The sequence below is a fragment of the Ambystoma mexicanum genome, chromosome 1p (genome assembly GCF_040938575.1).
Source record: "Ambystoma mexicanum isolate Mex_15411 chromosome 1p, UKY_AmexF1_1, whole genome shotgun sequence".
In the NCBI taxonomy this organism is placed as follows: Eukaryota; Metazoa; Chordata; class Amphibia; order Caudata; family Ambystomatidae; genus Ambystoma; species Ambystoma mexicanum.
Window position 1 is genome coordinate 1,037,726,735 of NC_090921.1, and position 144,179 is coordinate 1,037,870,913.

Below are 144,179 nucleotides of genomic sequence, written 5' to 3' on the forward strand. Positions count from 1 at the left end.
CCCCCTTAGTATGGTGGTCAGTAACATGCGGGAGACTGCAGAGGGGGTCATTTTTTAAATTGGGAACTGATGTGCTTTTACTCAATTCGGGAACCTCACAAGCCAAATGTGTAGTATTTTGCACGAATTGCAAGAGATGTTTGCATGTCGACGGTTGAAGTGGAAGCTCGTATTGAGCTTGCTAGAAAATTATTTGCCAAACCTTCGATAGCTCAGTTGGTAGAACAGAGGACTGTAGTGTTAAAACAGGCATCCTTAGGTCGCTGTTTCAAATCCCTCTCGAAGGACTTTTGCCAAATACAAATTTTATTGAATACTTGGAAAGTAAAATACTTGAAAAGTAAAATAACAGACAATTTATAATTATATTATATTTCATCACTGAAAATAGATGCCTTTTGCTTTGAGGTTGGGGCCATGTTATTTTTCTGTCCGACACCAATCTTCGTTGGCTTCCTGTGAGGTGTTTTGGATCCCCATATCTTGCTATGAACTGACAAAACAGCAGAATCCCCTTGACAATCTTGATTTCTCAAGGGAAATGAGAGAACACTATGCACCATCCAAGATATTAAAATATTGTCAAGGCCGAACACGGCTGAATACTCTGAGGAGATGGCCTGTGAGGCGCCGCCTTTCAACTTTTCCCCCTTAGTATGGTGGTCAGTAACATGCGGGAGAGTGCGGAGGGGGTCATTTTTTTAATTGGGAACTGATGTGCTTTTACTCAATTCGGGAACCTCACAAGCCAAATTTGTAGTATTTTGCACGAATTGCAAGAAATGTTTGCATGTCGACGGTTGAAGTGGAAGATCGTATTGTGCTTGCTAGAGAATGAGTTGCCAAGCCTTCGATAGCTTAGTTGGTAGAGCAGAGGACTGTAGTGGTAAAACAGGCATCCTTAGGTCGCTCGTTCAAATCCGGCTCAAAGGACTTTTGCCAAATGCAAATTTTATTGAATACTTGGAAAGTAAAATACTTGGAAAATAAAATAACAGACAATTTATAATTATATTATATTTCATCACTGAAAATAGATGCCTTTTGCTTTGAGGCTCTGGCCACGTTATGTTTCTGTCCAACACCAATCTTCATTGGTTTCCTGTGAGGTGTTTTGGATCCCCATCTCTTGCTATGAACTGGCAAAACAGCAGAATCTCCTTGACAATCTTGATTTCTCAAGGGAAATGAGAGAACACTATACACCATCCAAGATATTAAAATATTGTCAAGGCCCAACGCTGCTGAATACTCTGAGGAGATGGCCTGTGAGGTGCCGCCTTTCAACTTTTCCTCCTTAGTATGGTGGTCAGTAACATGCGGGAGACTGCGGAGGGGGTCATTTTTTTATTTGGGAACTGATGTGCTTTTACTCAATTCGGGAACCTCACAAGCCAAATTTGTAGTATTTTGCACAAATTGCAAGAGATGTTTGCATTTCGACGGTTGAAGTGGAAGCTCATATTGAGCTTGCTAGAGACCGATCTGCCAAGCCTTCGATAGCTCAGTTGGTAGAGTGGAGGACTGTAGTGGTGAAACAGGCATCCTTACAGGACTTTCGCCAAATGCAAATTTTATTGAATACTTGGAAAGTTAAATACTTGGAAAGTAAAATAACAGACAATTTATAATTATATTCTATTTCATCACTGAAAATAGATGCCTTTTGCTTTGAGGCTGTGGCCACGTTATTTTTCTGTCCGACACCAATCTTCATTGGTTTCCTGTGTGGTATTTTGGATCCCCATCTCTTGCTATGAACTGGCAAAACAGCAGAATCCCCTTGACAATCTTGATTTCTCAACGGAAATGAGAGAACACTATACACCATCCAAGATATTAAAATATTGTCAAGGCCGAACACGGCTGAATACTCTGAGGAGATGGCCTGTGAGGCGCCGCCTTTCAACTTTTCCTCCTTAGTATGGTGGTCAGTAACATGCGGGAGACTGCGGAGGGGGTCATTTTTTTAATTGGGAACTGATGTGCTTTTACTCAATTCGGGAACCAAACAAGCCAAATTTGTAGTATTTTGCACGAATTGCAAGAGATGTTTGCATGTCGACGGTTGAAGTGGAAGATCGTATTGAGCTTGCTAGAGAATGATTTGCCGAGCCTTCGATAGCTCAGCTGGTAGAGCGGAGGACTGTAGTGGTGAAACAGGCATCCTTAGGTCGCTGGTTCAAATCCAGTTCGAAGGACTTTTGCCAAATGCAAATTTTATTGAATACTTGGAAAGTGAAATACTTGGAAAATAAAATAACAGACAATTTATAATTATATTATATTTCATCACTGAAAATAGATGCCTTTTGCTTTGAGGCTGTGGCCATGTTCTTTTTCTGTCCGACACCCATCTTCGTTGGTTTCCTGTGAGGTGTTTTGGATCCCCATCTCTTGCTATGAACTGGCAAAACAGCAGAATCTCCTTGACAATCTTGATTTTTCAATGGAAATGAGAGAACACTATACACCATCCAAGATATTAAAATATTGTCAAGGCCCAACACTGCTGAATACTCTGAGGAGATGGCCTGTGAGGCGCCGCCTTTCAACTTTTCCTCCTTAGTATGGTGGTCGGTAACATGTGGGAGACTGCGGAGGGGGTCATTTTTTTAATTGGGAACTGATGTGCTTTTACTCAATTCGGGAACCTCACAAGCTAAATTTGTAGTATTTTGCACGAATTGCAAGAGATGTTTGCATGTCGACGGTTGAAGTGGAAGCTCGTATTGAGCTTGCTGGAAAATGGTTTGCCATACCTTCGATAGCTCAGTTGGTAGAGCAGAGGACTGTAGTGTTAAAACAGGCATCCTTAGGTCGCTGTTTCAAAACTGGCTCGAAGGACTTTTTTGCCAAATGCAAATTTTATTGAATACTTGGAAAGTAAAATACTTGGAAAATAAAATAACAGACAATTTATAATTATATTATATTTCATCACTGAAAATAGATGCCTTTTGCTTTGAGGCTGTGGTCATGTTATTTTTCTGTCCGACACCCATCTTCGTTGGTTTCCTGTGAGGTGTTTTGGATCCCATCTCTTGCTATGAACTGTCAAAACAGCAGAATCCCCTTGACAATCTTGATTTCTCAAGGGAAATGAGAGCACACAATACACCATCCAAGATATTAAAATATTGTCAAGGCCCAACACGGCTGAATACTCTGAGGAGATGGCCTGTGAGTCACCGCCTTTCAACTTTTCCCCCTTAGTATGGTGGTCAGTAACATGCAGGAGACTGCGGAGGGGGTCATATTTTTAATTGGGAACTGATGTGCTTTTACTCAATTCGGGAACCAAACAAGCCAAATTTGTATTATTTTGCACAAATTGCAAGAGATGTTTGCATGTCGACGGTTGAAGTGGAAGATCGTATTGAGCTTGCTAGAGAATCATTTGCCAAGCCTTCGATAGCTCAGTTGGTAGAGCGGAGGACTGTAGTGGTGAAACAGGCATCCTTAGGTCGCTGGTTCAAATCCAGTTCGAAGGACTTTTGCCAAATGCAAATTTTATTGAATACTTGGAAAGTAAAATACTTGGAAAATAAAATAACAGACAATTTATAATTATATTATATTTCATCACTGAAAATAGATGCCTTTTGCTTTGAGGCTGTGGCCATGTTATTTTTCTGTCCGACACCCATCTTCGTTGGTTTCCTGTGAGGTGTTTTGGATCCCCATCTCTTGCTATGAACTGGCAAAACAGCAGAATCTCCTTGACAATCTTGATTTTTCAATGGAAATGAGAGAACACTATATACCATCCAAGATATTAAAATATTGTCAAGGCCCAACACTGCTGAATACACTGAGGAGATGGCCTGTGAGGTGCCGCCTTTCAACTTTTCCTCCTTAGTATGGTGGTCAGTAACATGTGGGAGACTGCGGAGGGGGTCATTTTTTTAATTGGGAACTGATGTGCTTTTACTCAATTCGGGAACCTCACAAGCCAAATTTGTAGTATTTTGCACGAATTGCAAGAGATGTTTGCATGTCGACGGTTGAAGTGGAAGCTCGTATTGAGCTTGCTAGAAAATGATTTGCCAAACCTTCGATAGCTCAGTTGGTAGAGCAGAGGACTGTAGTGTTAAAACAGGCATCAAATCCCGCTCGAACGACTTTTGCAAAATGCAAATTTTATTGAATACTTGGAAAGTAAAATACTTGGAAAATAAAATAACAGACAATTTATAATTATATTATATTTCATCACTGAAAATAGATGCCTTTTGCTTTGAGGCTGTGGTCATGTTATTTTTCTGTCCGACACCCATCTTCGTTGGTTTCCTGTGAGGTGTTTTGGATCCCATCTCTTGCTATGAACTGACAAAACAGCAGAATCCCCTTGACAATCTTGATTTCTCAAGGGAAATGAGAGCACACTATACACCATCCAAGATATTAAAATATTGTCAAGGCCCAACACGGCTGAATACTCTGAGGAGATGGCCTGTGAGGCGCCGCGTTTCAACTTTTCCCCCTTAGTATGGTGGTCAGTAACATGCTGGAGACTGCGGAGGGGGTCATTTTTTTAATTGGGAACTGATGTGCTTTTACTCAATTCGGGAACCTCACAAGCCAAATTTGTAGTATTTTGCACGAATTGCAAGAGATGTTTGCATGTCGACGGTTGAAGTGGAAGCTCGTATTGAGCTAGCTAGAGACCGATCTGCCAAGCCTTCGATAGCTCAGTTGGTAGAGTGGAGGACTGTAGTGGTGAAACAGGCATCTTTACATCGCTGGTTCAAATCCAGCTCGAAGGACTTTTGCCAAATGTAAATTTTATTGAATACTTGGAAAGTAAAATACTTGGAAAGTAAAATAACAGACAATTTATAATTATATTCTATTTCATCACTGAAAATAGATGCCTTTTGCTTTGAGGCTGTGGCCACGTTATTTTTCTGTCCGACACCAATCTTCATTGGTTTCCTGTGTGGTATTTTGGATCCCCATCTCTTGCTATGAACTGGCAAAACAGCAGAATCCCCTTGACAATCTTGATTTCTCAACGGAAATGAGAGAACACTATACACCATCCAAGATATTAAAATATTGTCAAGGCCGAACACGGCTGAATACTCTGAGGAGATGGCCTGTGAGGCGCCGCCTTTCAACTTTTCCTCCTTAGTATGGTGGTCAGTAACATGCGGGAGACTGCGGAGGGGGTCATTTTTTTAATTGGGAACTGATGTGCTTTTACTCAATTCGGGAACCAAACAAGCCAAATTTGTAGTATTTTGCACGAATTGCAAGAGATGTTTGCATGTCGACGGTTGAAGTGGAAGATCGTATTGAGCTTGCTAGAGAATGATTTGCCGAGCCTTCGATAGCTCAGCTGGTAGAGCGGAGGACTGTAGTGGTGAAACAGGCATCCTTAGGTCGCTGGTTCAAATCCAGTTCGAAGGACTTTTGCCAAATTCAAATTTTATTGAATACTTGGAAAGTAAAATACTTGGAAAATAAAATAACAGACAATTTATAATTATATTATATTTCATCACTGAAAATAGATGCCTTTTGCTTTGAGGCTGTGGCCATGTTCTTTTTCTGTCCGACACCCATCTTCGTTGGTTTCCTGTGAGGTGTTTTGGATCCCCATCTCTTGCTATGAACTGGCAAAACAGCAGAATCTCCTTGACAATCTTGATTTTTCAATGGAAATGAGAGAACACTATACACCATCCAAGATATTAAAATATTGTCAAGGCCCAACACTGCTGAATACTCTGAGGAGATGGCCTGTGAGGCGCCGCCTTTCAACTTTTCCTCCTTAGTATGGTGGTCGGTAACATGTGGGAGACTGCGGAGGGGGTCATTTTTTTAATTGGGAACTGATGTGCTTTTACTCAATTCGGGAACCTCACAAGCTAAATTTGTAGTATTTTGCACGAATTGCAAGAGATGTTTGCATGTCGACGGTTGAAGTGGAAGCTCGTATTGAGCTTGCTGGAAAATGGTTTGCCATACCTTCGATAGCTCAGTTGGTAGAGCAGAGGACTGTAGTGTTAAAACAGGCATCCTTAGGTCGCTGTTTCAAAACTGGCTCGAAGGACTTTTTTGCCAAATGCAAATTTTATTGAATACTTGGAAAGTAAAATACTTGGAAAATAAAATAACAGACAATTTATAATTATATTATATTTCATCACTGAAAATAGATGCCTTTTGCTTTGAGGCTGTGGTCATGTTATTTTTCTGTCCGACACCCATCTTCGTTGGTTTCCTGTGAGGTGTTTTGGATCCCATCTCTTGCTATGAACTGTCAAAACAGCAGAATCCCCTTGACAATCTTGATTTCTCAAGGGAAATGAGAGCACACAATACACCATCCAAGATATTAAAATATTGTCAAGGCCCAACACGGCTGAATACTCTGAGGAGATGGCCTGTGAGTTACCGCCTTTCAACTTTTCCCCCTTAGTATGGTGGTCAGTAACATGCAGGAGACTGCGGAGGGGGTCATATTTTTAATTGGGAACTGATGTGCTTTTACTCAATTCGGGAACCAAACAAGCCAAATTTGTATTATTTTGCACAAATTGCAAGAGATGTTTGCATGTCGACGGTTGAAGTGGAAGATCGTATTGAGCTTGCTAGAGAATCATTTGCCAAGCCTTCGATAGCTCAGTTGGTAGAGCGGAGGACTGTAGTGGTGAAACAGGCATCCTTAGGTCGCTGGTTCAAATCCAGTTCGAAGGACTTTTGCCAAATGCAAATTTTATTGAATACTTGGAAAGTAAAATACTTGGAAAATAAAATAACAGACAATTTATAATTATATTATATTTCATCACTGAAAATAGATGCCTTTTGCTTTGAGGCTGTGGCCATGTTATTTTTCTGTCCGACACCCATCTTCGTTGGTTTCCTGTGAGGTGTTTTGGATCCCCATCTCTTGCTATGAACTGGCAAAACAGCAGAATCTCCTTGACAATCTTGATTTTTCAATGGAAATGAGAGAACACTATATACCATCCAAGATATTAAAATATTGTCAAGGCCCAACACTGCTGAATACACTGAGGAGATGGCCTGTGAGGTGCCGCCTTTCAACTTTTCCTCCTTAGTATGGTGGTCAGTAACATGTGGGAGACTGCGGAGGGGGTCATTTTTTTAATTGGGAACTGATGTGCTTTTACTCAATTCGGGAACCTCACAAGCCAAATTTGTAGTATTTTGCACGAATTGCAAGAGATGTTTGCATGTCGACGGTTGAAGTGGAAGCTCGTATTGAGCTTGCTAGAAAATGATTTGCCAAACCTTCGATAGCTCAGTTGGTAGAGCAGAGGACTGTAGTGTTAAAACAGGCATCAAATCCCGCTCGAAAGACTTTTGCAAAATGCAAATTTTATTGAATACTTGGAAAGTAAAATACTTGGAAAATAAAATAACAGACAATTTATAATTATATTATATTTCATCACTGAAAATAGATGCCTTTTGCTTTGAGGCTGTGGTCATGTTATTTTTCTGTCCGACACCCATCTTCGTTGGTTTCCTGTGAGGTGTTTTGGATCCCATCTCTTGCTATGAACTGACAAAACAGCAGAATCCCCTTGACAATCTTGATTTCTCAAGGGAAATGAGAGCACACTATACACCATCCAAGATATTAAAATATTGTCAAGGCCCAACGCTGCTGAATACTCTGAGGAGATGGCCTGTGAGGTGCCGCCTTTCAACTTTTCCTCCTTAGTATGGTGGTCAGTAACATGCGGGAGACTGCGGAGGGGGTCATTTTTTTATTTGGGAACTGATGTGCTTTTACTCAATTCGGGAACCTCACAAGCCAAATTTGTAGTATTTTGCACAAATTGCAAGAGATGTTTGCATTTCGACGGTTGAAGTGGAAGCTCATATTGAGCTTGCTAGAGACCGATCTGCCAAGCCTTCGATAGCTCAGTTGGTAGAGTGGAGGACTGTAGTGGTGAAACAGGCATCCTTACAGGACTTTCGCCAAATGCAAATTTTATTGAATACTTGGAAAGTTAAATACTTGGAAAGTAAAATAACAGACAATTTATAATTATATTCTATTTCATCACTGAAAATAGATGCCTTTTGCTTTGAGGCTGTGGCCACGTTATTTTTCTGTCCGACACCAATCTTCATTGGTTTCCTGTGTGGTATTTTGGATCCCCATCTCTTGCTATGAACTGGCAAAACAGCAGAATCCCCTTGACAATCTTGATTTCTCAACGGAAATGAGAGAACACTATACACCATCCAAGATATTAAAATATTGTCAAGGCCGAACACGGCTGAATACTCTGAGGAGATGGCCTGTGAGGCGCCGCCTTTCAACTTTTCCTCCTTAGTATGGTGGTCAGTAACATGCGGGAGACTGCGGAGGGGGTCATTTTTTTAATTGGGAACTGATGTGCTTTTACTCAATTCGGGAACCAAACAAGCCAAATTTGTAGTATTTTGCACGAATTGCAAGAGATGTTTGCATGTCGACGGTTGAAGTGGAAGATCGTATTGAGCTTGCTAGAGAATGATTTGCCGAGCCTTCGATAGCTCAGCTGGTAGAGCGGAGGACTGTAGTGGTGAAACAGGCATCCTTAGGTCGCTGGTTCAAATCCAGTTCGAAGGACTTTTGCCAAATGCAAATTTTATTGAATACTTGGAAAGTGAAATACTTGGAAAATAAAATAACAGACAATTTATAATTATATTATATTTCATCACTGAAAATAGATGCCTTTTGCTTTGAGGCTGTGGCCATGTTCTTTTTCTGTCCGACACCCATCTTCGTTGGTTTCCTGTGAGGTGTTTTGGATCCCCATCTCTTGCTATGAACTGGCAAAACAGCAGAATCTCCTTGACAATCTTGATTTTTCAATGGAAATGAGAGAACACTATACACCATCCAAGATATTAAAATATTGTCAAGGCCCAACACTGCTGAATACTCTGAGGAGATGGCCTGTGAGGCGCCGCCTTTCAACTTTTCCTCCTTAGTATGGTGGTCGGTAACATGTGGGAGACTGCGGAGGGGGTCATTTTTTTAATTGGGAACTGATGTGCTTTTACTCAATTCGGGAACCTCACAAGCTAAATTTGTAGTATTTTGCACGAATTGCAAGAGATGTTTGCATGTCGACGGTTGAAGTGGAAGCTCGTATTGAGCTTGCTGGAAAATGGTTTGCCATACCTTCGATAGCTCAGTTGGTAGAGCAGAGGACTGTAGTGTTAAAACAGGCATCCTTAGGTCGCTGTTTCAAAACTGGCTCGAAGGACTTTTTTGCCAAATGCAAATTTTATTGAATACTTGGAAAGTAAAATACTTGGAAAATAAAATAACAGACAATTTATAATTATATTATATTTCATCACTGAAAATAGATGCCTTTTGCTTTGAGGCTGTGGTCATGTTATTTTTCTGTCCGACACCCATCTTCGTTGGTTTCCTGTGAGGTGTTTTGGATCCCATCTCTTGCTATGAACTGTCAAAACAGCAGAATCCCCTTGACAATCTTGATTTCTCAAGGGAAATGAGAGCACACAATACACCATCCAAGATATTAAAATATTGTCAAGGCCCAACACGGCTGAATACTCTGAGGAGATGGCCTGTGAGTCACCGCCTTTCAACTTTTCCCCCTTAGTATGGTGGTCAGTAACATGCAGGAGACTGCGGAGGGGGTCATATTTTTAATTGGGAACTGATGTGCTTTTACTCAATTCGGGAACCAAACAAGCCAAATTTGTATTATTTTGCACAAATTGCAAGAGATGTTTGCATGTCGACGGTTGAAGTGGAAGATCGTATTGAGCTTGCTAGAGAATCATTTGCCAAGCCTTCGATAGCTCAGTTGGTAGAGCGGAGGACTGTAGTGGTGAAACAGGCATCCTTAGGTCGCTGGTTCAAATCCAGTTCGAAGGACTTTTGCCAAATGCAAATTTTATTGAATACTTGGAAAGTAAAATACTTGGAAAATAAAATAACAGACAATTTATAATTATATTATATTTCATCACTGAAAATAGATGCCTTTTGCTTTGAGGCTGTGGCCATGTTATTTTTCTGTCCGACACCCATCTTCGTTGGTTTCCTGTGAGGTGTTTTGGATCCCCATCTCTTGCTATGAACTGGCAAAACAGCAGAATCTCCTTGACAATCTTGATTTTTCAATGGAAATGAGAGAACACTATATACCATCCAAGATATTAAAATATTGTCAAGGCCCAACACTGCTGAATACACTGAGGAGATGGCCTGTGAGGTGCCGCCTTTCAACTTTTCCTCCTTAGTATGGTGGTCAGTAACATGTGGGAGACTGCGGAGGGGGTCATTTTTTTAATTGGGAACTGATGTGCTTTTACTCAATTCGGGAACCTCACAAGCCAAATTTGTAGTATTTTGCACGAATTGCAAGAGATGTTTGCATGTCGACGGTTGAAGTGGAAGCTCGTATTGAGCTTGCTAGAAAATGATTTGCCAAACCTTCGATAGCTCAGTTGGTAGAGCAGAGGACTGTAGTGTTAAAAGAGGCATCAAATCCCGCTCGAACGACTTTTGCAAAATGCAAATTTTATTGAATACTTGGAAAGTAAAATACTTGGAAAATAAAATAACAGACAATTTATAATTATATTATATTTCATCACTGAAAATAGATGCCTTTTGCTTTGAGGCTGTGGTCATGTTATTTTTCTGTCCGACACCCATCTTCGTTGGTTTCCTGTGAGGTGTTTTGGATCCCATCTCTTGCTATGAACTGACAAAACAGCAGAATCCCCTTGACAATCTTGATTTCTCAAGGGAAATGAGAGCACACTATACACCATCCAAGATATTAAAATATTGTCAAGGCCCAACACGGCTGAATACTCTGAGGAGATGGCCTGTGAGGCGCCGCGTTTCAACTTTTCCCCCTTAGTATGGTGGTCAGTAACATGCTGGAGACTGCGGAGGGGGTCATTTTTTTAATTGGGAACTGATGTGCTTTTACTCAATTCGGGAACCTCACAAGCCAAATTTGTAGTATTTTGCACGAATTGCAAGAGATGTTTGCATGTCGACGGTTGAAGTGGAAGCTCGTATTGAGCTAGCTAGAGACCGATCTGCCAAGCCTTCGATAGCTCAGTTGGTAGAGTGGAGGACTGTAGTGGTGAAACAGGCATCTTTACATCGCTGGTTCAAATCCAGCTCGAAGGACTTTTGCCAAATGTAAATTTTATTGAATACTTGGAAAGTAAAATACTTGGAAAGTAAAATAACAGACAATTTATAATTATATTCTATTTCATCACTGAAAATAGATGCCTTTTGCTTTGAGGCTGTGGCCACGTTATTTTTCTGTCCGACACCAATCTTCATTGGTTTCCTGTGTGGTATTTTGGATCCCCATCTCTTGCTATGAACTGGCAAAACAGCAGAATCCCCTTGACAATCTTGATTTCTCAACGGAAATGAGAGAACACTATACACCATCCAAGATATTAAAATATTGTCAAGGCCGAACACGGCTGAATACTCTGAGGAGATGGCCTGTGAGGCGCCGCCTTTCAACTTTTCCTCCTTAGTATGGTGGTCAGTAACATGCGGGAGACTGCGGAGGGGGTCATTTTTTTAATTGGGAACTGATGTGCTTTTACTCAATTCGGGAACCAAACAAGCCAAATTTGTAGTATTTTGCACGAATTGCAAGAGATGTTTGCATGTCGACGGTTGAAGTGGAAGATCGTATTGAGCTTGCTAGAGAATGATTTGCCGAGCCTTCGATAGCTCAGCTGGTAGAGCGGAGGACTGTAGTGGTGAAACAGGCATCCTTAGGTCGCTGGTTCAAATCCAGTTCGAAGGACTTTTGCCAAATTCAAATTTTATTGAATACTTGGAAAGTAAAATACTTGGAAAATAAAATAACAGACAATTTATAATTATATTATATTTCATCACTGAAAATAGATGCCTTTTGCTTTGAGGCTGTGGCCATGTTCTTTTTCTGTCCGACACCCATCTTCGTTGGTTTCCTGTGAGGTGTTTTGGATCCCCATCTCTTGCTATGAACTGGCAAAACAGCAGAATCTCCTTGACAATCTTGATTTTTCAATGGAAATGAGAGAACACTATACACCATCCAAGATATTAAAATATTGTCAAGGCCCAACACTGCTGAATACTCTGAGGAGATGGCCTGTGAGGCGCCGCCTTTCAACTTTTCCTCCTTAGTATGGTGGTCGGTAACATGTGGGAGACTGCGGAGGGGGTCATTTTTTTAATTGGGAACTGATGTGCTTTTACTCAATTCGGGAACCTCACAAGCTAAATTTGTAGTGTTTTGCACGAATTGCAAGAGATGTTTGCATGTCGACGGTTGAAGTGGAAGCTCGTATTGAGCTTGCTGGAAAATGGTTTGCCATACCTTCGATAGCTCAGTTGGTAGAGCAGAGGACTGTAGTGTTAAAACAGGCATCCTTAGGTCGCTGTTTCAAAACTGGCTCGAAGGACTTTTTTGCCAAATGCAAATTTTATTGAATACTTGGAAAGTAAAATACTTGGAAAATAAAATAACAGACAATTTATAATTATATTATATTTCATCACTGAAAATAGATGCCTTTTGCTTTGAGGCTGTGGTCATGTTATTTTTCTGTCCGACACCCATCTTCGTTGGTTTCCTGTGAGGTGTTTTGGATCCCATCTCTTGCTATGAACTGTCAAAACAGCAGAATCCCCTTGACAATCTTGATTTCTCAAGGGAAATGAGAGCACACAATACACCATCCAAGATATTAAAATATTGTCAAGGCCCAACACGGCTGAATACTCTGAGGAGATGGCCTGTGAGTTACCGCCTTTCAACTTTTCCCCCTTAGTATGGTGGTCAGTAACATGCAGGAGACTGCGGAGGGGGTCATATTTTTAATTGGGAACTGATGTGCTTTTACTCAATTCGGGAACCAAACAAGCCAAATTTGTATTATTTTGCACAAATTGCAAGAGATGTTTGCATGTCGACGGTTGAAGTGGAAGATCGTATTGAGCTTGCTAGAGAATCATTTGCCAAGCCTTCGATAGCTCAGTTGGTAGAGCGGAGGACTGTAGTGGTGAAACAGGCATCCTTAGGTCGCTGGTTCAAATCCAGTTCGAAGGACTTTTGCCAAATGCAAATTTTATTGAATACTTGGAAAGTAAAATACTTGGAAAATAAAATAACAGACAATTTATAATTATATTATATTTCATCACTGAAAATAGATGCCTTTTGCTTTGAGGCTGTGGCCATGTTATTTTTCTGTCCGACACCCATCTTCGTTGGTTTCCTGTGAGGTGTTTTGGATCCCCATCTCTTGCTATGAACTGGCAAAACAGCAGAATCTCCTTGACAATCTTGATTTTTCAATGGAAATGAGAGAACACTATATACCATCCAAGATATTAAAATATTGTCAAGGCCCAACACTGCTGAATACACTGAGGAGATGGCCTGTGAGGTGCCGCCTTTCAACTTTTCCTCCTTAGTATGGTGGTCAGTAACATGTGGGAGACTGCGGAGGGGGTCATTTTTTTAATTGGGAACTGATGTGCTTTTACTCAATTCGGGAACCTCACAAGCCAAATTTGTAGTATTTTGCACGAATTGCAAGAGATGTTTGCATGTCGACGGTTGAAGTGGAAGCTCGTATTGAGCTTGCTAGAAAATGATTTGCCAAACCTTCGATAGCTCAGTTGGTAGAGCAGAGGACTGTAGTGTTAAAACAGGCATCAAATCCCGCTCGAAAGACTTTTGCAAAATGCAAATTTTATTGAATACTTGGAAAGTAAAATACTTGGAAAATAAAATAACAGACAATTTATAATTATATTATATTTCATCACTGAAAATAGATGCCTTTTGCTTTGAGGCTGTGGTCATGTTATTTTTCTGTCCGACACCCATCTTCGTTGGTTTCCTGTGAGGTGTTTTGGATCCCATCTCTTGCTATGAACTGACAAAACAGCAGAATCCCCTTGACAATCTTGATTTCTCAAGGGAAATGAGAGCACACTATACACCATCCAAGATATTAAAATATTGTCAAGGCCCAACACGGCTGAATACTCTGAGGAGATGGCCTGTGAGGCGCCGCGTTTCAACTTTTCCCCCTTAGTATGGTGGTCAGTAACATGCTGGAGACTGCAGAGGGGGTCATTTTTTTAATTGGGAACTGATGTGCTTTTACTCAATTCGGGAACCTCACAAGCCAAATTTGTAGTATTTTGCACAAATTGCAAGAGATGTTTGCATGTCGACGGTTGAAGTGGAAGCTCGTATTGAGCTAGCTAGAGACCGATCTGCCAAGCCTTCGATAGCTCAGTTGGTAGAGTGGAGGACTGTAGTGGTGAAACAGGCATCTTTACATCGCTGGTTCAAATCCAGCTCGAAGGACTTTTGCCAAATGTAAATTTTATTGAATACTTGGAAAGTAAAATACTTGGAAAGTAAAATAACAGACAATTTATAATTATATTCTATTTCATCACTGAAAATAGATGCCTTTTGCTTTGAGGCTGTGGCCACGTTATTTTTCTATCCGACACCAATCTTCTTTGGTTTCCAGTCTGGTATTTTGGATCCCCATCTCTTGCTATGAACTAGCAAAACAGCAGAATCCCCTTGACAATCTTGATTTCTCAAGGGAAATGAGAGAACACTATACACCATCCAAGATATTAAAATATTGTCAAGGCCCAACATGGCTGAATACTCTGAGGAGATGGCCTGTGAGGCGCCGCCTTTCAACTTTTCCCCCTTAGTATGGTGGTCAGTAACATGTGGGAGACTGCGGAGGGGGTCATTTTTTTAATTGGGAACTGATGTGCTTTTACTCAATTCGGGAACCTCACAAGCCAAATTTGTAGTATTTTGCACGAATTGCAAGAGATGTTTGCATGTCGACGGTTGAAGTGGAAGCTCGTATTGAGCTTGCTAGAAAATGATTTGCCAAACCTTCGATAGCTCAGTTGGTAGAGCAGAGGACTGTAGTGTTAAAACAGGCATCCTTAGGTCGCTGTTTCAAATCCCGCTCGAAGGACTTTTGCCAAATGCAAATTTTATTGAATACTTGGAAAGTAAAATACTTGGAAAATAAAATAACAGACAATTTATAATTATATTATATTTCATCACTGAAAATAGATGCCTTTTGCTTTGAGGCTGTGGTCATGTTATTTTTCTGTCCGACACCCATCTTCGTTGGTTTCCTGTGAGGTGTTTTGGATCCCATCTCTTGCTATGAACTGACAAAACAGCAGAATCCCCTTGACAATCTTGATTTCTCAGGGGAAATGAGAGCACACTATACACCATCCAAGATATTAAAATATTGTCAAGGCCCAACACGGCTGAATACTCTGAGGAGATGGCCTGTGAGGCGCCGCCTTTCAACTTTTCCCCCTTAGTATGGTGGTCAGTAACATGCTGGAGACTGCCGAGGGGGTCATTTTTTTAATTGGGAACTGATGTGCTTTTACTCAATTCGGGAACCTCACAAGCCAAATTTGTACTATTTTACACGAATTGCAAGAGATGTTTGCATGTCGACGGTTGAAGTGGAAGATCGTATTGAGCTTGCTAGAGAATGATTTGCCAAGCCTTTGATAGCTCAGTTGCTAGAGCGGAGGACTGTAGTGGTAAAACAGGCATCCTTAGGTCGCTGGTTCAAATCCGGCTCGAAGGACTTTTGCCAAATGCAAATTTTATTGAATACTTGGAAAGTAAAATACTTGGAAAATAAAATAACAGACAATTTATAATTATATTGTATTTCATCACTGAAAATAGATGCCTTTTGCTTTGAGGCTGTGCCCATGTTATTTTTCTGTCCGACACCCATCTTCGTTGGTTTCCTGTGAGGTGTTTTGGATCCCCATCTCTTGCTATGAACTGGCAAAACAGCAGAATCTCCTTGACAATCTTGATTTTTCAATGGAAATGAGAGAACACTATATACCATCCAAGATATTAAAATATTGTCAAGGCCCAACACTGCTGAATACACTGAGGAGATGGCCTGTGAGGCGCCGCCTTTCAACTTTTCCTCCTTAGTATGGTGGTCAGTAACATGTGGGAGACTGCGGAGGGGGTCATTTTTTTAATTGGGAACTGATGTGCTTTTACTCAATTCGGGAACCTCACAAGCCAAATTTGTAGTATTTTGCACGAATTGCAAGAGATGTTTGCATGTCGACGGTTGAAGTGGAAGCTCGTATTGAGCTTGCTAGAAAATGATTTGCCAAACCTTCGATAGCTCAGTTGGTAGAGCAGAGGACTGTAGTGTTAAAACAGGCATCCTTAGGTCGCTGTTTCAAATCCCGCTCGAAGGACTTTTGCAAAATGCAAATTTTATTGAATACTTGGAAAGTAAAATACTTGGAAAATAAAATAACAGACAATTTATAATTATATTATATTTCATCACTGAAAATAGATGCCTTTTGCTTTGAGGCTGTGGTCATGTTATTTTTCTGTCCGACACCCATCTTCGTTGGTTTCCTGTGAGGTGTTTTGGATCCCATCTCTTGCTATGAACTGACAAAACAGCAGAATCCCCTTGACAATCTTGATTTCTCAAGGGAAATGAGAGCACACTATACACCATCCAAGATATTAAAATATTGTCAAGGCCCAACACGGCTGAATACTCTGAGGAGATGGCCTGTGAGGCGCCGCGTTTCAACTTTTCCCCCTTAGTATGGTGGTCAGTAACATGCTGGAGACTGCGGAGGGGGTCATTTTTTTAATTGGGAACTGATGTGCTTTTACTCAATTCGGGAACCTCACAAGCCAAATTTGTAGTATTTTGCACGAATTGCAAGAGATGTTTGCATGTCGACGGTTGAAGTGGAAGCTCGTATTGAGCTTGCTAGAGACCGATCTGCCAAGCCTTCGATAGCTCAGTTGGTAGAGTGGAGGACTGTAGTGGTGAAACAGGCATCTTTACATCGCAATTTTATTGAATACTTGGAAAGTAAAATACTTGGAAAGTAAAATAACAGACAATTTATAATTATATTCTATTTCATCACTGAAAATAGATGCCTTTTGCTTTGAGGCTGTGGCCACGTTATTTTTCTATCCGACACCAATCTTCTTTGGTTTCCAGTCTGGTATTTTGGATCCCCATCTCTTGCTATGAACTGGCAAAACAGCAGAATCCCCTTGACAATCTTGATTTCTCAAGGGAAATGAGAGAACACTATACACCATCCAAGATATTAAAATATTGTCAAGGCCCAACATGGCTGAATACTCTGAGGAGATGGCCTGTGAGGCGCCGCCTTTCAACTTTTCCCCCTTAGTATGGTGGTCAGTAACATGCGGGAGACTGCAGAGGGGGTCATTTTTTAAATTGGGAACTGATGTGCTTTTACTCAATTCGGGAACCTCACAAGCCAAATTTGTAGTATTTTACACGAATTGCAAGAGATGTTTGCATGTCGACGGTTGAAGTGGAAGATCGTATTGAGCTTGCTAGAGAATGATTTGCCAAGCCTTTGATAGCTCAGTTGCTAGAGCGGAGGACTGTAGTGGTAAAACAGGCATCCTTAGGTCGCTGGTTCAAATCCGGCTTCAAGGACTTTTGCCAAATGCAAATTTTATTGAATACTTGGAAAGTAAAATACTTGGAAAATAAAATAACAGACAATTTATAATTATATTGTATTTCATCACTGAAAATAGATGCCTTTTGCTTTGAGGCTGTGCCCATGTTATTTTTCTGTCCGACACCCATCTTCGTTGGTTTCCTGTGAGGTGTTTTGGATCCCCATCTCTTGCTATGAAATGGCAAAACAGCAGAATCTCCTTGACAATCTTGATTTTTCAATGGAAATGAGAGAACACTATACACCATCCAAGATATTAAAATATTGTCAAGGCCCAACACTGCTGAATACTCTGAGGAGATGGCCCGTGAGGCGCCGCCTTTCAACTTTTCCTCCTTAGTATGGTGGTCAGTAACATGTGGGAGACTACGGAGGGGGTCATTTTTTTAATTGGGAACTGATGTGCTTTTACTCAATTCGGGAACCTCACAAGCCAAATTTGTAGTATTTTGCACGAATTGCAAGAGATGTTTGCATGTCGACGGTTGAAGTGGAAGATCGTATTGAGCTTGCTAGAAAATGATTTTGCCAAGCCTTTGATAGCTCAGTTGGTAGAGCGGAGGACTGTAGTGGTAAAACAGGCATCCTTAGGTCGCTGGTTCAAATCCGGCTCAAAGGACTTTTGCCAAATGCAAATTTTATTGAATACTTGGAAAGTAAAATACTTGGAAAATAAAATAACAGACAATTTATAATTATATTATATTTCATCACTGAAAATAGATGCCTTTTGCTTTGAGGCTCTGGCCACGTTATGTTTCTGTCCAACACCAATCTTCATTGGTTTCCTGTGAGGTGTTTTGGATCCCCATCTCTTGCTATGAACTGGCAAAACAGCAGAATCTCCTTGACAATCTTGATTTCTCAAGGGAAATGAGAGAACACTATACACCATCCAAGATATTAAAATATTGTCAAGGCCCAACGCTGCTGAATACTCTGAGGAGAATGCCTGTGAGGTGCCGCCTTTCAACTTTTCCTCCTTAGTATGGTGGTCAGTAACATGCGGGAGACTGCGGAGGGGGTCATTTTTTTATTTGGGAACTGATGTGCTTTTACTCAATTCGGGAACCTCACAAGCCAAATTTGTAGTATTTTGCACGAATTGCAAGAGATGTTTGCATTTCGACGGTTGAAGTGGAAGCTCGTATTGAGCTTGCTAGAGATCGATCTGCCAAGCCTTCGATAGCTCAGTTGGTAGAGTGGAGGACTGTAGTGGTGAAACAGGCATCCTTACATCGCTGGTTCAAATCCAGCTCGAAGGACTTTCGCCAAATGCAAATTTTATTGAATACTTGGAAAGTAAAATACTTGGAAAGTAAAATAACAGACAATTTATAATTATATTCTATTTCATCACTGAAAATAGATGCCTTTTGCTTTGAGGCTGTGGCCACGTTATTTTTCTGTCCGACACCAATCTTCATTGGTTTCCTGTGTGGTATTTTGGATCCCCATCTCTTGCTATGAACTGGCAAAACAGCAGAATCCCCTTGACAATCTTGATTTCTCAACGGAAATGAGAGAACACTATACACCATCCAAGATATTAAAATATTGTCAAGGCCGAACACGGCTGAATACTCTGAGGAGATGGCCTGTGAGGCGCCGCCTTTCAACTTTTCCTCCTTAGTATGGTGGTCAGTAACATGCGGGAGACTGCGGAGGGGGTCATTTTTTTAATTGGGAACTGATGTGCTTTTACTCAATTCGGGAACCAAACAAGCCAAATTTGTAGTATTTTGCACGAATTGCAAGAGATGTTTGCATGTCGACGGTTGAAGTGGAAGATCGTATTGAGCTTGCTAGAGAATGATTTGCCAAGCCTTCGATAGCTCAGCTGAGGACTGTAGTGGTGAAACAGGCATCCTTAGGTCGCTGGTTCAAATCCAGTTCGAAGGACTTTTGCCAAATGCAAATTTTATTGAATACTTGGAAAGTAAAATACTTGGAAAATAAAATAACAGACAATTTATAATTATATTATATTTCATCACTGAAAATAGATGCCTTTTGCTTTGAGGCTGTGGCCATGTTCTTTTTCTGTCCGACACCCATCTTCGTTGGTTTCCTGTGAGGTGTTTTGGATCCCCATCTCTTGCTATGAACTGGCAAAACAGCAGAATCTCCTTGACAATCTTGATTTTTCAATGGAAATGAGAGAACACTATACACCATCCAAGATATTAAAATATTGTCAAGGCCCAACACTGCTGAATACTCTGAGGAGATGGCCTGTGAGGCGCCGCCTTTCAACTTTTCCTCCTTAGTATGGTGGTCGGTAACATGTGGGAGACTGCGGAGGGGGTCATTTTTTTAATTGGGAACTGATGTGCTTTTACTCAATTCGGGAACCTCACAAGCTAAATTTGTAGTATTTTGCACGAATTGCAAGAGATGTTTGCATGTCGACGGTTGAAGTGGAAGCTCGTATTGAGCTTGCTGGAAAATGGTTTGCCATACCTTCGATAGCTCAGTTGGTAGAGCAGAGGACTGTAGTGTTAAAACAGGCATCCTTAGGTCGCTGTTTCAAAACTGGCTCGAAGGACTTTTTTGCCAAATGCAAATTTTATTGAATACTTGGAAAGTAAAATACTTGGAAAATAAAATAACAGACAATTTATAATTATATTATATTTCATCACTGAAAATAGATGCCTTTTGCTTTGAGGCTGTGGTCATGTTATTTTTCTGTCCGACACCCATCTTCGTTGGTTTCCTGTGAGGTGTTTTGGATCCCATCTCTTGCTATGAACTGTCAAAACAGCAGAATCCCCTTGACAATCTTGATTTCTCAAGGGAAATGAGAGCACACAATACACCATCCAAGATATTAAAATATTGTCAAGGCCCAACACGGCTGAATACTCTGAGGAGATGGCCTGTGAGTCACCGCCTTTCAACTTTTCCCCCTTAGTATGGTGGTCAGTAACATGCAGGAGACTGCGGAGGGGGTCATATTTTTAATTGGGAACTGATGTGCTTTTACTCAATTCGGGAACCAAACAAGCCAAATTTGTATTATTTTGCACAAATTGCAAGAGATGTTTGCATGTCGACGGTTGAAGTGGAAGATCGTATTGAGATTGCTAGAGAATCATTTGCCAAGCCTTCGATAGCTCAGTTGGTAGAGCGGAGGACTGTAGTGGTGAAACAGGCATCCTTAGGTCGCTGGTTCAAATCCAGTTCGAAGGACTTTTGCCAAATGCAAATTTTATTGAATACTTGGAAAGTAAAATACTTGGAAAATAAAATAACAGACAATTTATAATTATATTATATTTCATCACTGAAAATAGATGCCTTTTGCTTTGAGGCTGTGGCCATGTTATTTTTCTGTCCGACACCCATCTTCGTTGGTTTCCTGTGAGGTGTTTTGGATCCCCATCTCTTGCTATGAACTGGCAAAACAGCAGAATCTCCTTGACAATCTTGATTTTTCAATGGAAATGAGAGAACACTATATACCATCCAAGATATTAAAATATTGTCAAGGCCCAACACTGCTGAATACACTGAGGAGATGGCCTGTGAGGCGCCGCCTTTCAACTTTTCCTCCTTAGTATGGTGGTCAGTAACATGTGGGAGACTGCGGAGGGGGTCATTTTTTTAATTGGGAACTGATGTGCTTTTACTCAATTCGGGAACCTCACAAGCCAAATTTGTAGTATTTTGCACGAATTGCAAGAGATGTTTGCATGTCGACGGTTGAAGTGGAAGCTCGTATTGAGCTTGCTAGAAAATGATTTGCCAAACCTTCGATAGCTCAGTTGGTAGAGCAGAGGACTGTAGTGTTAAAACAGGCATCCTTAGGTCGCTGTTTCAAATCCCGCTCGAAGGACTTTTGCAAAATGCAAATTTTATTGAATACTTGGAAAGTAAAATACTTGGAAAATAAAATAACAGACAATTTATAATTATATTATATTTCATCACTGAAAATAGATGCCTTTTGCTTTGAGGCTGTGGTCATGTTATTTTTCTGTCCGACACCCATCTTCGTTGGTTTCCTGTGAGGTGTTTTGGATCCCATCTCTTGCTATGAACTGACAAAACAGCAGAATCCCCTTGACAATCTTGATTTCTCAAGGGAAATGAGAGCACACTATACACCATCCAAGATATTAAAATATTGTCAAGGCCCAACACGGCTGAATACTCTGAGGAGATGGCCTGTGAGGCGCCGCGTTTCAACTTTTCCCCCTTAGTATGGTGGTCAGTAACATGCTGGAGACTGCGGAGGGGGTCATTTTTTTAATTGGGAACTGATGTGCTTTTACTCAATTCGGGAACCTCGCAAGCCAAATTTGTAGTATTTTGCACGAATTGCAAGAGATGTTTGCATGTCGACGGTTGAAGTGGAAGCTCGTATTGAGCTTGCTAGAGACCGATCTGCCAAGCCTTCGATAGCTCAGTTGGTAGAGTGGAGGACTGTAGTGGTGAAACAGGCATCCTTACATCGCTGGTTCAAATCCAGCTCGAAGGACTTTTGCCAAATGCAAATTTTATTGAATACTTGGAAAGTAAAATACTTGGAAAGTAAAATAACAGACAATTTATAATTATATTCTATTTCATCACTGAAAATAGATGCCTTTTGCTTTGAGGTCGTGGCCACGTTATTTTTCTATCCGACACCAATCTTCTTTGGTTTCCAGTCTGGTATTTTGGATCCCCATCTCTTGCTATGAACTGGCAAAACAGCAGAATCCCCTTGACAATCTTGATTTCTCAAGGGAAATGAGAGAACACTATACACCATCCAAAATATTAAAATATTGTCAAGGCCCAACATGGCTGAATACTCTGAGGAGATGGCCTGTGAGGCGCCGCCTTTCAACTTTTCCCCCTTAGTATGGTGGTCAGTAACATGTGGGAGACTGCGGAGGGGGTCATTTTTTTAATTGGGAACTGATGTGCTTTTACTCAATTCGGGAACCTCACAAGCCAAATTTGTAGTATTTTGCACGAATTGCAAGAGATGTTTGCATGTCGACGGTTGAAGTAGAAGCTCGTATTGAGCTTGCTAGAAAATGATTTGCCAAACCTTTGATAGCTCAGTTGGTAGAGCAGAGGACTGTAGTGTTAAAACAGGCATCCTTAGGTCGCTGTTTCAAAACTGGGTCGAAGGACTTTTGCCAAATGCAAATTTTATTGAATACTTGGAAAGTAAAATACTTGGAAAATAAAATAACAGACAATTTATAATTATATTATATTTCATCACTGAAAATAGATGCCTTTTGCTTTGAGGCTGTGGTCATGTTATTTTTCTGTCCGACACCCATCTTCGTTGGTTTCCTGTGAGGTGTTTTGGATCCCATCTCTTGCTATGAACTGACAAAACAGCAGAATCCCCTTGACAATCTTGATTTCTCAAGGGAAATGAGAGCACACTATACACCATCCAAGATATTAAAATATTGTCAAGGCCCAACACGGCTGAATACTCTGAGGAGATGGCCTGTGAGGCGCCGCGTTTCAACTTTTCCCCCTTAGTATGGTGGTCAGTAACATGCTGGAGACTGCCGAGGGGGTCATTTTTTTAATTGGGAACTGATGTGCTTTTACTCAATTCGGGAACCTCACAAGCCAAATTTGTAGTATTTTGCACGAATTGCAAGAGATGTTTGCATGTCGACGGTTGAAGTGGAAGCTCGTATTGAGCTTGCTAGAGACCGATCTGCCAAGCCTTCGATAGCTCAGTTGGTAGAGTGGAGGACAGTAGTGGTGAAACAGGCATCTTTACATCGCAATTTTATTGAATACTTGGAAAGTAAAATACTTGGAAAGTAAAATAACAGACAATTTATAATTATATTCTATTTCATCACTGAAAATAGATGCCTTTTGCTTTGAGGCTGTGGCCACGTTATTTTTCTATCCGACACCAATCTTCTTTGGTTTCCAGTCTGGTATTTTGGATCCCCATCTCTTGCTATGAACTGGCAAAACAGCAGAATCCCCTTGACAATCTTGATTTCTCAAGGGAAATGAGAGAACACTATACACCATCCAAGATATTAAAATATTGTCAAGGCCCAACATGGCTGAATACTCTGAGGAGATGGCCTGTGAGGCGCCGCCTTTCAACTTTTCCCCCTTAGTATGGTGGTCAGTAACATGCGGGAGACTGCAGAGGGGGTCATTTTTTAAATTGGGAACTGATGTGCTTTTACTCAATTCGGGAACCTCACAAGCCAAATTTGTAGTATTTTACACGAATTGCAAGAGATGTTTGCATGTCGACGGTTGAAGTGGAAGATCGTATTGAGCTTGCTAGAAAATGATTTGCCAAGCCTTTGATAGCTCAGTTGCTAGAGCGGAGGACTGTAGTGGTAAAACAGGCATCCTTAGGTCGCTGGTTCAAATCCGGATTCAAGGACTTTTGCCAAATGCAAATTTTATTGAATACTTGGAAAGTAAAATACTTGGAAAATAAAATAACAGACAATTTATAATTATATTGTATTTCATCACTGAAAATAGATGCCTTTTGCTTTGAGGCTGTGCCCATGTTATTTTTCTGTCCGACACCCATCTTCGTTGGTTTCCTGTGAGGTGTTTTGGATCCCCATCTCTTGCTATGAAATGGCAAAACAGCAGAATCTCCTTGACAATCTTGATTTTTCAATGGAAATGAGAGAACACTATACACCATCCAAGATATTAAAATATTGTCAAGGCCCAACACTGCTGAATACTCTGAGGAGATGGCCCGTGAGGCGCCGCCTTTCAACTTTTCCTCCTTAGTATGGTGGTCAGTAACATGTGGGAGACTACGGAGGGGGTCATTTTTTTAATTGGGAACTGATGTGCTTTTACTCAATTCGGGAACCTCACAAGCCAAATTTGTAGTATTTTGCACGAATTGCAAGAGATGTTTGCATGTCGACGGTTGAAGTGGAAGATCGTATTGAGCTTGCTAGAAAATGATTTTGCCAAGCCTTTGATAGCTCAGTTGGTAGAGCGGAGGACTGTAGTGGTAAAACAGGCATCCTTAGGTCGCTGGTTCAAATCCGGCTCAAAGGACTTTTGCCAAATGCAAATTTTATTGAATACTTGGAAAGTAAAATACTTGGAAAATAAAATAATAGACAATTTATAATTATATTATATTTCAACACTGAAAATATATGCCTTTTGCTTTGAGGCTCTGGCCACGTTATGTTTCTGTCCAACACCAATCTTCATTGGTTTCCTGTGAGGTGTTTTGGATCCCCATCTCTTGCTATGAACTGGCGAAACAGCAGAATCCCCTTGACAATCTTGATTTCTCAAGGGAAATGAGAGCACACTATACACCATCCAAGATATTAAAATATTGTCAAGGCCCAACACGGCTGAATACTCTGAGGAGATGGCCTGTGAGGCGCCGCGTTTCAACTTTTCCCCCTTAGTATGGTGGTCAGTAACATGCTGGAGACTGCGGAGGGGGTCATTTTTTTAATTGGGAACTGATGTGCTTTTACTCAATTCGGGAACCTCGCAAGCCAAATTTGTAGTATTTTGCACGAATTGCAAGAGATGTTTGCATGTCGACGGTTGAAGTGGAAGCTCGTATTGAGCTTGCTAGAGACCGATCAGCCAAGCCTTCGATAGCTCAGTTGGTAGAGTGGAGGACTGTAGTGGTGAGACAGGCATCCTTACATCGCTGGTTCAAATCCAGCTCGAAGGACTTTTGCCAAATGCAAATTTTATTGAATACTTGGAAAGTAAAATACTTGGAAAGTAAAATAACAGACAATTTATAATTATATTCTATTTCATCACTGAAAATAGATGCCTTTTGCTTTGAGGTCGTGGCCACGTTATTTTTCTATCCGACACCAATCTTCTTTGGTTTCCAGTCTGGTATTTTGGATCCCCATCTCTTGCTATGAACTGGCAAAACAGCAGAATCCCCTTGACAATCTTGATTTCTCAAGGGAAATGAGAGAACACTATACACCATCCAAAATATTAAAATATTGTCAAGGCCCAACATGGCTGAATACTCTGAGGAGATGGCCTGTGAGGCGCCGCCTTTCAACTTTTCCCCCTTAGTATGGTGGTCAGTAACATGTGGGAGACTGCGGAGGGGGTCATTTTTTTAATTGGGAACTGATGTGCTTTTACTCAATTCGGGAACCTCACAAGCCAAATTTGTAGTATTTTGCACGAATTGCAAGAGATGTTTGCATGTCGACGGTTGAAGTAGAAGCTCGTATTGAGCTTGCTAGAAAATGATTTGCCAAACCTTTGATAGCTCAGTTGGTAGAGCAGAGGACTGTAGTGTTAAAACAGGCATCCTTAGGTCGCTGTTTCAAAACTGGGTCGAAGGACTTTTGCCAAATGCAAATTTTATTGAATACTTGGAAAGTAAAATACTTGGAAAATAAAATAACAGACAATTTATAATTATATTATATTTCATCACTGAAAATAGATGCCTTTTGCTTTGAGGCTGTGGTCATGTTATTTTTCTGTCCGACACCCATCTTCGTTGGTTTCCTGTGAGGTGTTTTGGATCCCATCTCTTGCTATGAACTGACAAAACAGCAGAATCCCCTTGACAATCTTGATTTCTCAAGGGAAATGAGAGCACACTATACACCATCCAAGATATTAAAATATTGTCAAGGCCCAACACGGCTGAATACTCTGAGGAGATGGCCTGTGAGGCGCCGCGTTTCAACTTTTCCCCCTTAGTATGGTGGTCAGTAACATGCTGGAGACTGCCGAGGGGGTCATTTTTTTAATTGGGAACTGATGTGCTTTTACTCAATTCGGGAACCTCACAAGCCAAATTTGTAGTATTTTGCACGAATTGCAAGAGATGTTTGCATGTCGACGGTTGAAGTGGAAGCTCGTATTGAGCTTGCTAGAGACCGATCTGCCAAGCCTTCGATAGCTCAGTTGGTAGAGTGGAGGACAGTAGTGGTGAAACAGGCATCTTTACATCGCAATTTTATTGAATACTTGGAAAGTAAAATACTTGGAAAGTAAAATAACAGACAATTTATAATTATATTCTATTTCATCACTGAAAATAGATGCCTTTTGCTTTGAGGCTGTGGCCACGTTATTTTTCGATCCGACACCAATCTTCTTTGGTTTCCAGTCTGGTATTTTGGATCCCCATCTCTTGCTATGAACTGGCAAAACAGCAGAATCCCCTTGACAATCTTGATTTCTCAAGGGAAATGAGAGAACACTATACACCATCCAAGATATTAAAATATTGTCAAGGCCCAACATGGCTGAATACTCTGAGGAGATGGCCTGTGAGGCGCCGCCTTTCAACTTTTCCCCCTTAGTATGGTGGTCAGTAACATGCGGGAGACTGCAGAGGGGGTCATTTTTTAAATTGGGAACTGATGTGCTTTTACTCAATTCGGGAACCTCACAAGCCAAATTTGTAGTATTTTACACAAATTGCAAGAGATGTTTGCATGTCGACGGTTGAAGTGGAAGATCGTATTGAGCTTGCTAGAAAATGATTTGCCAAGCCTTTGATAGCTCAGTTGCTAGAGCGGAGGACTGTAGTGGTAAAACAGGCATCCTTAGGTCGCTGGTTCAAATCCGGCTTCAAGGACTTTTGCCAAATGCAAATTTTATTGAATACTTGGAAAGTAAAATACTTGGAAAATAAAATAACAGACAATTTATAATTATATTGTATTTCATCACTGAAAATAGATGCCTTTTGCTTTGAGGCTGTGCCCATGTTATTTTTCTGTCCGACACCCATCTTCGTTGGTTTCCTGTGAGGTGTTTTGGATCCCCATCTCTTGCTATGAAATGGCAAAACAGCAGAATCTCCTTGACAATCTTGATTTTTCAATGGAAATGAGAGAACACTATACACCATCCAAGATATTAAAATATTGTCAAGGCCCAACACTGCTGAATACTCTGAGGAGATGGCCCGTGAGGCGCCGCCTTTCAACTTTTCCTCCTTAGTATGGTGGTCAGTAACATGTGGGAGACTACGGAGGGGGTCATTTTTTTAATTGGGAACTGATGTGCTTTTACTCAATTCGGGAACCTCACAAGCCAAATTTGTAGTATTTTGCACGAATTGCAAGAGATGTTTGCATGTCGACGGTTGAAGTGGAAGATCGTATTGAGCTTGCTAGAAAATGATTTTGCCAAGCCTTTGATAGCTCAGTTGGTAGAGCGGAGGACTGTAGTGGTAAAACAGGCATCCTTAGGTCGCTGGTTCAAATCCGGCTCAAAGGACTTTTGCCAAATGCAAATTTTATTGAATACTTGGAAAGTAAAATACTTGGAAAATAAAATAATAGACAATTTATAATTATATTATATTTCATCACTGAAAATATATGCCTTTTGCTTTGAGGCTCTGGCCACGTTATGTTTCTGTCCAACACCAATCTTCATTGGTTTCCTGTGAGGTGTTTTGGATCCCCATCTCTTGCTATGAACTGGCAAAACAGCAGAATCTCCTTGACAATCTTGATTTCTCAAGGGAAATGAGAGAACACTATACACCATCCAAGGTATTAAAATATTGTCAAGGCCCAACACTGCTGAATACTCTGAGGAGATGGCCTGTGAGGCGCCGCCTTTCAACTTTTCCCCCTTAGTATGGTGGTCAGTAACATGCGGGAGACTGCGGGGGGTCATTTTTTTAATTGTCAACTGATGTGCTTTTACTCAATTCGGGAACCTCACAAGCCAAATTTGTAGTATTTTGCACGAATTGCAAGAGATGTTTGCATGTCGACGGTTGAAGTGGAAGCTCGTATTGAGCTTGCTAGAAACCAATCTGCCAAGCCTTGGATAGCTCAGTTGGTAGAGTGGAGGACTGTAGTGGTGAAACAGGCATCCTTACATCGCTGGTTCAAATCCAGCTTTCGCCAAATGCAAATTTTATTGAATACTTGGAAAGTAAAATACTTGGAAAGTAAAATAACAGACAATTTATAATTATATTCTATTTCATCACTGAAAATAGATGCCTTTTGCTTTGAGGCTGTGGCCACGTTATTTTTCTGTCCGACACCAAGCTTCATTGGTTTCCTGTGTGGTATTTTGGATCCCCATCTCTTGCTATGAACTGGCAAAACAGCAGAATCCCCTTGACAATCTTGATTTCTCAACGGAAATGAGAGAACACTATACACCATCCAAGATATTAAAATATTGTCAAGGCCCAACACTGCTGAATACTCTGAGGAGATGGCCCGTGAGGCGCCGTCTTTCAACTTTTCCTCCTTAGTATGGTGGTCAGTAACATGTGGGAGACTACGGAGGGGGTCATTTTTTTAATTGGGAACTGATGTGCTTTTACTCAATTCGGGAACCTCACAAGCCAAATTTGTAGTATTTTGCACGAATTGCAAGAGATGTTTGCATGTCGACGGTTGAAGTGGAAGATCGTATTGAGCTTGCTAGAAAATGATTTTGCCAAGCCTTTGATAGCTCAGTTGGTAGAGCGGAGGACTGTAGTGGTAAAACAGGCATCCTTAGGTCGCTGGTTCAAAGGACTCAAAGGACTTTTGCCAAATGCAAATTTTATTGAATACTTGGAAAGTAAAATACTTGGAAAATAAAATAATAGACAATTTATAATTATATTATATTTCATCACTGAAAATATATGCCTTTTGCTTTGAGGCTCTGGCCACGTTATGTTTCTGTCCAACACCAATCTTCATTGGTTTCCTGTGAGGTGTTTTGGATCCCCATCTCTTGCTATGAACTGGCAAAACAGCAGAATCTCCTTGACAATCTTGATTTCTCAAGGGAAATGAGAGAACACTATACACCATCCAAGGTATTAAAATATTGTTAAGGCCCAACACTGCTGAATACTCTGAGGAGATGGCCTGTGAGGCGCCACCTTTCAACTTTTCCCCCTTAGTATGGTGGTCAGTAACATGCGGGAGACTGCGGGGGGGTCATTTTTTTAATTGTCAACTGATGTGCTTTTACTCAATTCGGGAACCTCACAAGCCAAATTTGTAGTATTTTGCACGAATTGCAAGAAATGTTTGCATGTCGACGGTTGAAGTGGAAGATCGTATTGAGCTTGCTAGAAAATGATTTTGCCAAGCCTTTGATAGCTCAGTTGGTAGAGCGGAGGACTGTAGTGGTAAAACAGGCATCCTTAGGTCGCTGGTTCAAATCCGGCTCAAAGGACTTTTGCCAAATGCAAATTTTATTGAATACTTGGAAAGTAAAATACTTGGAAAATAAAATAACAGACAATTTATAATTATATTATATTTCATCACTGAAAATAGATGCCTTTTGCTTTGAGGCTCTGGCCACGTTATGTTTCTGTCCAACACCAATCTTCATTGGTTTCCTGTGAGGTGTTTTGGATCCCCATCTCTTGCTATGAACTGGCAAAACAGCAGAATCTCCTTGACAATCTTGATTTCTCAAGGGAAATGAGAGAACACTATACACCATCCAAGATATTAAAATATTGTCAAGGCCCAACGCTGCTGAATACTCTGAGGAGAATGCCTGTGAGGTGCCGCCTTTCAACTTTTCCTCCTTAGTATGGTGGTCAGTAACATGCGGGAGACTGCGGAGGGGGTCATTTTTTTATTTGGGAACTGATGTGCTTTTACTCAATTCGGGAACCTCACAAGCCAAATTTGTAGTATTTTGCACGAATTGCAAGAGATGTTTGCATTTCGACGGTTGAAGTGGAAGCTCGTATTGAGCTTGCTAGAGATCGATCTGCCAAGCCTTTGATAGCTCAGTTGGTAGAGTGGAGGACTGTAGTGGTGAAACAGGCATCCTTACATCGCTGGTTCAAATCCAGCTCGAAGGACTTTCGCCAAATGCAAATTTTATTGAATACTTGGAAAGTAAAATACTTGGAAAGTAAAATAACAGACAATTTATAATTATATTCTATTTCATCACTGAAAATAGATGCCTTTTGCTTTGAGGCTGTGGCCACGTTATTTTTCTGTCCGACACCAATCTTCATTGGTTTCCTGTGTGGTATTTTGGATCCCCATCTCTTGCTATGAACTGGCAAAACAGCAGAATCCCCTTGACAATCTTGATTTCTCAACGGAAATGAGAGAACACTATACACCATCCAAGATATTAAAATATTGTCAAGGCCGAACACGGCTGAATACTCTGAGGAGATGGCCTGTGAGGCGCCGCCTTTCAACTTTTCCTCCTTAGTATGGTGGTCAGTAACATGCGGGAGACTGCGGAGGGGGTCATTTTTTTAATTGGGAACTGATGTGCTTTTACTCAATTCGGGAACCAAACAAGCCAAATTTGTAGTATTTTGCACGAATTGCAAGAGATGTTTGCATGTCGACGGTTGAAGTGGAAGATCGTATTGAGCTTGCTAGAGAATGATTTGCCAAGCCTTCGATAGCTCAGCTGGTAGAGCGGAGGACTGTAGTGGTGAAACAGGCATCCTTAGGTCGCTGGTTCAAATCCAGTTCGAAGAACTTTTGCCAAATGCAAATTTTATTGAATACTTGGAAAGTAAAATACTTGGAAAATAAAATAACAGACAATTTATAATTATATTATATTTCATCACTGAAAATAGATGCCTTTTGCTTTGAGGCTGTGGCCATGTTATTTTTCTGTCCGACACCCATCTTCGTTGGTTTCCTGTGAGGTGTTTTGGATCCCCATCTCTTGCTATGAACTGGCAAAACAGCAGAATCTCCTTGACAATCTTGATTTTTCAATGGAAATGAGAGAACACTATATACCATCCAAGATATTAAAATATTGTCAAGGCCCAACACTGCTGAATACACTGAGGAGATGGCCTGTGAGGCGCCGCCTTTCAACTTTTCCTCCTTAGTATGGTGGTCAGTAACATGTGGGAGACTGCGGAGGGGGTCATTTTTTTAATTGGGAACTGATGTGCTTTTACTCAATTCGGGAACCTCACAAGCCAAATTTGTAGTATTTTGCACGAATTGCAAGAGATGTTTGCATGTCGACGGTTGAAGTGGAAGCTCGTATTGAGCTTGCTAGAAAATGATTTGCCAAACCTTCGATAGCTCAGTTGGTAGAGCAGAGGACTGTAGTGTTAAAACAGGCATCCTTAGGTCGCTGTTTCAAATCCCGCTCGAAGGACTTTTGCAAAATGCAAATTTTATTGAATACTTGGAAAGTAAAATACTTGGAAAATAAAATAACAGACAATTTATAATTATATTATATTTCATCACTGAAAATAGATGCCTTTTGCTTTGAGGCTGTGGTCATGTTATTTTTCTGTCCGACACCCATCTTCGTTGGTTTCCTGTGAGGTGTTTTGGATCCCATCTCTTGCTATGAACTGACAAAACAGCAGAATCCCCTTGACAATCTTGATTTCTCAAGGGAAATGAGAGCACACTATACACCATCCAAGATATTAAAATATTGTCAAGGCCCAACACGGCTGAATACTCTGAGGAGATGGCCTGTGAGGCGCCGCGTTTCAACTTTTCCCCCTTAGTATGGTGGTCAGTAACATGCTGGAGACTGCCGAGGGGGTCATTTTTTTAATTGGGAACTGATGTGCTTTTACTCAATTCGGGAACCTCACAAGCCAAATTTGTAGTATTTTGCACGAATTGCAAGAGATGTTTGCATGTCGACGGTTGAAGTGGAAGCTCGTATTGAGCTTGCTAGAGACCGATCTGCCAAGCCTTCGATAGCTCAGTTGGTAGAGTGGAAGACTGTAGTGGTGAAACAGGCATCCTTACATCGCTGGTTCAAATCCAGCTCGAAGGACTTTTGCCAAATGCAAATTTTATTGAATACTTGGAAAGTAAAATACTTGGAAAGTAAAATAACAGACAATTTATAATTATATTCTATTTCATCACTGAAAATAGATGCCTTTTGCTTTGAGGCTGTGGCCACGTTATTTTTCTATCCGACACCAATCTTCTTTGGTTTCCAGTCTGGTATTTTGGATCCCCATCTCTTGCTATGAACTGGCAAAACAGCAGAATCCCCTTGACAATCTTGATTTCTCAAGGGAAATGAGAGAACACTATACACCATCCAAGATATTAAAATATTGTCAAGGCCCAACATGGCTGAATACTCTGAGGAGATGGCCTGTGAGGCGCCGCCTTTCAACTTTTCCCCCTTAGTATGGTGGTCAGTAACATGTGGGAGACTGCGGAGGGGGTCATTTTTTTATTTGGGAACTGATGTGCTTTTACTCAATTCGGGAACCTCACAAGCCAAATTTGTAGTATTTTGCACGAATTGCAAGAGATGTTTGCATTTCGACGGTTGAAGTGGAAGCTCGTATTGTGCTTGCTAGAGACAGATCTGCCAAGCCTTCGATAGCTCAGTTGGTAGAGTGGAGGACTGTAGTGGTGAAACAGGCATCCTTACATCGCTGGTTCAAATCCAGCTCGAAGGACTTTCGCCAAATGCAAATTTTATTGAATACTTGGAAAGTAAAATACTTGGAAAGTAAAATAACAGACAATTTATAATTATATTCTATTTCATCACTGAAAATAGATGCCTTTTGCTTTGAGGCTGTGGCCACGTTATTTTTCTGTCCGACACCAATCTTCATTGGTTTCCTGTGTGGTATTTTGGATCCCCATCTCTTGCTATGAACTGGCAAAACAGCAGAATCCCCTTGACAATCTTGATTTCTCAACGGAAATGAGAGAACACTATACACCATCCAAGATATTAAAATATTGTCAAGGCCCAACACTGCTGAATACTCTGAGGAGATGGCCCGTGAGGCGCCGCCTTTCAACTTTTCCTCCTTAGTATGGTGGTCAGTAACATGTGGGAGACTACGGAGGGGGTCATTTTTTTAATTGGGAACTGATGTGCTTTTACTCAATTCGGGAACCTCACAAGCCAAATTTGTAGTATTTTGCACGAATTGCAAGAGATGTTTGCATGTCGACGGTTGAAGTGAAAGATCGTATTGAGCTTGCTAGAAAATGATTTTGCCAAGCCTTTGATAGCTCAGTTGGTAGAGCGGAGGACTGTAGTGGTAAAACAGGCATCCTTAGGTCGCTGGTTCAAATCCGGCTCAAAGGACTTTTGCCAAATGCAAATTTTATTGAATACTTGGAAAGTAAAATACTTGGAAAATAAAATAATAGACAATTTATAATTATATTATATTTCATCACTGAAAATATATGCCTTTTGCTTTGAGGCTCTGGCCACGTTATGTTTCTGTCCAACACCAATCTTCGTTGGTTTCCTGTGAGGTGTTTTGGATCCCCATCTCTTGCTATGAACTGGCAAAACAGCAGAATCTCCTTGACAATCTTGATTTCTCAAGGGAAATGAGAGAACACTATACACCATCCAAGGTATTAAAATATTGTTAAGGCCCAACACTGCTGAATACTCTGAGGAGATGGCCTGTGAGGCGCCGCCTTTCAACTTTTCCCCCTTAGTATGGTGGTCAGTAACATGCGGGAGACTGCGGGGGGGTCATTTTTTTAATTGTCAACTGATGTGCTTTTACTCAATTCGGGAACCTCACAAGCCAAATTTGTAGTATTTTGCACGAATTGCAAGAGATGTTTGCATGTCGACGGTTGAAGTGGAAGCTCGTATTGAGCTTGCTAGAGACCAATCTGCCAATCCTTCGATAGCTCAGTTGGTAGAGTGGAAGACTGTAGTGGTGAAACAGGCATCCTTACATCGCTGGTTCAAATCCAGCTCAAAGGACTTTTGCCAAATGCAAATTTTATTGAATACTTGGAAAGTAAAATACTTGGAAAGTAAAATAACAGACAATTTATAATTATATTCTATTTCATCACTGAAAATAGATGCCTTTTGCTTTGAGGCTGTGGCCACGTTATTTTTCTATCCGACACCAATCTTCTTTGGTTTCCAGTCTGGTATTTTGGATCCCCATCTCTTGCTATGAACTGGCAAAACAGCAGAATCCCCTTGACAATCTTGATTTCTCAAGGGAAATGAGAGAACACTATACACCATCCAAGATATTAAAATATTGTCAAGGCCCAACATGGCTGAATACTCTGAGGAGATGGCCTGTGAGGCGCCGCCTTTCAACTTTTCCCCCTTAGTATGGTGGTCAGTAACATGTGGGAGACTGCGGAGGGGGTCATTTTTTTATTTGGGAACTGATGTGCTTTTACTCAATTCGGGAACCTCACAAGCCAAATTTGTAGTATTTTGCACGAATTGCAAGAGATGTTTGCATTTCGACGGTTGAAGTGGAAGCTCGTATTGTGCTTGCTAGAGACAGATCTGCCAAGCCTTTGATAGCTCAGTTGGTAGAGCGGAGGACTGTAGTGGTAAAACAGGCATCCTTAGGTCGCTGGTTCAAATCCGGTTCAAAGGACTTTTGCCAAATGCAAATTTTATTGAATACTTGGAAAGTAAAATACTTGGAAAATAAAATAATAGACAATTTATAATTATATTATATTTCATCACTGAAAATATATGCCTTTTGGTTTGAGGCTCTGGCCACGTTATGTTTCTGTCCAACACGAATCTTCATTGGTTTCCTGTGAGGTGTTTTGGATCCCCATCTCTTGCTATGAACTGGCAAAACAGCAGAATCTCCTTGACAATCTTGATTTCTCAAGGGAAATGAGAGAACACTATACACCATCCAAGGTATTAAAATATTGTTAAGGCCCAACACTGCTGAATACTCTGAGGAGATGGCCTGTGAGGCGCCGCCTTTCAACTTTTCCCCCTTAGTATGGTGGTCAGTAACATGCGGGAGACTGCGGGGGGGTCATTTTTTTAATTGTCAACTGATGTGCTTTTACTCAATTCGGGAACCTCACAAGCCAAATTTGTAGTATTTTGCACGAATTGCAAGAGATGTTTGCATGTCGACGGTTGAAGTGGAAGCTCGTATTGAGCTTGCTAGAGACCAATCTGCCAATCCTTCGATAGCTCAGTTGGTAGAGTGGAAGACTGTAGTGGTGAAACAGGCATCCTTACATCGCTGGTTCAAATCCAGCTCGAAGGACTTTTGCCAAATGCAAATTTTATTGAATACTTGGAAAGTAAAATACTTGGAAAGTAAAATAACAGACAATTTATAATTATATTATATTTCATCACTGAAAATAGATGCCTTTTGCTTTGAGGCTGTGGTCATGTTATTTTTCTGTCCGACACCCATCTTCGTTGGTTTCCTGTGAGGTGTTTTGGATCCCATCTCTTGCTATGAACTGACAAAACAGCAGAATCCCCTTGACAATCTTGATTTCTCAAGGGAAATGAGAGCACACAATACACCATCCAAGATATTAAAATATTGTCAAGGCCCAACACGGCTGAATACTCTGAGGAGATGGCCTGTGAGTCACCGCCTTTCAACTTTTCCCCCTTAGTATGGTGGTCAGTAACATGCAGGAGACTGCGGAGGGGGTCATATTTTTAATTGGGAACTGATGTGCTTTTACTCAATTCGGGAACCAAACAAGCCAAATTTGTATTATTTTGCACAAATTGCAAGAGATGTTTGCATGTCGACGGTTGAAGTGGAAGATCGTATTGAGCTTGCTAGAGAATCATTTGCCAAGCCTTCGATAGCTCAGTTGGTAGAGCGGAGGACTGTAGTGGTGAAACAGGCATCCTTAGGTCGCTGGTTCAAATCCAGTTCGAAGGACTTTTGCCAAATGCAAATTTTATTGAATACTTGGAAAGTAAAATACTTGGAAAATAAAATAACAGACAATTTATAATTACATTATATTTCATCACTGAAAATAGATGCCTTTTGCTTTGAGGCTGTGGCCAAGTTATTTTTCTGTCCGACACCCATCTTCGTTGGTTTCCTGTGAGGTGTTTTGGATCCCCATCTCTTGCTATGAACTGGCAAAACAGCAGAATCTCCTTGACAATCTTGATTTTTCAATGGAAATGAGAGAACACTATATACCATCCAAGATATTAAAATATTGTCAAGGCCCAACACTGCTGAATACACTGAGGAGATGGCCTGTGAGGCGCCGCCTTTCAACTTTTCCTCCTTAGTATGGTGGTCAGTAACATGTGGGAGACTGCGGAGGGGGTCATTTTTTTAATTGGGAACTGATGTGCTTTTACTCAATTCGGGAACCTCACAAGCCAAATTTGTAGTATTTTGCACGAATTGCAAGAGATGTTTGCATGTCGACGGTTGAAGTGGAAGCTCGTATTGAGCTTGCTAGAAAATGATTTGCCAAACCTTCGATAGCTCAGTTGGTAGAGCAGAGGACTGTAGTGTTAAAACAGGCATCCTTAGGTCGCTGTTTCAAATCCCGCTCGAAGGACTTTTGCAAAATGCAAATTTTATTGAATCCTTGGAAAGTAAAATACTTGGAAAATAAAATAACAGACAATTTATAATTATATTATATTTCATCACTGAAAATAGATGCCTTTTGCTTTGAGGCTGTGGTCATGTTATTTTTCTGTCCGACACCCATCTTCGTTGGTTTCCTGTGAGGTGTTTTGGATCCCATCTCTTGCTATGAACTGACAAAACAGCAGAATCCCCTTGACAATCTTGATTTCTCAAGGGAAATGAGAGCACACTATACACCATCCAAGATATTAAAATATTGTCAAGGCCCAACACGCTGAATACTCTGAGGAGATGGCCTGTGAGGCGCCGCGTTTCAACTTTTCCCCCTTAGTATGGTGGTCAGTAATATGCTGGAGACTGCGGAGGGGGTCATTTTTTTAATTGGGAACTGATGTGCTTTTACTCAATTCGGGAACCTCACAAGCCAAATTTGTAGTATTTTGCACGAATTGCAAGAGATGTTTGCATGTCGACGGTTGAAGTGGAAGCTGGTATTGAGCTTGCTAGAGACCGATCTGCAAAGCCTTCGATAGCTCAGTTGGTCGAGTGGAGGACTGTAGTGGTGAAACAGGCATCCTTACATCGCTGGTTCAAATCCAGCTCGAAGGACTTTTGCCAAAGGCAAATTTTATTGAATACTTGGAAAGTAAAATACTTGGAAAGTAAAATAACAGACAATTTATAATTATATTCTATTTCATCACTGAAAATAGATGCCTTTTGCTTTGAGGCTGTGGCCACGTTATTTTTCTATCCGACACCAATCTTCTTTGGTTTCCAGTCTGGTATTTTGGATCCCCATCTCTTGCTATGAACTGGCAAAACAGCAGAATCCCCTTGACAATCTTGATTTCTCAAGGGAAATGAGAGAACACTATACACCATCCAAGATATTAAAATATTGTCAAGGCCCAACATGGCTGAATACTCTGAGGAGATGGCCTGTGAGGCGCCGCCTTTCAACTTTTCCCCCTTAGTATGGTGGTCAGTAACATGTGGGAGACTGCGGAGGGGGTCATTTTTTTAATTGGGAACTGATGTGCTTTTACTCAATTCGGGAACCTCACAAGCCAAATTTGTAGTATTTTGCACGAATTGCAAGAGATGTTTGCATGTCGACGGTTGAAGTGGAAGCTCGTATTGAGCTTGCTAGAAAATGATTTGCCAAACCTTCGATAGCTCAGTTGGTAGAGCAGAGGACTGTAGTGTTAAAACAGGCATCCTTAGGTCGCTGTTTCAAAACTGGCTCGAAGGACTTTTGCCAAATGCAAATTTTATTGAATACTTGGAAAGTAAAATACTTGGAAAATAAAATAACAGACAATTTATAATTATATTATATTTCATCACTGAAAATAGATGCCTTTTGCTTTAAGGCTGTGGTCATGTTATTTTTCTGTCCGACACCCATCTTCGTTGGTTTCCTGTGAGGTGTTTTGGATCCCATCTCTTGCTATGAACTGGCAAAACAGCAGAATCCCCTTGACAATCTTGATTTCTCAAGGGAAATGAGAGAACACTATACACCATCCAAGATATTAAAATATTGTCAAGGCCCAACATGGCTGAATACTCTGAGGAGATGGCCTGTGAGGCGCCGCCTTTCAACTTTTCCCCCTTAGTATGGTGGTCAGTAACATGTGGGAGACTGCCGAGGGGGTCATTTTTTTAATTGGGAACTGATGTGCTTTTACTCAATTCGGGAACCTCACAAGCCAAATTTGTAGTATTTTGCAGGAATTGCAAGAGATGTTTGCATGTCGACGGTTGAAGTGGAAGCTCGTATTGAGCTTGCTAGAGACTGATCTGCCAAGCCTTCGATAGCTCAGTTGGTAGAGTGGAGGACTGTAGTGGTGAAACAGGCATCTTTACATCGCAATTTTATTGAATACTTGGAAAGTAAAATACTTGGAAAGTAAAATAACAGACAATTTATAATTATATTCTATTTCATCACTGAAAATAGATGCCTTTTGCTTTGAGGCTGTGGCCACGTTATTTTTCTATCCGACACCAATCTTCTTTGGTTTCCAGTCTGGTATTTTGGATCCCCATCTCTTGCTATGAACTGGCAAAACAGCAGAATCCCCTTGACAATCTTGATTTCTCAAGGGAAATGAGAGAACACTATACACCATCCAAGATATTAAAATATTGTCAAGGCCCAACATGGCTGAATACTCTGAGGAGATGGCCTGTGAGGCGCCGCCTTTCAACTTTTCCCCCTTAGTATGGTGGTCAGTAACATGCGGGAGACTGCAGAGGGGGTCATTTTTTAAATTGGGAACTGATGTGCTTTTACTCAATTCGGGAACCTCACAAGCCAAATTTGTAATATTTTGCACGAATTGCAAGAGATGTTTGCATGTCGACGGTTGAAGTGGAAGATCGTATTGAGCTTGCTAGAGAATGATTTGCCAAGCCTTTGATAGCTCAGTTGCTAGAGCTGAGGACTGTAGTGGTAAAACAGGCATCCTTAGGTCGCTGGTTCAAATCCGGCTTCAAGGACTTTTGCCAAATGCAAATTTTATTGAATACTTGGAAAGTAAAATACTTGGAAAATAAAATAACAGACAATTTATAATTATATTGTATTTCATCACTGAAAATAGATGCCTTTTGCTTTGAGGCTGTGCCCATGTTATTTTTCTGTCCGACACCCATCTTCGTTGGTTTCCTGTGAGGTGTTTTGGATCCCCATCTCTTGCTATGAAATGGCAAAACAGCAGAATCTCCTTGACAATCTTGATTTTTCAATGGAAATGAGAGAACACTATACACCATCCAAGATATTAAAATATTGTCAAGGCCCAACACTGCTGAATACTCTGAGGAGATGGCCCGTGAGGCGCCGCCTTTCAACTTTTCCTCCTTAGTATGGTGGTCAGTAACATGTGGGAGACTGCGGAGGGGGTCATTTTTTTAATTGGGAACTGATGTGCTTTTACTCAATTCGGGAACCTCACAAGCCAAATTTGTAGTATTTTGCACGAATTGCAAGAGATGTTTGCATGTCGACGGTTGAAGTTGAAGATCGTATTGAGCTTGCTAGAAAATGATTTGCCAAGCCTTTGATAGCTCAGTTGGTAGAGCGGAGGACTGTAGTGGTAAAACAGGCATCCTTAGGTTGCTGGTTCAAATCCGGCTCAAAGGACTTTTGCCAAATGCAAATTTTATTGAATACTTGGAAAGTAAAATACTTGGAAAATAAAATAATAGACAATTTATAATTATATTATATTTCATCACTGAAAATATATGCCTTTTGCTTTGAGGCTCTGGCCACGTTATGTTTCTGTCCAACACCAATCTTCATTGGTTTCCTGTGAGGTGTTTTGGATCCCCATCTCTTGCTATGAACTGGCAAAACAGCAGAATCTCCTTGACAATCTTGATTTCTCAAGGAAAATGAGAGAACACTATACACCATCCAAGGTATTAAAATATTGTTAAGGCCCAACACTGCTGAATACTCTGAGGAGATGGCCTGTGAGGCGCCGCCTTTCAACTTTTCCCCCTTAGTATGGTGGTCAGTAACATGCGGGAGACTGCGGGGGGGTCATTTTTTTAATTGTCAACTGATGTGCTTTTACTCAATTCGGGAACCTCACAAGCCAAATTTGTAATATTTTGCACGAATTGCAAGAGATGTTTACAAGTCGACGGTTGAAGTGGAAGCTCGTATTGAGTTTGCTAGAGAATGATTTGCCAAGCCTTGGATGTAGTGGTGAAACAGACATCCTTAGGTCGCTGGTTCAAATCCGGCTCGAAGGACTTTTGCCAAATGCAAATTTTATTGAATACTTGGAAAGTAAAATACTTGGAAAATAAAATAATAGACAATTTATAATTATATTATATTTCATCACTGAAAATATATGCCTTTTGCTTTGAGGCTCTGGCCACGTTATGTTTCTGTCCAACACCAATCTTCATTGGTTTCCTGTGAGGTGTTTTGGATCCCCATCTCTTGCTATGAACTGGCAAAACAGCAGAATCTCCTTGACAATCTTGATTTCTCAAGGGAAATGAGAGAACACTATACACCATCCAAGGTATTAAAATATTGTTAAGGCCCAACACTGCTGAATACTCTGAGGAGATGGCCTGTGAGGCGCCACCTTTCAACTTTTCCCCCTTAGTATGGTGGTCAGTAACATGCGGGAGACTGCGGAGGGGGTCATTTTTTTAATTGTCAACTGATGTGCTTTTACTCAAGTCGGGTACCTCACAAGCCAAATTTGTAATATTTTGCAGGAATTGCAAGAGATGTTTACAAGTCGACGGTTGAAGTGGAAGCTCGTATTCAGTTTGCTAGAGAATGATTTGCCAAGCCTTTGATGTAGTGGTGAAACAGACATCCTTAGGTCGCTGGTTCAAATCCGGTTCGAAGGACTTTTGCCAAATGCACATTTTATTGAATACTTGGAAAGTAAAATACTTGGAAAGTAAAATAACTGACAATTATAATTATATTATATTTCATCACTGAAAATAGATGCCTTTTGCTTTGAGGCTGTGGCCACGTTATTTTTCTGTCTGACACCAATCTTCATTGGTTTCCTTTGAGGTGTTTTGGATCCCCATCTCTTGCTATGAACTGGCAAAACAGCAGAATCTCCTTGACAATCTTGATTTCTCAAGGGAAATGAGAGAACACTCTACACCATCCAAGGTATTAAAATATTGTCAAGGCCCAACACTGCTGAATACTCTGAGGAGATGGCCTGTGAGGCGCCGCCTTTCAACTTTTCCCCCTTAGTATGGGGGTCAGTAACATGCGGGAGACTACGGAGGGGGTCATTTTTTTAATTGTCAACTAATGTGCTTTTACTCAATTCGGGAACCTCACAAGCCAAATTTGTAGTATTTTGCACGAATTGCAAGAAATGTTTACAAGTCGACGTTTGAAGTGGAAGCTCGTATTGAGTTTACTAGAGAGTGATTTGCCAAGCTTTGGATATAGTGGTGAAACAGACATCCTTAGGTCGCTGGTTCAAATCTGGCTCGAAGGACTTTTGCCAAATACAAATTTTATTGAATACTTGGAAAGTAAAATACTTGAAAAGTAAAATAACAGACAATTCATAATTATATTATATTTCATCACTGAAAATAGATGCCTTTTGCTTCGAGGCTGTGGCCATGTTATTTTTCTGTCCGACACCAATCTTCGTTGGTTTCCTGTGAGGTGTTTTGGATCCCCATCTCTTGCTATGAACTGACAAAACAGCAGAATCCCCTTGACAATCTTGATTTCTCAAGGGAAATGAGAGAACACTATGCACCTTCCAAGATATTAAAATATTGTCAAGGGCCAACACTGCTGAATACTCTGAGGAGATGGCCTGTGAGGCGCCGCCTTTCAACTTTTCCTCCTTAGTATGGTGGTCAGTAACATGCGGGAGACTGCGGAGGGGGTCATTTTTTTAATTGGGAACTGATGTGCTTTTACTCAATTCGGGAACCTCACAAGCCAAATTTGTAGTATTTTGCACGAATTGAAAGAGATGTTTGCATGTCGACGGTTGAAGTGGAAGATCGTATTGAGCTTGCTAGAGAATGTTTTACGAAGCCTTTGATAGCTCAGTTGGTAGAGCGGAGGACTGTAGTGGCAAAACAGGCATCCTTAGGTCGCTGGTTCAAATCCGCCTCGAAGGACTTTTGCCAAATGCAAATTTTATTGAATACTTGGAAAGTAAAATACTAGCAAAATAAAAAAACAGACAATTTATAATTATATTATATTTCATCACTGAAAATAGATGCCTTTTGCTTTGAGGCTGTGGCCATGTTATTTTTCTGTCCGAAACCCATCTTCGTTGGTTTCCTGTGAGGTGTTTTGGATTCCCATCTCTTGCTATGAACTGGCAAAACAGCAGAATCTCCTTGAAAATCTTGATTTTTCAATGGAAATGAGAGAACACTATACACCATCCAAGATATTAAAATATTGTCAAGGCCCAGCACTGCTGAATACTCTGAGGAGATGGCCTGTGAGGGGCCGCCTTTCAACTTTTCCTCCTTAGTATGGTGGTCAGTAACATGTGGGAGACTGCGGAGGGGGTCATTTTTTTAATTGGGAACTGATGTGCTTTTACTCAATTCGGGAACCTCACAAGCCAAATTTGTAGTATTTTGCACGAATTGCAAGAGATGTTTGCACGTCGATGGTTGAAGTGGAAGCTCGTATTGAGCTTGCTAGAAAACGATTTGCCAAACCTTTGATAGCTCAGTTGGTAGAGCAGAGGACTGTAGTGTTAAAACAGGCATCCTTAGGTGGTTGGTTCAAATACGGCTCGCAGGACTTTTGCCAAATGCAAATTTTATTGAATACTTGGAAAGTAAAATACTTGGAAAATAAAATAACAGATAATTTATAATTATATTATATTTCATCACTGAAAATAGATGCCTTTTGCTTTGAGGCTCTGGCCACGTTATGTTTCTGTCCAACACCAATCTTCATTGGTTTCCTGTGAGGTGTTTTGGATCCCCATCTCTTGCTATGAACTGGCAAAACAGCAGAATCTCCTTGACAATCTTGATTTTTCAATGGAAATGAGAGAACACTATACACCATCCAAGATATTAAAATATTGTCAAGGCCCAACACTGCTGAATACTCTGAGGAGATGGCCTGTGAGGCGCCGCCTTTCAACTTTTCCTCCTTAGTATGGTGGTCAGTAACATGCGGGAGAATGCGGAGGGGGTTATTTTTTTAATTGTCAACTGATGTGCTTTTACTCAATTCGGGAACCTCACAAGCCAAATTTGTAATATTTTGCACAAATTGCAAGAGATGTTTACAAGTCGACGGTTGAAGTGGAAGCTCGTATTGAGTTTGCTAGAGAATGATTTGCCAAGCCTTGGATGTAGTGGTGAAACAGACATCCTTAGGTCGCTGGTTCAAATCCGGCTCGAAGGACTTTTGCCAAATGCAAATTTTATTGAATACTTGGAAAGTAAAATACTTGGAAAGTAAAATAACAGACAATTTATAATTATATTATATTTCATCACTGAAAATAGATGCCTTTTGCTTTGAGGCTGTGGCCACGTTATTTTTCTGTCCGACACCAATCTTCATTGGTTTCCTGTGAGGTGTTTTGGATCCCCATCTCTTGCTATGAACTGGCAAAACAGCAGAATCTCCTTGACAATCTTGATTTCTCAAGGGAAATGAGAGAACACTATACACCATCCAAGGTATTAAAATATTGTCAAGGCCCAACACTGCTGAATACTCTGAGGAGATGGCCTGTGAGGCGCCGCCTTTCAACTTTTCCCCCTTAGTATGGTGGTCAGTAACATGCGGGAGACTGCAGAGGGGGTCATTTTTTTAATTGTCAACTGATGTGCTTTTACTCAATTCGGGAACCTCACAAGCCAAATTTGGAGTATTTTGCACGAATTGCAAGAGATGTTTACAAGTCGACGTTTGAAGTGGAAGCTCGTATTGAGTTTGCTAGAGAATGATTTGCCAAGCTTTGGATGTAGTGGCGAAACAGACATCCTTAGGTCGCTGGTTCAAATCTGGCTCGAAGGACTTATGCCAAATACAAATTTTATTGAATACTTGGAAAGTAAAATACTTGAACAGTAAAAAAACAGACAATTTATAATTATATTATATTTCATCACTGAAAATAGATGCCTTTTGCTTCGAGGCTGTGCCCATGTTATTTTTCTGTCCGACACCCATCTTCGTTGGTTTCCTGTGAGGTGTTTTGGATCCCCATCTCTTGCTATGAAATGGCAAAACAGCAGAATCTCCTTGACAATCTTGATTTTTCAATGGAAATGAGAGAACACTATACACCATCCAAGATATTAAAATATTGTCAAGGCCCAACACTGCTGAATACTCTGAGGAGATGGCCCGTGAGGCGCCGCCTTTCAACTTTTCCTCCTTAGTATGGTGGTCAGTAACATGTGGGAGACTACGGAGGGGGTCATTTTTTTAATTGGGAACTGATGTGCTTTTACTCAATTCGGGAACCTCACAAGCCAAATTTGTAGTATTTTGCACGAATTGCAAGAGATGTTTGCATGTCGACGGTTGAAGTGGAAGATCGTATTGAGCTTGCTAGAAAATGATTTGCCAAGCCTTTGATAGCTCAGTTGGTAGAGAGGAGGACTGTAGTGGTAAAACAGGCATCCTTAGGTCGCTGGTTCAAATCCGGCTCAAAGGACTTTTGCCAAATGCAAATTTTATTGAATACTTGGAAAGTAAAATACTTGGAAAATAAAATAATAGACAATTTATAATTATATTATATTTCATCACTGAAAATATATGCCTCTTGCTTTGAGGCTCTGGCCACGTTATGTTTCTGTCCAACACCAATCTTCATTGGTTTCCTGTGAGGTGTTTTGGATCCCCATCCCTTGCTATGAACTGGCAAAACAGCAGAATCTCCTTGACAATCTTGATTTCTCAAGGGAAATGAGAGAACACTATACACCATCCAAGGTATTAAAATATTGTTAAGGCCCAACACTGCTGAATACTCTGAGGAGATGGCCTGTGAGGCGCCGCCTTTCAACTTTTCCCCCTTAGTATGGTGGTCAGTAACATGCGGGAGACTGGGGGGGGTCATTTTTTTAATTGTCAACTGATGTGCTTTTACTCAATTCGGGAACCTCACAAACCCAATTTGTAATATTTTGCACGATGTACAAGAGATGTTTACAAGTCCACGGTTGAAGTGGAAGCTCGTATTGATTTTGCTAGAGAATGATTTGCCAAGCCTTGGATGTAGTGGTGAAACAGACATCCTTAGGTCGCTGGTTCAAATCCGGCTCGAAGGACTTTTGCCAAATGCAAATTTTATTGAATACTTGGAAAGTAAAATACTTGGAAAATAAAATAATAGACAATTTATAATTATATTATATTTCATCACTGAAAATATATGCCTTTTGCTTTGAGGCTCTGGCCACGTTATGTTTCTGTCCAACACCAATCTTCATTGGTTTCCTGTGAGGTGTTTTGGATCCCCATCTCTTGCTATGAACTGGCAAAACAGCAGAATCTCCTTGACAATCTTGATTTCTCAAGGGAAATGAGAGAACACTATACACCATCCAAGGTATTAAAATATTGTTAAGGCCCAACACGGCTGAATACTCTGAGGAGATGGCCTGTGAGGCGCCGCCTTTCAACTTTTACCCCTTAGTATGGTGGTCAGTAACATGCGGGAGACTGCGGAGGGGTCATTTTTTTAATTGTCAACTGATGTGCTTTTACTCAATTCGGGAACCTCACAAGCCAAATTTGTAATATTTTGCAGGAATTGCAAGAGATGTTTACAAGTCGACGGTTGAAGTGGAAGCTCGTATTCAGTTTGCTAGAGAATGATTTGCCAAGCCTTGGATGTAGTGGTGAAACAGACATCCTTAGGTCGCTGGTTCAAATCCGGTTCGAAGGACTTTTGCCAAATGCACATTTTATTGAATACTTGGAAAATAAAATACTTGGAAAGTAAAATAACTGACAATTATAATTATATTATATTTCATCACTGAAAATAGATGCCTTTTGCTTTGAGGCTGTGGCCACGTTATTTTTCTGTCCGACACCAATCTTCATTGGTTTCCTGTGAGGTGTTTTGGATCCCCATCTCTTGCTATGAACTGGCAAAACAGCAGAATCTCCTTGACAATCTTGATTTCTCAAGGGAAATGAGAGAACACTCTACACCATCCAAGGTATTAAAATATTGTCAAGGCCCAACACTGCTGAATACTCTGAGGAGATGGCCTGTGAGGCGCCGCCTTTCAACTTTTCCCCCTTAGTATGGGGGTCAGTAACATGCGGGAGACTACGGAGGGGGTCATTTTTTTAATTGTCAACTAATTTGCTTTTACTCAATTCGGGAACCTCACAAGCCAAATTTGTAGTATTTTGCACGAATTGCAAGAAATGTTTACAAGTCGACGTTTGAAGTGGAAGGTCGTATTGAGTTTACTAGAGAGTGATTTGCCAAGCTTTGGATGTAGTGGTGAAACAGACATCCTTAGGTCGCTGGTTCAAATCTGGCTCGAAGGACTTTTGCCAAATACAAATTTTATTGAATACTTGGAAAGTAAAATACTTGAAAAGTAAAATAACAGACAATTCATAATTATATTATATTTCATCACTGAAAATAGATGCCTTTTGCTTTGAGGCTGTGGCCATGTTATTTTTCTGTCCGACACCAATCTTCGTTGGTTTCCTGTGAGGTGTTTTGGATCCCCATCTCTTGCTATGAACTGACAAAACAGCTGAATCCCCTTGACAATCTTGATTTCTCAAGGGAAATGAGAGAACACTATGCACCTTCCAAGATATTAAAATATTGTCAAGGGCCAACACTGCTGAATACTCTGAGGAGATGGCCTGTGAGGCGCCGCCTTTCAACTTTTCCCCCTTAGTATGGTGGTCAGTAACATGCGGGAGACTGCGGAGGGGGTCATTTTTTTAATTGGGAACTGATGTGCTTTTACTCAATTCGGGAACCTCACAAGCCAAATTTGTAGTATTTTGCACGAATTGCAAGAGATGTTTACAAGTCGACGGTTGAAGTGGAAGCTCATATTGAGTTTGCTAGAAAATGATTTGCCAAGCCTTGGATGTAGTGGTGAAACAGACATCCTTAGGTCGCTGGTTCAAATCCGGCTCGAAGGACTTTTGCCAAATGCACATTTTATTGAATACTTGGAAAGTAAAATACTTGGAAAATAAAATAATAGACAATTTATAATTATATTATTTTTCATCATTGAAAATATATGCCTTTTGCTTTGAGGCTCTGGCCACGTTATGTTTCTGTCCAACACCAATCTTCATTGGTTTCCTGTGCGGTGTTTTGGATCCCCATCTCTTGCTATGAACTGGCAAAACAGCAGAATCTCCTTGACAATCTTGATTTCTCAAGGGAAATGAGAGAACACTATACACCATCCAAGGTATTAAAATATTGTTAAGGCCCAACACTGCTGAATACTCTGAGGAGATGGCCTGTGAGGCGCCGCCTTTCAACTTTTCCCCCTTAGTATGGTGGTCAGTAACATGCGGGAGACTGCGGGGGGGTCATTTTTTTAATTGTCAACTGATGTGCTTTTACTCAATTCGGGAACCTCACAAGCCAAATTTGTAGTATTTTGCACGAATTGCAAGAGATGTTTGCATTTCGACGGTTGAAGTGGAAGCTCGTATTGTGCTTGCTAGAGACAGATCTGCCAAGCCTTTGATAGCTCAGTTGGTAGAGCGGAGGACTGTAGTGGTAAAACAGGCATCCTTAGGTCGCTGGTTCAAATCCGGTTCGAAGGACTTTTGCCAAATGCACATTTTATTGAATACTTGGAAAGTAAAATACTTGGAAAGTAAAATAACTGACAATTATAATTATATTACATTTCATCACTGAAAATATATGCCTTTTGGTTTGAGGCTCTGGCCACGTTATGTTTCTGTCCGACACCAATCTTCATTGGTTTCCTGTGAGGTGTTTTGGATCCCCATCTCTTGCTATGAACTGGCAAAACAGCAGAATCTCCTTGACAATCTTGATTTCTCAAGGGAAATGAGAGAACACTCTACACCATCCAAGGTATTAAAATATTGTCAAGGCCCAACACTGCTGAATACTCTGAGGAGATGGCCTGTGAGGCGCCGCCTTTCAACTTTTCCCCCTTAGTATGGGGGTCAGTAACATGCGGGAGACTACGGAGGGGGTCATTTTTTTAATTGTCAACTAATGTGCTTTTACTCAATTCGGGAACCTCACAAGCCAAATTTGTAGTATTTTGCACGAATTGCAAGAAATGTTTACAAGTCGACGTTTGAAGTGGAAGGTCGTATTGAGTTTACTAGAGAGTGATTTGCCAAGCTTTGGATGTAGTGGTGAAACAGACATCCTTAGGTCGCTGGTTCAAATCTGGCTCGAAGGACTTTTGCCAAATACAAATTTTATTGAATACTTGGAAAGTAAAATACTTGAAAAGTAAAATAACAGACAATTCATAATTATATTATATTTCATCACTGAAAATAGATGCCTTTTGCTTTGAGGCTGTGGCCATGTTATTTTTCTGTCCGACACCAATCTTCGTTGGTTTCCTGTGAGGTGTTTTGGATCCCCATCTCTTGCTATGAACTGACAAAACAGCTGAATCCCCTTGACAATCTTGATTTCTCAAGGGAAATGAGAGAACACTATGCACCTTCCAAGATATTAAAATATTGTCAAGGGCCAACACTGCTGAATACTCTGAGGAGATGGCCTGTGAGGCGCCGCCTTTCAACTTTTCCCCCTTAGTATGGTGGTCAGTAACATGCGGGAGACTGCGGAGGGGGTCATTTTTTTAATTGGGAACTGATGTGCTTTTACTCAATTCGGGAACCTCACAAGCCAAATTTGTAGTATTTTGCACGAATTGCAAGAGATGTTTACAAGTCGACGGTTGAAGTGGAAGCTCGTATTGATTTTGCTAGAGAATGATTTGCCAAGCCTTGGATGTAGTGGTGAAACAGACATCCTTAGGTTGCTGGTTCAAATCCGGCTCGAAGGACTTTTGCCAAATGCAAATTTTATTGAATACTTGGAAAGTAAAATACTTGGAAAATAAAATAATAGACAATTTATAATTATATTATATTTCATCACTGAAAATATATGCCTTTTGCTTTGAGGCTCTGGCCACGTTATGTTTCTGTCCAACACCAATCTTCATTGGTTTCCTGTGAGGTGTTTTGGATCCCCATCTCTTGCTATGAACTGGCAAAACAGCAGAATCTCCTTGACAATCTTGATTTCTCAAGGGAAATGAGAGAACACTATACACCATCCAAGGTATTAAAATATTGTTAAGGCCCAACACTGCTGAATACTCTGAGGAGATGGCCTGTGAGGCGCCGCCTTTCAACTTTTACCCCTTAGGATGGTGGTCAGTAACATGCGGGAGACTGCGGAGGGGGTCATTTTTTTAATTGTCAACTGATGTGCTTTTACTCAATTCGGGAACCTCACAAGCCAAATTTGTAATATTTTGCACGAATTGCAAGAGATATTTACAAGTCGACGGTTGAAGTGGAAGCTCGTATTGAGTTTGCTAGAGAATGATTTGCCAAGCCTTGGATGTAGTGGTGAAACAGACATCCTTAGGTCGCTGGTTCAAATCCGGCTCGAAGGACTTTTGCCAAATGCACATTTTATTGAATACTTGGAAAGTAAAATACTTGGAAAATAAAATAATAGACAATTTATAATTATATTATTTTTCATCATTGAAAATATATGCCTTTTGCTTTGAGGCTCTGGCCACGTTATGTTTCTGTCCAACACCAATCTTCATTGGTTTCCTGTGCGGTGTTTTGGATCCCCATCTCTTGCTATGAACTGGCAAAACAGCAGAATCTCCTTGACAATCTTGATTTCTCAAGGGAAATGAGAGAACACTATACACCATCCAAGGTATTAAAATATTGTTAAGGCCCAACACTGCTGAATACTCTGAGGAGATGGCCTGTGAGGCGCCGCCTTTCAACTTTTCCCCCTTAGTATGGTGGTCAGTAACATGCGGGAGACTGGGGAGGGGGTCATTTTTTTAATTGTCAACTGATGTGCTTTTACTCAAGTCGGGAACCTCACAAGCAAAATTTGTAATATTTTGCAGGAATTGCAAGAGATGTTTACAAGTCGATGATTGAAGTGGAAGCTCGTATTCAGTTTGCTAGAGAATGATTTGCCAAGCCTTGGATGTAGTGGTGAAACAGACATCCTTAGGTCGCTGGTTCAAATCCGGTTCGAAGGACTTTTGCCAAATGCACATTTTATTGAATACTTGGCAAGTAAAATACTTGGAAAGTAAAATAACTGACAATTATAATTATATTATATTTCATCACTGAAAATAGATGCCTTTTGCTTTGAGGCTGTGGCCACGTTATTTTTCTGTCCGACACCAATCTTCATTGGTTTCCTGTGAGGTGTTTTGGATCCCCATCTCTTGCTATGAACTGGCAAAAGAGCAGAATCTCCTTGACAATCTTGATTTCTCAAGGGAAATGAGAGAACACTCTACACCATCCAAGGTATTAAAATATTGTCAAGGCCCAACACTGCTGAATACTCTGAGGAGATGGCCTGTGAGGCGCCGCCTTTCAACTTTTCCCCCTTAGTATGGGGGTCAGTAACATGCGGGAGACTACGGAGGGGGTCATTTTTTTAATTGTCAACTAATGTGCTTTTACTCAATTCGGGAACCTCACAAGCCAAATTTGTAGTATTTTGCACGAATTGCAAGAAATGTTTACAAGTCGACGTTTGAAGTGGAAGCTCGTATTGAGTTTACTAGAGAGTGATTTGCCAAGCTTTGGATGTAGTGGTGAAACAGACATCCTTAGGTCGCTGGTTCAAATCTGGCTCGAAGGACTTTTGCCAAATACAAATTTTATTGAATACTTGGAAAGTAAAATACTTGAAAAGTAAAATAACAGACAATTCATAATTATATTATATTTCATCACTGAAAATAGATGCCTTTTGCTTTGAGGCTGTGGCCATGTTATTTTTCTGTCCGACACCAATCTTCGTTGGTTTCCTGTGAGGTGTTTTGGATCCCCATCTCTTGCTATGAACTGACAAAACAGCTGAATCCCCTTGACAATCTTGATTTCTCAAGGGAAATGAGAGAACACTATGCACCTTCCAAGATATTAAAATATTGTCAAGGGCCAACACTGCTGAATACTCTGAGGAGATGGCCTGTGAGGCGCCGCCTTTCAACTTTTCCTCCTTAGTATGGTGGTCAGTAACATGCTGGAGACTGCGGAGGGGGTCATTTTTTTAATTGGGAACTGATGTGCTTTTACTCAATTCGGGAACCTCACAAGCCAAATTTGTAGTATTTTGTACGAATTGCAAGAGATGTTTGCATGTCGACGGTTGAAGTGGAAGCTCGTATCGAGCTTGCCAGAGAATGATTTGCCAAGCCTTCGATAGCTCAGTTGGTAGAGCGGAGAACTGTAGTGGTAAAAAACAGGCATCCTTAGGTCGCTGGTTCAAATCCGGCTAGCAGGACTTTTGCCAAATGCAAATTTTATTGAATACTTGGAAAGTAAAATACTTGGAAAATAAAATAACAGACAATTTATAATTATATTATATTTCATCACTGAAAATAGATGCCTTTTGCTTTGAGGCTCTGGCCACGTTATGTTTCTGTCCAACACCAATCTTCTTTGGTTTCCTGTGAGGTGTTTTGGATCCCCATCTCTTGCTATGAACTGGCAAAACAGCAGAATCTCCTTGACAATCTTGATTTTACAATGGAAATGAGAGAACACTATACACCATCCAAGATATTGAAATATTGTCAAGGCCCAACACTGCTGAATACTCTGAGGAGATGGCCTGTGAGGCGCCACCTTTCAACTTTTCCTCCTTAGTATGGTGGTCAGTAACATGCGGGAGAATGAGGAGGGGGTTATTTTTTTAATTGTCAACTGATGTGCTTTTAGTCAATTCGGGAACCTCACAAGCCAAATTTGTAATATTTTGCACGAATTGCAAGAGATGTTTACAAGTCGACGGTTGAAGTGGAAGCTCGTATTCAGTTTGCTAGAGAATGATTTGCCAAGCCTTGGATGTGGTGGTGAAACAGACATCCTTAGGTCGCTGGTTCAAATCCGGCTCGAAGGACTTTTGCCAAATGCAAATTTTATTGAATACTTGGAAAGTAAAATACTTGGAAAGTAAAATAACAGACAATTTATAATTATATTATATTTCATCACTGAAAATAGATGCCTTTTGCTTTGAGGCTGCGGCCACGTTATTTTTCTGTCCGACACCAATCTTCATTGGTTTCCTGTGAGTTGTTTTGGATCCCCATCTCTTGCTATGAACTGGCAAAACAGCAGAATCTCCTTGACAATCTTGATTTCTCAAGGGAAATGAGAGAACACTATACACCATCCAAGGTATTAAAATATTGTCAAGGCCCAACACTGCTGAATACTCTGAGGAGATGGCCTGTGAGGCGCCGCCTTTCAACTTTTCCCCCTTAGTATGGTGGTCAGTAACATGCGGGAGACTGTAGAGGGGGTTATTTTTTTAATTGTCAACTGATGTGCTTTTACTCAATTCGGGAACCTCCCAAGCCAAATTTGTAGTATTTTGCACGAATTGCAAGAGATGTTTACAAGTCGACGTTTTAAGTGGAAGCTCGTATTGAGTTTGCTAGAGAATGATTTGCCAAGCCTTCGATAGCTTAGTGGGTAGAGCAGAGGACTGTAGTGGTAAACCAGGCATCCTTAGGTCGCTGGTTCAAATCCGGCTCGAAGGACTTTTGCCAAATGCAAATTTTATTGAATACTTGGAAAGTAAAATACTTGGAAAATAAAATAACAGACAATTTATAATTATATTATATTTCATCACTGAAAATAGATGCCTTTTGCTTTGAGGCTCTGGCCACGTTATGTTTCTGTCCAACACCAATCTTCATTGGTTTCCTGTGAGGTGTTTTGGATCCCCATCTCTTGCTATGAACTGGCAAAACAGCAGAATCTCCTTGACAATCTTGATTTCTCAAGGGAAATGAGAGAACACTATACACCATCCAAGATATTAAAATATTGTCAAGGCCCAACACTGCTGAATACTCTGAGGAGATGGCCTGTGAGGGGCCGCCTTTCAACTTTTCCTCATTAGTATGGTGGTCAGTAACATGCGGGAGACTGCGGAGGGGGTCATTTTTTTAATTGGGAACTGATGTGCTTTTACTCAATTCGGGAACCTCACAAGCCAAATTTGTAGCATTTTGCACGAATTGCAAGAGATGTTTGCATGTCGACGGTTGAAGTGGAAGCTCGTATTGAGCTTGCTAGAGACCGATCTGCCAAGCCTTCGATAGCTCGGTTGGTAGAGTGGAGGACTGTAGTAGTGAAACAGGCATCCTTACATCGCTGGTTCAAATCCAGCTCGAAGGACTTTTGCCAAATGCAAATTTTATTGAATACTTGGAAAGTAAAATACTTGGAAAGTAAAATAACAGACAATTTATAATTATATTATATTTCATGACTGAAAATAGATGCCTTTTGCTTTGAGGCTCTGGCCACGTTATGTTTCTGTCCGACACCAATCTTCTTTGGTTTCCAGTGTGGTATTTTGGATCCCCATCTCTTGCTATGAACTGGCAAAACAGCAGAATCCCCTACACAATCTTGATTTTTCAATGGAAATGAGAGAACACTATACACCATCCAAGATATTAAAATATTGTCAAGGCCCAACACTGCTGAATACTCTGAGGAGATGGCCTGTGAGGGGCCGCCTTTCAACTTTTCCCCCTTAGTATGGTGGTCAGTAACATGCGGGAAACTGCAGAGGGGGTAATTTTTTTAAATGGGAACTGATGTGCTTTTACTCAATTCGTGAACCTCACAAGTCAAATTTGTAGTATTTTGCATGAATTGCAAGAGATGTTTGCATGTCGACGGTTGAAGTGGAAGATCGTATTGAGCTTGCTAGAGAATGATTTGCCAAGCCTTTGATAGCTCAGTTGGTAGAGCTGAGGACTGTAGTGGCAAAACAGGCATCCTTAGGTCGCTGGTTCAAATCCGCCTCGAAGGACTTTTGCCAAATGCAAATTTTATTGAATACTTGGAAAGTAAAATACTTGGAAAATAAAAAAACAGACAATTTATAATGATATTATATTTCATCACTGAAAATAGATGCCTTTTGCTTTGAGGCTGTGGCCATGTTATTTTTCTGTCCGACACCCATCTTCGTTGGTTTCCTGTGAGGTGTTTTGGATTCCCATCTCTTGCTATGAACTGGCAAAACAGCAGAATCTCCTTGAAAATCTTGATTTTTCAATGGAAATGAGAGAACACTATACACCATCCAAGATATTAAAATATTGTCAAGGCCCAACACTGCTGAATACTCTGAGGAGATGGCCTGTGAGGGGCCGCCTTTCAACTTTTCCTCCTTAGTATGGTGGTCAGTAACATGTGGGAGACTGCGGAGGGGGTCATTTTTTTAATTGGGAACTGATGTGCTTTTACTCAATTCGGGAACCTCACAAGCCAAATTTGTAGTATTTTGCACGAATTGCAAGAGATGTTTGCACGTCGATGGTTGAAGTGGAAGCTCGTATTGAGCTTGCTAGAAAATGATCTGCCAAACCTTCGATAGCTCAGTTGGTAGAGCAGAGGACTGTAGTGTTAAAACAGGCATCCTTAGGTCGCTGTTTCAAATCCGGCTCGAAGGACTTTTGACAAATTCAAATTTTATTGAATACTTGGAAAGTAAAATACTTGGAAAATAGAATAATAGACAATTTATAATTATATTATATTTCATCACTGAAAATAGATGCCTTTTGCTTTGAGGCTGTGGCCATGTTATTTTTCTGTCCGACACCCATATTCGTTGGTTTCCTGTGAGGTGTTTTGGATCCCCATCTCTTGCTATGAACTGGCAATACAGCAGAATCTCCTTGAAAATCTTGATTTTCAATGGAAATGAGAGAACACTATACACCATCCAAGATATTAAAATATTGTCAAGGCCCAACACTGCTGAATACTCTGAGGAGATGGCCTGTGAGGGGCCGCCTTTCAACTTTTCCTCCTTAGTATGGTGGTCAGTAACATGTGGGAGACTGCAGAGGGGGTCATTTTTTTAATTGGGAACTGATGTGCTTTTACTCAATTCGGGAACCTCACAAGCCAAATTTGTAGTATTTTGCACGAATTGCAAGAGATGTTTGCATGTCGACGGTTGAAGTGGAAGCTCGTATTGAGCTTGCTAGAAAAAGATTTGCCAAACCTTTGATAGCTCAGTTGGTAGAGCAGAGGACTGTAGTGTTAAAACAGGCATCCTTAGGTCGCTGTTTCAAATCCGGCTTGAAGGACTTTTGCCAAATGCAAATTTTATTGAATACTTGGAAAGTAAAATACTTGGAAAATAAAATAACAGACAATTTATAATTATATTATATTTCACCACTGAAAATAGATGCCTTTTGTTTTGAGGCTGTGGCCACGTTATTTTTCTGTCCGACACCAATCTTGGTTGGTTTCCTGTGAGGTGTTTTGGATCCCCATCTCTTGCTATGAACTGACAAAACAGCAGAATCCCCTTGACAATCTTGATTTCTCAAGGGAAATGAGAGAACACTATGCACCTTCCAAGATATTAAAATATTGTCAAGGGCCAACACTGCTGAATACTCTGAGGAGATGGAATGTGAGGCGCCGCCTTTCAACTTTTCCCCCTTAGTATGGTGGTCAGTAACATGCGGGAGACTGCAGAGGGGGTCATTTTTTTAATTGTCAACTGATGTGCTTTTACTCAATTCGGGAACCTCACAAGCCAAATTTGTAGTATTTTGCACGAATTGCAAGAGATGTTTGCATGTCGACGGTTGAAGTGGAAGATCGTATTGAGCTTGCTAGAGAATGATTTGCCAAGCCTTCGATAGCTCAGTTGGTAGAGCGGAGGACTGTAGTGGTAGACTGTAGTGGTAAAAGAGGCATCCTTAGGTCGCTGGTTCAAATCCGGCTCGAAGGACTTTTGCCAAATGCAAATTTTATTGAATACTTGGAAAGTAAAATACTTGGAAAATAAAATAATATACAATTTATAATTATATTATATTTCATCACTGAAAATATATGCCTTTTGCTTTGAGGTTCTGGCCACGTTATGTTTCTGTCCAACACCAATCTTCATTGGTTTCCTGTGAGGTGTTTTGGATCCCCATCTCTTGCTATGAACTGGCAAAACAGCAGAATCTCCTTGACAATCTTGATTTCTCAAGGGAAATGAGAGAACACTATACACCATCCAAGGTATTAAAATATTGTTAAGGCCCAACACTGCTGAATACTCTGAGGAGATGGCCTGTGAGGCACCGCCTTTCAACTTTTCCCCCTTAGTATGGTGGTCAGTAACATGCGGGAGACTGCGGAGGGGGTCATTTTTTTAATTGTCAACTGATGTGCTTTTACTCAATTCGTGAACCTCACAAGCCAAATTTGTAGTCTTTTGCACGAATTGCAAGAGATGTTTGCATGTCGACGGTTGAAGTGGAAGCTCGTATAGAGCTTGCCAGAGGTTGATTTGCCAAGCCTTTGATAGCTCAGTTGGTAGAGCGGAGGACTGTAGTGGTAAAACAGGCATCCTTAGGTCGCTGGTTCAAATCCGGCTCCCAGGACTTTTGCCAAATGCAAATTTTATTGAATACTTGGAAAGTAAAATACTTGGAAAATAAAATAACAGACAATTTATAATTATATTATATTTCATCACTGAAAATAGATGCCTTTTGCTTTGAGGCTCTGGCCACGTTATGTTTCTGTCCAACACCAATCTTCATTGGTTTCCTGTGAGGTGTTTTGGATCCCCATCTCTTGCTATGAACTGGCAAAACAGCAGAATCTCCTTGACAATCTTGATTTTTCAATGGAAATGAGAGAACACTATACACCATCCAAGATATTAAAATATTGTCAAGGCCCAACACTGCTGAATACTCTGAGGAGATGGCCTGTGAGGCGCCGCCTTTCAACTTTTCCTCCTTAGTATGGTGGTCAGTAACATGCGGGAGAATGCGGAAGGGGTTATTTTTTTAATTGTCAACTGATGTGCTTTTACTCAATTCGGGAACCTCACAAGCCAAATTTGTAATATTTTGCACGAATTGCAAGAGATGTTTACAAGTCGACGGTTGAAGTGGAAGCTCATATTGAGTTTGCTAGAGAATGATTTGCCAAGCCTTGGATGTAGTGGTGAAACAGACATCCTTAGGTCGCTGGTTCAAATCCGGCTCGAAGGACTTTTGCCAAATGCAAATTTTATTGAATACTTGGAAAGTAAAATACTTGGAAAATAAAATAACAGACAATTTATAATTATATTATATTTCATCACTGAAAATAGATGCCTTTTGCTTTGAGGCTGTGGCCACGTTATTTTTCTGTCCGACACCAATCTTCATTGGCTTCCTGTGAGGTGTTTTGGATCCCCATCTCTTGCTATGAACTGGCAAAACAGCAGAATCTCCTTGACAATCTTGATTTCTCAAGGGAAATGAGAGAACACTATACACCATCCAAGGTATTAAAATATTGTCAAGGCCCAACACTGCTGAATACTCTGAGGAGATGGCCTGTGAGGCGCCGCCTTTCAACTTTTCCCCCTTAGTATGGTGGTCAGTAACATGCGGGAGACTGCAGAGGGGGTCATTTTTTTAATTGTCAACTGATGTGCTTTTACTCAATTCGGGAACCTCCCAAGCCAAATTTGTAGTATTTTGCACGAATTGCAAGAGATGTTTACAAGTCGACGTTTTAAGTGGAAGCTCGTATTGAGTTTGCTAGAGAATGATTTGCCAAGCTTCTGATGTAGTGGTGAAACAGACATCCTTAGGTCGCTGGTTCAAATCTGGCTCGAAGGACTTATGCCAAATACAAATTTTATTGAATACTTGGAAAGTAAAATACTTGAACAGTAAAATAACAGACAATTTATAATTATATTATATTTCATCACTGAAAATAGATGCCTTTTGCTTTGAGGCTGTGGCCATGTTATTTTTCTGTCCGACACCAATCTTCCTTGGTTTCCTATGAGGTGTTTTGGATCCCCATCTCTTGCTATGAACTGACAAAATAGCAGAATCCCCTTGACAATCTTGATTTCTCAAGGGAAATGAGAGAACACTATGCACCATCCAAGATATTAAAATATTGTCAAGGCCGAACACGGCTGAATACTCTGAGGAGATGGCCTGTGAGGCGCCGCCTTTCAACTTTTCCCCCTTAGTATGGTGGTCAGTAACATGCGGGAGAGTGCGGAGGGGGTAATTTTTTTAATTGGGAACTGATGTGCTTTTACTCAATTCGGGAACCTCACAAGCCAAATTTGTAGTATTTTGCACAAATTGTAAGAAATGTTTGCATGTCGACGGTTGAAGTGGAAGATCGTATTGAGCTTGCTAGAGAATGATTTGCCAAGCCTTCGATAGCTTAGTTGGTAGAGCAGAGGACTGTAATGGTAAACCAGACATCCTTAGGTCGCTGGTTCAAATCCGGCTCGAAGGACTTTTGCCAAATGCAAATTTTATTGAATACTTGGAAAGTAAAATACTTGGAAAATAAAATAACAGACAATTTATAATTATATTATATTTCATCACTGAAAATAGATGCCTTTTGCTTTGAGGCTCTGGCCACGTTATGTTTCTGTCCAACACCAATCTTCATTGGTTTCCTGTGAGGTGTTTTGGATCCCCATCTCTTGCTATGAACTGGCAAAACAGCAGAATCTCCTTGACAATCTTGATTTCTCAATGGAAATGAGAGAACACTATACACCATCCAAGATATTAAAATATTGTCAAGGCCCAACACTGCTGAATACTCTGAGGAGATGGCCTGTGAGGCGCCGCCTTTCAACTTTTCCCCCTTAGTATGGTGGTCAGTAACATGCGGGAGACTGCAGAGGGGGTCATTTTTTTAATTGTCAACTGATGTGCTTTTACTCAATTCGGGAACCTCACAAGCCAAATTTGTAGTATTTTGCACGAATTGCAAGAGATGTTTGCATGTCGACGGTTGAAGTGGAAGCTCGTATTGAGCTTGCTAGAGACCGATCTGCCAAGCCTTCGATAGCTCGGTTGGTAGAGTGGAGGACTGTAGTAGTGAAACAGGCATCCTTACATCGCTGGTTCAAATCCAGCTCGAAGGACTTTTGCCAAATGCAAATTTTATTGAATACTTGGAAAGTAAAATACTTGGAAAGTAAAATAACAGACAATTTATAATTATATTCTATTTCATCACTGAAAATAGATGCCTTTTGCTTTGAGGCTGTGGCCATGTTATTTTTCTGTCCTACACCCATCTTCGTTGGTTTCCTGTGAGGTGTTTTGGATTCCCATCTCTTGCTATGAACTGGCAAAACAGCAGAATCTCCTTGAAAATCTTGATTTTTCAATGGAAATGAGAGAACACTATACACCATCCAAGATATTAAAATATTGTCAAGGCCCAACACTGCTGAATACTCTGAGGAGATGGCCTGTGAGGGGCCGCCTTTCAACTTTTCCTCCTTAGTATGGTGGTCAGTAACATGTGGGAGACTGCGGAGGGGGTCATTTCTTTAATTGGGAACTGATGTGCTTTTACTCAATTCGGGAACCTAACAAGCCAAATTTGTAGTATTTTGCACGAATTGCAAGAGATGTTTGCACGTCGATGGTTGAAGTGGAAGCTTGTATTGAGCTTGCTAGAAAATGATTTGCCAAACCTTCGATAGCTCAGTTGGTAGAGCAGCGGACTGTAGTGTTAAAACAGGTATCCTTAGGTCGCTGTTTCAAATCCGGCTCGAAGGACTTTTGCCAAATGCAAATTTTATTGAATACTTGGAAAGTAAAATACTTGGAAAATAGAATAATAGACAATTTATAATTATATTATATTTCATCACTGAAAATAGATGCCTTTTGCTTTGAGGCTGTGGCCATGTTATTTTTCTGTCCGACACCCATCTTCGTTGGTTTCCTGTGAGGTGTTTTGGATCCCCATCTCTTGCTATGAACTGACAAAACAGCAGAATCCCCTTGACAATCTTGATTTCTCAAGGGAAATGAGAGCACACTATAAACCATCCAAGATATTAAAATATTGTCAAGGCCCAACACGGCTGAATACTCTGAGGAGATGGCCTGTGAGGCGCCGCCTTTCCACTTTTCCCCCTTAGTATGGTGGTCAGTAACATGCGGGAGACTGCGGAGGGGGTCATTTTTTTAATTGGGAACTGATGTGCTTTTACTCAATTCGGGAACCTCACAAGCCAAATTTGTAGTATTTTGCACGAATTGCAAGAGATGTTTGCATGTCGACGGTTGAAGTGGAAGATCGTATTGGGCTTGCTAGAGCATGATTTGCCAAGCCTTCGATAGCTCAGTTGGTAGAGCGGAGGACTGTAGTGGTAGACTGTAGTGGTAAAACAGGCATCCTTAGGTCGCTGGTTCAAATCCGGCTCGAAGGACTTTCGGCAAATGCAAATTTTATTGAATACTTGGAAAGTAAAATACTTGGAAAATAAAAAAACAGACAATTTATAATTATATTATATTTCATCACTGAAAATAGATGCCTTTTGCTTTGAGGCTGTGGCCATGTTATTTTTCTGTCCTACACCCATCTTCGTTGGTTTCCTGTGAGGTGTTTTGGATTCCCATCTCTTGCTATGAACTGGCAAAACAGCAGAATCTCCTTGAAAATCTTGATTTTTCAATGGAAATGAGAGAACACTATACACCATCCAAGATATTAAAATATTGTCAAGGCCCAACACTGCTGAATACTCTGAGGAGATGGCCTGTGAGGGGCCGCCTTTCAACTTTTCCTCCTTAGTATGGTGGTCAGTAACATGTGGGAGACTGCGGAGGGGGTCATTTTTTTAATTGGGAACTGATGTGCTTTTACTCAATTCGGGAACCTAACAAGCCAAATTTGTAGTATTTTGCACGAATTGCAAGAGATGTTTGCACGTCGATGGTTGAAGTGGAAGCTTGTATTGAGCTTGCTAGAAAATGATTTGCCAAACCTTCGATAGCTCAGTTGGTAGAGCAGAGGACTGTAGTGTTAAAACAGGTATCCTTAGGTCGCTGTTTCAAATCTGGCTCGAAGGACTTTTGCCAAATGCAAATTTTATTGAATACTTGGAAAGTAAAATACTTGGAAAATAGAATAATAGACAATTTATAATTATATTATATTTCATCACTGAAAATAGATGCCTTTTGCTTTGAGGCTGTGGCCATGTTATTTTTCTGTCCGACACCCATCTTCGTTGGTTTCCTGTGAGGTGTTTTGGATCCCCATCTCTTGCTATGAACTGACAAAACAGCAGAATCCCCTTGACAATCTTGATTTCTCAAGGGAAATGAGAGCAAACTATAAACCATCCAAGATATTAAAATATTGTCAAGGCCCAACACGGCTGAATACTCTGAGGAGATGGCCTGTGAGGCGCCGCCTTTCCACTTTTCCCCCTTAGTATGGTGGTCAGTAACATGCGGGAGACTGCGGAGGGGGTCATTTTTTTAATTGGGAACTGATGTGCTTTTACTCAATTCGGGAACCTCACAAGCCAAATTTGTAGTATTTTGCACGAATTGCAAGAGATGTTTGCATGTCGACGGTTGAAGTGGAAGATCGTATTGGGCTTGCTAGAGCATGATTTGCCAAGCCTTCGATAGCTCAGTTGGTAGAGCGGAGTACTGTAGTGGTAGACTGTAGTGGTAAAACAGGCATCCTTAGGTCTCTGTTTCAAATCCGGCTCGAAGGACTTTTGCCAAATGCAAATTTTATTGAATACTTGGAAAGTAAAATACTTGGAAAATAAAAAAACAGACAATTTATAATTATATTATATTTCATCACTGAAAATAGATGCCTTTTGCTTTGAGGCTGTGGCCATGTTATTTTTCTGTCCTACACCCATCTTCGTTGGTTTCCTGTGAGGTGTTTTGGATTCCCATCTCTTGCTATGAACTGGCAAAACAGCAGAATCTCCTTGAAAATCTTGATTTTTCAATGGAAATGAGAGAACACTATACACCATCCAAGATATTAAAATATTGTCAAGGCCCAACACTGCTGAATACTCTGAGGAGATGGCCTGTGAGGGGCCGCCTTTCAACTTTTCCTCCTTAGTATGGTGGTCAGTAACATGTGGGAGACTGCGGAGGGGGTCATTTTTTTAATTGGGAACTGATGTGCTTTTACTCAATTCGGGAACCTAACAAGCCAAATTTGTAGTATTTTGCACGAATTGCAAGAAATGTTTGCACGTCGATGGTTGAAGTGGAAGCTCGTATTGAGCTTGCTAGAAAATGATTTGCCAAACCTTCGATAGCTCAGTTGGTAGAGCAGAGGACTGTAGTGTTAAAACAGGCATCCTTAGGTCGCTGTTTCAAATCCGGCTCGAAGGACTTTTGCCAAATGCAAATTTTATTGAATACTTGGAAAGTAAAATACTTGGAAAATAGAATAATAGACAATTTATAATTATATTATATTTCATCACTGAAAATAGATGCCTTTTGCTTTGAGGCTGTGGCCATGTTATTTTTCTGTCTGACACCCATCTTCGTTGGTTTCCTGTGAGGTGTTTTGGATCCCCATCTCTTGCTATGAACTGACAAAACAGCAGAATCCCCTTGACAATCTTGATTTCTCAAGGGAAATGAGAGCACACTATAAACCATCCAAGATATTAAAATATTGTCAAGGCCCAACACGGCTGAATACTCTGAGGAGATGGCCTGTGAGGCGCCGCCTTTCAACTTTTCCCCCTTAGTATGGTGGTCAGTAACATGCGGGAGACTGCGGAGGGGGTCATTTTTTTAATTGGGAACTGATGTGCTTTTACTCAATTCGGGAACCTCACAAGCCAAATTTGTAGTATTTTGCACGAATTGCAAGAGATGTTTGCATGTCGACGGTTGAAGTGGAAGATCGTATTGAGCTTGCTAGAGAATGATTTGCCAAGCCTTCGATAGCTCAGTTGGTAGAGCGGAGGACTGTAGTGGTAGACTGTAGTGGTAAAACAGGCATCCTTAGGTCGCTGGTTCAAATCCGGCTCGAAGGACTTTTGCCAAATGCAAATTTTATTGAATACTTGGAAAGTAAAATACTTGGAAAATAAAATAATATACAATTTATAATTATATTATATTTCATCACTGAAAATATATGCCTTTTGCTTTGAGGTTCTGGCCACGTTATGTTTCTGTCCAACACCAATCTTCATTGGTTTCCTGTGAGGTGTTTTGGATCCCCATCTCTTGCTATGAACTGGCAAAACAGCAGAATCTCCTTGACAATCTTGATTTCTCAAGGGAAATGAGAGAACACTATACACCATCCAAGGTATTAAAATATTGTTAAGGCCCAACACTGCTGAATACTCTGAGGAGATGGCCTGTGAGGCACCGCCTTTCAACTTTTCCCCCTTAGTATGGTGGTCAGTAACATGCGGGAGACTGCGGAGGGGGTCATTTTTTTAATTGTCAACTGATGTGCTTTTACTCAATTCGGGAACCTCACAAGCCAAATTTGTAATATTTTGCACGAATTGCAAGAGATGTTTGCATGTCGCCGGTTGAAGTGGAAGATCGTATTGAGCTTGCTAGAGAATGATTTGCCAAGCCTTCGATAGCTCAGTTGGTGGAGGGGAGGACTGTAGTGGTAAAACAGGCATCCTTAGGTCGCTGGTTCAAATCCAGCTCGAACGACTTTTGCCAAATGCAAATTTTATTGAATACTTGGAAAGTAAAATACTTGGAAAATAAAATAATAGACAATTTATAATTATATTATATTTCATCACTGAAAATATATGCCTTTTGCTTTGAGGCTCTGGCCACTTTATGTTTCTGTCCAACACCAATCTTCATTGGTTTCCTTTGAGGTGTTTTGGATCCCTATCTCTTGCTATGAACTGGCAAAACAGCAGAATCTCCTTGACAATCTTGATTTCTCAAGGGAAATGAAAGAACACTATACACCATCCAAGGTATTAAAATATTGTTAAGGCCCAACACTGCTGAATACTCTGAGGAGATGGCCTGTGAGGCGCCGCCTTTCAACTTTTCCCCCTTAGTATGGTGGCCAGTAACATGCGGGAGACTGCGGAGGGGGTCATTTTTTTAATTGTCAACTGATGTGCTTTTACTCAATTCGGGAACCTCACAAGCCAAATTTGTAATAGTTTGCACGAATTGCAAGAGATGTTTACAAGTCAATGGTTAAAGTGGAAGCTCGTATTGAGTTTGCTAGAGAATGATTTGCCAAGCCTTCGATGTAGTGGTGAAACAGACATCCTTAGGTCGCTGGTTCAAATCCGGCTCGAAGGACTTTTGCCAAATGCAAATTTTATTGAATACTTGGAAAGTAAAATACTTGGAAAGTAAAATAACAGACAATTTATAATTATATTATATTTCATCACTGAAAATAGATGCCTTTTGTTTTGAGGCTGTGGCCACGTTATTTTTCTGTCCGACACCAATCTTCGTTGGTTTCCTGTGAGGTGTTTTGGATCCCCATCTCTTGCTATGAACTGACAAAACAGCAGAATCCCCTTGACAATCTTGATTTCTCAAGGGAAATGAGAGAACACTATGCACCATCCAAGATATTAAAATATTGTCAAGGCCCAACACGGCTGAATACTCTGAGGAGATGGCCTGTGAGGCGCCGCCTTTCAACTTTTCCCCCTTAGTATGGTGGTCAGTAACATGCGGGAGACTGCAGAGGGGGTAATTTTTTTAAATGGGAACTGATGTGCTTTTACTCAATTCGTGAACCTCACAAGCCAAATTTGTAGTATTTTGCATGAATTGCAAGAGATGTTTGCATGTCGACGGTTGAAGTGGAAGATCGTATTGAGCTTGCTAGAGAATGATTTGCCAAGCCTTTCATAGCTCAGTTGGTAGAGCGGAGGACTGTAGTGGTAAAACAGGCATCCTTAGGTCGCTGTCTCAAATCCGGCTCGAAGGACTTTTGCCAAATGCAAATTTTATTGAATACTTGGAAAGTAAAATACTTGGAAAATAAAATAACAGACAATTTATAATTATATAATATTTCATCACTGAAAATAGATGCCTTTTGCTTTGAGGCTCTGGCCACGTTATGTTTCTGTCCAACACCAATGTTCATTGGTTTCCTGTGAGGTGTTTTGGATCCCCATCTCTTGCTATGAACTGGCAAAACAGCAGAATCTCCTTGACAATCTTGATTTCTCAAGGGAAATGAGAGAACACTATACGCCATCCAAGATATTAAAATATTGTCAAGGCCCAACACTGCTGAATACTCTGAGGAGATGGCCTGTGAGGCGCCGCCTTTCAACTTTTCCCCCTTAGTATGGTGGTCAGTAACATGCGGGAGAATGCGGAAGGGGTTATTTTTTTAATTGTCAACTGATGTGCTTTTACTCAATTCGGGAACCTCACAAGCCAAATTTGTAATATTTTGCACGAATTGCAAGAGATGTTTACAAGTCGACGGTTGAAGTGGAAGCTCATATTGAGTTTGCTAGAGAATGATTTGCCAAGCCTTGGATGTAGTGGTGAAACAGACATCCTTAGGTCGCTGGTTCAAATCCGGCTCGAAGGACTTTTGCCAAATGCAAATTTTATTGAATACTTGGAAAGTAAAATACTTGGAAAATAAAATAACAGACAATTTATAATTATATTATATTTCATCACTGAAAATAGATGCCTTTTGCTTTGAGGCTGTGGCCACGTTATTTTTCTGTCCGACACCAATCTTCATTGGCTTCCTGTGAGGTGTTTTGGATCCCCATCTCTTGCTATGAACTGGCAAAACAGCAGAATCTCCTTGACAATCTTGATTTCTCAAGGGAAATGAGAGAACACTATACACCATCCAAGGTATTAAAATATTGTCAAGGCCCAACACTGCTGAATACTCTGAGGAGATGGCCTGTGAGGCGCCGCCTTTCAACTTTTCCCCCTTAGTATGGTGGTCAGTAACATGCGGGAGACTGCAGAGGGGGTCATTTTTTTAATTGTCAACTGATGTGCTTTTACTCAATTCGGGAACCTCCCAAGCCAAATTTGTAGTATTTTGCACGAATTGCAAGAGATGTTTACAAGTCGACGTTTTAAGTGGAAGCTCGTATTGAGTTTGCTAGAGAATGATTTGCCAAGCTTCTGATGTAGTGGTGAAACAGACATCCTTAGGTCGCTGGTTCAAATCTGGCTCGAAGGACTTATGCCAAATACAAATTTTATTGAATACTTGGAAAGTAAAATACTTGAACAGTAAAATAACAGACAATTTATAATTATATTATATTTCATCACTGAAAATAGATGCCTTTTGCTTTGAGGCTGTGGCCATGTTATTTTTCTGTCCGACACCAATCTTCCTTGGTTTCCTATGAGGTGTTTTGGATCCCCATCTCTTGCTATGAACTGACAAAATAGCAGAATCCCCTTGACAATCTTGATTTCTCAAGGGAAATGAGAGAACACTATGCACCATCCAAGATATTAAAATATTGTCAAGGCCGAACACGGCTGAATACTCTGAGGAGATGGCCTGTGAGGCGCCGCCTTTCAACTTTTCCCCCTTAGTATGGTGGTCAGTAACATGCGGGAGAGTGCGGAGGGGGTAATTTTTTTAATTGGGAACTGATGTGCTTTTACTCAATTCGGGAACCTCACAAGCCAAATTTGTAGTATTTTGCACAAATTGTAAGAAATGTTTGCATGTCGACGGTTGAAGTGGAAGATCGTATTGAGCTTGCTAGAGAATGATTTGCCAAGCCTTCGATAGCTTAGTTGGTAGAGCAGAGGACTGTAATGGTAAACCAGACATCCTTAGGTCGCTGGTTCAAATCCGGCTCGAAGGACTTTTGCCAAATGCAAATTTTATTGAATACTTGGAAAGTAAAATACTTGGAAAATAAAATAACAGACAATTTATAATTATATTATATTTCATCACTGAAAATAGATGCCTTTTGCTTTGAGGCTCTGGCCACGTTATGTTTCTGTCCAACACCAATCTTCATTGGTTTCCTGTGAGGTGTTTTGGATCCCCATCTCTTGCTATGAACTGGCAAAACAGCAGAATCTCCTTGACAATCTTGATTTCTCAATGGAAATGAGAGAACACTATACACCATCCAAGATATTAAAATATTGTCAAGGCCCAACACTGCTGAATACTCTGAGGAGATGGCCTGTGAGGCGCCGCCTTTCAACTTTTCCCCCTTAGTATGGTGGTCAGTAACATGCGGGAGACTGCAGAGGGGGTCATTTTTTTAATTGTCAACTGATGTGCTTTTACTCAATTCGGGAACCTCACAAGCCAAATTTGTAGTATTTTGCACGAATTGCAAGAGATGTTTGCATGTCGACGGTTGAAGTGGAAGCTCGTATTGAGCTTGCTAGAGACCGATCTGCCAAGCCTTCGATAGCTCGGTTGGTAGAGTGGAGGACTGTAGTAGTGAAACAGGCATCCTTACATCGCTGGTTCAAATCCAGCTCGAAGGACTTTTGCCAAATGCAAATTTTATTGAATACTTGGAAAGTAAAATACTTGGAAAGTAAAATAACAGACAATTTATAATTATATTCTATTTCATCACTGAAAATAGATGCCTTTTGCTTTGAGGCTGTGGCCATGTTATTTTTCTGTCCTACACCCATCTTCGTTGGTTTCCTGTGAGGTGTTTTGGATTCCCATCTCTTGCTATGAACTGGCAAAACAGCAGAATCTCCTTGAAAATCTTGATTTTTCAATGGAAATGAGAGAACACTATACACCATCCAAGATATTAAAATATTGTCAAGGCCCAACACTGCTGAATACTCTGAGGAGATGGCCTGTGAGGGGCCGCCTTTCAACTTTTCCTCCTTAGTATGGTGGTCAGTAACATGTGGGAGACTGCGGAGGGGGTCATTTCTTTAATTGGGAACTGATGTGCTTTTACTCAATTCGGGAACCTAACAAGCCAAATTTGTAGTATTTTGCACGAATTGCAAGAGATGTTTGCACGTCGATGGTTGAAGTGGAAGCTTGTATTGAGCTTGCTAGAAAATGATTTGCCAAACCTTCGATAGCTCAGTTGGTAGAGCAGCGGACTGTAGTGTTAAAACAGGTATCCTTAGGTCGCTGTTTCAAATCCGGCTCGAAGGACTTTTGCCAAATGCAAATTTTATTGAATACTTGGAAAGTAAAATACTTGGAAAATAGAATAATAGACAATTTATAATTATATTATATTTCATCACTGAAAATAGATGCCTTTTGCTTTGAGGCTGTGGCCATGTTATTTTTCTGTCCGACACCCATCTTCGTTGGTTTCCTGTGAGGTGTTTTGGATCCCCATCTCTTGCTATGAACTGACAAAACAGCAGAATCCCCTTGACAATCTTGATTTCTCAAGGGAAATGAGAGCACACTATAAACCATCCAAGATATTAAAATATTGTCAAGGCCCAACACGGCTGAATACTCTGAGGAGATGGCCTGTGAGGCGCCGCCTTTCCACTTTTCCCCCTTAGTATGGTGGTCAGTAACATGCGGGAGACTGCGGAGGGGGTCATTTTTTTAATTGGGAACTGATGTGCTTTTACTCAATTCGGGAACCTCACAAGCCAAATTTGTAGTATTTTGCACGAATTGCAAGAGATGTTTGCATGTCGACGGTTGAAGTGGAAGATCGTATTGGGCTTGCTAGAGCATGATTTGCCAAGCCTTCGATAGCTCAGTTGGTAGAGCGGAGGACTGTAGTGGTAGACTGTAGTGGTAAAACAGGCATCCTTAGGTCGCTGGTTCAAATCCGGCTCGAAGGACTTTCGGCAAATGCAAATTTTATTGAATACTTGGAAAGTAAAATACTTGGAAAATAAAAAAACAGACAATTTATAATTATATTATATTTCATCACTGAAAATAGATGCCTTTTGCTTTGAGGCTGTGGCCATGTTATTTTTCTGTCCTACACCCATCTTCGTTGGTTTCCTGTGAGGTGTTTTGGATTCCCATCTCTTGCTATGAACTGGCAAAACAGCAGAATCTCCTTGAAAATCTTGATTTTTCAATGGAAATGAGAGAACACTATACACCATCCAAGATATTAAAATATTGTCAAGGCCCAACACTGCTGAATACTCTGAGGAGATGGCCTGTGAGGGGCCGCCTTTCAACTTTTCCTCCTTAGTATGGTGGTCAGTAACATGTGGGAGACTGCGGAGGGGGTCATTTTTTTAATTGGGAACTGATGTGCTTTTACTCAATTCGGGAACCTAACAAGCCAAATTTGTAGTATTTTGCACGAATTGCAAGAGATGTTTGCACGTCGATGGTTGAAGTGGAAGCTTGTATTGAGCTTGCTAGAAAATGATTTGCCAAACCTTCGATAGCTCAGTTGGTAGAGCAGAGGACTGTAGTGTTAAAACAGGTATCCTTAGGTCGCTGTTTCAAATCTGGCTCGAAGGACTTTTGCCAAATGCAAATTTTATTGAATACTTGGAAAGTAAAATACTTGGAAAATAGAATAATAGACAATTTATAATTATATTATATTTCATCACTGAAAATAGATGCCTTTTGCTTTGAGGCTGTGGCCATGTTATTTTTCTGTCCGACACCCATCTTCGTTGGTTTCCTGTGAGGTGTTTTGGATCCCCATCTCTTGCTATGAACTGACAAAACAGCAGAATCCCCTTGACAATCTTGATTTCTCAAGGGAAATGAGAGCAAACTATAAACCATCCAAGATATTAAAATATTGTCAAGGCCCAACACGGCTGAATACTCTGAGGAGATGGCCTGTGAGGCGCCGCCTTTCCACTTTTCCCCCTTAGTATGGTGGTCAGTAACATGCGGGAGACTGCGGAGGGGGTCATTTTTTTAATTGGGAACTGATGTGCTTTTACTCAATTCGGGAACCTCACAAGCCAAATTTGTAGTATTTTGCACGAATTGCAAGAGATGTTTGCATGTCGACGGTTGAAGTGGAAGATCGTATTGGGCTTGCTAGAGCATGATTTGCCAAGCCTTCGATAGCTCAGTTGGTAGAGCGGAGTACTGTAGTGGTAGACTGTAGTGGTAAAACAGGCATCCTTAGGTCTCTGTTTCAAATCCGGCTCGAAGGACTTTTGCCAAATGCAAATTTTATTGAATACTTGGAAAGTAAAATACTTGGAAAATAAAAAAACAGACAATTTATAATTATATTATATTTCATCACTGAAAATAGATGCCTTTTGCTTTGAGGCTGTGGCCATGTTATTTTTCTGTCCTACACCCATCTTCGTTGGTTTCCTGTGAGGTGTTTTGGATTCCCATCTCTTGCTATGAACTGGCAAAACAGCAGAATCTCCTTGAAAATCTTGATTTTTCAATGGAAATGAGAGAACACTATACACCATCCAAGATATTAAAATATTGTCAAGGCCCAACACTGCTGAATACTCTGAGGAGATGGCCTGTGAGGGGCCGCCTTTCAACTTTTCCTCCTTAGTATGGTGGTCAGTAACATGTGGGAGACTGCGGAGGGGGTCATTTTTTTAATTGGGAACTGATGTGCTTTTACTCAATTCGGGAACCTAACAAGCCAAATTTGTAGTATTTTGCACGAATTGCAAGAAATGTTTGCACGTCGATGGTTGAAGTGGAAGCTCGTATTGAGCTTGCTAGAAAATGATTTGCCAAACCTTCGATAGCTCAGTTGGTAGAGCAGAGGACTGTAGTGTTAAAACAGGCATCCTTAGGTCGCTGTTTCAAATCCGGCTCGAAGGACTTTTGCCAAATGCAAATTTTATTGAATACTTGGAAAGTAAAATACTTGGAAAATAGAATAATAGACAATTTATAATTATATTATATTTCATCACTGAAAATAGATGCCTTTTGCTTTGAGGCTGTGGCCATGTTATTTTTCTGTCTGACACCCATCTTCGTTGGTTTCCTGTGAGGTGTTTTGGATCCCCATCTCTTGCTATGAACTGACAAAACAGCAGAATCCCCTTGACAATCTTGATTTCTCAAGGGAAATGAGAGCACACTATAAACCATCCAAGATATTAAAATATTGTCAAGGCCCAACACGGCTGAATACTCTGAGGAGATGGCCTGTGAGGCGCCGCCTTTCAACTTTTCCCCCTTAGTATGGTGGTCAGTAACATGCGGGAGACTGCGGAGGGGGTCATTTTTTTAATTGGGAACTGATGTGCTTTTACTCAATTCGGGAACCTCACAAGCCAAATTTGTAGTATTTTGCACGAATTGCAAGAGATGTTTGCATGTCGACGGTTGAAGTGGAAGATCGTATTGAGCTTGCTAGAGAATGATTTGCCAAGCCTTCGATAGCTCAGTTGGTAGAGCGGAGGACTGTAGTGGTAGACTGTAGTGGTAAAACAGGCATCCTTAGGTCGCTGGTTCAAATCCGGCTCGAAGGACTTTTGCCAAATGCAAATTTTATTGAATACTTGGAAAGTAAAATACTTGGAAAATAAAATAATATACAATTTATAATTATATTATATTTCATCACTGAAAATATATGCCTTTTGCTTTGAGGTTCTGGCCACGTTATGTTTCTGTCCAACACCAATCTTCATTGGTTTCCTGTGAGGTGTTTTGGATCCCCATCTCTTGCTATGAACTGGCAAAACAGCAGAATCTCCTTGACAATCTTGATTTCTCAAGGGAAATGAGAGAACACTATACACCATCCAAGGTATTAAAATATTGTTAAGGCCCAACACTGCTGAATACTCTGAGGAGATGGCCTGTGAGGCACCGCCTTTCAACTTTTCCCCCTTAGTATGGTGGTCAGTAACATGCGGGAGACTGCGGAGGGGGTCATTTTTTTAATTGTCAACTGATGTGCTTTTACTCAATTCGGGAACCTCACAAGCCAAATTTGTAATATTTTGCACGAATTGCAAGAGATGTTTGCATGTCGCCGGTTGAAGTGGAAGATCGTATTGAGCTTGCTAGAGAATGATTTGCCAAGCCTTCGATAGCTCAGTTGGTGGAGGGGAGGACTGTAGTGGTAAAACAGGCATCCTTAGGTCGCTGGTTCAAATCCAGCTCGAACGACTTTTGCCAAATGCAAATTTTATTGAATACTTGGAAAGTAAAATACTTGGAAAATAAAATAATAGACAATTTATAATTATATTATATTTCATCACTGAAAATATATGCCTTTTGCTTTGAGGCTCTGGCCACTTTATGTTTCTGTCCAACACCAATCTTCATTGGTTTCCTTTGAGGTGTTTTGGATCCCTATCTCTTGCTATGAACTGGCAAAACAGCAGAATCTCCTTGACAATCTTGATTTCTCAAGGGAAATGAAAGAACACTATACACCATCCAAGGTATTAAAATATTGTTAAGGCCCAACACTGCTGAATACTCTGAGGAGATGGCCTGTGAGGCGCCGCCTTTCAACTTTTCCCCCTTAGTATGGTGGCCAGTAACATGCGGGAGACTGCGGAGGGGGTCATTTTTTTAATTGTCAACTGATGTGCTTTTACTCAATTCGGGAACCTCACAAGCCAAATTTGTAATAGTTTGCACGAATTGCAAGAGATGTTTACAAGTCAATGGTTAAAGTGGAAGCTCGTATTGAGTTTGCTAGAGAATGATTTGCCAAGCCTTCGATGTAGTGGTGAAACAGACATCCTTAGGTCGCTGGTTCAAATCCGGCTCGAAGGACTTTTGCCAAATGCAAATTTTATTGAATACTTGGAAAGTAAAATACTTGGAAAGTAAAATAACAGACAATTTATAATTATATTATATTTCATCACTGAAAATAGATGCCTTTTGTTTTGAGGCTGTGGCCACGTTATTTTTCTGTCCGACACCAATCTTCGTTGGTTTCCTGTGAGGTGTTTTGGATCCCCATCTCTTGCTATGAACTGACAAAACAGCAGAATCCCCTTGACAATCTTGATTTCTCAAGGGAAATGAGAGAACACTATGCACCATCCAAGATATTAAAATATTGTCAAGGCCCAACACGGCTGAATACTCTGAGGAGATGGCCTGTGAGGCGCCGCCTTTCAACTTTTCCCCCTTAGTATGGTGGTCAGTAACATGCGGGAGACTGCAGAGGGGGTAATTTTTTTAAATGGGAACTGATGTGCTTTTACTCAATTCGTGAACCTCACAAGCCAAATTTGTAGTATTTTGCATGAATTGCAAGAGATGTTTGCATGTCGACGGTTGAAGTGGAAGATCGTATTGAGCTTGCTAGAGAATGATTTGCCAAGCCTTTCATAGCTCAGTTGGTAGAGCGGAGGACTGTAGTGGTAAAACAGGCATCCTTAGGTCGCTGTCTCAAATCCGGCTCGAAGGACTTTTGCCAAATGCAAATTTTATTGAATACTTGGAAAGTAAAATACTTGGAAAATAAAATAACAGACAATTTATAATTATATAATATTTCATCACTGAAAATAGATGCCTTTTGCTTTGAGGCTCTGGCCACGTTATGTTTCTGTCCAACACCAATGTTCATTGGTTTCCTGTGAGGTGTTTTGGATCCCCATCTCTTGCTATGAACTGGCAAAACAGCAGAATCTCCTTGACAATCTTGATTTCTCAAGGGAAATGAGAGAACACTATACGCCATCCAAGATATTAAAATATTGTCAAGGCCCAACACTGCTGAATACTCTGAGGAGATGGCCTGTGAGGCGCCGCCTTTCAACTTTTCCCCCTTAGTATGGTGGTCAGTAACATGCGAGAGACTGCAGAGGGGGTAATTTTTTTAAATGGGAACTGATGTGCTTTTACTCAATTTGTGAACCTCAAAAGCCAAATTTGTAGTATTTTGCATGAATTGCAAGAGATGTTTGCATGTCGACGGTTGAAGTTGAAGATCGTATTGAGCTTGCTAGAGAATGATTTGCCAAGCCTTTGATAGCTCAGTTGGTAGAGCGGAGAACTGTAGTGGTAAAACAGGCATCCTTAGGTTGCTGGCTCAAATCCGGCTCGAAGGACTTCTGCCAAATGCAAATTTTATTGAATACTTGGAAAGTAAAATACTTGGAAAATAAAATAACAGACAATTTATAATTATATTATATTTCATCACTGAAAATAGATGCCTTTTGCTTTGAGGCTCTGGCCACGTTATGTTTCTGTCCAACACCAATCTTCATTGGTTTCCTGTGAGGTGTTTTGAATCCCCATCTCTTGCTATGAACTGGCAAAACAGCAGAATCTCCTTGACAATCTTGATTTCTCAAGGGAAATGAGAGAACACTATACACCATCCAAGATATTAAAATATTGTCAAGGCCCAACACTGCTGAATACTCTGAGGAGATGGCCTGTGAGGCGCCGCCTTTCAACTTTTCCTCCTTAGTATGGTGGTCAGTAACATGCGGGAGACTGCGGAGGGGGTCATTTTTTTAATTGGGAACTGATGTGCTTTTACTCGATTCGGGAACCTCACAAGCCAAATTTGTAGTATTTTGCACGAATTGCAAGAGATGTTTGCAGGTCGACGGTTGAAGTGGAAGCTCGTATTGAGCTTGCTAGAAATTGATTTGCCAAACCTTCGATAGCTCAGTTGGTTGAGCGGAGGACTGTAGTGGTAAAACAGGCATCCTTAGGTCGCTGTTTCAACACTGGCTCGAAGGACTTTTGCCAAATGCAAATTTTATTGAATACTTGGAAAGTAAAATACTTGGAAAATAAAATAACAGACAATTTATAATTATATTATATTTCATCACTGAAAATAGATGCCTTTTGCTTTGAGGCTGTGGCCATGTTATTTTTCTGTCCGACACCCATCTTTGTTGGTTTCCTGTGAGGTGTTTTGGATCCCCATCTCTTGCTATGAACTGACAAAACAGCAGAATCCCCTTGACAATCTTGATTTCTCAAGGGAAATGAGAGAACACTATACACCATCCAAGATATTAAAATATTGTCAAGGCCCAACACGGCTGAATACTCTGAGGAGATGGCCTGTCAGGCGCCGCCTTTCAACTTTTCCCCCTTAGTATGGTGGTCAGTAACATGCGGGAGAGTGCGGAGGGGGTAATTTTTTTAATTGGGAACTGATGTGCTTTTACTCAATTCGTGAACCTCACAAGTCAAATTTGTAGTATTTTGCATGAATTGCAAGAGATGTTTGCATGTCGATGGTTGAAGTGGAAGATCGTATTGAGCTTGCTAGAAAATGATTTGCCAAGCCTTTGATAGCTCAGTTGGTAGAGCAGAGGACTGTAGTGTTAAAACAGGTATCCTTAGGTCGCTGTTTCAAATCCGGCTCGAAGGACTTTTGCCAAATGCAAATTTTATTGAATACTTGGAAAGTAAAATACTTGGAAAATAGAATAATAGACAATTTATAATTATATTATATTTCATCACTGAAAATAGATGCCTTTTGCTTTGAGGCTGTGGCCATGTTATTTTTCTGTCCGACACCCATCTTCGTTGGTTTCCTGTGAGGTGTTTTGGATCCCCATCTCTTGCTATGAACTGACAAAACAGCAGAATCCCCTTGACAATCTTGATTTCTCAAGGGAAATGAGAGCACACTATAAACCATCCAAGATATTAAAATATTGTCAAGGCCCAACACGGCTGAATACTCTGAGGAGATGGCCTGTGAGGCGCCGCCTTTCCACTTTTCCCCCTTAGTATGGTGGTCAGTAACATGCGGGAGACTGCGGAGGGGGTCATTTTTTTAATTGGGAACTGATGTGCTTTTACTCAATTCGGGAACCTCACAAGCCAAATTTGTAGTATTTTGCACGAATTGCAAGAGATGTTTGCATGTCGACGGTTGAAGTGGAAGATCGTATTGGGCTTGCTAGAGCATGATTTGCCAAGCCTTCGATAGCTCAGTTGGTAGAGCGGAGGACTGTAGTGGTAGACTGTAGTGGTAAAACAGGCATCCTTAGGTCGCTGGTTCAAATCCGGCTCGAAGGACTTTTGCCAAATGCAAATTTTATTGAATACTTGGAAAGTAAAATACTTGGAAAATAAAAAAACAGACAATTTATAATTATATTATATTTCATCACTGAAAATAGATGCCTTTTGCTTTGAGGCTGTGGCCATGTTATTTTTCTGTCCTACACCCATGTTCGTTGGTTTCCTGTGAGGTGTTTTGGATTCCCATCTCTTGCTATGAACTGGCAAAACAGCAGAATCTCCTTGAAAATCTTGATTTTTCAATGGAAATGAGAGAACACTATACACCATCCAAGATATTAAAATATTGTCAAGGCCCAACACTGCTGAATACTCTGAGGAGATGGCCTGTGAGGGGCTGCCTTTCAACTTTTCCTCCTTAGTATGGTGGTCAGTAACATGTGGGAGACTGCGGAGGGGGTCATTTCTTTAATTGGGAACTGATGTGCTTTTACTCAATTCGGGAACCTAACAAGCCAAATTTGTAGTATTTTGCACGAATTGCAAGAGATGTTTGCACGTCGATGGTTGAAGTGGAAGCTCGTATTGAGCTTGCTAGAAAATGATTTGCCAAACCTTCGATAGCTCAGTTGGTAGAGCAGAGGACTGTAGTGTTAAAACAGGCATCCTTAGGTCGCTGTTTCAAATCCGGCTCGAAGGACTTTTGCCAAATGCAAATTTTATTGAATACTTGGAAAGTAAAATACTTGGAAAATAGAATAATAGACAATTTATAATTATATTATATTTCATCACTGAAAATAGATGCCTTTTGCTTTGAGGCTGTGGCCATGTTATTTTTCTGTCTGACACCCATCTTCGTTGGTTTCCTGTGAGGTGTTTTGGATCCCCATCTCTTGCTATGAACTGACAAAACAGCAGAATCCCCTTGACAATCTTGATTTCTCAAGGGAAATGAGAGCACACTATAAACCATCCAAGATATTAAAATATTGTCAAGGCCCAACACGGCTGAATACTCTGAGGAGATGGCCTGTGAGGCGCCGCCTTTCAACTTTTCCCCCTTAGTATGGTGGTCAGTAACATGCGGGAGACTGCGGAGGGGGTCATTTTTTTAATTGGGAACTGATGTGCTTTTACTCAATTCGGGAACCTCACAAGCCAAATTTGTAGTATTTTGCACGAATTGCAAGAGATGTTTGCATGTCGACGGTTGAAGTGGAAGATCGTATTGAGCTTGCTAGAGAATGATTTGCCAAGCCTTCGATAGCTCAGTTGGTAGAGCGGAGGACTGTAGTGGTAGACTGTAGTGGTAAAACAGGCATCCTTAGGTCGCTGGTTCAAATCCGGCTCGAAGGACTTTTGCCAAATGCAAATTTTATTGAATACTTGGAAAGTAAAATACTTGGAAAATAAAATAATATACAATTTATAATTATATTATATTTCATCACTGAAAATATATGCCTTTTGCTTTGAGGTTCTGGCCACGTTATGTTTCTGTCCAACACCAATCTTCATTGGTTTCCTGTGAGGTGTTTTGGATCCCCATCTCTTGCTATGAACTGGCAAAACAGCAGAATCTCCTTGACAATCTTGATTTCTCAAGGGAAATGAGAGAACACTATACACCATCCAAGGTATTAAAATATTGTTAAGGCCCAACACTGCTGAATACTCTGAGGAGATGGCCTGTGAGGCACCGCCTTTCAACTTTTCCCCCTTAGTATGGTGGTCAGTAACATGCGGGAGACTGCGGAGGGGGTCATTTTTTTAATTGTCAACTGATGTGCTTTTACTCAATTCGGGAACCTCACAAGCCAAATTTGTAATATTTTGCACGAATTGCAAGAGATGTTTGCATGTCGCCGGTTGAAGTGGAAGATCGCATTGAGCTTGCTAGAGAATGATTTGCCAAGCCTTCGATAGCTCAGTTGGTGGAGGGGAGGACAGTAGTGGTAATACAGGCATCCTTAGGTCGCTGGTTCAAATCCAGCTCGAACGACTTTTGCCAAATGCAAATTTTATTGAATACTTGGAAAGTAAAATACTTGGAAAATAAAATAATAGACAATTTATAATTATATTATATTTCATCACTGAAAATATATGCCTTTTGCTTTGAGGCTCTGGCCACTTTATGTTTCTGTCCAACACCAATCTTCATTGGTTTCCTTTGAGGTGTTTTGGATCCCTATCTCTTGCTATGAACTGGCAAAACAGCAGAATCTCCTTGACAATCTTGATTTCTCAAGGGAAATGAAAGAACACTATACACCATCCAAGGTATTAAAATATTGTTAAGGCCCAACACTGCTGAATACTCTGAGGAGATGGCCTGTGAGGCGCCGCCTTTCAACTTTTCCCCCTTAGTATGGTGGCCAGTAACATGCGGGAGACTGCGGAGGGGGTCATTTTTTTAATTGTCAACTGATGTGCTTTTACTCAATTCGGGAACCTCACAAGCCAAATTTGTAATAGTTTGCACGAATTGCAAGAGATGTTTACAAGTCGATGGTTAAAGTGGAAGCTCGTATTGAGTTTGCTAGAGAATGATTTGCCAAGCCTTGGATGTAGTGGTGAAACAGACATCCTTAGGTCGCTGGTTCAAATCCGGCTCGAAGGACTTTTGCCAAATGCAAATTTTATTGAATACTTGGAAAGTAAAATACTTGGAAAGTAAAATAACAGACAATTTATAATTATATTATATTTCATCACTGAAAATAGATGCCTTTTGTTTTGAGGCTGTGGCCACGTTATTTTTCTGTCCGACACCAATCTTCGTTGGTTTCCTGTGAGGTGTTTTGGATCCCCATCTCTTGCTATGAACTGACAAAACAGCAGAATCCCCTTGACAATCTTGATTTCTCAAGGGAAATGAGAGAACACTATGCACCATCCAAGATATTAAAATATTGTCAAGGCCCAACACGGCTGAATACTCTGAGGAGATGGCCTGTGAGGCGCCGCCTTTCAACTTTTCCCCCTTAGTATGGTGGTCAGTAACATGCGGGAGACTGCAGAGGGGGTAATTTTTTTAAATGGGAACTGATGTGCTTTTACTCAATTCGTGAACCTCACAAGCCAAATTTGTAGTATTTTGCATGAATTGCAAGAGATGTTTGCATGTCGACGGTTGAAGTGGAAGATCGTATTGAGCTTGCTAGAGAATGATTTGCCAAGCCTTTCATAGCTCAGTTGGTAGAGCGGAGGACTGTAGTGGTAAAACAGGCATCCTTAGGTCGCTGTCTCAAATCCGGCTCGAAGGACTTTTGCCAAATGCAAATTTTATTGAATACTTGGAAAGTAAAATACTTGGAAAATAAAATAACAGACAATTTATAATTATATAATATTTCATCACTGAAAATAGATGCCTTTTGCTTTGAGGCTCTGGCCACGTTATGTTTCTGTCCAACACCAATGTTCATTGGTTTCCTGTGAGGTGTTTTGGATCCCCATCTCTTGCTATGAACTGGCAAAACAGCAGAATCTCCTTGACAATCTTGATTTCTCAAGGGAAATGAGAGAACACTATACGCCATCCAAGATATTAAAATATTGTCAAGGCCCAACACTGCTGAATACTCTGAGGAGATGGCCTGTGAGGCGCCGCCTTTCAACTTTTCCCCCTTAGTATGGTGGTCAGTAACATGCGAGAGACTGCAGAGGGGGTAATTTTTTTAAATGGGAACTGATGTGCTTTTACTCAATTTGTGAACCTCACAAGCCAAATTTGTAGTATTTTGCATGAATTGCAAGAGATGTTTGCATGTCGACGGTTGAAGTTGAAGATCGTATTGAGCTTGCTAGAGAATGATTTGCCAAGCCTTTGATAGCTCAGTTGGTAGAGCGGAGAACTGTAGTGGTAAAACAGGCATCCTTAGGTCGCTGGCTCAAATCCGGCTCGAAGGACTTCTGCCAAATGCAAATTTTATTGAATACTTGGAAAGTAAAATACTTGGAAAATAAAATAACAGACAATTTATAATTATATTATATTTTATCACTGAAAATAGATGCCTTTTGCTTTGAGGCTGTGGCCATGTTATTTTTCTGTCCGACACCCATCTTTGTTGGTTTCCTGTGAGGTGTTTTGGATCCCCATCTCTTGCTATGAACTGACAAAACAGCAGAATCCCCTTGACAATCTTGATTTCTCAAGGGAAATGAGAGAACACTATACACCATCCAAGATATTAAAATATTGTCAAGGCCCAACACGGCTGAATACTCTGAGGAGATGGCCTGTCAGGCGCCGCCTTTCAACTTTTCCCCCTTAGTATGGTGGTCAGTAACATGCGGGAGAGTGCGGAGGGGGTAATTTTTTTAATTGGGAACTGATGTGCTTTTACTCAATTCGTGAACCTCACAAGTCAAATTTGTAGTATTTTGCATGAATTGCAAGAGATGTTTGCATGTCGACGGTTGAAGTGGAAGATCGTATTGAGCTTGCTAGAGAATGATTTGCCAAGCCTTTGATAGCTCAGTTGGTAGAGCGGAGGACTGTAGTGGCAAAACAGGCATCCTTAGGTCGCTGGTTCAAATCCGCCTCGAAGGACTTTTGCCAAATGCAAATTTTATTGAATACTTGGAAAGTAAAATACTTGGAAAATAAAAAAACAGACAATTTATAATTATATTATATTTCATCACTGAAAATAGATGCCTTTTGCTTTGAGGCTGTGGCCATGTTATTTTTCTGTCCGACACCCATCTTCGTTGGTTTCCTGTGAGGTGTTTTGGATTCCCATCTCTTGCTATGAACTGGCAAAACAGCAGAGTCTCCTTGAAAATCTTGATTTTTCAATGGAAATGAGAGAACACTATACACCATCCAAGATATTAAAATATTGTCAAGGCCCAACACTGCTGAATACTCTGAGGAGATGGCCTGTGAGGGTCCGCCTTTCAACTTTTCCTCCTTAGTATGGTGGTCAGTAACATGTGGGAGACTGCGGAGGGGGTCATTTCTTTAATTGGGAACTGATGTGCTTTTACTCAATTCGGGAACCTAACAAGCCAAATTTGTAGTATTTTGCACGAATTGCAAGAGATGTTTGCACGTCGATGGTTGAAGTGGAAGCTTGTATTGAGCTTGCTAGAAAATGATTTGCCAAACCTTCGATAGCTCAGTTGGTAGAGCAGAGGACTGTAGTGTTAAAACAGGTATCCTTAGGTCGCTGTTTCAAATCCGGCTCGAAGGACTTTTGCCAAATGCAAATTTTATTGAATACTTGGAAAGTAAAATACTTGGAAAATAGAATAATAGACAATTTATAATTATATTATATTTCATCACTGAAAATAGATGCCTTTTGCTTTGAGGCTGTGGCCATGTTATTTTTCTGTCCGACACCCATCTTCGTTGGTTTCCTGTGAGGTGTTTTGGATCCCCATCTCTTGCTATGAACTGACAAAACAGCAGAATCCCCTTGACAATCTTGATTTCTCAAGGGAAATGAGAGCACACTATAAACCATCCAAGATATTAAAATATTGTCAAGGCCCAACACGGCTGAATACTCTGAGGAGATGGCCTGTGAGGCGCCGCCTTTCCACTTTTCCCCCTTAGTATGGTGGTCAGTAACATGCGGGAGACTGCGGAGGGGGTCATTTTTTTAATTGGGAACTGATGTGCTTTTACTCAATTCGGGAACCTCACAAGCCAAATTTGTAGTATTTTGCACGAATTGCAAGAGATGTTTGCACGTCGATGGTTGAAGTGGAAGCTCGTATTGAGCTTGCTAGAAAATGATTTGCCAAACCTTCGATAGCTCAGTTGGTAGAGCAGAGGACTGTAGTGTTAAAACAGGCATCCTTAGGTCGCTGTTTCAAATCCGGCTCGAAGGACTTTTGCCAAATGCAAATTTTATTGAATACTTGGAAAGTAAAATACTTGGAAAATAGAATAATAGACAATTTATAATTATATTATATTTCATCACTGAAAATAGATGCCTTTTGCTTTGAGGCTGTGGCCATGTTATTTTTCTGTCTGACACCCATCTTCGTTGGTTTCCTGTGAGGTGTTTTGGATCCCCATCTCTTGCTATGAACTGACAAAACAGCAGAATCCCCTTGACAATCTTGATTTCTCAAGGGAAATGAGAGCACACTATAAACCATCCAAGATATTAAAATATTGTCAAGGCCCAACACGGCTGAATACTCTGAGGAGATGGCCTGTGAGGCGCCGCCTTTCAACTTTTCCCCCTTAGTATGGTGGTCAGTAACATGCGGGAGACTGCGGAGGGGGTCATTTTTTTAATTGGGAACTGATGTGCTTTTACTCAATTCGGGAACCTCACAAGCCAAATTTGTAGTATTTTGCACGAATTGCAAGAGATGTTTGCATGTCGACGGTTGAAGTGGAAGATCGTATTGAGCTTGCTAGAGAATGATTTGCCAAGCCTTCGATAGCTCAGTTGGTAGAGCGGAGGACTGTAGTGGTAGACTGTAGTGGTAAAACACGCATCCTTAGGTCGCTGGTTCAAATCCGGCTCGAAGGACTTTTGCCAAATGCAAATTTTATTGAATACTTGGAAAGTAAAATACTTGGAAAATAAAATAATATACAATTTATAATTATATTATATTTCATCACTGAAAATATATGCCTTTTGCTTTGAGGTTCTGGCCACGTTATGTTTCTGTCCAACACCAATCTTCATTGGTTTCCTGTGAGGTGTTTTGGATCCCCATCTCTTGCTATGAACTGGCAAAACAGCAGAATCTCCTTGACAATCTTGATTTCTCAAGGGAAATGAGAGAACACTATACACCATCCAAGATATTAAAATATTGTCAAGGCCCAACACTGCTGAATACTCTGAGGAGATGGCCTGTGAGGCGCCGCCTTTCAACTTTTCCTCCTTAGTATGGTGGTCAGTAACATGCAGGAGACTGCGGAGGGGGTCATTTTTTTAATTGGGAACTGATGTGCTTTTACTCGATTCGGGAACCTCACAAGCCAAATTTGTAGTATTTTGCACGAATTGCAAGAGATGTTTGCAGGTCGACGGTTGAAGTGGAAGCTCGTATTGAGCTTGCTAGAAATTGATTTGCCAAACCTTCGATAGCTCAGTTGGTTGAGCGGAGGACTGTAGTGGTAAAACAGGCATCCTTAGGTCTCTGTTTCAACACTGGCTCGAAGGCCTTTTGCCAAATGCAAATTTTATTGAATACTTGGAAAGTAAAATACTTGGAAAATAAAATAACAGACAATTTATAATTATATTATATTTTATCACTGAAAATAGATGCCTTTTGCTTTGAGGCTGTGGCCATGTTATTTTTCTGTCCGACACCCATCTTTGTTGGTTTCCTGTGAGGTGTTTTGGATCCCCATCTCTTGCTATGAACTGACAAAACAGCAGAATCCCCTTGACAATCTTGATTTCTCAAGGGAAATGAGAGAACACTATACACCATCCAAGATATTAAAATATTGTCAAGGCCCAACACGGCTGAATACTCTGAGGAGATGGCCTGTCAGGCGCCGCCTTTCAACTTTTCCCCCTTAGTATGGTGGTCAGTAACATGCGGGAGAGTGCGGAGGGGGTAATTTTTTTAATTGGGAACTGATGTGCTTTTACTCAATTCGTGAACCTCACAAGTCAAATTTGTAGTATTTTGCATGAATTGCAAGAGATGTTTGCATGTCGACGGTTGAAGTGGAAGATCGTATTGAGCTTGCTAGAGAATGATTTGCCAAGCCTTTGATAGCTCAGTTGGTAGAGCGGAGGACTGTAGTGGCAAAACAGGCATCCTTAGGTCGCTGGTTCAAATCCGCCTCGAAGGACTTTTGCCAAATGCAAATTTTATTGAATACTTGGAAAGTAAAATACTTGGAAAATAAAAAAACAGACAATTTATAATTATATTATATTTCATCACTGAAAATAGATGCCTTTTGCTTTGAGGCTGTGGCCATGTTATTTTTCTGTCCGACACCCATCTTCGTTGGTTTCCTGTGAGGTGTTTTGGATTCCCATCTCTTGCTATGAACTGGCAAAACAGCAGAGTCTCCTTGAAAATCTTGATTTTTCAATGGAAATGAGAGAACACTATACACCATCCAAGATATTAAAATATTGTCAAGGCCCAACACTGCTGAATACTCTGAGGAGATGGCCTGTGAGGGTCCGCCTTTCAACTTTTCCTCCTTAGTATGGTGGTCAGTAACATGTGGGAGACTGCGGAGGGGGTCATTTCTTTAATTGGGAACTGATGTGCTTTTACTCAATTCGGGAACCTAACAAGCCAAATTTGTAGTATTTTGCACGAATTGCAAGAGATGTTTGCACGTCGATGGTTGAAGTGGAAGCTTGTATTGAGCTTGCTAGAAAATGATTTGCCAAACCTTCGATAGCTCAGTTGGTAGAGCAGAGGACTGTAGTGTTAAAACAGGTATCCTTAGGTCGCTGTTTCAAATCCGGCTCGAAGGACTTTTGCCAAATGCAAATTTTATTGAATACTTGGAAAGTAAAATACTTGGAAAATAGAATAATAGACAATTTATAATTATATTATATTTCATCACTGAAAATAGATGCCTTTTGCTTTGAGGCTGTGGCCATGTTATTTTTCTGTCCGACACCCATCTTCGTTGGTTTCCTGTGAGGTGTTTTGGATCCCCATCTCTTGCTATGAACTGACAAAACAGCAGAATCCCCTTGACAATCTTGATTTCTCAAGGGAAATGAGAGCACACTATAAACCATCCAAGATATTAAAATATTGTCAAGGCCCAACACGGCTGAATACTCTGAGGAGATGGCCTGTGAGGCGCCGCCTTTCCACTTTTCCCCCTTAGTATGGTGGTCAGTAACATGCGGGAGACTGCGGAGGGGGTCATTTTTTTAATTGGGAACTGATGTGCTTTTACTCAATTCGGGAACCTCACAAGCCAAATTTGTAGTATTTTGCACGAATTGCAAGAGATGTTTGCATGTCGACGGTTGAAGTGGAAGATCGTATTGGGCTTGCTAGAGCATGATTTGCCAAGCCTTCGATAGCTCAGTTGGTAGAGCGGAGGACTGTAGTGGTAGACTGTAGTGGTAAAACAGGCATCCTTAGGTCGCTGGTTCAAATCCGGCTCGAAGGACTTTTGCCAAATGCAAATTTTATTGAATACTTGGAAAGTAAAATACTTGGAAAATAAAAAAACAGACAATTTATAATTATATTATATTTCATCACTGAAAATAGATGCCTTTTGCTTTGAGGCTGTGGCCATGTTATTTTTCTGTCCTACACCCATGTTCGTTGGTTTCCTGTGAGGTGTTTTGGATTCCCATCTCTTGCTATGAACTGGCAAAACAGCAGAATCTCCTTGAAAATCTTGATTTTTCAATGGAAATGAGAGAACACTATACACCATCCAAGATATTAAAATATTGTCAAGGCCCAACACTGCTGAATACTCTGAGGAGATGGCCTGTGAGGGGCCGCCTTTCAACTTTTCCTCCTTAGTATGGTGGTCAGTAACATGTGGGAGACTGCGGAGGGGGTCATTTCTTTAATTGGGAACTGATGTGCTTTTACTCAATTCGGGAACCTAACAAGCCAAATTTGTAGTATTTTGCACGAATTGCAAGAGATGTTTGCACGTCGATGGTTGAAGTGGAAGCTCGTATTGAGCTTGCTAGAAAATGATTTGCCAAACCTTCGATAGCTCAGTTGGTAGAGCAGAGGACTGTAGTGTTAAAACAGGCATCCTTAGGTCGCTGTTTCAAATCCGGCTCGAAGGACTTTTGCCAAATGCAAATTTTATTGAATACTTGGAAAGTAAAATACTTGGAAAATAGAATAATAGACAATTTATAATTATATTATATTTCATCACTGAAAATAGATGCCTTTTGCTTTGAGGCTGTGGCCATGTTATTTTTCTGTCTGACACCCATCTTCGTTGGTTTCCTGTGAGGTGTTTTGGATCCCCATCTCTTGCTATGAACTGACAAAACAGCAGAATCCCCTTGACAATCTTGATTTCTCAAGGGAAATGAGAGCACACTATAAACCATCCAAGATATTAAAATATTGTCAAGGCCCAACACGGCTGAATACTCTGAGGAGATGGCCTGTGAGGCGCCGCCTTTCAACTTTTCCCCCTTAGTATGGTGGTCAGTAACATGCGGGAGACTGCGGAGGGGGTCATTTTTTTAATTGGGAACTGATGTGCTTTTACTCAATTCGGGAACCTCACAAGCCAAATTTGTAGTATTTTGCACGAATTGCAAGAGATGTTTGCATGTCGACGGTTGAAGTGGAAGATCGTATTGAGCTTGCTAGAGAATGATTTGCCAAGCCTTCGATAGCTCAGTTGGTAGAGCGGAGGACTGTAGTGGTAGACTGTAGTGGTAAAACAGGCATCCTTAGGTCGCTGGTTCAAATCCGGCTCGAAGGACTTTTGCCAAATGCAAATTTTATTGAATACTTGGAAAGTAAAATACTTGGAAAATAAAATAATATACAATTTATAATTATATTATATTTCATCACTGAAAATATATGCCTTTTGCTTTGAGGTTCTGGCCACGTTATGTTTCTGTCCAACACCAATCTTCATTGGTTTCCTGTGAGGTGTTTTGGATCCCCATCTCTTGCTATGAACTGGCAAAACAGCAGAATCTCCTTGACAATCTTGATTTCTCAAGGGAAATGAGAGAACACTATACACCATCCAAGGTATTAAAATATTGTTAAGGCCCAACACTGCTGAATACTCTGAGGAGATGGCCTGTGAGGCACCGCCTTTCAACTTTTCCCCCTTAGTATGGTGGTCAGTAACATGCGGGAGACTGCGGAGGGGGTCATTTTTTTAATTGTCAACTGATGTGCTTTTACTCAATTCGGGAACCTCACAAGCCAAATTTGTAATATTTTGCACGAATTGCAAGAGATGTTTGCATGTCGCCGGTTGAAGTGGAAGATCGTATTGAGCTTGCTAGAGAATGATTTGCCAAGCCTTCGATAGCTCAGTTGGTGGAGGGGAGGACTGTAGTGGTAAAACAGGCATCCTTAGGTCGCTGGTTCAAATCCAGCTCGAAGGACTTTTGCCAAATGCAAATTTTATTGAATATTTGGAAAGTAAAATACTTGGAAAATAAAATAATAGACAATTTATAATTATATTATATTTCATCACTGAAAATATATGCCTTTTGCTTTGAGGCTCTGGCCACTTTATGTTTCTGTCCAACACCAATCTTCATTGGTTTCCTTTGAGGTGTTTTGGATCCCTATCTCTTGCTATGAACTGGCAAAACAGCAGAATCTCCTTGACAATCTTGATTTCTCAAGGGAAATGAAAGAACACTATACACCATCCAAGGTATTAAAATATTGTTAAGGCCCAACACTGCTGAATACTCTGAGGAGATGGCCTGTGAGGCGCCGCCTTTCAACTTTTCCCCCTTAGTATGGTGGCCAGTAACATGCGGGAGACTGCGGAGGGGGTCATTTTTTTAATTGTCAACTGATTTGCTTTTACTCAATTCGGGAACCTCACAAGCCAAATTTGTAATAGTTTGCACGAATTGCAAGAGATGTTTACAAGTCGATGGTTAAAGTGGAAGCTCGTATTGAGTTTGCTAGAGAATGATTTGCCAAGCCTTGGATGTAGTGGTGAAACAGACATCCTTAGGTCGCTGGTTCAAATCCGGCTCTAAGGACTTTTGCCAAATGCAAATTTTATTGAATACTTGGAAAGTAAAATACTTGGAAAGTAAAATAACAGACAATTTATAATTATATTATATTTCATCACTGAAAATAGATGCCTTTTGTTTTGAGGCTGTGGCCACGTTATTTTTCTGTCCGACACCAATCTTCGTTGGTTTCCTGTGAGGTGTTTTGGATCCCCATCTCTTGCTATGAACTGACAAAACAGCAGAATCCCCTTGACAATCTTGATTTCTCAAGGGAAATGAGAGAACACTATGCACCATCCAAGATATTAAAATATTGTCAAGGCCCAACACGGCTGAATACTCTGAGGAGATGGCCTGTGAGGCGCCGCCTTTCAACTTTTCCCCCTTAGTATGGTGGTCAGTAACATGCGGGAGACTGCAGAGGGGGTAATTTTTTTAAATGGGAACTGATGTGCTTTTACTCAATTCGTGAACCTCACAAGCCAAATTTGTAGTATTTTGCATGAATTGCAAGAGATGTTTGCATGTCGACGGTTGAAGTGGAAGATCGTATTGAGCTTGCTAGAGAATGATTTGCCAAGCCTTTCATAGCTCAGTTGGTAGAGCGGAGGACTGTAGTGGTAAAACAGGCATCCTTAGGTCGCTGTCTCAAATCCGGCTCGAAGGACTTTTGCCAAATGCAAATTTTATTGAATACTTGGAAAGTAAAATACTTGGAAAATAAAATAACAGACAATTTATAATTATATAATATTTCATCACTGAAAATAGATGCCTTTTGCTTTGAGGCTCTGGCCACGTTATGTTTCTGTCCAACACCAATGTTCATTGGTTTCCTGTGAGGTGTTTTGGATCCCCATCTCTTGCTATGAACTGGCAAAACAGCAGAATCTCCTTGACAATCTTGATTTCTCAAGGGAAATGAGAGAACACTATACGCCATCCAAGATATTAAAATATTGTCAAGGCCCAACACTGCTGAATACTCTGAGGAGATGGCCTGTGAGGCGCCGCCTTTCAACTTTTCCCCCTTAGTATGGTGGTCAGTAACATGCGAGAGACTGCAGAGGGGGTAATTTTTTTAAATGGGAACTGATGTGCTTTTACTCAATTTGTGAACCTCACAAGCCAAATTTGTAGTATTTTGCATGAATTGCAAGAGATGTTTGCATGTCGACGGTTGAAGTTGAAGATCGTATTGAGCTTGCTGGAGAATGATTTGCCAAGCCTTTGATAGCTCAGTTGGTAGAGCGGAGAACTGTAGTGGTAAAACAGGCAGCCTTAGGTCGCTGGCTCAAATCCGGCTCGAAGGACTTCTGCCAAATGCAAATTTTATTGAATACTTGGAAAGTAAAATACTTGGAAAATAAAATAACAGACAATTTATAATTATATTATATTTCATCACTGAAAATAGATGCCTTTTGCTTTGAGGCTCTGGCCACGTTATGTTTCTGTCCAACACCAATCTTCATTGGTTTCCTGTGAGGTGTTTTGGATCCCCATCTCTTGCTATGAACTGGCAAAACAGCAGAATCTCCTTGACAATCTTGATTTCTCAAGGGAAATGAGAGAACACTATACACCATCCAAGATATTAAAATATTGTCAAGGCCCAACACTGCTGAATACTCTGAGGAGATGGCCTGTGAGGCGCCGCCTTTCAACTTTTCCTCCTTAGTATGGTGGTCAGTAACATGCGGGAGACTGCGGAGGGGGTCATTTTTTTAATTGGGAACTGATGTGCTTTTACTCGATTCGGGAACCTCACAAGCCAAATTTGTAGTATTTTGCACGAATTGCAAGAGATGTTTGCAGGTCGACGGTTGAAGTGGAAGCTCGTATTGAGCTTGCTAGAAATTGATTTGCCAAACCTTCGATAGCTCAGTTGGTTGAGCGGAGGACTGTAGTGGTAAAACAGGCATCCTTAGGTCGCTGTTTCAACACTGGCTCGAAGGACTTTTGCCAAATGCAAATTTTATTGAATACTTGGAAAGTAAAATACTTGGAAAATAAAAAAACAGACAATTTATAATTATATTATATTTCATCACTGAAAATAGATGCCTTTTGCTTTGAGGCTGTGGCCATGTTATTTTTCTGTCCGACACCCATCTTCGTTGGTTTCCTGTGAGGTGTTTTGGATTCCCATCTCTTGCTATGAACTGGCAAAACAGCAGAATCTCCTTGAAAATCTTGATTTTTCAATGGAAATGAGAGAACACTATACACCATCCAAGATATTAAAATATTGTCAAGGCCCAACACTGCTGAATACTCTGAGGAGATGGCCTGTGAGGGGCCGCCTTTCAACTTTTCCTCCTTAGTATGGTGGTCAGTAACATGTGGGAGACTGCGGAGGGGGTCATTTCTTTAATTGGGAACTGATGTGCTTTTACTCAATTCGGGAACCTAACAAGCCAAATTTGTAGTATTTTGCACGAATTGCAAGAGATGTTTGCACGTCGATGGTTGAAGTGGAAGCTTGTATTGAGCTTGCTAGAAAATGATTTGCCAAACCTTCGATAGCTCAGTTGGTAGAGCAGAGGACTGTAGTGTTAAAACAGGTATTCTTAGGTCGCTGTTTCAAATCCGGCTCGAAGGACTTTTGCCAAATGCAAATTTTATTGAATACTTGGAAAGTAAAATACTTGGAAAATAGAATAATAGACAATTTATAATTATATTATATTTCATCACTGAAAATAGATGCCTTTTGCTTTGAGGCTGTGGCCATGTTATTTTTCTGTCCGACACCCATCTTCGTTGGTTTCCTGTGAGGTGTTTTGGATCCCCATCTCTTGCTATGAACTGACAAAACAGCAGAATCCCCTTGACAATCTTGATTTCTCAAGGGAAATGAGAGCACACTATAAACCATCCAAGATATTAAAATATTGTCAAGGCCCAACACGGCTGAATACTCTGAGGAGATGGCCTGTGAGGCGCCGCCCTTCCACTTTTCCCCCTTAGTATGGTGGTCAGTAACATGCGGGAGACTGCGGAGGGGGTCATTTTTTTAATTGGGAACTGATGTGCTTTTACTCAATTCGGGAACCTCACAAGCCAAATTTGTAGTATTTTGCACGAATTGCAAGAGATGTTTGCATGTCGACGGTTGAAGTGGAAGATCGTATTGGGCTTGCTAGAGCATGATTTGCCAAGCCTTCGATAGCTCAGTTGGTAGAGCGGAGGACTGTAGTGGTAGACTGTAGTGGTAAAACAGGCATCCTTAGGTCGCTGGTTCAAATCCGGCTCGAAGGACTTTTGCCAAATGCAAATTTTATTGAATACTTGGAAAGTAAAATACTTGGAAAATAAAAAAACAGACAATTTATAATTATATTATATTTCATCACTGAAAATAGATGCCTTTTGCTTTGAGGCTGTGGCCATGTTATTTTTCTGTCCTACACCCATCTTCGTTGGTTTCCTGTGAGGTGTTTTGGATTCCCATCTCTTGCTATGAACTGGCAAAACAGCAGAATCTCCTTGAAAATCTTGATTTTTCAATGGAAATGAGAGAACACTATACACCATCCAAGATATTAAAATATTGTCAAGGCCCAACACTGCTGAATACTCTGAGGAGATGGCCTGTGAGGGGCCGCCTTTCAACTTTTCCTCCTTAGTATGGTGGTCAGTAACATGTGGGAGACTGCGGAGGGGGTCATTTTTTTAATTGGGAACTGATGTGCTTTTACTCAATTCGGGAACCTAACAAGCCAAATTTGTAGTATTTTGCACGAATTGCAAGAGATGTTTGCACGTCGATGGTTGAAGTGGAAGCTCGTATTGAGCTTGCTAGAAAATGATTTGCCAAACCTTCGATAGCTCAGTTGGTAGAGCAAAGGACTGTAGTGTTAAAACAGGCATCCTTAGGTCGCTGTTTCAAATCCGGCTCGAAGGACTTTTGCCAAATGCAAATTTTATTGAATACTTGGAAAGTAAAATACTTGGAAAATAGAATAATAGACAATTTATAATTATATTATATTTCATCACTGAAAATAGATGCCTTTTGCTTTGAGGCTGTGGCCATGTTATTTTTCTGTCTGACACCCATCTTCGTTGGTTTCCTGTGAGGTGTTTTGGATCCCCATCTCTTGCTATGAACTGACAAAACAGCAGAATCCCCTTGACAATCTTGATTTCTCAAGGGAAATGAGAGCACACTATAAACCATCCAAGATATTAAAATATTGTCAAGGCCCAACACGGCTGAATACTCTGAGGAGATGGCCTGTGAGGCGCCGCCTTTCAACTTTTCCCCCTTAGTATGGTGGTCAGTAACATGCGGGAGACTGCGGAGGGGGTCATTTTTTTAATTGGGAACTGATGTGCTTTTACTCAGTTCGGGAACCTCACAAGCCAAATTTGTAGTATTTTGCACGAATTGCAAGAGATGTTTGCATGTCGACGGTTGAAGTGGAAGATCGTATTGAGCTTGCTAGAGAATGATTTGCCAAGCCTTCGATAGCTCAGTTGGTAGAGCGGAGGACTGTAGTGGTAGACTGTAGTGGTAAAACAGGCATCCTTAGGTCGCTGGTTCAAATCCGGCTCGAAGGACTTTTGCCAAATGCAAATTTTATTGAATACTTGGAAAGTAAAATACTTGGAAAATAAAATAATATACAATTTATAATTATATTATATTTCATCACTGAAAATATATGCCTTTTGCTTTGAGGTTCTGGCCACGTTATGTTTCTGTCCAACACCAATCTTCATTGGTTTCCTGTGAGGTGTTTTGGATCCCCATCTCTTGCTATGAACTGGCAAAACAGCAGAATCTCCTTGACAATCTTGATTTCTCAAGGGAAATGAGAGAACACTATACACCATCCAAGGTATTAAAATATTGTTAAGGCCCAACACTGCTGAATACTCTGAGGAGATGGCCTGTGAGGCACCGCCTTTCAACTTTTCGCCCTTAGTATGGTGGTCAGTAACATGCGGGAGACTGCGGAGGGGGTCATTTTTTTAATTGTCAACTGATGTGCTTTTACTCAATTCGGGAACCTCACAAGCCAAATTTGTAATATTTTGCACGAATTGCAAGAGATGTTTGCATGTCGCCGGTTGAAGTGGAAGATCGTATTGAGCTTGCTAGAGAATGATTTGCCAAGCCTTCGATAGCTCAGTTGGTGGAGGGGAGGACTGTAGTGGTAAAACAGGCATCCTTAGGTCGCTGGTTCAAATCCAGCTCGAAGGACTTTTGCCAAATGCAAATTTTATTGAATATTTGGAAAGTAAAATACTTGGAAAATAAAATAATAGACAATTTATAATTATATTATATTTCATCACTGAAAATATATGCCTTTTGCTTTGAGGCTCTGGCCACTTTATGTTTCTGTCCAACACCAATCTTCATTGGTTTCCTTTGAGGTGTTTTGGATCCCTATCTCTTGCTATGAACTGGCAAAACAGCAGAATCTCCTTGACAATCTTGATTTCTCAAGGGAAATGAAAGAACACTATACACCATCCAAGGTATTAAAATATTGTTAAGGCCCAACACTGCTGAATACTCTGAGGAGATGGCCTGTGAGGCGCCGCCTTTCAACTTTTCCCCCTTAGTATGGTGGCCAGTAACATGCGGGAGACTGCGGAGGGGGTCATTTTTTTAATTGTCAACTGATGTGCTTTTACTCAATTCGGGAACCTCACAAGCCAAATTTGTAATAGTTTGCACGAATTGCAAGAGATGTTTACAAGTCGATGGTTAAAGTGGAAGCTCGTATTGAGTTTGCTAGAGAATGATTTGCCAAGCCTTGGATGCAGTGGTGAAACAGACATCCTTAGGTCGCTGGTTCAAATCCGGCTCGAAGGACTTTTGCCAAATGCAAATTTTATTGAATACTTGGAAAGTAAAATACTTGGAAAGTAAAATAACAGACAATTTATAATTATATTATATTTCATCACTGAAAATAGATGCCTTTTGTTTTGAGGCTGTGGCCACGTTATTTTTCTGTCCGACACCAATCTTCGTTGGTTTCCTGTGAGGTGTTTTGGATCCCCATCTCTTGCTATGAACTGACAAAACAGCAGAATCCCCTTGACAATCTTGATTTCTCAAGGGAAATGAGAGAACACTATGCACCATCCAAGATATTAAAATATTGTCAAGGCCCAACACGGCTGAATACTCTGAGGAGATGGCCTGTGAGGCGCCGCCTTTCAACTTTTCCCCCTTAGTATGGTGGTCAGTAACATGCGGGAGACTGCAGAGGGGGTAATTTTTTTAAATGGGAACTGATGTGCTTTTACTCAATTCGTGAACCTCACAAGCCAAATTTGTAGTATTTTGCATGAATTGCAAGAGATGTTTGCATGTCGACGGTTGAAGTGGAAGATCGTATTGAGCTTGCTAGAGAATGATTTGCCAAGCCTTTCATAGCTCAGTTGGTAGAGCGGAGGACTGTAGTGGTAAAACAGGCATCCTTAGGTCGCTGTCTCAAATCCGGCTCGAAGGACTTTTGCCAAATGCAAATTTTATTGAATACTTGGAAAGTAAAATACTTGGAAAATAAAATAACAGACAATTTATAATTATATAATATTTCATCACTGAAAATAGATGCCTTTTGCTTTGAGGCTCTGGCCACGTTATGTTTCTGTCCAACACCAATGTTCATTGGTTTCCTGTGAGGTGTTTTGGATCCCCATCTCTTGCTATGAACTGGCAAAACAGCAGAATCTCCTTGACAATCTTGATTTCTCAAGGGAAATGAGAGAACACTATACGCCATCCAAGATATTAAAATATTGTCAAGGCCCAACACTGCTGAATACTCTGAGGAGATGGCCTGTGAGGCGCCGCCTTTCAACTTTTCCCCCTTAGTATGGTGGTCAGTAACATGCGAGAGACTGCAGAGGGGGTAATTTTTTTAAATGGGAACTGATGTGCTTTTACTCAATTTGTGAACCTCACAAGCCAAATTTGTAGTATTTTGCATGAATTGCAAGAGATGTTTGCATGTCGACGGTTGAAGTTGAAGATCGTATTGAGCTTGCTGGAGAATGATTTGCCAAGCCTTTGATAGCTCAGTTGGTAGAGCGGAGAACTGTAGTGGTAAAACAGGCAGCCTTAGGTCGCTGGCTCAAATCCGGCTCGAAGGACTTCTGCCAAATGCAAATTTTATTGAATACTTGGAAAGTAAAATACTTGGAAAATAAAATAACAGACAATTTATAATTATATTATATTTCATCACTGAAAATAGATGCCTTTTGCTTTGAGGCTCTGGCCACGTTATGTTTCTGTCCAACACCAATCTTCATTGGTTTCCTGTGAGGTGTTTTGGATCCCCATCTCTTGCTATGAACTGGCAAAACAGCAGAATCTCCTTGACAATCTTGATTTCTCAAGGGAAATGAGAGAACACTATACACCATCCAAGATATTAAAATATTGTCAAGGCCCAACACTGCTGAATACTCTGAGGAGATGGCCTGTGAGGCGCCGCCTTTCAACTTTTCCTCCTTAGTATGGTGGTCAGTAACATGCGGGAGACTGCGGAGGGGGTCATTTTTTTAATTGGGAACTGATGTGCTTTTACTCGATTCGGGAACCTCACAAGCCAAATTTGTAGTATTTTGCACGAATTGCAAGAGATGTTTGCAGGTCGACGGTTGAAGTGGAAGCTCGTATTGAGCTTGCTAGAAATTGATTTGCCAAACCTTCGATAGCTCAGTTGGTTGAGCGGAGGACTGTAGTGGTAAAACAGGCATCCTTAGGTCGCTGTTTCAACACTGGCTCGAAGGACTTTTGCCAAATGCAAATTTTATTGAATACTTGGAAAGTAAAATACTTGGAAAATAAAATAACAGACAATTTATAATTATATTATATTTCATCACTGAAAATAGATGCCTTTTGCTTTGAGGCTGTGGCCATGTTATTTTTCTGTCCGACACCCATCTTTGTTGGTTTCCTGTGAGGTGTTTTGGATCCCCATCTCTTGCTATGAACTGACAAAACAGCAGAATCCCCTTGACAATCTTGATTTCTCAAGGGAAATGAGAGAACACTATACACCATCCAAGATATTAAAATATTGTCAAGGCCCAACACGGCTGAATACTCTGAGGAGATGGCCTGTCAGGCGCCGCCTTTCAACTTTTCCCCCTTAGTATGGTGGTCAGTAACATGCGGGAGAGTGCGGAGGGGGTAATTTTTTTAATTGGGAACTGATGTGCTTTTACTCAATTCGTGAACCTCACAAGTCAAATTTGTAGTATTTTGCATGAATTGCAAGAGATGTTTGCATGTCGACGGTTGAAGTGGAAGATCGTATTGAGCTTGCTAGAGAATGATTTGCCAAGCCTTTGATAGCTCAGTTGGTAGAGCGGAGGACTGTAGTGGCAAAACAGGCATCCTTAGGTCGCTGGTTCAAATCCGCCTCGAAGGACTTTTGCCAAATGCAAATTTTATTGAATACTTGGAAAGTAAAATACTTGGAAAATAAAAAAACAGACAATTTATAATTATATTATATTTCATCACTGAAAAGAGATGCCTTTTGCTTTGAGGCTGTGGCCATGTTATTTTTCTGTCCGACACCCATCTTCGTTGGTTTCCTGTGAGGTGTTTTGGATTCCCATCTCTTGCTATGAACTGGCAAAACAGCAGAATCTCCTTGAAAATCTTGATTTTTCAATGGAAATGAGAGAACACTATACACCATCCAAGATATTAAAATATTGTCAAGGCCCAACACTGCTGAATACTCTGAGGAGATGGCCTGTGAGGGGCCGCCTTTCAACTTTTCCTCCTTAGTATGGTGGTCAGTAACATGTGGGAGACTGCGGAGGGGGTCATTTCTTTAATTGGGAACTGATGTGCTTTTACTCAATTCGGGAACCTAACAAGCCAAATTTGTAGTATTTTGCACGAATTGCAAGAGATGTTTGCACGTCGATGGTTGAAGTGGAAGCTTGTATTGAGCTTGCTAGAAAATGATTTGCCAAACCTTCGATAGCTCAGTTGGTAGAGCAGAGGACTGTAGTGTTAAAACAGGTATTCTTAGGTCGCTGTTTCAAATCCGGCTCGAAGGACTTTTGCCAAATGCAAATTTTATTGAATACTTGGAAAGTAAAATACTTGGAAAATAGAATAATAGACAATTTATAATTATATTATATTTCATCACTGAAAATAGATGCCTTTTGCTTTGAGGCTGTGGCCATGTTATTTTTCTGTCCGACACCCATCTTCGTTGGTTTCCTGTGAGGTGTTTTGGATCCCCATCTCTTGCTATGAACTGACAAAACAGCAGAATCCCCTTGACAATCTTGATTTCTCAAGGGAAATGAGAGCACACTATAAACCATCCAAGATATTAAAATATTGTCAAGGCCCAACACGGCTGAATACTCTGAGGAGATGGCCTGTGAGGCGCCGCCCTTCCACTTTTCCCCCTTAGTATGGTGGTCAGTAACATGCGGGAGACTGCGGAGGGGGTCATTTTTTTAATTGGGAACTGATGTGCTTTTACTCAATTCGGGAACCTCACAAGCCAAATTTGTAGTATTTTGCACGAATTGCAAGAGATGTTTGCATGTCGACGGTTGAAGTGGAAGATCGTATTGGGCTTGCTAGAGCATGATTTGCCAAGCCTTCGATAGCTCAGTTGGTAGAGCGGAGGACTGTAGTGGTAGACTGTAGTGGTAAAACAGGCATCCTTAGGTCGCTGGTTCAAATCCGGCTCGAAGGACTTTTGCCAAATGCAAATTTTATTGAATACTTGGAAAGTAAAATACTTGGAAAATAAAAAAACAGACAATTTATAATTATATTATATTTCATCACTGAAAATAGATGCCTTTTGCTTTGAGGCTGTGGCCATGTTATTTTTCTGTCCTACACCCATCTTCGTTGGTTTCCTGTGAGGTGTTTTGGATTCCCATCTCTTGCTATGAACTGGCAAAACAGCAGAATCTCCTTGAAAATCTTGATTTTTCAATGGAAATGAGAGAACACTATACACCATCCAAGATATTAAAATATTGTCAAGGCCCAACACTGCTGAATACTCTGAGGAGATGGCCTGTGAGGGGCCGCCTTTCAACTTTTCCTCCTTAGTATGGTGGTCAGTAACATGTGGGAGACTGCGGAGGGGGTCATTTTTTTAATATGGAACTGATGTGCTTTTACTCAATTCGGGAACCTAACAAGCCAAATTTGTAGTATTTTGCACGAATTGCAAGAGATGTTTGCACGTCGATGGTTGAAGTGGAAGCTCGTATTGAGCTTGCTAGAAAATGATTTGCCAAACCTTCGATAGCTCAGTTGGTAGAGCAAAGGACTGTAGTGTTAAAACAGGCATCCTTAGGTCGCTGTTTCAAATCCGGCTCGAAGGACTTTTGCCAAATGCAAATTTTATTGAATACTTGGAAAGTAAAATACTTGGAAAATAGAATAATAGACAATTTATAATTATATTATATTTCATCACTGAAAATAGATGCCTTTTGCTTTGAGGCTGTGGCCATGTTATTTTTCTGTCTGACACCCATCTTCGTTGGTTTCCTGTGAGGTGTTTTGGATCCCCATCTCTTGCTATGAACTGACAAAACAGCAGAATCCCCTTGACAATCTTGATTTCTCAAGGGAAATGAGAGCACACTATAAACCATCCAAGATATTAAAATATTGTCAAGGCCCAACACGGCTGAATACTCTGAGGAGATGGCCTGTGAGGCGCCGCCTTTCAACTTTTCCCCCTTAGTATGGTGGTCAGTAACATGCGGGAGACTGCGGAGGGGGTCATTTTTTTAATTGGGAACTGATGTGCTTTTACTCAGTTCGGGAACCTCACAAGCCAAATTTGTAGTATTTTGCACGAATTGCAAGAGATGTTTGCATGTCGACGGTTGAAGTGGAAGATCGTATTGAGCTTGCTAGAGAATGATTTGCCAAGCCTTCGATAGCTCAGTTGGTAGAGCGGAGGACTGTAGTGGTAGACTGTAGTGGTAAAACAGGCATCCTTAGGTCGCTGGTTCAAATCCGGCTCGAAGGACTTTTGCCAAATGCAAATTTTATTGAATACTTGGAAAGTAAAATACTTGGAAAATAAAATAATATACAATTTATAATTATATTATATTTCATCACTGAAAATATATGCCTTTTGCTTTGAGGTTCTGGCCACGTTATGTTTCTGTCCAACACCAATCTTCATTGGTTTCCTGTGAGGTGTTTTGGATCCCCATCTCTTGCTATGAACTGGCAAAACAGCAGAATCTCCTTGACAATCTTGATTTCTCAAGGGAAATGAGAGAACACTATACACCATCCAAGGTATTAAAATATTGTTAAGGCCCAACACTGCTGAATACTCTGAGGAGATGGCCTGTGAGGCACCGCCTTTCAACTTTTCCCCCTTAGTATGGTGGTCAGTAACATGCGGGAGACTGCGGAGGGGGTCATTTTTTTAATTGTCAACTGATGTGCTTTTACTCAATTCGGGAACCTCACAAGCCAAATTTGTAATATTTTGCACGAATTGCAAGAGATGTTTGCATGTCGCCGGTTGAAGTGGAAGATCGTATTGAGCTTGCTAGAGAATGATTTGCCAAGCCTTCGATAGCTCAGTTGGTGGAGGGGAGGACTGTAGTGGTAAAACAGGCATCCTTAGGTCGCTGGTTCAAATCCAGCTCGAAGGACTTTTGCCAAATGCAAATTTTATTGAATATTTGGAAAGTAAAATACTTGGAAAATAAAATAATAGACAATTTATAATTATATTATATTTCATCACTGAAAATATATGCCTTTTGCTTTGAGGCTCTGGCCACTTTATGTTTCTGTCCAACACCAATCTTCATTGGTTTCCTTTGAGGTGTTTTGGATCCCTATCTCTTGCTATGAACTGGCAAAACAGCAGAATCTCCTTGACAATCTTGATTTCTCAAGGGAAATGAAAGAACACTATACACCATCCAAGGTATTAAAATATTGTTAAGGCCCAACACTGCTGAATACTCTGAGGAGATGGCCTGTGAGGCGCCGCCTTTCAACTTTTCCCCCTTAGTATGGTGGCCAGTAACATGCGGGAGACTGCGGAGGGGGTCATTTTTTTAATTGTCAACTGATGTGCTTTTACTCAATTCGGGAACCTCACAAGCCAAATTTGTAATAGTTTGCACGAATTGCAAGAGATGTTTACAAGTCGATGGTTAAAGTGGAAGCTCGTATTGAGTTTGCTAGAGAATGATTTGCCAAGCCTTGGATGCAGTGGTGAAACAGACATCCTTAGGTCGCTGGTTCAAATCCGGCTCGAAGGACTTTTGCCAAATGCAAATTTTATTGAATACTTGGAAAGTAAAATACTTGGAAAGTAAAATAACAGACAATTTATAATTATATTATATTTCATCACTGAAAATAGATGCCTTTTGTTTTGAGGCTGTGGCCACGTTATTTTTCTGTCCGACACCAATCTTCGTTGGTTTCCTGTGAGGTGTTTTGGATCCCCATCTCTTGCTATGAACTGACAAAACAGCAGAATCCCCTTGACAATCTTGATTTCTCAAGGGAAATGAGAGAACACTATGCACCATCCAAGATATTAAAATATTGTCAAGGCCCAACACGGCTGAATACTCTGAGGAGATGGCCTGTGAGGCGCCGCCTTTCAACTTTTCCCCCTTAGTATGGTGGTCAGTAACATGCGGGAGACTGCAGAGGGGGTAATTTTTTTAAATGGGAACTGATGTGCTTTTACTCAATTCGTGAACCTCACAAGCCAAATTTGTAGTATTTTGCATGAATTGCAAGAGATGTTTGCATGTCGACGGTTGAAGTGGAAGATCGTATTGAGCTTGCTAGAGAATGATTTGCCAAGCCTTTCATAGCTCAGTTGGTAGAGCGGAGGACTGTAGTGGTAAAACAGGCATCCTTAGGTCGCTGTCTCAAATCCGGCTCGAAGGACTTTTGCCAAATGCAAATTTTATTGAATACTTGGAAAGTAAAATACTTGGAAAATAAAATAACAGACAATTTATAATTATATAATATTTCATCACTGAAAATAGATGCCTTTTGCTTTGAGGCTCTGGCCACGTTATGTTTCTGTCCAACACCAATGTTCATTGGTTTCCTGTGAGGTGTTTTGGATCCCCATCTCTTGCTATGAACTGGCAAAACAGCAGAATCTCCTTGACAATCTTGATTTCTCAAGGGAAATGAGAGAACACTATACGCCATCCAAGATATTAAAATATTGTCAAGGCCCAACACTGCTGAATACTCTGAGGAGATGGCCTGTGAGGCGCCGCCTTTCAACTTTTCCCCCTTAGTATGGTGGTCAGTAACATGCGAGAGACTGCAGAGGGGGTAATTTTTTTAAATGGGAACTGATGTGCTTTTACTCAATTTGTGAACCTCACAAGCCAAATTTGTAGTATTTTGCATGAATTGCAAGAGATGTTTGCATGTCGACGGTTGAAGTTGAAGATCGTATTGAGCTTGCTGGAGAATGATTTGCCAAGCCTTTGATAGCTCAGTTGGTAGAGCGGAGAACTGTAGTGGTAAAACAGGCAGCCTTAGGTCGCTGGCTCAAATCCGGCTCGAAGGACTTCTGCCAAATGCAAATTTTATTGAATACTTGGAAAGTAAAATACTTGGAAAATAAAATAACAGACAATTTATAATTATATTATATTTCATCACTGAAAATAGATGCCTTTTGCTTTGAGGCTCTGGCCACGTTATGTTTCTGTCCAACACCAATCTTCATTGGTTTCCTGTGAGGTGTTTTGGATCCCCATCTCTTGCTATGAACTGACAAAACAGCAGAATCCCCTTGACAATCTTGATTTCTCAAGGGAAATGAGAGAACACTATACACCATCCAAGATATTAAAATATTGTCAAGGCCCAACACGGCTGAATACTCTGAGGAGATGGCCTGTCAGGCGCCGCCTTTCAACTTTTCCCCCTTAGTATGGTGGTCAGTAACATGCGGGAGAGTGCGGAGGGGGTAATTTTTTTAATTGGGAACTGATGTGCTTTTACTCAATTCGTGAACCTCACAAGTCAAATTTGTAGTATTTTGCATGAATTGCAAGAGATGTTTGCATGTCGACGGTTGAAGTGGAAGATCGTATTGAGCTTGCTAGAGAATGATTTGCCAAGCCTTTGATAGCTCAGTTGGTAGAGCGGAGGACTGTAGTGGCAAAACAGGCATCCTTAGGTCGCTGGTTCAAATCCGCCTCGAAGGACTTTTGCCAAATGCAAATTTTATTGAATACTTGGAAAGTAAAATACTTGGAAAATAAAAAAACAGACAATTTATAATTATATTATATTTCATCACTGAAAATAGATGCCTTTTGCTTTGAGGCTGTGGCCATGTTATTTTTCTGTCCGACACCCATCTTCGTTGGTTTCCTGTGAGGTGTTTTGGATTCCCATCTCTTGCTATGAACTGGCAAAACAGCAGAATCTCCTTGAAAATCTTGATTTTTCAATGGAAATGAGAGAACACTATACACCATCCAAGATATTAAAATATTGTCAAGGCCCAACACTGCTGAATACTCTGAGGAGATGGCCTGTGAGGGGCCGCCTTTCAACTTTTCCTCCTTAGTATGGTGGTCAGTAACATGTGGGAGACTGCGGAGGGGGTCATTTCTTTAATTGGGAACTGATGTGCTTTTACTCAATTCGGGAACCTAACAAGCCAAATTTGTAGTATTTTGCACGAATTGCAAGAGATGTTTGCACGTCGATGGTTGAAGTGGAAGCTTGTATTGAGCTTGCTAGAAAATGATTTGCCAAACCTTCGATAGCTCAGTTGGTAGAGCAGAGGACTGTAGTGTTAAAACAGGTATTCTTAGGTCGCTGTTTCAAATCCGGCTCGAAGGACTTTTGCCAAATGCAAATTTTATTGAATACTTGGAAAGTAAAATACTTGGAAAATAGAATAATAGACAATTTATAATTATATTATATTTCATCACTGAAAATAGATGCCTTTTGCTTTGAGGCTGTGGCCATGTTATTTTTCTGTCCGACACCCATCTTCGTTGGTTTCCTGTGAGGTGTTTTGGATCCCCATCTCTTGCTATGAACTGACAAAACAGCAGAATCCCCTTGACAATCTTGATTTCTCAAGGGAAATGAGAGCACACTATAAACCATCCAAGATATTAAAATATTGTCAAGGCCCAACACGGCTGAATACTCTGAGGAGATGGCCTGTGAGGCGCCGCCCTTCCACTTTTCCCCCTTAGTATGGTGGTCAGTAACATGCGGGAGACTGCGGAGGGGGTCATTTTTTTAATTGGGAACTGATGTGCTTTTACTCAATTCGGGAACCTCACAAGCCAAATTTGTAGTATTTTGCACGAATTGCAAGAGATGTTTGCATGTCGACGGTTGAAGTGGAAGATCGTATTGGGCTTGCTAGAGCATGATTTGCCAAGCCTTCGATAGCTCAGTTGGTAGAGCGGAGGACTGTAGTGGTAGACTGTAGTGGTAAAACAGGCATCCTTAGGTCGCTGGTTCAAATCCGGCTCGAAGGACTTTTGCCAAATGCAAATTTTATTGAATACTTGGAAAGTAAAATACTTGGAAAATAAAAAAACAGACAATTTATAATTATATTATATTTCATCACTGAAAATAGATGCCTTTTGCTTTGAGGCTGTGGCCATGTTATTTTTCTGTCCTACACCCATCTTCGTTGGTTTCCTGTGAGGTGTTTTGGATTCCCATCTCTTGCTATGAACTGGCAAAACAGCAGAATCTCCTTGAAAATCTTGATTTTTCAATGGAAATGAGAGAACACTATACACCATCCAAGATATTAAAATATTGTCAAGGCCCAACACTGCTGAATACTCTGAGGAGATGGCCTGTGAGGGGCCGCCTTTCAACTTTTCCTCCTTAGTATGGTGGTCAGTAACATGTGGGAGACTGCGGAGGGGGTCATTTTTTTAATTGGGAACTGATGTGCTTTTACTCAATTCGGGAACCTAACAAGCCAAATTTGTAGTATTTTGCACGAATTGCAAGAGATGTTTGCACGTCGATGGTTGAAGTGGAAGCTCGTATTGAGCTTGCTAGAAAATGATTTGCCAAACCTTCGATAGCTCAGTTGGTAGAGCAAAGGACTGTAGTGTTAAAACAGGCATCCTTAGGTCGCTGTTTCAAATCCGGCTCGAAGGACTTTTGCCAAATGCAAATTTTATTGAATACTTGGAAAGTAAAATACTTGGAAAATAGAATAATAGACAATTTATAATTATATTATATTTCATCACTGAAAATAGATGCCTTTTGCTTTGAGGCTGTGGCCATGTTATTTTTCTGTCTGACACCCATCTTCGTTGGTTTCCTGTGAGGTGTTTTGGATCCCCATCTCTTGCTATGAACTGACAAAACAGCAGAATCCCCTTGACAATCTTGATTTCTCAAGGGAAATGAGAGCACACTATAAACCATCCAAGATATTAAAATATTGTCAAGGCCCAACACGGCTGAATACTCTGAGGAGATGGCCTGTGAGGCGCCGCCTTTCAACTTTTCCCCCTTAGTATGGTGGTCAGTAACATGCGGGAGACTGCGGAGGGGGTCATTTTTTTAATTGGGAACTGATGTGCTTTTACTCAGTTCGGGAACCTCACAAGCCAAATTTGTAGTATTTTGCACGAATTGCAAGAGATGTTTGCATGTCGACGGTTGAAGTGGAAGATCGTATTGAGCTTGCTAGAGAATGATTTGCCAAGCCTTCGATAGCTCAGTTGGTAGAGCGGAGGACTGTAGTGGTAGACTGTAGTGGTAAAACAGGCATCCTTAGGTCGCTGGTTCAAATCCGGCTCGAAGGACTTTTGCCAAATGCAAATTTTATTGAATACTTGGAAAGTAAAATACTTGGAAAATAAAATAATATACAATTTATAATTATATTATATTTCATCACTGAAAATATATGCCTTTTGCTTTGAGGTTCTGGCCACGTTATGTTTCTGTCCAACACCAATCTTCATTGGTTTCCTGTGAGGTGTTTTGGATCCCCATCTCTTGCTATGAACTGGCAAAACAGCAGAATCTCCTTGACAATCTTGATTTCTCAAGGGAAATGAGAGAACACTATACACCATCCAAGGTATTAAAATATTGTTAAGGCCCAACACTGCTGAATACTCTGAGGAGATGGCCTGTGAGGCACCGCCTTTCAACTTTTCCCCCTTAGTATGGTGGTCAGTAACATGCGGGAGACTGCGGAGGGGGTCATTTTTTTAATTGTCAACTGATGTGCTTTTACTCAATTCGGGAACCTCACAAGCCAAATTTGTAATATTTTGCACGAATTGCAAGAGATGTTTGCATGTCGCCGGTTGAAGTGGAAGATCGTATTGAGCTTGCTAGAGAATGATTTGCCAAGCCTTCGATAGCTCAGTTGGTGGAGGGGAGGACTGTAGTGGTAAAACAGGCATCCTTAGGTCGCTGGTTCAAATCCAGCTCGAAGGACTTTTGCCAAATGCAAATTTTATTGAATATTTGGAAAGTAAAATACTTGGAAAATAAAATAATAGACAATTTATAATTATATTATATTTCATCACTGAAAATATATGCCTTTTGCTTTGAGGCTCTGGCCACTTTATGTTTCTGTCCAACACCAATCTTCATTGGTTTCCTTTGAGGTGTTTTGGATCCCTATCTCTTGCTATGAACTGGCAAAACAGCAGAATCTCCTTGACAATCTTGATTTCTCAAGGGAAATGAAAGAACACTATACACCATCCAAGGTATTAAAATATTGTTAAGGCCCAACACTGCTGAATACTCTGAGGAGATGGCCTGTGAGGCGCCGCCTTTCAACTTTTCCCCCTTAGTATGGTGGCCAGTAACATGCGGGAGACTGCGGAGGGGGTCATTTTTTTAATTGTCAACTGATGTGCTTTTACTCAATTCGGGAACCTCACAAGCCAAATTTGTAATAGTTTGCACGAATTGCAAGAGATGTTTACAAGTCGATGGTTAAAGTGGAAGCTCGTATTGAGTTTGCTAGAGAATGATTTGCCAAGCCTTGGATGCAGTGGTGAAACAGACATCCTTAGGTCGCTGGTTCAAATCCGGCTCGAAGGACTTTTGCCAAATGCAAATTTTATTGAATACTTGGAAAGTAAAATACTTGGAAAGTAAAATAACAGACAATTTATAATTATATTATATTTCATCACTGAAAATAGATGCCTTTTGTTTTGAGGCTGTGGCCACGTTATTTTTCTGTCCGACACCAATCTTCGTTGGTTTCCTGTGAGGTGTTTTGGATCCCCATCTCTTGCTATGAACTGACAAAACAGCAGAATCCCCTTGACAATCTTGATTTCTCAAGGGAAATGAGAGAACACTATGCACCATCCAAGATATTAAAATATTGTCAAGGCCCAACACGGCTGAATACTCTGAGGAGATGGCCTGTGAGGCGCCGCCTTTCAACTTTTCCCCCTTAGTATGGTGGTCAGTAACATGCGAGAGACTGCAGAGGGGGTAATTTTTTTAAATGGGAACTGATGTGCTTTTACTCAATTTGTGAACCTCACAAGCCAAATTTGTAGTATTTTGCATGAATTGCAAGAGATGTTTGCATGTCGACGGTTGAAGTTGAAGATCGTATTGAGCTTGCTAGAGAATGATTTGCCAAGCCTTTGATAGCTCAGTTGGTAGAGCGGAGAACTGTAGTGGTAAAACAGGCATCCTTAGGTCGCTGGCTCAAATCCGGCTCGAAGGACTTCTGCCAAATGCAAATTTTATTGAATACTTGGAAAGTAAAATACTTGGAAAATAAAATAACAGACAATTTATAATTATATTATATTTCATCACTGAAAATAGATGCCTTTTGCTTTGAGGCTCTGGCCACGTTATGTTTCTGTCCAACACCAATCTTCATTGGTTTCCTGTGAGGTGTTTTGGATCCCCATCTCTTGCTATGAACTGGCAAAACAGCAGAATCTCCTTGACAATCTTGATTTCTCAAGGGAAATGAGAGAACACTATACACCATCCAAGATATTAAAATATTGTCAAGGCCCAACACTGCTGAATACTCTGAGGATATGGCCTGTGAGGCGCCGCCTTTCAACTTTTCCTCCTTAGTATGGTGGTCAGTAACATGCGGGAGACTGCGGAGGGGGTCATTTTTTTAATTGGGAACTGATGTGCTTTTACTCGATTCGGGAACCTCACAAGCCAAATTTGTAGTATTTTGCACGAATTGCAAGAGATGTTTGCAGGTCGACGGTTGAAGTGGAAGCTCGTATTGAGCTTGCTAGAAATTGATTTGCCAAACCTTCGATAGCTCAGTTAGTTGAGCGGAGGACTGTAGTGGTAAAACAGGCATCCTTAGGTCGCTGTTTCAACACAGGCTCGAAGGACTTTTGCCAAATGCAAATTTTATTGAATACTTGGAAAGTAAAATACTTGGAAAATAAAATAACAGACAATTTATAATTATATTATATTTCATCACTGAAAATAGATGCCTTTTGCTTTGAGGCTGTGGCCATGTTATTTTTCTGTCTGACACCCATCTTTGTTGGTTTCCTGTGAGGTGTTTTGGATCCCCATCTCTTGCTATGAACTGACAAAACAGCAGAATCCCCTTGACAATCTTGATTTCTCAAGGGAAATGAGAGAACACTATACACCATCCAAGATATTAAAATATTGTCAAGGCCCAACACGGCTGAATACTCTGAGGAGATGGCCTGTCAGGCGCCGCCTTTCAACTTTTCCCCCTTAGTATGGTGGTCAGTAACATGCGGGAGACTGCGGAGGGGGTCATTTTTTTAATTGGGAACTGATGTGCTTTTACTCCATTCGTGAACCTCACAAGCCAAATTTGTAGTATTTTGCACGAATTGCAAGAGATGTTTACATGTCGATGGTTGAAATGGAAGCTCGTATTGAGCTTGCTAGAGAATGATTTGCGAAGCCTTTGATAGCTCAGTTGGTAGAGTGGAGGACTGCAGTGGTGAAACAGGCATCCTTACATTGCTGGTTCAAATCCAGCTCGAAGGACTTTTGCCAAATGCAAATTTTATTGAATAATTGGAGAGTAAAATACTTGGAAAGTAAAATAACAGACAATTTATAATTATATTATATTTCATCACTGAAAATAGATGCCTTTTGCTTTGAGGCTGTGGCCACATTATTTTTCTGTCCGACACCTATCTTCATTGGTCATTGCATGAGAGGGGAATGAAGGTAAGTGTTTGTACATTCATGGCGGACAACTGTACTAGTCTTATATGGCAGCAGGTAATTTCTGCCCATACACACATGTCCCTGGATGCATTGGCCCCATTTCTGACCCCACTATGTGTCCTGTGCGATAGGATGATGGAGTGGGTAGCATCCTCAGGATGGGTTATGGTGTGCACTCCCATCTTGTTGCACGTGTATCGTATATGCATGCAGCAGTGTTGGAGTGAAATCATTGCTGTGTTGTGTTCTGTGAGATTTGGTAGTAGGGAGTGTTGGCTGTTGTCAGTAGCATATTCGTACCATGCATTGGTATCCCTGTTAGGCTCAGTTCAATGCACTCCCAGGGATGACTCTACGGTGTGGTGATATGCTGGAGGCAGCGACATAGTGCATATGCAGTGCATAGTGCTAGATGCCCTAACGGTGTGTGAGGGCCGCCGATGAGTGGTGCATGTATTGTGGGATGTGGCCTGGTCACCTGTTAGTCATGTAGTGTTAGGTGTCGGCCTTACTTCATCACTGTGGGATTTGGTAGTCATGTGCCGTTTCACTGGCTCTGGGGCACAGTGTTCGGTGAAGTGCACATCGTGCACTGGCGTCAACATTTCCACCCAGGTGGAGTATGCATCCCCCCCTTCCCACCCAGGTGGAGTATGCATCTCCCCCCCTTCCTACCCAGGTGGAGTATGCATCCCCCCCTTCCCACCCAGGTGGAGTATGCAGGCACCCAGCTCATAACCCCGATGCACTGCCATGGGACAGTCGGGCAACTCACCAAGCAGCTAGGCACGTCGTCCAGCATGTCGCTCCATATAGCGTGGTAGCGTGTAGTTCTGCAGAACCAAAGAGTCATGAGTTGATCCTGGATATCGGGCACAGCAATGTGTGATGATCTTGCTCGCGTTGCATACCATCTGCACGTTTATGGAGTGGTATTGCTTGCAGTTGCCATACGCCACCTCCATGGCATGCGGGACCACCAACTCCACGTGGGTGCAGTCGAGGGCGCCTATACAATTTGGCATGCATGCCAGTGCATGGAAGGCAACTTTTGTATCGAATATCTCCTGGGGAGTCTGTGGTAGGGATATGTAGTCCGTTGTGTGCTTGAGGAGGGCATCCAGCACTTGGTTCAGTATCCGGGAAAATAAGGGTTGTGATATGCCATGCATGTGCCCCACTGTGTGCTGGTAGGTGCCTGTGGCAAGGAAGTGGAGCACAGACACTACCTTCAGTAGAGGGGGGATGGCGGTGCATATTTCTATGAGGCTCACTATGTCGTCATGTATCAGGTCCACTATGGTGGTGATGGTGTCACGGTCAAGCCGGTATAGGGTGTGGATCTGCTCCGGTCTTAGGGTGAAGGGGGTGGCTTTGATGCGAGGGATTGGGGGCTGCCGGCTTGATAACGGTGGCTGCACTGGTGGGGCATGCTGGGCCTGTCTCACCCTCTTTCTCCTCCTGTGTATCCTCTGTAGTGGGGTCTGTGGTTGTTGTTGTTGTTGTTGCTGTTGTTGTTGTTGCTGCATTGCAAGCAGGGCCTCCAGCTCCAGTAATGCTACTACTATTGGTATCATCTTGGTGTGGGAGGGGGTGTGGTGTGTGGGTGTGCTCCTTTTGTGCTGTGCCAGACTCCATTGCCTCCACCTGTGCTGATTGTGTGCACCTGTGGCTCTTGGAAACACTGCTCAGGGTTCTTAGCACCTTCTCGGAGATGCCGGTATTTACTCCATGCCGGTAAGGTACTTTTCGGCTTCAGGAGGCCGTTATTTGCATGTCCGCATTACTTGGGATCAGCTCCGGTTTACAGCATGCCGCTAATATCGGCATGGTGTGTCACGCGTGTAACCCTAGACTGCTATTTACGGCATTGTACTTTACGGTGCCGTAAATAGCGGTCTGGTTGGTCAGAATAGCCCGTAGCGGTAGGCGATGCCGGTAATCCTTTACCGGCATTGTTTTTGACTTACCTCCAACCTCGGAATGACCCCCAACGACTCGAGAATAATTAAGTAAATAAAAGTTACCGGGGAGGACACCCGAGAAGAGAGAGGTTACCGGGGGGGAACACCCAAGAAGTGAGAGGATTTGCCTTATTCCTACGCTTTTAATACAAGTGGATAGAAGAAACGTGTACCCAGAGTCCCAGCTAAAGGGGGAACGATTAAACTACCACAAAGGTTAAAGTCAGAGATAAATGTGACCAGCTGGTGTTCGTCTAGTCTGTCAATCATCTGTCTTGCATGTTTTTTTTGTTGTGACATCATATATCAAAATTTTCTTTGAGAAAACTGATTTAAACTTTACGCGATTTAACAGCTGAGATGAAATCGCATATGAATTGATGTTTTTTGAGTAATTTAGAAGGTATAACATTTTGTGAAAAGATTTGGATTGGAGCTTGCGTTGTTTGGTGCTCGCTCATATCGTTGAAACTATTCGAGTCATGCGAAAGTGTTGACAAGTGTTATATAAGAGGAAAGGGAACATATTTAAGTATGGAGGACATAACTCCATTGACACACTTATGCAAGCAGTTGCCAAAACACGCACCCAAGCTAAGAAAATATAGCACGGAGTGGGTTAAGGGAACCGCCCACAAGATGTTTATGCCATGGCCACAAGGTGGGTCCTTATCTAAAGCCGTCTTGCAACACATGACGACATATCTGCATGTCACATACACGGGCAAGAAGTTAGACAAACGCCTTGCTGTTCTTGAGCTTTGGAAAATGTATGAACAGGGAAAGGAAGAGGAGCCGCCAATAGATTGGATACTTAACATATGCACAGAGGGGGGTGAGAGGCCTACCGCGCCACCCGCCCCATCCGAAACAAAAGTTGAAGAAAGAAAGGACGAGGGACTATACCCGCTGAGAGCTTAAAGCAGCCACAGGGTGTAGCAACCCAGCATATGAGTCACCTAGGCAAAGTAGTGACGAAAATCAAGGGAAAGATAGTGATAAGGATATTACCTCCACAGTCCCAAGGGACAAGGGGAGACGCAATGACGAAAGAAGGGATCATGCACAGACAAGTGCATCTCTCGACAAAGAGAGAGAAGGGAAAAGATGGAAAGGAAACGGAGATAGAACTGGTGAGATAGCATTCGCAAAGAACAAATGGATGGGAGGGCAAATTTTACTGAAACTTGATGGCAAAGGCATTGATGACACGAAACAAAAGGAGAGGTTAGATGAAGTACAGAGAAAGGGAAAAGAGAAGGAATTAAGAGACGAAAGAATAAGAAAGAAAGAAAGACAGACAAAGGCGAGAACAGCTATATCACGAAGAGCAAGAAAGACAGCTCGAACGCAAACCAAGAGCAACAAACGATCATGACAGGCAAGAACAGCAGAGGTTAGAAGAAGAGCAAAGGATACGTGAGAAAAGAATAAAGAGGCAAAGAAATGAAAAGAAAAAGGAAGAAGATATGGTCAGAGAAGAGGCGAGGAAACGTAAAGTATTCGATGACGACATAGAACGAAAGCGGAGACAGAGAACACGCGATCTTGAATATCTGGGCAGAGAGGTTAAAAAAGCTGCTCCAGTACTAGAATGGGAAGATATAGAAGAAATCTTTCCTGCGTACGATTCAGTACCAGGCACGTCTAGCGCAAATATGGAAGATGACTTCGACACCAGAAGCATCGGAGAAACGATCGATAGAATATATGATGAAATGGGGTTAGAACAAACACCCCAAGGGGAGGGGGAAGATGAGCGCCTGGAAAGCACCCAGCTCTATGACACGGGGAATGGCACCCAAAGTAGTGGGAATAGGGACCTATCCCTGGACAGATTCGAAATCAGTAGGAACCAAGACGATGAAAGAAGTTGCACGAATTGGGGACAGACAATGTCCGACACAGAAAGGGAGAAGCGCGAGGAAATTGAGGAAGAGATACGGAGCAAAGATGACTCCCAAGGGAAAAAGGAATAAGATGGTCAGATACTAGCGAATCTGCACCGAGGGCATCAGAATCAGCCACGCAGTGTGACCGACATGAAGAAGTATCTCACGGTCAGAGGGGGGTGTCATCCCCGCCCTATGTAGAGAGGCTCAGGACATTGCCAGGCAGGCGGCGATGTGGGAATATTACCCCTGCAATAGACAGGAGAACAATGAGAGAAGAGAGGGAGAGCTATGCATCCCAGTTTCCGTTGCTCGAGAAAGGGGGAGTAAGACCACAGTTTATTCTATGACCACACATGGATCGAGAAAACTTGAAAAATAAGCTTCCAATGTTGACATCGGGAGCCGGAAAGTGGATACACGAGTTAGAGAAAATGGCAGGTGGAAACACGTTAGCTATAGGGGACATCAAAGATCTCCTAATCGCCATACTTGGTGAGAGAGCAGACAATGTATGGACATGGACAGGCTACCCTGGTGTAACCACAATTAATACCTCGCATAATGGAGCTCCATTTAACAATGAAGATTACCCCTGCTATCTTCGCGAGTGTGATGGACTACAGAGACTATGGGGATTTTAGTTCAAAAGAACAAAAGTCTGTTCTGACTGTTTTCAGTGTTTTGTTATGGTTTTTTTGGAGTTTTGTTGAAACTGCTGAAGAGTAGTGAATTAAAGAAGTTGAAGCATAATGCTCGCCTCGAGTCTTGTCATAGAATTGTAGAGCCACAGTACGGAAATCGCTACAAGTGCTATACCCAGACCCATGACGTTGAAATTGAAAGAGTCTGAGGATCCATTAATTTATATACTGAATTTTCAAGACGCATGGGTGCTCGAGACTCATAAATCTTGGACGAAATCTATACCTGTGTTTTACCATATATTGTGCCAAGGGCTGCCAGAGCCGGTGCAGAAACAACTCAAGAAATTGGTGGGAATTGAGGCCAAGCCTTGGGCTGAAATACAGTTGACCATCACACACTATTGTAGGCTGCTGTAAGAAAAGAATCACAAAAAAGAAGCTGCATGAAAGGGTGAAGAAGTGAAATTGGTGCAGAAGAAATTGTCAAAATATGCTCTTGTGGGAGCCATGATAACTAGCGCAGCTGAATCGACCATGCAACAGGTGACTAACCCACCGCAGAGTAATCAGAGCAGTACTGGGTTTTATCCCATGGGGAGAGGATTTAGGGTAAGAGGATGGCATAGTAATCAGGGAGGTTTCCAAAGTAATCAAGGAGGCTTTCAAAGTATGCAAAATGGTAACCAAGATATGTCAAACGGGCAAATGATCCGACCACCGCCAGTATGTTGGCTGTGTGGAATGACAGGGCACTTAGCTCACACATGCAGAAATCAAGGCATGATGCAGAATGGCCAAGGGACAGGAGCAGGCATGACAAATCCACCTGCAGCCTTACAGCAGGGTGTTGCACAGAATCACACAGTGCAACAACAAGTGCCAGGAGTGCAACAAGGCATGCAACCTCAGAATATGGGGAATTGTCCACAAGGACAATCCCAACAGGCACCGAAGCAACTGTCAGAGACTATTAACACAGGGCAGACCCCGAACCTTGGAATTCGAGGAAGTAATAGGAATGAGGGAAATCCACAAGCACAAAGTGGGCCAATTTTGTATATGGACTAGGACAGCTCACTGGGAACCCTGATGTGTTCTATCCTATCTGTGACACCAGACCCTCACCGGGAACCTAGTGTGGATGTCGTTATAGGGGATAAAGACTATTCCTTCTTAGTTGACACAGGTGCAACACACTCCTGCATACGTGAAGGCAAGTTTTCCTTGTCCGGCGAGGCCATAAATACTCAGAGTTTTACAGGAGCTACCAGTCGTGTTCCCTTCACAAATGCACTTCCAGTCTCTTTAGGAGAATGTGTAATGAATGTGCCTTTACTATATTCATGTCAGACCCCAGTAAACATTTTGGGGAGGGATTTAATGATGAAGTTAAACAATCTCGTTCACAGAGGAGGGCATACTATGTTCAACTCCAGGAATGCACTATTCAAATGTATGCAAAATAATCAGAGCATACGCAGGATACACAGCCATGAGGGCTATACCATTGGAGCCAGAAATATCTGCATATGGTATGAGTGTGTTTATGGCAGGATTGCCAGGCCTTGCAGACAAAATCATGAGAACCCCTGATTTAGACCAAGAATACCAATGCACGAGGAGGAGGGAAAAGTATTTAATCAAGGGAAAAGTATTTCACTTGATGATACACACAGCTGCAATATGAGGGAAGGTGGCCTTGATAGATGGTTATGACGACGAGGGCCGACAATGGTGTGCAATAATTGCAATTGAAGAAGGATATCGAGTCACTGACGTCACCGATGACGATCTGTTTGATGAACAAACAGAAAAGGAAGAGACAATGGTGGAAGTGACTCTCATCTTTTGGGTAAAAATTATCAAAAGAGAAGTACCTCAGAGAATTATGTTGGCATGAAATCGTCCTGAATATTTTGATGACGATATGACAAAGATGCCTGTCTCAGTATGGACTACAGGCCCCTGTGACGTAGACCTCTTGAAGGGGGTTGGGTAAGTGAAGATTAAACTGAAACCAGGAGCAATTCTACCAAAAGCCTGACAATATCCCATGTCCAGAGAGGCAGATGAGGGGATTTTTAAGACAATGAGCCTCATTACGAGGTGGGCGCTAAGGGATTACCTGCACCGGTAAGGGCACCGGTGCCGGTAATCCCTTAGTGCCCTACTACGAGTTCCCTTTGCAAGTCCTCCCTTAACGCCTGGTTTTTGCAGGTGTTGAGTACGGGACCCGCAAAGGGACTTTGGAGCTAATAACGGTACCGCAATTTGCGTTACCGTTATTAGCGCCTTCCCCATTCCCATTGAGCCCTACGGGGGCTCAAATGGGAATGGGGAATGGCTCTGGTGAATGGGGAATTACCGGTCCTGCCAACCTTGTAATGGACCGGTAATTGCTCCATTCACCAGGGCGGAGTCGGAAGGGTTTTGGAGGCAGCCATGGCGCTAATAGCGCCATGGCTGCCTCCAACTTCGTAATGAGTCCCAATTTCTGCAATGATGGAACAGGGCATTTTAGTGACGTCAGAGTCGTCATGCAATACCGCATTTTATCCGATCAAAAAATCAAAGGGACGGTCTTGGAGGCTAATCCAGGATTTAAGGTCAATAAACTATTGTGTTGAGGTCGAGTTCCCTCTAGTCCCTAACCCGTCTACAATCCTATGTAACATACCCGTTGAAGCAAAATATTTCACTGTGATTGACCTGAAAAATGCATTTTTCTCAATCCCGTTGCACCGTGACTCACAGGATCTGGCGTCATTCATGTTCAGACAGATGCGTCTGAAAAGCACGAGGCTGCAACAAGGGTACTGTGAGTCTCTTTCGATTTTTAATAGAGTCCTACAGATGGACTTGAGCAACATTGCTTTAGAAAGTGTCATCCTGCAATGCGTGGATGACATCTTAAATTGCAGCACCACAGATGAGCAATGCAGGCACGATTCTGTTCAGCTATTGATTATACTGGCTGAGGAACGATATAAGGTTGACAAGGAAAAGTTACAATATTGTGAACAAGAAGTGCTGTACATAGGCCAGCTGATCTCATATCAGGGAAAGAGAGTGACCACAGAAAGGGCTGAAGCCATACTGAACGCAGCTAAGCCACACACGATAAAACAGATGCAGAGCTTTCTAGGCATGTGAAACTATGTCAGGGCATGGATCTTCGATTACAGCTCCTATACTAAGCCTTTACTTCAGGCCCTAAAGAAGGCCCAAGTAACGAAAGAAAAGATTGAATGGTCTCAGACCATGGAGAAAGGAATTGCTGAACTCAAAAGAGCTATTTGCACAGCACCAGTTCTCGGGATTCCCAATTATGCAGAGGAATTTTACCTGTTTTCACACATGAATGGCAGTGTTATGACGGCAGTACTCACACAGAGGACATTGGGGTACAAGCCCTTGGCATACTACAGTGGGAATTTGGACCCAGTAATGAGAGGTCATTTCCTGTGCAAACAAAGTTTAGCTGCCTCAGCATTTGCCATAGAAAAGGCAACAACCATTGTGATGGGATGCTCCATGACATTGTATGTCGAGCACTCACTATTTGCCATTCTATAGAAACCAAAGGGCACACTGACATCTCAGAGAGCTTCTGCTTATGAAGTGATCATATCGAATCCATCGATTAAGGTAGTCCGATGTAAGATAGTGAACCCAGCTATGTTTATACCAGAACCAGTCACTGAAGGATGACTGTGCAAATTATGAAGAATTCTATGATGAAATCCCCAGGGTGAAAAAAAATGCATTGGCAGAAGGAGAGATCGTCTTTATTGACAGGTCTTCGAGGATCGACCGAAGTGATGGGCAAAGATACACAGGTGTTGCTGTGATGAAGCCCACAGCAAATGGAAAATTTCCAGTACTCCTCAGTGCGCGAATACCATCTCATTATTCAGCACAGGTTGCAGAATTATTGGCGTTGATACTCGCCATTGAGAATCATGCAGACCAGGAAGTAACTGTCATGGGTATCAGGCAGGTAGTTGGGGCAAGCTGGGTGGAGGCTTGGCAGGCCTGTCATAGGCACACAAAGAACCCATAACATATCCCTCCTTTCATTCCTTCCTAGTGTTTGTAGTAACTTCCTGGTTACCACTTCCTGTTGCCAAACAGGAAGTACATGATAACTCATGAGCTCTCTAGTGTTTGGGTGTGGCTGGCTATATAAGCCACACCCAAGATTCTTCCAGTGCTTCGTGTTGCTTACTGTGAGCTGTATCAGCAACACACTTGCCGTGCTCTGGATCAGCCAGCATCTGCTTACCTGCTCTGGATTATCCTGCTTCTGCTTACCTGCTCCGGATCATCCTGTTTCTGCTTACCTGCTCCAGATCATCCTGTTTCTGCTTACCTGCTCCGGATCATCCTGCTTCTGCTTACCCGCTCCGGATCATTCAGCTTCAGTTCACCTGGTTCATACTCCACGCCGCAGCTATCTCCAGTCAAGAGGGGACTTCTACACCAGCACCTGTAAGAACAAAGAAGAACAGAGTTAACACGCGCAAATCAGTAACGCTGCGCATACTCACCGAATCTTCCTGCGACGTTGCAATCCAGGTTAGTTGTGTGAGCGCACAAACCCCTGTAAAAAAAGAAGAGACATGATTCATTGTGCTCGCTCCAATAACGCAGGCACTTATTTCACTGCGCTCTCTCTCGCTACACGGTGCATACTTACCAAAAGCCTCCATGCAAACTTACCTAACCACCAAGTCTCCAGTAGCACTGAACCCGGACTCGAGGTGCTAGCCACATAATTTCTACTGCAAGGGAAAGGGAGAGACATTACCGGGCACGCTCGAATTGAAGGCGCTGCACAAACGTACCAGCAGCGAGCTTCTACACGCAGCACTACTCACCCACAGAAATACCGGCAAACAAAGACAATACGGACAATTTTGGACACTCAACATTCTCTGCGCAACGTACACTTGTGGGAAGGACTTTCTAGCCAGTGAAGAAACTGGCGCCTTGAACTCGGCCTCGCTGTGAAGGCATAAAACAGCGTTTGGCATCTGGACTCAGTCTACAGACATTGGCACCAATCACATGAGTGAATTGCGCCCCAGCAAATGCAGGATGAAGTGCACACCCTACTAAAGATCGAGGTAAGCCCATAGGGGGACATCACAGCACACAGTAAAGAGAAAGGAAGGGCCCAGAGGAATCGGGTGAATTAAGGTCTGAGTGTACACCTTGTATTTGACAGGTATTCCTCCGGGTGAAACAGGGGAAGTGAAGACTCGGGGTCAAGGGAGGCTCGTCCATTGCTCCTGCAGAGACACAGGTGAGTGTGACAGAACACAAAGCCATCCTCAATACCTCTGCCCGAGCGATGGAAACTTTCAAGGTAGACCAGCTTTCCCTATTGTTAGGTGAATTACGGGCTGAAGTGCATGCAGCCCGCTCAGAGAAAAAGCCTTAAGGCGCAAACTGGTAGTCAACAGGGACAAAACAGATGATTTGGCAAGACAGCTCCTACAGGCCCAAGCTGGTCTAGCACCCCTACCAGGTGGAGTTCCACAGGGGCAACCTACCGTGGAACCTGTAGCCACACCCGTTCAGGTGTTGCTTCCAGGCAACATCCCTTTAGCACCCCCGGAACGCTTCTCTGGGGATCCCAAGAAATTTGGAGCGTTCATGAATCAATGCTGGCTACATTTCATATGCAAACCAGACACCTTTCTGAACGACCAAGCTAAAGTAGCTTTTGTCCTCTCCTATTTAGGAGGGCACGCAGCGGACTGGTCTGTCCCGTTAGTGCTTAGGGACGACCCTTTACTGAGAAATTACCCGGGTTTTCAGTGTGAACTGGAAAAACTATTTGCCCATCTGACTCGAGGTCAGGCCCTGGATGATGAGCTATTCTCTCTGCGACAGGGTGGTCAGGATCTTATCTCATATGTTGCCACATTCAATCACTTAAGAGCCGAATCAGGTTGGCCAGAGGAGAAATGAATAACGTTATTTTATCGAGGACTGAGAGGAGAATTAAAAGATGTCTCGGCACAAGTAGTTAATCCTCCCGAAGATTGCAGTGAATACATCGACCAAACTATGCAAATAAACTACCGGTTACAGGATCGCAAGGCCGACCGAACCAGATCAGAGCATAGACCAGTGTATGTCCGACCAAAGGAAGCGTCCCATCGACAGGCCTCAGAAACACACTCGGAGCCCATGCAATTGGGTGTTCTCAGGGGACCACTCACCAAGGCGGAGAGAGAACGGAGGCGTCAGGAAAAGCTTTGCTTATATTGCGGCCAATCTGGTCATTTCCGCTGGAACTGCACAATTAAACCCCCACGGAAGACAATGGGGGTACTAGATAACACAGGGGAAGACACAGGTGCAGTAGCGGAAAACTCCAACGCCCGGCAGATGTAGAGGTCGGTCTGTCGAGCCATGAAGGGAGCACTCAGATCTCACATTTCAGTATTACTGTGGTTTAGGTAGACCCTTCACAGCCCACCCGAATGCATGCCCTCAAGGCTTTCATAAACAGTGGGGTTGGGAACTACCTGGACATAAAAACTGCAAAGACCTTGGGATTAGCATTCCACTGTAAGGACACCGCAGAAAGCGTGACAGCTGTGGATGGCACACAATTCTTTTCGGGACCAGTAACACAGTGTACTTGCACCATCACCTTAATCTGCCAAAATGGCCACAGAGAAAGTATTAAATTTGACCTTATCACTGCACCCCAATTCCAGCTGATTCTTGGGATACCGTGGCTAGAGACGCACAACCCAAAGATAGATTGGCAAGCTGGAACCTTACTCTTTTCCACGGAATGCGCCTCTTGTTACGACATCAAAGGGATCAAAGGAAGCCCATTGTTAGCTTCACAGGAAAAGATAGCAGGTTTAGGCTTGGTGGGCACTTTACCAGAGGAATACCAGGAGTTCCAGGATGTGTTCGCGAAGGAGCAAGCTAATACACTACCACCACATCGATTTACAACTGCCAGATCGACCTGAAACCAGGGGCACAAGTACCATGCCCCTGGTTGCATTTATGCGTTAACCGAGGAAGAAAACACTCATCTACGGACCTACTTGGATCAATACCTGACCAATGGCTTCATTAGACCATCTAAGTCACAAGTCGCCTCCCCACTCTTCTTCGTACTGAAGAAAGAGGGGGATTTAAGAATGTGTATTGATTACCGGCCCCTAAATCAAGTCACCATAAAAAATAAGTACCCGTTACTTCTGATACCAGTACTCATAGACCAGGTGAGACAAGCGAAGATTTTCACCAAGCTAGATTTACGCCGCGCATATTACCTGGTATGCATGAAGAAAAGGGACAAGTGGAAGACTGTGTTCCGTACACGCTATGGCTTGTACGAATACCAGGTCATGCCATTTGGGCTTTGCAATACCCCGGCTGTGTTCCAGCATTTTATGAATGAATGATGTGTTACGGGAACTCCTCGATGTCTGCGCAGTCGTCTACATCGATGACATTCTGATCTACTCCACCACTCTGCAAGAGCACGTAACCCACGTGCGAGCTGTACTACACAAACTCTGTGAAAATCAACTGTATGCAAAGCTAGAACAATGCTCCTTCCACGTCACCGAGGTGGAGTTTCTAGGATATGTACTGACACCGCAGGGGATCAAGATGGACAATAGAAAAGTGGAGGAAATCCTCACTTGGTCCTCATCCACGTCTGTAATGGGAGTACAGAGTTTCCTAGTGTTTGCAAACTTTTATCGACGCTTCATACCAGGATTCTCACATATTGTACATCCAATAACGTCCTTCCTGCATAAACACTGAAATCTCGAATGGACACCAGCGGCGGAAGAAGCTTACCGAGCTCTCAAGGAAAAATTCACCTCAGCCCCAATCCTGCAACACCCACAGCCCGATTTACCGTACATCGAAGAAACGGATGCTTCAAGCATTGCCATGGGGCTCGTATTGTCTCAACAATATCCTGAAACCGGATGCCTTCATCCCATTGCTTTTTGGTCAAGGAAATTTTCCCCAGCAGAATTAAACTATGCAATTTCTGAGAAAGAACTCCTAGCAATAAAAAGCGCACTGTGTGAATGGCGAAATTACTTACTAGAAGCAAAACACACCATCACAATAATAACAGATCATCGGAACTTACAATACTTACGCTCAGCAAAAGCTCAGTCTTCTAGGGAGCTCCGTTGGGCCCTATCCTTAATGGAATACGACTTTGTAATCACCTACCGCCCCAGAGTTAAGAACGGGAAAGCAGATGTGTTATCCGCATTGGCACAGGAGAGGAAGTCTACAATGCCCCTAACCCGGTGGAGATCATACCCAGACATAAAATTCTCAGCCTCTGCATCGACCCATCTCCGTTAAATACTCTGCAGGAAACAATAAAAACAAATATGTCTGAAGAAGACCTACTGGCTTGGGACATGAAGGGAGATCAGTTCACCATTCAAGACAAACTACCATACTACCAAAAACGCCTCTACGTTCCAACTAAGGATCTGCAACAAGCAATCATATCAGACTACCACTACTCGCCGTTAGAAGCCCATCCGGGTATAGCCAAAACCATGAAGAAAGTAAGCAAATCTTATTGGTGGCCAACTTGGCGAGAGGATATTGCCACCTTCATAGGCACCTATGAGGTTTGTGCACAATACAAAACAACCAGGCAAAAACCAGCCGGCCTCCTTCAGCCTATCACAATTCCGCCACAGAGTATCAATGGATTTCGTCACTGATCTACCTCCTAACTCAGGTTATAATACCATCCTAGTAGTAGTGGACCTCTTCTCCAAAATGGCCCATTTCATAGCTCTAAAAGGTATTCCCTCAGCTCAGACCCTGGCGCAGGTTTTTCTAGACCGAATCGTCAAGTTGCATGGATTCCCTACCATAATCATTTCTGACAGAGGCAGCCAATTTGTATCTCGTTTTTGGAAAAAATGCTGTGCCCTGGCAAGATTAGAAGTCCGTCTGTCTTCTAGTCACCACCCTCAAACGGACAGCCAAACCGAGCGCACGAACCAGACCATGGAACAGTATTTGTGATGTCTATTACACCAAATAAGCCAAAGCTGGACAGAAATTCTATGGATGGCAGAGTATTCCTACAACAACTCAACACATTCATCAACCCAAGCAACACCCTTCTTTACTATATGTGGTCAAAACCCCAGAACGTCGGTCTATGATCCGCCAGAAAGGATTTAAATGCCCGCAGTAAAGAATCTACATGCCAGCATCATGAAAGCAGCCAGAGAAGCCAGCAGGAACCTACAGCAAGCCAAAGAAACACAGGAAGGAAACGCTGATCGCCATCGACGAAAAGCCCCAGATTATCAAGTGGGAGACTCAGTCTGGCTGACAACTAGACACATTGATTTAAAGGGTCCCAAGAAATTTCAGCCTAGATACATCGGCCATATACAATAGAAAAAGTAATTAATTCAGCAGCCATGAGACTGGCGTTACCTCAACATATGCGTATATATCCCGTATTTCACGTGTCACTATTAAAACCAGCACACCCAGGAACTCGAACTTCCACACCTCCCGCACCCATACAAGTGTGTGAAGAAGCACCAGAATATGAAGTAAAGGACATATTAGATTCCAAACAAGTACGAAAGACCCTGTATTATTTGATTGACTGGAAGGGGTACGGACCCCAGGAAAGATCATGGGAACCCAGCACGCATGTGCATGCCCCTCGATTGGTGCGGAAATTCCATCGGGACCATCCTGAGAAACCAAAGCCCTCATACACACCATTGGAAGGGGTCTTGAGGGGGAAGACTGTCATGGGTATCAGGCAGGTAGTTGGAGCAAGCTGGGTGGAGGCTTGGTAGGCCTGGCATAGGCACACAAAGAACCCATAGCAAATCCCTCCTTTCATTCCTTCCTAGTGTTTATAGTAACCTCCTGGTTACCACTTCCTGTTGCCAAACAGGAATTGCATGATAACTCATGAGCTCTCTAGTGTTTGGGTGTGGCTGGCTATATAAGCCAAACCCAAGATTCTTCCTGTGCTTCGTGTTGCTTACTGTGAGCTGTATCAGCAACATACTTGCCGTGCTCTGGATCAGCCAGCATCTGCTTACCTGCTCCGGATCATCCTGCTTCGGCTCACCTGCTCTGGATCATCCTGTTTCTGCTTACCTGCTCCAGATCATCCTGCTTCTGCTTACCTGCTCCGGATCATCCTGCTTCTGCTTACCCGCTCCGGATCATTCAGTGTCAGCTTACCTGGTTCTTACTCCACGCCGCAGCTATCTCCAGTCAAGAGGGGAATTCTACACCGGCACCTGTAAGAACAAAGAAGAACAGCGTTAACACGGGCACATCAGTAATGCTGCGCATACTCACCGAATCTTCCCACGACGCTGGAATCCAGGTTAGTTGTACGAGCGCACAAACCCCTGTAAAATAAAGAAGACACATTATTCATTGCGCTCGCTCCAATAACGCGGACACTTATTTCACTGCGCTCTCTCTCTCTACGCGGTGCATACTTACCAAAAGCCTCTGTGCAAACTTACCTAACCACCAAGTCTCCAGTAGCGCTGAACACGGACTCGAGGCGCAAATACCACATAATTTCTCCTGCAAGGGAAAGGGAGATGCATTACCAGGCGTGCTCAAATTGAAGGTGATGTGCAAACCTACCAGCAGCTAGCTTCTACACGCAGCGCTACTCACCCTCAAAAATACTGGCAAACAAAGACAATACAGCCAATTTTGGACACTCAACATTCTCTGCGCAACGTTCACTTGTGGGAAGGACTTTCTAGCCAGTGAAGAAACTGGTGCCTTGAACTCTCGGCCTCGCTGTGAAGGCATAAAACAGCTTTTGGCATCTGAACTCAGCCTACAGACATTGGCACTAATCACATGAGTGAATCGCGCCCCTGCGAATGCAGGATGGAGGGCAGACCCTACTAAAGATCAAGGTGCGCCCATAGGGGGACATCACAGCACACAGTAAAGAGAAGGGAAGGGCCCAGGGGAATCAGGTGAATTCAGGTCTGAGTGTACACCTTGTATTTGACAGGTATTCCTCTGGGTGAAACAGGGGAAGTGAAGACTCGGGGTCAAGGGAGGCTCGTCCATCGCTCCTGCAGAGACACAGGTGAGTGTGATAGTAACCGTGTACAGTGACTCTGCCTATGTGACATCGACAGTGCATGCAGGCCTAGCATTCTGGAAAAGGAGGGGCTACTTCTGAGCTGACGGCATGTCAGTGCAGCACGCAGCCTTATTGGACAGGCTGATTAAGGCACTGCAGCTCCCAGTGGGCATAGCGGTCGTGAAATGCGCCGCCCACGCGAAGGGGACAGATTTTATCTCACGCGGAAATCAAGCAGCAGACACGGAAGCCAAGACTATGGCATCCAAAAGTGAGACGATCATGGAAGTGGAAGTTATCCATGCCAACGAGCGAATGATGGTTACACGAACTGCACCAGAAAGTTACAGTAATTTTGGGCAAACACAGCTAATGGAACTCCAAGGGGAGGCACCACAGGAAGAGAAGAATACTTGGAAACAAGGGTGTTCTTCAAACCCCTCTGACAGCTTGTGGCGACAAGACAGCACTGGTAAACCAGTAATGCCTGTAACCCTATTGAAAATAGCGCTAGAGCAGTTGCATTACCCAGCACACATGACTAAAGAGAATCTAGCAGCAACACTCGCTGACGACTGGTTCATACCGAATTTAGATGAATACGTTGCATTCTTTATAGTAAACTGTATAATCTGCCAGCAATTCACGGCTGGGCACACATTAAAGTTAATGAGAGGAGTCATCCCAAGGCCAAATGGGCCTTTTCAGCACTTGCATGTCGACTACGTCGACATGATTCAAGTATGTAACGGGTACAGATACTTAATTGTTGTGGTGTGTCCATTCCCTAGATGGATTGAGGCAGGTCCCTGTACACATGCAGACTCTACCTGTGTGGCCAAATATTTAGTGAGAGATGTGTTCCCCAGGTGGGGGGTGTGTGAAGTCATGAGATCAGATAATGGAGCTCATTTTGTAAATGAGACGTTTATACAGATTAGCTTGCTGCTTGGTATAAAGCACAAGTTCTCGTCAGCGTATCATCCGCAGGGTAATGGATTCTGTGAGAAGCTCAACAGCTTGCTAAAGGAAAGGATAGCCAAGTTGAAGCTTACTCTAAAGAAGGGATGGTTGCAATGCCTTTCACTAGCACTGTATGCACTTCGGAACCAACCCGGTTCCGACCATCATCTTACGCCACACGAAGAAGAATGAGAACTCCCTTGACACCCCGAGATAGAGCTAGATGTGATGCCCAGTTAACTGGAGAGGTTATAGGGTCTGAAATGCAGAACTATCTGAACTGCATGACATCTTGCCTTACTGTAATTTCAGACCAGCTGCAGCAATGACAAAAGGGGTGCAGGGCAGCAGGGAACACAGAAGGAGATACTACTACAGACACAGCTCAAGGACTTTTTATTCCATCTGTGTTCCCTGGAGACACCGTCCTCGTGAGAAACCACACGAGGAAAAAGTGGGATGAGCCAAGGTTTAACGGTCCATTCACAGTAGAGGATTGCACCCCATCCGCATTGAAACTGCAAGGCAGGAGAGCTTGGATTTTTCTCGGTGACATCAAACCCTACATTGGAGAAGGCCCCTTGCCTGCACCTCAACGAGAGGAGTCGGTGAGCAACAGGGAAGAACCACAGCACGTACAGACGAGATCCATGACTAGGAAACAGGACACATGATCTGCCAGACAAAGACAAATAACTTTTTGCAAGTTGTAGCTTAAATTGGACACTTCCTCTAAGCAAATAATGGGATAAGGACATAAAAAACGGACACTCTGTGCATCCTAGTTGCAGGATGAAGAAGAAAATTGCACGCATAAGCCACAACATAGCCTGTGAACTTTGAACTGAGGCACACTTAAGCCTTCATGAGAAAAGAATATTTTTGATCAAGGACATATAAATTGGAAGAAAATACAGTACCCAGACTCCTTCCATACCGAGACCCTATTCGGAATCACCTATGGTGTCCCGCAGTAGTGACATCGCCAAGACATCGCCAAGGATGTGGTCAACTATTTTGATCTAGTGCTAAAATCATACCCGTCATTGGTAGGGAGACTCACCAATGTCACTGACTTTCTCCGAGATCTTGAAAACAAAAAGACAATAAAGAGATTGCTTACTGTCAATGCTGAACAATTTCTCCAACTACCCGAGTACAGTGAGTAGGAACCAAATGTCTCAAACGCAGGCGGAAATAAATGAGCTTATCAACACCTTGTTCTTTCGTATAATCGAAGACTGTCCAACTCTTATCTGAAGAACAACAGACACACTTACATTTCTTCGAGATCCAGCAAATACAGAACACCTAAGCCATCTCCTAAATAAAAATATAATTCTAGTTGCACTCCATGCAAACGGGCAGTGCAGACATTGCTTACATTGAAGCGAGTATACAATCCTGAACCTCGGCAAGACAGGGCGGATATCCATGTCACTAGAAAACAGCAGGTTGGCCACAATGTCCTTTTTCATCTAGTCACTGACTTTCCAGAGCTAGTGGGGAGACCGATCGATGTTGACGTCCTCACATTCATCAGAGATCCAGCTAATGTTGCACAGATGGGCATGCTCTTGCACGGAATCGTGTTACAAACAGAGCTTTCAAACCATCAACAGAACTATCTGAGGAGATACTTAAAAGAACTTCACTTATTGCAATTGTTATTATTCTGTCCTTACCCTTCACATTGTCCAGCATACAATATGTCCTCAGGACTGAAGCAAATCCAAAGAGTGGACTGGGAGCTTACTTACTTTGAACATGAACAGTAAAAAGACCTACTAAAATGTTAGTTGATTTGATTTTTCCCATAGTCTAGCAAAGGAACTGTATCCTGAGATAAGAGACAACTCATCACCCATGGGAGAGGGGGACACTTGTGGAGCACCTGACACTCTTAAACACAGAACTCGAAGGACGATATTGGTTAAGGGAATACAATAAAAGCGGCATTTGGCAAATGCTCGATATGGGGGTCCAGAGCAGCAATCTGATCCTCCCGCAGGAGGAGAGAAGACCAAGGTTCTCTGGAAGTAAATGCTGCCACCTGACATACAGGGGCATAATGCATTTATGTATCATATTCATCATTGTTTTACTGTCATTAACGATCAGAACTGCATTTTTCATTGGTGCACAAAGCACTCCAATTCCAGTGCACGCACCTAATGATGCATGCATGAAACCCACAAAAGCACCCAGACCTTACATAGTCATTCCAGTCCCTAGAAGATATGATGGTGGAGTGAATGTACTTGCAATGGATGTGATTAGCAATGATACACACACACTTGTGGTAACAAACAAAAAGAAAAGCCGGAGACAGTGGCGGCAAGGAGTGAATGTAGAAAAATTATTAATAACCACACGCATGCAAACACTAAATGCACACACAACAGGCCTAGCGTCAATGACTGCAGAACTACAAACCACAGCATTAGAGAAGAAAAGACTGCATGCTATAAGAAGCCTTACAACAGATTAAGTAGAGGGATAGTTGAAAGAAGCTGAATTCCTGAAGAAACAAAGAGAACGAGAGAAGCAGCAAATAGGGACAATATTGCCTACCATATATATTCCAACGAAAGGAACAAGCACTAGATCCAGAGTACAACCATATACTAGACCAATGCCAGAATGGATACGAACATTCCTAGCCCTACAGAGAAAGAAGTATGAAGAGAGGGAAAGAGCTGCTAGACTCTTGTCCACTCAAATGGCGCAGATGAGGAGGCCTGCACCATGGATCAGGATACCCGAAAATCCTCCAGCAAGAAAGAGCCATACAGACGCATTTAGGGATGATGTTATAGCAAACTACATGAAAACCTTAAGAAACAAGAGAAGTATGCATGGAGATGACAGTGAACTGAACGACTACCTGGACAGCACAGCACATCTAGGAAACAATATTTGGTACCAACACATGAAAGAAGTTGGAAGATGAAGGTGAATGCTTTGTCTGTGCGCTGTGCACTCCTACCATACAGCATGGGGAAGTCTAAGATCTTTGTAGCCGTCGAAATCGATGTCCAGACAGCACACTGTCTCTCACACGTAGCCATGTGCAAAGCCAGAGGCCAGTTCATGGGTAGTGATGCCTCATTGAAATGGGCAACTGAAGAAACCGAGCCAAATGAAGACGATTATGTCCAGGACATAAGGACAAGAAACAGTGGAAAAACAAAACATATTGTGATCAGATATGAGAAACCTGGAGTTAAAGGAGTGGAGATTTAGAAGAGAAGCACATCAGAAAATGAATGTCCAAGGAAAACTCCAGAAGAGGCTCGAAATTGGAAAAACAGAGGCCAAATGCAGATCTGGGAAACTGCTCTCACCAGACGGATGGGAGAAAGGAGTAGTAATTTGCAGAGCTTGGATGGTCACGGACCTCTATGAAGGCATCATTGAAAACGCCCAGAAGATATGCAAGCCACTATGGCCAAAGCTTGCAAAACTACTGACATGGGTCGAAGACAGAGGAGGACCCTTGCAGATAGTACCACTAGAGAGCTTGAAATTTTGCTTCAGGAATAATGGCACAAGAAAGATGGGAGAGAATCAGAACTGTGGACACATTTTTGATGCTCCAGGAATGATGCACGGAACTGCAGTAATAATGGACCATTATTGGGCATGCGGATCCAAAGCATACATCAGACTGCCGAAGAACTGGGGAGGTATATGTACCCTAGTGAAAGTCCACGTTGCAGCATTGGTAATCCCAAAAAGTGACCTGAATATTGACAGTTTCCCGAAAGCAGATGCTCACCTGAGGAAGAAGAGATCTGTGGAACTAATAACCCGAATGAAGAGAGAGAACTATTTCTCTGCTAAATCAGAAGAAGCCTTTCATTCAATCCCATACGAACATAGGCTGTTTAGCCTCACCTCATCAGTGTTCACAACAATTTTCATGCCGAGAATCCAAATTGGAGTAAATACTAAATGGTTGCAGATAACCAGATGGGAGTTACTGCAGATGATCAACATGGCCATAAAAGGATTCAATGCAATTAAGGAAGAGTTAAGAGCCATCCCACTGATGACTCTGCAGAACAGATATGTCCTTGACATGATCACAGCGATGGATGGAGGAGTTTGTGCAAAAATTGGAGAATCATGTTGCACATTTATACCATCTCATGACGAGGAAAATGGAACTTTAACAGAAGCCATAAGTATGCTGACGAAGCTGCAGAACCAGATGATTGACGAAACTGATGAAGTTGATGATGATAGATGGTTTGGATCACTATTCTCGTGGGTCCCACAATGGATGGCAGACATATTCAAGTTTTTGGGAGCCCTGCTAGGGATGATATTACTAGGATTTTGTGTTATCAAATTAATAATCTCTCAGTGCCAGAAAACTGCGAAAAAGCCACAGTGATGAAAATAATGATTGATGTCAAGCCAGGATGAAAGCCCAAAGACCTGACTGATGAAGAAATGAGAGACTTTGTGAAGACCAGTTCACGCACCTGAAGGAACAAAGTTTCTCTATCCCAGGAAGCACAGAAATTATGTGGGAAAATGGGTTTACAATTAATGACAATTAATGACAAATGGACAATGTCAATTAATGACATGGAATAAGAACGAACACGTGAGAACAGCAGGTAGCTTGAAAGCCGTAATAAAAATATGGACACCAAAAAGACACTTCTTCAAACCATCATGTATAGACCCAGAAGATGAAGAAGGAATGAACCCAAGCGACGAAGTAAAGACGAATGCAGCAGAACCGAGTAAAATGGATTCAAAGAAGGAGGTGAAAGTGGTTGATGAATCGCCAAGAGGGACGAGTGTAGAGGCGGTCCCAAATAAAGCCTGCACTCCAACTGCCCATTTTGAAGTACCAGGAACGTTCACACCAAGATATGTGATGTATGATGAGCAAATAAACCAGCAGAGAGCCGCAGTAGAGCTCTGACCAGTACCTATCAAAAGAGCAACACCTTTTGAAGTACCAATACCCAGAAAACCATGGACAGTAAGGTATCCAGCAAATGAGATTGCCTAAGTACCGTCCTGGAAGAAACCAAAAAGGTCTTGATGGAAGACGAATGGTAACGTCACGAGGACTCGGACGGACTTGCATATAGAAGAAATGACGACCCATGGATGGCACAAAGAGATGAAACACCATGAATAAGGATATTGTGAACCTAAAGGGGAAAACAATGTTGAAAAACAAAGAAGCTTAAGATGTAGGCAGGATGAAGATATTCAACCAGCTAAAACCTGTACATATGCTTGAAACCGCAAGAAAACTAAGAGAACAGTGCGGCTTGCTATTCTAAGTAGAAGAATAGTGCAGCAAGTGCCATTATACATAATTTACCTCAAAATGAAGCACAGTATTATACGTGCGAGTCCACTTTGTATGAAAAGCAGAATCAACTCAGGTTACTAGAGGCCAAACAAGAAAGATTCATATTCTATGAAAACGAGAAGAGACGGCTAAATCGAGACTCAACAGATGCAACTCGTGCCAAGAGAGCCAAGGTCATACCAATAGAACGAACGAACAGTAGCTACACATAATTGAAATTTAAGAACAGAATATCCTGTCTTTGAATGGTTGAGATATGTAGGCGTAGGCAGGTGGCAAGCTGAATAAGAATCAAATACAGAAATTGAGAGGAACTAGACAAATTCACGGTGTGGGTAGCACGTGACCAGCCGAGCGAGAAGAAGCACAGGTTCACACATACGCTTGGCATCCGCCCAGGCAGATATATCAGAACTTTTCCAGACAGAAGATGCAGTTTCGAGGCCACCCACAGTAAAATAATTGACACATAGTCGCTGAAGTGATGATTGATTGTAACCTTAATTGGAGGAAGGCCGGGTAACCAGGCGGCACCCTGCACCTCGCTGGAAATGTACGCATGTGGTTGGTGCCAACCCAATGAAAATGGACCTAATAATCTAGGGTCCTATAGTTAGTAGAACCAATGGGACGTCATACTTTTAGTGACGCCTACAGTAGTCATGTTGAAGGAAGGGCTTAGATGCCCACCTGACAGTGTTTTACCCAATCCCCTCACTCCGTTACCATGTACAGATATACAGATATAGTACCTATACTAAAGTTACCTTTTTCTAACCAATAGAATTGCATATTAACTTTTGAGTTTTACACGTCGGCTATAATGAGTTTTCAGTATAAATGCTATGATTTGTATGACGTTCTTTGGAGTTGAAGCAAGACGGACTATCGCATCACTACTGATTTCCATGACTCCCCGTTTTTTGTACTTGTCATTATACGGACTCCCTTTGCCAAACCATTGAGTTGTCCTTATTGATTGGTGTTGGAGTAATACATCTGCACCCCCATCCATCTCAAGGTGCAGCTATCTCGTCTTAAAGTATTTCGGAGCAAAACCTCGGCTCTATGGGCCGGCCAGGGGTCTCCGGAGTACAAGCCACTAGAATAATTAAGCAAAAAAATGACAGTTAACCTTCCTAAGGATGCGCCATAAGTAATAGAAAAGTAATATACAAAAAAAAGAAAACGTTTTGGTGTGTCAAAAAAAGAGACATGAAGATAAAGAAAATAGTTTAAAACTTTTCTGTGTGGCACTTGAATTCTCTTTGAAGAATGCATAGGTTTGATCAGCACACTGATACTTGTGCTGGCCTGATGAATAAAAATGTTCCATGTTCAGTTCTTAACATTGAAATGTTAAGCACATACTGTGTAAAAACAACTGCTTGTTAAATGAGCCATCACTTTAATTTGACCCACTTGAAAGGCTGTCAACACAAAGAATGAGTGGCACCGGGTGTGGGACTCCAGAGCTTCTCACACGCTGTGTTTGGAATATGCATTCCTTTGCTTGCATATTTTGAACGCATCACGGCCAGCTGCACATGGCAGAGGAGCACTCACTGGCACAGCAGGCTGCTTAATCTGTTCTCCAGTAAGCTCGGAGGCCCCTTACTGTGCCCACCTCGTAAGCTATTTAGCTCTGTGCCATGGGCGGTAGCCTGCTCCGCCTGGTCCAAGAAACGTGGCTGGGTGAGGTGACCCCTCATGCATCCCAAGGCTGCTTCCTGCAGAAAGCTAGCATACAAGGCTTTAAAGTCCATTTTCACCAGGATTCCATTGGTCTTATTAAAGGGGGTATCCTCGAAATTTGTGATAGTCGTCATGGTGTCTCTGAAAAATGTTGGTGTTTGTTAGCTTAGTGGTTTGAGAAAGAAATCAATTAATTTACAGACAGGCTCTATATTTGAGCCACATCCAGAGACTATAGGTCTCCCAGGAGGGTTTGAAGTATCTTTGTGGATTTTAGGGAGTGCATAAAATGCTGGGATCCTTCCCTCAGAACTATTCAGGAAGGCTTCCTCCTTTTCTGTGATCCAGTCGTGTTCATATGCGAACCTGGTAATCTCCTGTATCTTGGTCTTAATCTCGGTGGTGAGATCCTTTATGAGTTTTTAATAGTTATTCTCATCTCCCAGGAGGTCAGCTACCATCCTCCTGTATTGGGTCGTGTTTTGAATCACAATCCCCTCTCCCTTGTCTGTCGTTATTATCACTAGATCTTTGTTATCTGCTAGATTTTTTAGGGCTTGACGTTCCTTTTTGGTCAGATTGTGCTGGATGGTATGCGACCCGTCAAATGTTATTATTTCCCCTCCATTCTGGCAAACTAACACCCTATCTTTAACACTCCTTTCCTGGGCAAAGTCCTGGAGAAGTTAGCTATCTCTCAGCTGACCCTCCATACTGATTCTATTGGTTGCTTCCACGACCATCAGTCTGGCATAAGAGCATCCAGAGGCACGGAAACTGTTCTTCTGAACACCCATGAATACCTACTCTCAAACCTTGACACTAGCACTCCCTCTGTCCTGATTCTCCTTGACCTCTCCTCTGCCTTTGAAACGGTTAACCACAACATCCTGATCGCACGTCTCTGTGACACCTTGGGAATCTCAGGTCAGTCTTTGGTGTAGTTAACCTCCTTTTCTCTCCGTCCGCCTATCCCAGGTGGAACTCGGAGCATTTCTTTTGACTATCGCTCTCTCTAACTGTGGTGTTTTCCAGGGATCTAACCTATCCCCTTAGTTCTTCAATGTCTATATGGCTGCCTTGGCACATGTGATTGCCACTTTCACCTCTAACTTCCTGTGTTATGCGGATGACACGCAACTATCTTTCAGGCTACCCTCAGCCACCTCCTCCTCCTCACTCATATCAGACTGTCTGTCCGCTATTCAGTCATGGTGTGCTGCAAACGACCTATGACTCAATGCCAGAAAGACTGAGATCATTCTCATTGGGACCCCAGCTCCGGCTTTCCCACTTTCACTCTGGCCGGCCTCACACCCAGCTGCGAGGCTAAAAACCTCAGGGTCATCTACAAATCCACTCTCTCCTTCTCCTTTCACATTTCGGACATCTCTAAAAAGTCTAACTATCAGCTACACCTCCTCAGAGGTACTCTATCTTTTCTCACTCTCCCACAGTGGCTCACTGTCTACAGAGCCCTAGTTCTCTCTAGGCTGGACTATTGCAACAGCCTCTTCCTTAACCTCCCTGCTTCTGCTCTGCGCCCTCTGCAACTCATCCAGAATAGAACCGCAAGTCTTATCCATGGCTTCAAGCCCAGGGACTGCATCTCTCCAGCACTGAAATTCCTCAACTGGCTCCCCGTGGCTGCAAGGATCAAGTTCAAGTCCCTCTGCATTGTCCACAAGGACTTCTGGGGCCTGTGACCTACCTATCTGCAACGATGCCTACCTAAATACTGTCCCTCCTGACCTCTCTGCTCATCTACCTCCAATCTCCTGCGATTGAGCCAGTTCTCCAAGCAGAGATTTGGAGGTAGACCTTTATCCTCATCAGGGACCTCCCTCTGGAACAGCCTCCCTGCCGCCCTCCGTCTTGAGCCTGATCTCCTTAAGTTCCAGAAACTCCTTGAGACTTTCCTCTTCTCCTCCTCCTTCTCTCTCCCTCTACCCTGGTAACCCATCTCTCTTCTTTCCCTCTCTCCCTACTCTTTTCCATACAGCTTGCTGACTGGTCGCCTGGTGTAGCTCACAGTCTCACAGATGGCTGGCATCCCTGCCAGTTCTGTCGCACTCGCCTTTGGGCCCTGCACTCACCTCATGAGCACTGCACTTGAGCAATTAACCAAGAGTGGCTCTCTCTCTGCACTTACCCCAATCTCCAATGGCTGGGTGCACTTAGACCCACCCCCAGGACTTGTCCCCCCCTTCGCCTCCCCCTTCCCTGTAATTGTCTCTGCACATGCGTGATCCGAATGCACCTGCCTAAAGATCGTCTGTCTGTTCCCCCCGTTTTAGCTATTTAATTGCACTAGAAAACTGCAGAATCGTCATCAGACCTTTTTGCTGTTGTATCAACTGTTAATTGTATTATATGCACTTACTATGCCTTTGCAGACTATTATCGTTTCAGAATTTCAAGGACTCTGAACGACTGATGTTTTTTCCCCATGTTCCCACCCTCCTTGAGTGCTTTAAATCACCTGCCTGTGTGTAGGCGCTACAAATAAACATTACCATACCTACCTACCAAACCAATCGTATTTCCATTCTGTGTTACAATAATAGATGGGTGACTGTCATTGTTTTTACAGTTTTGGTTCAAAATCTTCACTGGCAACATCCAGATCACCACCATTTTGCTTAGTGGCATCTTGAGTATAGCCACTATGCTGAACTTAACTGCATCTTTGAGTATAGCCACTGTGTTGAACTTAGCTGCATATTTTAGTATAGCCACTGTACTGAATCTAGCTGCAGTTTGACTATGGCCACTGTATAAAATGTAACTGCTTTTTGAGTCTAGCCACTGTGCTGTGGCAGGGCCCCCACCACTCACCTTTCTAGCCACCAGAGCAGATGCAATAGACTATCCACCATGCCAACCAACTCCTTGTTCAGAGGGGCACTTTGGCGCACCAGAAACATGTCCAGCTCCTTTCCCTCCCTCTTCCTCCCCCTTACATCCACATATCCAAACCTCAGGGGGCATTCCCCTCATACTCCTCCCTCTGCCCCTCCCCACAGACCTTACCCCTAGCCTTCCCACACTGCCCTCTCACACCCTGACGTCCTCCTGATCCCCTGACCCTTTCACACCTCACCCTTCTCACCCCTTAGCGCCGCTCAGGCCTCCCTCTCCAACAGCCCTTCCTCAGCTGCCCACTTGACCCTCACAAACACCACAGGGTCCGAGTAACGCTCTCAAACACAGAATCTGCAACACCAGGACCTCTCTGCACATCTCTCCCTATCTCCCCACAGAACCCTGCCTGCAGTCCTTACCTACACATTAAGACTTCCCCCGCCTCTCCCAACCCAGAAATTCCTCTTCAACACTTCCTTCAACTCCCCCGGCACTAACTCCCCTTCCCAAGAATCCTCTGGAATTTAGCAACCCAGCTTCATCTCCGACCTTACACCTTTCCCTTCTTCCAGCCTCCTTTCATCAACAACCCATCCACGGTGACCCCATTCACTGCTCTGCAAACTTCCCCTGCCCCCGACCCTCCTCTGACTACACACCTGCAAACCCTTTCACACTCTCCCTCCTCTTCCCTCCCCCACCCCAGTCCATTCCCCCTAGGAAAAGTACTTCACAAGCTCTCTTTTCTCACACTCAAAAAATGCTCAGAGACTCCCCATCCCACCTTAACACAAGAGACACCTCGGCCTCCCATAATAACCACTCCCCTTCTACCTCTGCCCTCTCTTCCCCCTCCCCACACTCCTCACCCTGCCCCTTATTCACACTGCACCCCCCACAGGGGCTCCACCAGGGGATACCCTTACCTGCCCTCCTTCACCACCCCCACAGGCCCTCTGTTGCCCATCACCGAGGGTCCAACAACCTCTGCCCTCTCACCCTACTCTCATGCATCCTCATTAACACCAGATCTGTCATCAAAAAATGACATAACATTATACGATCACATTTCCTTGGAAAGACCAGCATCCTTTTCAATACAAAAACCTGGTTCTCTGATGACTTCCAAAACCATTGCACATGAGGCATTTCCCCCAGCCTACACACTCATTGCTCATAACAGAACTAGCAGAGCAGGTGGGATCGCCATCCACCACAAATCACACCTCTCCATCTCACACTCCAAAGGAGCAAGCCTGCAATGCAGAGTGTGAATCCCTCCTTGCGAAATTTCTCATCAACTCATCTCTTAATCACAGCTTTGTACTCATCTACAGACATGTTGGCTACAACAGACACTTTGCTAATGCTCTTAGTGACTCCTTAGCAACTAACCTGGTCACCCACTCCTCCCCCAGCATGCTAGGAGATCTCAACATATGGTTCGATGCCCGCACAAACATATTACGCAATCATTCCTGGACAACCTCGAAGCCCTCAACATGCCTCAACTGGTATCTGGTGCCACGCACACTGCAGGACATCCCCTCCATGCAATATTCAGTTCTTCTAACCTTATCTCCACACCCCCCCACCCTCTCATATGGATGGACCATTCAGCCATCTTCTTCTCGCTTTCGACTCCCATCCCTCCTCCCCACTTGAATAAGACTGGATCGCTTGGAACAAGTTCAGAGTAACTCCAGACTTCTCAGACTCCCTGCTTTCCACCCACCCAAATCTTCCAGTTCAGGGAGGTCTGCCCTCCATCAGCCACTTCGACATATGGCTCTCCCATTCCCTAAAACCTCTCACCCCTCCAAATCGGTCTCCCTCAGACAAGGCCCTTCCCGTAAATGGTTCACCCCTTCTCTCAATTCCCTCAAAACACTCTATCACTCCCCAGAACACAGATGGTGAGCCAACCCATCTCCCCTTACTAGAGCTCCCTACGCCCATCAGATCCATGTCTTCATGGCAGAAACTAGAAGGCCAAAAAATCCTTCTATTGAAACTGAATCTCAACTGCCCGTAACAGCAGCAAGGAACTCCATGCGATCATCACAGAATTCAAGTCAACTATCTGCACGTCCCGCCTTTCTCTGCACTCCCAAGCACTCTGTGATACCCTCTCTGACCATTTCTAGGAAGAAACCACATCAGTGCAAAACCAGCAGCACTATCGCCCCTCTTTCCTGCACCTCCTGCAGACCCCCTAAACTGCCCTCCGCCCACCCTATCTTCTCCTTCACTCCCATCTCTCAAGCCGAATTCCTGCAGCTACTTGCTAGTAGCCAGCCGTCCGGACCCCCGAGAGATCCATGCCCTTCCGCTCTCCTCAAAGAAATCTTCTCTTCAACCTGTGCGGGTGACAGTGCGAGATCCATCATTAATTCCGCTTGTCACATTAGGCGTATTCCTAGAAGCGTTCAAGACATCACAGATGAAAACCCCTCCAGATCAAATCCCTCCCATGAACTTCTCCTTCTAGCCAATTACAGGCCTATTTCTAACAACCCCTTCTTAGCCAAACATACTACCTCTTTACCAAATCCAACCTCCTTCTTGACACCACTCAGCCCGTCGGCTTTAGACCCCTCTGTGGAACCCAATTGTCCCTAATCTCCATCCGGGATGACCTCAGAAACACAACAAACCCAAAGGGAAGTGCCACACTTATTCTCCTAGACCTCTCTGTGTCTTTCGACACCATGGACCACAGCATCATCACTAACAGACTCCACCTGCTCCGCATAAGGGACACAGCACTAAGGTGGTTCTCCTCATTCCATGCCAACAAATCAAAAATCACCCTCCTTCCACCCTTCACCTTGGCCCCCCAACCTGTGATCAATGGGGTGCCCCAGGATGCCTCCCTCTCCCCCTTTTCTTCAACTTCTACTTGAGCCTCCTCTCTGCCCTCATTCGCTCACATAATCTAATCTTCTACACCTACGCAGACTACACCCAGATCATCTTTAAGATCCTGAAGTCCTCCTCCTTCCCCACCCCAACCTTGCTACTTGCCTACAGACATCAACCATTGGATGGGCAACCACCTCCTCCTCATCCCTGGAAAACAGAACTCATGATCTGTGGGTAGACGGCTCTCTTCCCTGAACCCACACCTTGCCCATTCTTTCTAGGTCCTCCCCTGACACATCCGATGCAGTAAAGAAGCTAAGATGCACCATGGACGCATCTTCCCTTACCTCTCTTACCCTCAAAGAATCACTGCAATCAAGGCATCATCATATTTTCCTGCCTAGACTACGCCAATTCCCTTTATTTGGGTGCCCCTGTATATCAATTCAGAAAGCTCCAACAGGTCCCAAACACCACAGCTAGTTTCCTCCTGGTCCTTTGCCCCAGAGAGCACATAATACCCACCCGCCGTGTCCTCCACTGGCTCCCTGTTGGGTGACAGACCACCTTCAAAGTCCTTTGCATCACCCACTGTGCCCTCCATAAAACAGGCCCGGAATACCTTCAACAGAAACTCATCCGTTACCCATGCAACAGAAAGCTGCGATCAGGCACTGCACTCCTCCTTGTGATACCTCCCCTCAAATTGACAAGAATGGGGGGATCCTTGCTCTCCATTCAAGACCCCTCAAACTTAATTCTCCTTAGTGTCTGATGCATAAATGATCATCTTGCCTTTCAGAGAGCCCTCAAGACCTGCCTTTTTCCCTCGTGCATCCTGACAAACCCATGTCACAAAACTGGGTTATTTAACCACTCGACAGGTAGGTTCAGGGCAGCAACGAACCTGCAGATGTTATGTACAGAGTGACAGAGAAAATAAACTCCTGCAGACTACAGGACAGAATCCCCAATGTCACATCTGCGAAACCAAGAATCCAGCCAGAACGCACAGATACGTATCACACTCCATGCTCATGGAGGCCAGCCACCCACAGGCATAAGAATGCAGATATCCCCCACAACAACAATTCGTACTACCTGGACGCATAATGAGTTTTCTGCACTTGCATACCCTCCAGACAATCTCACAGCACCCATCGACATGCCAGCTCAATATGGGTAGCTAGTAGGGACTTGGCCTACCCTCCTTCATATTGGCTGTAATGCACACACGCATTCCAAACTCCTCGGACAAATTTCTCATACCTTGGACTTCAATCCCCCCAGGGCGTTCACCTACAGTGCTTTGGAACCATACCAAAAGTGCATCCTGGTGAGGTAGGGATGTTTTGAAGCTCCCTCTCTGCTCTGTTTGTTTGTGTTTGGTTTACTTTAGTAGGATTTTGATTTACTTTCCTTTTACAGGCTGCGCTTTCCACTCACGGCCTGGGCGATTGACTGGGCATCTGGTTTCATATCAATATTTATTTATTTTTGACTTGATTTGTTATTTAATTTCAAATGTTTTCCTTTACTTGTATGCCGCGTTATTGTGGCTGAGGTTGCCTGGCCTCATTGCGCTGTCTGGTGGCTCATACCTGGCATTTCCTGACCTCACTGGTCTTTTCTTTTCATACCCGCCTGCACTGCGAGTCTGTCTATCATGCGAGCACAGCACATTGGCTTATGCTCACAGTATGTATCATCTTAAGGTAGTTCCCTCCTGGCAGCACAACGGATGTGCGCAGCAGAAGTGCCTCCTCTGTGCCGAAGTCCAGGCAAAATCTGGCCCATCTGTGTCCATCTGTGTTCCAGATGAGATGTGGACTGCTGAGTCCTCGGGTAAGCATGGGGGCCTCTCCCGTGATGCATTGATTCATCTGGCTCTCCCTATTACTTCCTGGCCCCAGGGCTGGCCCCCCTGGATCCGTCCACCTTTGGATCTCCACAGGAGGTGTCTGGCCATGTGAAGAGCTTTTTATTGAATTTACGATCACTAAGGGCTCATGCCCTCTTTTTCTGTGAATTGCTACACGAGCACAAGCCTGATCTTGTGTTCCTTACCGAAACTTGGATTAATGAGAGCTCTGGCCCTTATTTGGTCCAGGCCTTGCCGTCTGATTATAGGATACTGCATTTTGATTGGCCCTCTCCACGGGTGGGTGGGGGCGTCGCACTTGTCCATCATGCCAGAGTAGCCTGTTCCTTGATGCTTCCTTTTCAGCATAGTCTCAATATGGAGGCCCTGTTGCTCCATATTTCTGCATCTACGGTGAACGCTGATCATATGTGCGTCCCATACTGCCCCCTGGTAGTGGATACTCAGTTTCCACTCGCACTTACTGAAGTTGCTGTGCACCTCCATCTGCACTATAGGGACCCTTTTATTTCAGTATGCATCCAAATGACTCACAAGACTCCCTTGCAAGTCTTTTAGTGTTAGAGTTAGAGGGTTTTGTGGATACAATTGCCACGAGACACCAGAAAATAGTTGATTCAGGATCTCAGTCTTGTTTACCTGTGAGCCCGCCTGACTCTGTGCCTTCCACATATAGTTGGTTGTGTTTCCAACTGTTTAGTGAAGAGGAAATCTTGAGGGCAACGTTGGCCCTTAAATCAGCCTCCCCTGCTGATCTCATTCCACTTCCTGTTCTAAAGAAGCTTATTCCGCTGATCTCCCCTTGAGTGTCTTCTGCTGTAAACTGTTCTTTCACAAATAGTGGTAGTTCATCTTCTCTTAAATATGTTCTGGTAATCCCGTTGCTCAAGAAACCCCCCTTGATCCGGATGTTCTTTCTAATTTACGTCCTATTTCCCTTGTTCCGTTTTCCATGAAACTCTTGAAATCTTTGGTTATGCCCCTTTTTCACTCATTCTGGTTTCCGACCCGACAGGAGACTGAGTCAGTGCCGGTGTCCGTCGTGGACGGCCTGTCCCACATGGTGGATCAGGGTGGGCTTGGGGCACAGATTTTATTAGATCTATCAGCAGATTTCGACACCATCTGTCAAAGCCTGGACAGTTCTAACATACAATCCCCTCTTAGCCTGGAGCTAAATTGCAGCCAGACTTTCCTCACAAGAGCGCAGTCTGCAGGAGTGTAGTACCTGACAGACCAGGGGCTTGAGGGAAAAGGCAGGACCAGCAGCAACAGAGCTAGAGGAAACAACAACAGCAGTTCAGTACGGTGATCAAGGACACCAACCTTGCCAGCCACCCCCCTTTTCCCCCACTCTTACCTGCTCCGTAAAGGAAAAGACCAGAAACCTACTTGGCCCCACAGGATACAGCAAGATGAAATCGAGGTAGCACAACCTCAGAAGAAGTCCCGAAATCCCAATAGAATATTTCCACGGTAGAGCAAAATGATCCAATCGAAAATCGGGAAGTATTTGACCAGGTTTCAGAAGTTGTCACACCAAGGTACAGGAATCTGAGTATCGACGTAACCAAACAGGAAGCAAGAGGGCAATCCAGGTAAGCAATGCGGTGTCAGGGACACTGGGGAATCAATCCGAAGGAGCCGGGCGCCGGAAAAAAGGGCAATCCAATAGAATAGTCCGTAACCACAGGCCAACAAGTCAAAAGCGGGAAACAAGACGTAAATATCAGGATACAAAGCACCACAAAACTGGCAACAAATACACAGTTAAGGAGCACCCGAGCCGTGTTCGAGGTCACAATAAATAGACTACTCACGTACGGACGCGAGAAGATGGTCCGTGCTCCTCACTTGACCGTAGTGTCTGATTCAACTACTAACACGGAATGCTGGAAGTTGTATTCCGAACAGGACCACCACAGTTTCGGCGTTGTCCAAGACGCAAAGGGATTTTCCAGGTGATATAAGGGATGCCAAACGCTGTCATTGCTGCATATGGGGTCAGGGCATGACACCATCGATCATTCCGTGTTGTTGGACAGGGTTGCCTCAGCGGGCATCTCTGGCTCGGTTCTCGCCTGGTGGAGGTCTTTTCTTACTGGTGGCACGCAGTCTCTTTTTCTTTCTCCTTTCTGCTCCGCTCCCTCGCCCTTCTCTTGTGGCGTTCCACAGGGGTCTGCTATCTCTCTCCCCTTCTTTTTAATATCTATATTCAGCCTTTGGTTATTCTTATTCACTCTTTTGGGTTTTGGTGTTATTCTTACGCTGACGACACCCAAATTATTATCCGTCTTGATCTTCAACAGTAGCATAGAGCTGCGCGCTGTCAGGCTTGTTTAAAGGTGATTAATATCTGTTTTGAGATTAAACTCCCAGGTAGGCAGGGGGGCTGCTATTAGTTCACGGACCCCAAACTCACGGACGGCACAACTCCTTCCCTTACCAAAAGGAATGCAAGCCCAGACTGACAGCAATTTCAAGCTGTGGTTTATTACAGCCAAAACCAACAGGGATTAGAACATGGACAGAAGAATCCAGGAACATCTCTGTGAGCTCTGGCTCTCAGGCCAGTTTTGATTCAGCCCCTCTCCAGAAAACCTATCAAGTGAGTGGATTGGGTACTGAGTAGTAGTCGATTTATAGTAGACCCTAAAGATGTTAGTTTACTGGTCCATGTCAGATGTCACGCCTGGTCCGTCCCCAAAAAATTCTATTTTTACAATGTTGCAGTGTGAGGGCCTGTTCATTGGTTCTTGCCCATTACTACCCACCCCTAGGGTCCTAAACTGTGATTGGCTAGAGCTCTCACCCCCAGGCCTGGGATTCGAAATGTTCTCAGCTCGAAATCTATCTTTTTAAGGTAGTAAGAACAACTATCTGTCTGCAATGTAATTTATGTGCACCACTGATGCCTGTGAGAGCGCTTGTTCTCACCATACAAACTCAGCTTCTCCTGTTATGACTTTGTTGCAACCTCTGTCTGGCTGTGTGAGATCTCTCCTCTTCCCAGCTGCTAGTTTCAGTTCATCATTGGCTCGGCCGGATCACGTGCTCAGAGACCGTGCTTGAGGCTCCTGGAGCTCCGAATTACCCTGCTTTACTCACATTTATTGTTCCGGTGTTACTACGGTTCAGGGAATGGAATGTCACTTGTATTTTGGTGGCCTTGGCAGTAGGCTCTGTCCCACAAGGTTGCTCACTTATTCACTCTAAGTTCAGCTCAGCTCAGCCTTTGTTGAGGCGATTATGGCCTAGTGTAATTTTCCTAAACCAGAACATGGCTTATACATTGTGCTGTTCTATATTCTCCCTATGTTAGTCGTGCATGGTTCTGTCAGGTACCTCAGGTGTTCCTGCAGCTCCATTGGTTAGTTTAAATGTAAGCATCTGAAAGCCTGCTCAGGATCGTTTGCGTCTTGCAGTTTCTGTGTTGCTGCTGTTAAGCTAATGGCAAAACAGTAAAGGCAAAAGCAGTATGTGTATGTTCCTGTCCTCTAACTCATATGTATGCATGTGTTCTTTGTGTATTCGAGTGTGTGATTATGTCCCGATGTGCAGATGACACGTGTGCTTCATTTCTAATACTGCTATGTCGTCATGTCTCTAACGACGTCAATTAAACTTAAATTAGGTATTCTCCCTATTTTTTATTGTCGGGGGACCGAATTTCAAACAGGAGATATCAATTAAACCAAATACAAAGCTTAATTCTAACAATGTCGTGCATGGCTTCTTGGTGCTTTAGTCGAGACTGTCAATGGAGGTGTCCTTAGACGCGTCCTATGGCTCCTCATACACTTTTGCACTTCTCCTCGCCTGTAGGCTTGACAGAGCATGTACCTTTCAGTGTACTTGTCTATCATGGGTGCAAAAGGGATTGATCAGAACTGGTATGAATAAACATGGGATCTTCCGTTCTTCTTCCGAATCGCGTTTCTGGTGGGAGAGGGTACAGGATTAGGATTCAACCACCCCTCTTCAGTCCCCCCCTCTGGTCGACTTGTCGACCACATCTTGAAATGTCCAATTCTTCTCTCTGGGTCTCCATATCTTCGTCACTCCTCCTCTGAGGTGTACATAGTAGTTTGCATGATCATCAAAAGACCAGTACATGTAGCAGCATGCTCCTTCGGGGTTATACCAGACCCATTTCCCTTCATAGTCTCTCGGATCTCAGGGCTTTTTCACCTTTGTCCTTGCCAGAAATAAGTCACACTGCACAATTTTCTCCCTTAATCTGTCTCTCTCTCTCTCTCTCTCTCTCAATGTCATCTGTTACTCCTCCTATGTTCACATCCATCAGGATCTGCATTCCGATGACTTCTCCCGCTGTTTTCTTACACCTTGCGATGCATATCTTGACTCCACACAGGGATGCTGCTCCAAGAATGAGGGCTCCGTTTATCACCTTCAGTCCATCCGAAAGCCATGACGGCATCCACGACCACAGGTATGCCAGCCAACTCTTGTCTTTCCCTCTCCCACATGCTTCATTTTCCATCTTCACATGCATTTGTGCCAATTGTGCAACTGTGTCTCAGAGAGTTTCATTATCTTCATTGTTAGCAGGAATGAACGTACAACATGAACTCCCTATTTTTGCGCAAATCCCTCCTTCCATTGCTTTT

The 144,179-nt window shown here is 42.3% G+C and overlaps 24 non-coding genes across 24 annotated transcripts; all 24 read left to right on the forward strand.

Moving 5' to 3' along the window:
- The first annotated feature begins 18,138 nt into the window (after positions 1-18,138).
- TRNAY-GUA (transfer RNA tyrosine (anticodon GUA)) lies at positions 18,139-18,224 on the forward strand. The gene is given in 2 exon segments: positions 18,139-18,175; positions 18,189-18,224. It is a non-coding gene; the product is annotated as a tRNA-Tyr (tRNA).
- A 6,327-nt stretch (positions 18,225-24,551) lies between these two features.
- Positions 24,552-24,637, forward strand: TRNAY-GUA (transfer RNA tyrosine (anticodon GUA)). The gene is given in 2 exon segments: positions 24,552-24,588; positions 24,602-24,637. It is a non-coding gene; the product is annotated as a tRNA-Tyr (tRNA).
- A 3,106-nt stretch (positions 24,638-27,743) lies between these two features.
- Positions 27,744-27,829, forward strand: TRNAY-GUA (transfer RNA tyrosine (anticodon GUA)). The gene is given in 2 exon segments: positions 27,744-27,780; positions 27,794-27,829. It is a non-coding gene; the product is annotated as a tRNA-Tyr (tRNA).
- A 1,840-nt stretch (positions 27,830-29,669) lies between these two features.
- On the forward strand, positions 29,670-29,755 carry TRNAY-GUA (transfer RNA tyrosine (anticodon GUA)). Its single transcript is given in 2 exon segments — positions 29,670-29,706; positions 29,720-29,755. It is a non-coding gene; the product is annotated as a tRNA-Tyr (tRNA).
- Positions 29,756-33,545: 3,790 nt separating this feature from the next.
- Positions 33,546-33,631, forward strand: TRNAY-GUA (transfer RNA tyrosine (anticodon GUA)). Its single transcript is given in 2 exon segments — positions 33,546-33,582; positions 33,596-33,631. It is a non-coding gene; the product is annotated as a tRNA-Tyr (tRNA).
- Positions 33,632-39,961: 6,330 nt separating this feature from the next.
- On the forward strand, positions 39,962-40,047 carry TRNAY-GUA (transfer RNA tyrosine (anticodon GUA)). Its single transcript is given in 2 exon segments — positions 39,962-39,998; positions 40,012-40,047. It is a non-coding gene; the product is annotated as a tRNA-Tyr (tRNA).
- Positions 40,048-56,374: 16,327 nt separating this feature from the next.
- TRNAY-GUA (transfer RNA tyrosine (anticodon GUA)) lies at positions 56,375-56,473 on the forward strand. The gene is made up of 2 exons: positions 56,375-56,411; positions 56,438-56,473. It is a non-coding gene; the product is annotated as a tRNA-Tyr (tRNA).
- A 2,448-nt stretch (positions 56,474-58,921) lies between these two features.
- Positions 58,922-59,007, forward strand: TRNAY-GUA (transfer RNA tyrosine (anticodon GUA)). Its single transcript is given in 2 exon segments — positions 58,922-58,958; positions 58,972-59,007. It is a non-coding gene; the product is annotated as a tRNA-Tyr (tRNA).
- A 1,852-nt stretch (positions 59,008-60,859) lies between these two features.
- TRNAY-GUA (transfer RNA tyrosine (anticodon GUA)) lies at positions 60,860-60,958 on the forward strand. The gene is made up of 2 exons: positions 60,860-60,896; positions 60,923-60,958. It is a non-coding gene; the product is annotated as a tRNA-Tyr (tRNA).
- Positions 60,959-63,469: 2,511 nt separating this feature from the next.
- Positions 63,470-63,568, forward strand: TRNAY-GUA (transfer RNA tyrosine (anticodon GUA)). Its single transcript has 2 exons — positions 63,470-63,506; positions 63,533-63,568. It is a non-coding gene; the product is annotated as a tRNA-Tyr (tRNA).
- Positions 63,569-67,283: 3,715 nt separating this feature from the next.
- TRNAY-GUA (transfer RNA tyrosine (anticodon GUA)) lies at positions 67,284-67,369 on the forward strand. Its single transcript is given in 2 exon segments — positions 67,284-67,320; positions 67,334-67,369. It is a non-coding gene; the product is annotated as a tRNA-Tyr (tRNA).
- A 1,852-nt stretch (positions 67,370-69,221) lies between these two features.
- On the forward strand, positions 69,222-69,320 carry TRNAY-GUA (transfer RNA tyrosine (anticodon GUA)). The gene is made up of 2 exons: positions 69,222-69,258; positions 69,285-69,320. It is a non-coding gene; the product is annotated as a tRNA-Tyr (tRNA).
- Positions 69,321-71,831: 2,511 nt separating this feature from the next.
- Positions 71,832-71,930, forward strand: TRNAY-GUA (transfer RNA tyrosine (anticodon GUA)). Its single transcript has 2 exons — positions 71,832-71,868; positions 71,895-71,930. It is a non-coding gene; the product is annotated as a tRNA-Tyr (tRNA).
- Positions 71,931-76,341: 4,411 nt separating this feature from the next.
- On the forward strand, positions 76,342-76,440 carry TRNAY-GUA (transfer RNA tyrosine (anticodon GUA)). The gene is made up of 2 exons: positions 76,342-76,378; positions 76,405-76,440. It is a non-coding gene; the product is annotated as a tRNA-Tyr (tRNA).
- Positions 76,441-77,646: 1,206 nt separating this feature from the next.
- On the forward strand, positions 77,647-77,745 carry TRNAY-GUA (transfer RNA tyrosine (anticodon GUA)). Its single transcript has 2 exons — positions 77,647-77,683; positions 77,710-77,745. It is a non-coding gene; the product is annotated as a tRNA-Tyr (tRNA).
- A 5,057-nt stretch (positions 77,746-82,802) lies between these two features.
- TRNAY-GUA (transfer RNA tyrosine (anticodon GUA)) lies at positions 82,803-82,901 on the forward strand. Its single transcript has 2 exons — positions 82,803-82,839; positions 82,866-82,901. It is a non-coding gene; the product is annotated as a tRNA-Tyr (tRNA).
- A 2,498-nt stretch (positions 82,902-85,399) lies between these two features.
- TRNAY-GUA (transfer RNA tyrosine (anticodon GUA)) lies at positions 85,400-85,498 on the forward strand. The gene is made up of 2 exons: positions 85,400-85,436; positions 85,463-85,498. It is a non-coding gene; the product is annotated as a tRNA-Tyr (tRNA).
- Positions 85,499-86,704: 1,206 nt separating this feature from the next.
- TRNAY-GUA (transfer RNA tyrosine (anticodon GUA)) lies at positions 86,705-86,803 on the forward strand. The gene is made up of 2 exons: positions 86,705-86,741; positions 86,768-86,803. It is a non-coding gene; the product is annotated as a tRNA-Tyr (tRNA).
- Positions 86,804-91,214: 4,411 nt separating this feature from the next.
- On the forward strand, positions 91,215-91,313 carry TRNAY-GUA (transfer RNA tyrosine (anticodon GUA)). Its single transcript has 2 exons — positions 91,215-91,251; positions 91,278-91,313. It is a non-coding gene; the product is annotated as a tRNA-Tyr (tRNA).
- Positions 91,314-92,519: 1,206 nt separating this feature from the next.
- Positions 92,520-92,618, forward strand: TRNAY-GUA (transfer RNA tyrosine (anticodon GUA)). The gene is made up of 2 exons: positions 92,520-92,556; positions 92,583-92,618. It is a non-coding gene; the product is annotated as a tRNA-Tyr (tRNA).
- A 5,057-nt stretch (positions 92,619-97,675) lies between these two features.
- On the forward strand, positions 97,676-97,774 carry TRNAY-GUA (transfer RNA tyrosine (anticodon GUA)). Its single transcript has 2 exons — positions 97,676-97,712; positions 97,739-97,774. It is a non-coding gene; the product is annotated as a tRNA-Tyr (tRNA).
- A 1,206-nt stretch (positions 97,775-98,980) lies between these two features.
- TRNAY-GUA (transfer RNA tyrosine (anticodon GUA)) lies at positions 98,981-99,079 on the forward strand. The gene is made up of 2 exons: positions 98,981-99,017; positions 99,044-99,079. It is a non-coding gene; the product is annotated as a tRNA-Tyr (tRNA).
- A 4,411-nt stretch (positions 99,080-103,490) lies between these two features.
- TRNAY-GUA (transfer RNA tyrosine (anticodon GUA)) lies at positions 103,491-103,589 on the forward strand. Its single transcript has 2 exons — positions 103,491-103,527; positions 103,554-103,589. It is a non-coding gene; the product is annotated as a tRNA-Tyr (tRNA).
- Positions 103,590-104,795: 1,206 nt separating this feature from the next.
- TRNAY-GUA (transfer RNA tyrosine (anticodon GUA)) lies at positions 104,796-104,894 on the forward strand. The gene is made up of 2 exons: positions 104,796-104,832; positions 104,859-104,894. It is a non-coding gene; the product is annotated as a tRNA-Tyr (tRNA).
- Positions 104,895-144,179: the final 39,285 nt, after the last annotated feature.